Below are 144179 nucleotides of genomic sequence, written 5' to 3' on the forward strand. Positions count from 1 at the left end.
AGGGAGTATGAGATCCAGATGGTGAACGTTGTGGAATACTGACGTAAGATGTAATATAAGTGTAAATCTAATTCTTACCATAACATTTGCAATATGAACAAAATAATTTTTGTTGTTGTTGTTGTTGAAGCCTGGTACCAGTAAACTAATCAAAACAGTACCAAGAATGTGTACAGTTATTTTGCAGGATGAATAATTTGTGTATTTTTTGTTCTTAGATGAAATGTCGCAGTTCTAAAGTGATATTTAGCAGGATGAATAATCGGTAAAGTGAATGCGGAGGTAAGCCGATGGAGAGAGGTGCCGGAGTGGAAGGACGAATACAGAGACTGGAAAGCTATCTCCGAAACAGCTTCATGTGTTATGTGGTTGAGTATAAGGGAGCAAAGGTATGGTATGTTGTCATGAGTGTGGTGGTGTTATGAATATAAAGGGAGCAAAGGTATGGTCTGTTGTCGTGAGTGTGGTGGTGTTAAGGTTAGCTAACTTCTAGACCTATTCTGTTGGTGCATTAATGGATTGAATGAGAAGGAAAATGTGATGTCTGGTGAGTGAGAGTCGTAGAGTAGTGTGATCAATGCACACAGTCCTGTAAAGGGGATGCTACCGATCCATAACTAAAACATTATTGTGCTTTATTGTTTGATTTGGATGAACCTCGATGGCAGGTCAGGACCTGACATCATGTGGATGGTACATACATGCCCTAGCAATGTTGTTATATATAATAAAATGTAAAATATATAAAGAGATACTAATTTCAGTCTGTCACAAGCACAAAGGTGCATTGTATGTTGTAGATTTAGAGTCATCAGTTTCTAAAATGTTTATTGTGTTAGGATGTCAAAGTGGTCTACTATTTGATATTGTAATTGTGAGCTGTATAGATTGTTTCTTATTCCTTTTTTGTTTTTTTGAACACTTTCATGTTTTGTATGAGGGATGACACATACAATCAATAGCACAAGTGTGGGCTGTATATAGAAAAGGGATTAATGTTGATGTTGTATGTGTAGAAAACTAGGGTGTATGATTTTATGTTTTTTAGAACAAAGATTCTTTTATTACCAATGTATCTAATAGATCATACATGTAATCAATGAGTATTTAAATACTGTAAGAATATCCTTTTGTCTATAATGTTGCGAGATGCACGGAAGGGTCTGACTGACTGGGTGTTGTAGCACTGAGGTGCTACGCGGAACGCGCCCTACCGCATAAAAATGAAGGAGGCCAAGCTGACTGAGCCATGGGAGAGGCGACAGAGCCGCGGCGCTCCCCACTCCACTGTCGGTCGGGGGTACACTCCACGTGCCCGCTACAGCAGGTCAACGGCCTGGGGCGACATGCACATACCACTGGCCATTCATAAGTTCTGCCAACCCTTACGACTGGAGACAGTATCCCGTGGAGGCAACAGCGGGTGGTTTCTTCTGCTGAATGGCTCGCGTGGCGGCAGAATGAACGACACGCAGCAGAGTTCGGCAGGCATTTTTTACCAGCAACTATTAACTAGTACTGGACTGTGGAGCCGTGAAACAAGATGACAGCTCGTTATGTCTCCGTAAGGTGGAAAGTGAAGGACTGGTGTTTCCACATTGTGAGTGGTGGAAAAGATTTTGTCCTTAGCAGACAGGACGATTGTTTTGTTTTGTCTTGACCATTGAACTGTGGGATCCATAAACTTTTGGCAGTGACTTGTTAAGTGTGCTTTGTGAATTGCATGGGGGACGCTTGGTATACTTAAAGAGGACAGTTGACATTTGGTGACTAATTATTGTATGAACACAAGAAACTAAAGTGGGACATTGACATTTGCATTTGTAGTAGGAGACATTTCTTTAATTGGTGTGGGAATAAGTGCTGTTTGTTGGAACTTACGACTTTTAATTACACCATGAACTGAAAGGATAGAACTGTGGGTAATAGTAGTTGTAGGGCCATTTCTGGACGACCAGATTCGTGTGGATGGTACTCTGAGAGTGACTATGACATTTGTGTTCAATGTGTTCAAAATGCCGAGTTGAGTGACTTAAGGACTTTCGTCCGGGTAACCATGGGAGAGCTTTGACACTGAGACAGTGTTTCTAGGGGACCTGTCAGCAACTTTTTTGACCCCAAGAAAATCACAGAATGAAATGATTCCATGTGACTCGCAAGATAGGGAATAATGTATTTGTACTTGTAATTCTGTAAATTTTTTTATATGTTTCATTCCTGAAGGGACAGCAAGTGTAATTATATTTCATTAACATTTGTGTTTAGAATAGTTAGTGTTTTTTTTTGTTTGTTCTGGGTTATCAAGTTCACGTAGCATGTTTATTAGAATATTTGGTACAAGGAGGCTTTAATTATTAGCCAGTGTCATAATACTAACGTAGCGGCTCTTGTTGCATTGGTTAGTAAGGTTGTCACAGGGGACAAGAGTTTGCATTGCACAACAAATATCGGAATTAACTGATGCATTTTGACGTCGTGGACAGTAATGATCTTGTTGGTGTGTTGACTGAAGCCACTTATTTGCATTATCACAGTGGTGATATTTCACAGTAAATTGTAACAAAGGCTGGTCGAAATGCAAGTTCTTGTCGTCTAAAATGTGTAACAAGAGAGAAATGAGCAGTAGTGTAAGATACGAGAGCTACTGGTGGATTCAAGCACTTATTGCTAACTATTTACCGTGTGTATTGATCAAAGCTGATGGACTGACTACTCAGCAGCAGGTATTTGTACTGGTGGACAAGGATAAGGTTAAACTCACACTCGAGTAGTGGTGGCAATTGCTTAAGTGATGATAGTTAATGAGGTATGACATGATGTCTTAGATGAACTATATTACGTAACCAGCATGTAACTTGTGGTATATTTCATGTTTTTCTTCTCAGTTTTATTTCTCTGTAGGTTTGATGTATATTTTAGAGTAATGGTATGGAGCCTGACATTCTACATGTAACTAGTGTACGCAATGTTTTATTTTGTTGATTTTGTTTTGTATTTAGGCTTTGCTGTGTAAAGGTTTTTACCCCGCAATTTATGAATGTCAGATTACTTGCTCTGTCTTTGGACGGTGAGCTATTTAAAATTTCATGAGTACAATTAGTATTTTTTTTATTTGTTATAGAATTAGTGAAGTTTGGATTACTCATAAAAATAACGAAGATCCCAGTAACTAATCAAATTTTTATCTCAACATTATTTTTTATTTGTATGAGGTAATGTCTTATTTGTCATGCGGATTGTTGTAAATTTGTATGTGTACGTTACTCCAGATTGTGGAGAGAACAATAATGCAACAGCTGAGTCAATAACTTGGTAAAGTAACAGCATTTGGTCGTCTATTTGAGGTCACCAGGGGCTAAGGTCTCCTCCTGGTTATTATGATGACTTGCTACGTTTGTTCTAATATAGCTTTCTTAAAAAAATGTTCGGAACTACCCTCGCATTACAAGGATAGTACTGTGCCATTTTTTTCTGCATGGGTAGCCGGTGGTGAAAGGGTGCAGTACCACCCAACATTGAAAATAGGTACAACATTCTTCGTTATTCTTGTCAGAACAACATATTTTTTCTAATAATAACTCTATTTCAATTAGTACAGCGAAGCCGGATACCAGTGTGGGAAATAATGACAATTTATTTATTTAATTGATCACATGTGCACTGCCACAAAATAAATCCCTACATCCAATTTGGTGAGATCTGTGAAATGAATGAATGTATGGTCGTCTGCTAACCGCAGACCTTTTTTTGAGACGGTACTTGGGTCACCTTTGGTGGGACCAAAGAGATGAAATTTACCTGAGCTTTGAGCGCCTGAAATGTGGCTGACCAATACGGTAGCAAGGTGCTCCCCCACTTCGGCAGAGGTGCGAGAGGACCTGAAGAACGACCATGTTTCAGCACTCTGCCGCTGGATCTAGTGTTGGTAAGACCTGTCTTACGCGTGCTTCGTAAGGACAAAAGAGTGGAGACATGGTATGCATGTGAAATACATAAGAGTAGTTTAGAATAATAATTTCTCTATTCCAGGAACTCTTGTGGGGAGAATTAAATGTCAGGCAGGTAATATTAAGGGGATCGTAGTAATTTTTGGAAGTGACCAACGGTCACAATGAAACCACGTGTAGGAATATGTTGAAATACTTACGAGTGCTTAAGTTAAGCTGAATTACTAGCGTGTGTACTATAAGTTGGAAATATTTAAGAAATGGCGTGTGCAGGACTTGAAATTAGAGACGAGTACTTCCGTGTGGTGAGTACTGTGTGAGTCTCGATCAGTGTATGAGACAAAGGATAAAGAGAAGTACTCGTCCATGGTATCAGTTGGGGACGCGCGTGTGTGATGAATATGTTCTTGATATTACTTTGCGTGTTATGTTTCCGTGTGACGCTTGATTCAAACTATAATCCTCTGAGAGAGAAACAAGGTGAGTCAGCTGTCTATCCAGCAACGCCACTTGGCTTGCATTGCACAGGAAGACGTGCATATAACGTCCAGAGTTCGTAGTAGGAAAGAAAAGTTACGAAGTGGGGCAGTGTCGTGTGGAACTGGGATGAATACTAATTGAAGTGGGAAAGCTGAAAGTGGTGTGATTATAATGTTGTGACTATTCCTTATGTTGTATTCCATGTTGCAGTGTGGTGTATGTCGTGTACTTTAAGTATGTGTGGTTTGCATGGGAAAGTAGCAAGGTAGTTTCAGAGGTAGTGGGTTATGCATGTTCCTTTTGTACCGCTCGGTCTGGAGGAAAGTTTCTTGATGATGGTTGTGAGAGTCGAAGTGTGAGATATAGCTAAAGATCCACCATCCCATCCAGAAAGTGCACTGTAGTGTTAAAGAATTACGAGACCATAAGATAGAGAATCACCAATGTAAAGCCATGCCATCTGGGCGGAATTTCTCATGGGTTATTGTAGTAGGTTATAGAATTTGTGTGTTTAGGTTATAGAATTTATCGGAATAAATAAGACAGTGAAAGGAAAAAGATTGGTGGCCTTTTCCTTCGAATTGTATGTTGCCATGATATCCAGAATTTATAATGTGTGCGCCATTCATATTCAGTGCGATGGCCACGTGTTGATCAAAGCCGTTAAATAAAATGTGGTATTGCCAGTGCGTAGTGAACAGACAGAGTAGTGTAAATTACTAATAGTCAGACATGCGTTTCCGTTGCGTAATATTCATACAGGAGGATAATTTGTAACTTAATTGTGAGTACTAGAGTTCATGTTACTCGACAAATAAGAATGAATCCACTCGCTTGGCTGACCACTCATCTTGCAGGCCTTACTGCTTGATGCCACAGTATGAGCAAGGCAAGTCAAATAGAGCTTGTGTGGCGTGTACAGGTACAGCTGCCCATGCAGCTTCAAAACGATACCACAGTGCTTCAAGAGTAATGACTGGTGTATTGTGACAAGCCAGTTGTTTGGCCACCATTGATCAGACGTTTTCAGTTGATGAGAGATGTGGAGATAGAGCTGGCCAGGGTAGCAGTCGATCATTCTCTGTATCCAGAAAGGCCCGTACAGGACCTGCATCATGCAGTTGTGTTTTATACTGCTGAAATGTAAGGTTTCGCAGGGATCGAATCAAGGTTAGAGCCACGGGTCGTAACACATCTGAAATGTAACGTCCACTGTTCAAAGTGCCGTCAATGTGAACAAGAGGTGACCGAGACGTGTAACCAATGGCACCCTACACCATTACGCCTGGTGATACGCCAGTATGGCGATAACAAATACACGCTTGCAGTGTGCGTTCACCGCGATGTCGCCAAACACGAATGCGACCATCACGATGCTGTAAACAGAACCTGGATTCATCCGAAAAAATGACTTTTTGCCATTCGTGCACCCAGGTTCGTCGTTGAGCACACCATCGCAGGCGCTCCTGTCTGTCATGCAGCGTCAAGGGTAGCCGCAAGCCATGGTCTCCGAGCTAATAGACATGGTGCTGCAAACGTCGTCGAACTGTTCGTGCAGATGGTTGTTGTCTTGCAAACGTCCCTATCTCTCGATCCCTGAGACGTGGCTGCACGATCCATTACAGCCATGCGGATAAGATGTCTGTCATCTCGACTGCTAGTGATACGAGGCCGTTGGGATCCAGCACGGCGTTCCGTATTACTCTCCTGAACCCACCGATTCCATATTCTGCTAACAGTCATTGGATCCCGACCAATGCGAGCAGCAATGTCGCGATACGATAAACCACAATCGCGATAGGCTACAATCCGACCTTTATCAAAGTCGGAAACGTGATGGTACGCATTTCTCCTCCTCAGACGAGGCATCACAACGTTTCACCAGGCAACGCCGGTCAACTGCTGTTTGTGTATGAGAAATCGGTTGGCAACTTTTCTCATGTCAGCACGTTGTAGGTGTCACCACCGGCGTCAACCTTGTGTGAATGCTCTGTAAAGCTAATCATTTGCATATCACAGCATCTTCTTCCTGTCGGTTAAATTTCGAATCTGTAGCACATCATCTTCGTGGTGTAGCAATTTTAATGGCCAGTAGTGTACAACAGGATGAACTGTAGCAAAACCTGGAGCGCGAAAATCAGACAACAAATTAGGTACACTGGCCATCGTCCCTGTTTGGTCAGCACTCCTCAGCAATAGCAAGACTTCACTGACACCCCTCCGGATGTCAAAGTCCTACGACCAGTCTTTGAAAAGACATTTCGCTTAGACCGACCTTAGTGCAGCTGACGCACGCCGACGACAACGCCAGATCCCGCTCATTGCCCTGTTCTACATAAGCCGAGGTGACCCACAAACGCAGTCGTTTGGGGAAGTTCAGCGACTAGAACCAGGTCTTATATGCTGGCTCAGCAGAGTACGTCACGATAGGAGCGGCAGGACTACCGAAGCACCCCTGGAATCTCTGATTTCCTATTTTATTTTATTTTAGCGACCAGTTTTATCTTTTCACTGTTCCACCATCAGGTTTGCTGACCGACGAATAGGAAGAATCCAAACTTATGCACAATCGAACTATGGTCGCTGGTATCCATAGACTTCTCTTTTTTATACAACCTGGGCTGTTCGTGCATCAAGTGCAATATTAAAAACAAACTGGTCAAAGATAAAAAAGTGCACTTTTTATCTTTGACGATCTTGGTCTGAAGATTTGTTTAGCAGTGTACAGTGAAGGGTATATGGGTACCAGTGACTGTATTCAGGCCCCTAGTGAGATTCTACCTAAGTTTGGATTCTTCGTCGCTCAGAGGATCTGAAGATTGATGGCATAGTGAAACTGGTCGTAAAAATAAATTAAAATTACAAATATAGACAGCTGAAGGTGTTTTTGATTTGACATCTCTGGAGTCGTCTCGCTATGTGTGGCGCCGGCGGGCCTTCGCCGCCCGCATCTCGTGGTCGTGCGGTAGCGTTCTCGCTTTCCACGCCCGGGTTCCCGGGTTCGATTCCCGGCGGGGTCAGGGATTTTCTCTGCCTGGTGATGGCTGGGTGTTGTGTGCTGTCCCTAGGTTAGTTAGGTTTAAGTAGTTCTGAGTTCTAGGGGACTTATGACCACAGCAGTTGAGTCCCATAGTGCTCAGAGCCATTTGAACCATTTTTGGGCCTTCGCCAAACTGCCCAGCCCGTGCGGCCACCTCTGTGCCAGCCGCACGCCACTACCCTCCAGCCGTCGGTCCAGATCTCCCCTTCGCCGTGCTTAATCTTACAGCGAAATACGACACGCCACTGCCTTTTTCAGCGACGCCGCCGTCAGCGCGCCGTGTGTGCATTCCTCTGTGTAGGAAGCTTGCGCCCGCGCGCCTCTGGCCGACCTACATTTATGAAGACGCAAACGCACTTGAATGGCCTTATGAGGCGGCTGGATTAATTAACCTCACAAGCTGCACATACACTCAGGATGTTTGCACCAAACAGGACCTGACGGGATAACAATTCGATAGTACACAGAGTACGCGAAAGAACTTGCCTCCCCCTCCCCCCCCCCCCCCTTCTAACAGCCGTGTACCGCAAGTCTCTAGAGGAACGGAAGGTTCCTAATGATTGGAAAATCATTTTAGGACATGTTTTTTGCTCGAGTATCATGTCGTTTCTGGAAACCCAGAATCTACTCTGTAGGAATCAATATGGATTCCGGAAACAGCGATCGTGTGAAACGCAACTCGCTTTGTTTGTTCATGAGACCCAGAAAATATTAGATACAGGTAGATGACATTTTCCTTGACTTCCGGAAGGCGTTCGATACAGTTCCGCACTGTCGCCTGATAAACAAAGTAAGAGCCTACGAATATCAGATCAGCTGTGTGGCTGAATTGAAGAGTTCTTAGCAAACAGAACACAGCATGTTGTTCTCAATGGAGAGACGTCTACAGACGTTAAAGTAACCTCTGGCGTGCCACAGGGGAGTGTTATGGGACCATTGCTTTTCACAATATATATAAATGACCTAGTAGATAGTGTCGGAAGTTCCATGCGGCTTTTCGCGGATGATGCTGTAGTATACAGATAAGAAGTTGCAGCATTAGAAAATTGCAGCGGAATGCAGGAAGATCTGCAGCGGATAGGCACTTGGTGCAGGGAGTGGCAACTGACCTTTAACGCAGACAAATGTAATATATTGCGAATACATAGAAAGAAGGATCCTTTATTGTATGACTATATGATAGCGGAACAAACACTGGTAGCAGTTACTTCTGTAAAATATCTGGGAGTATGCGTGCGGAACGATTTGAAGTCGAATGAGCGTATAAAATTAATTGTTGGTGAAGCGGGTACCAGGTTGAGATTCATTGGGATATTCGTTAGAAAATGTAGTCCATCAACAAAGGAGGTGGCTTACAAAACACACGTTCGACCTATACTTGAGTATTGCTCATCAGTGTGGGTTCCGTACCAGATCGGGTTGACGGAGGAGATAGAGAAGATCCAAAAAAGAGCGGTGCGTTTTGTCACAGGGTTATTTGGTAAGCGTGATAGTGTTACGGACATATTTAGCAAACTCAAGTGGCAGACTCTGCAAGAGAGGCGCACTGCATCACGGTGTAGCTTGCTGTCCAGGTTTCGAGAGGGTGCGTTTTTGGATGAGGTATCGAATATATTGCTTCCCCCTACTTATACCTCCAGAGGAGATCACGAATGTAAAATTAGAGAGATTCGAGCGCCCACGGAGGCTTTCCGGCAGTCGTTCTTCCCACGAACCATACGCGACTGGAACAGGAAAGGGAGATAATGACAGTGGCACGTAAAGTGCCCTCCGCCACACACCGTTGGGTGGCTTGCGGAGTATAAATGTAGATGTAGATGTAGATCCAGTTTCTTTTTTTTTATATACAGTAGATATACTTTTACACATTGGTGTACTGAAACCATAAAACGAGTTATAACGTGGATGCATTAATGTACTAATAATTTAAACAGCATAATAGAATAGTACAGTGATATAATAATGTAATATTAAAACGATATGTGTGCCGATTTTAGTACCCAATGTTTAACATTTACTAACAGTGTTTATGTGTGTGTGTAAGATGCTTCTTGCACGTGAATTTAGTACACTTAGAACATTTTACTGAACTTAACGTTTTCTTCCACAAAGATGACATCTGCCTCTCTTAATACGCCTAGGATCGTTTTCTTCCGTTGAGGAGGGTGCATATTCAGAAGATCTTGTTCAGTCACAGCTTCTCTTGCAGCATTTCCATTCGGAATGTGTCCTCATCTCTGCATTTCTCCTTCATTTAGCTGATCACCAACAATTTCTAGGAACAGTCTTCTTTTCTGTAGGGTATTTGTATCCACCATAGGTAAGTTGCAATTACAGTATATAACAGTTACGTGTACATACGTCGAGTTAGGTTGAACTATATTAAACACTGCATACCATCCTAGTTGAGGTAGGGGTTCTGTCTTCCATTCACTTTATTTAGTTTTTGAAATCAGAGTTTAACTGCTTACCTGCTGTTCTGTTGGATCTGTCTCTTCTAGTGAGGATAAAGAGCTTCATTCCAAAAATGATCCTTATTCTGCAAAACTACAACATTGTCAGATATATTCAAGCAGCGTGTCTGCTGTTTCATCGTTTTATAGAGAGACCATTACCTCGGAGTATAAAGGTAGAAAATAAGTAATCTGAGCAGAAGTGAATCACTATACAAATGGATTTGCTTATAGCACGAAACAATGACTTTCCACAGGAAGAGACATTCGTGTGTTCAAAACAAAAATGACTCCGCTTGTATCCGCCTTAATACAAACATACACTTTCCATTGTTGACATGTTGAATATTGTCCAATATAGCTACAATAATAAGGGTTAAAAGATGCAGATTCGAAAAAAGGGCCGAACAGCTTGAAAAGTACTATTCCTGCGAATGCCTAACTATAGCTCCAAAATAATTATTTTGTCGTCAGAATATACTGCCATAAGGAAGAAATAAAGTCAATGATGGGGATTTATTAAAACCAAATATTTTCGTATCGTAAGATTATAAAGCGTACATATGGGTGAAAGTAAACCAGAACGCCTTACGAATGTTAACGACTTGCTTTCATTCTCAAGGCTGCCCACAGGTACTTATGACCAGTTACGTGGTGGAATAGAAGCTGTATAAATTATTAAAGTAGAAACAAAGAGGATATTGTATCCACAGCATGAGCTTCTGCAACTATCGCGCACGTCCACCCCATTTCGGCAGAGGACCACCACGCTCACACCGAGGTAAACAATTGTCCCTGTAACACATCTGTGAGTTCCATTGACTTACTAGACTTTTATATCCTCAGTCTCTTGCAAGAATTGGCAAAATAATACCACTGGGATTTTAGAGATATCATTTTGAGATTGCCTTATTTCCCGAATGGCCCTTTCTTACCTATTCTCAAATAAGTAGTCCCTTACCTCAAGAGAAACATTCTCGTCGCAATGATCGTAGGCTCCTCGTCGAATCACACATGTTTCTGCTGCAATTTGCTGTATGAATTATGTCATAAGTGGGACAGTTAAAGAAAAGAAACAATTTGAATGATGTTCAAAGTAATTCAAATCAAATGGCTCTGAGCACTATGGGACTTAACAGCTGAGGTCATCAGTCCCCTAGAACTTAGAACTAGTTAAACCTAACTAACCTAAAGACATCACAGACATCCATGCCCGTAGCGGTCACGCGGTTCCAGACTGAAGCGCTTAGAACCGCTCGGTCCCTTCAGCCGCCTTAAAGTACTTACAATACTTCTTCAAACACAAATAAAATTTGAGGAGATCTTTTCATTGTGGCAGCCACTAATGCAAAGTGCTGCACTGTTAGTGGAAATAGAGCTGTTATACATGGAAAAATATTATAAAATAAAAAAAGGTATTGAAAACATAGAGAAGTCCGCTTACATGAGCCAGTATTATCTTCAAATGGAACGACACGACGGAACTAGGCAATATAACTACTATGCTTGCGTAAAAAACAAAGAAAATGATTCTAATTTGAAATACTTTCAAGGGAAAATTACACGGAGTGAGAGCGCGGATTGTCAGCTAGTCATGAGAGTTCTAGAGTTTCCTTTCAAAGGACGGCATACACTGTAGCACTGAACAACTTGGCGACAGCACGTAATGGCCTCCAACGTTTGAAGTCCACCATGAATGTACCTGGTATCAAATCTTGTGCCTGCTAATTCCGTATTCTCCTGACTGAAATGGGCTGGTAGCATGGTTCAACTAATCGAGCCTGACTACAAGGTTAACATCCCCAAGTTCTCGTTGAAATGTTACAGCATAACTGGACTCTCTATATGACATGCCGTCATCTAAAAAACGTATTTCTGTTTTTTTCGACGATTAAATGTCACAAAGACACGTCAGTTATACTGCAACATTTCAACGGCCACTTGAGAATGGCTATAAACTTGAAATCATAAGTGTGTGAAATAAATGAACAGTAATTTACAGTCAAATGGCGGAAACTTCTTCCAAAAATGACTCCCAAATAACGGAGTCAAGGAATGCTGTTATTTAGCACGGTTCCTTACTACTGCGCCAATGTTCACGTTAACAAATAACGAATGAGCGACAGCAAACGAGTGCCTAATGAATGAGACACGATCAAGCTACGAATGAGGCAGAACATGCCATTTGCTTGGGTAGCGTCCTTCCGCAGGTAAAAGCATACAGGTAGTGCACATTGCCAACTGTGCTGAATTACCTCTTTTACGCCTGTAAGGTGGGGGGGGGGGGGAGGATTTTTCGACCATTAGGTGGTCCCTCCCCATATGTTGCCAGTGCGGGGCCATACAGATACACGCCTTCCATAGTGACTGCGTCGGCCGTGAACAAAACCTGAATGAAAACAGCTTTCCTTAACCCTCATCACCGTGATTGAATTTAAATAAAAATACCATTACAATAGCTACACCAAGAAGAAATGCAGATGATAAATGGGTATTCATTGGAAAAATATATTATACTGAACTGATATATGATAACATTTTAACGCAATTTGGGTGCGTAGATCCTGAGATATCAGTACCCAGAACTACCACCTCTGGCCGTAATAACGGCCTTGATACGCCTGGGCATTGAGTTAAACAGAGCTTGGATGGCGTGCACAGGTACAGCTGCCCATGCAGCTTCAACACGATACCACAGTTCATCAAGAGTAGTGACTGGCGTATTGTGACGAGCCAGTTTCTCGGCCACCATTGACCAGACGTTTTCAATTGGTGAGAGATCTGGAGAATGTGCTGGCCAGGGCAGCAGTCGAACATTTTCTGTATCCAGAAAGGCCCGTGCAGGACCTGCAACATGTGGTCGTGCATTATCCCGCTCAAGTGTAAGGTTTCGCAGGGATCGAATGAAGATTAGAGCCACGGGTCGTAACACATCTGAAATGTAACGTCCACTGTTCAAAGTGCCGTCGATGCGAACAAGAGATGACCGAGACGTGTAACCAATAGCACCCCATATCATCACATCACGCCGGGTGATACGCCAGTATGGCGATGACGAATACACGCTTCCAATGTGCGTTCACCGCGATGTCGCCAAACACGGATGCGACCATCATGATGCTGTAAACAGAACCTGGATTCATCCGAAAAAAATGTCGTTTTGCCATTCGTGCACCCAGGTTCGTCGTTGAGTACACCATCGCAGGCGATCCTGTCTGTGATGCAGCGTTAAGGGTAACTGCAGCCATGGTCTCCGAGCTGATAGTCCATGCTTCTGCAAACGTCGTCGAACTGTTCGTGCAGATCGTGGTTGTCCTGCAAACGTCCCCATCTGTTGAATCAGGGATCGAGACGTGTCTGCACGATCCGTTACAGCCATGCGGAGAAGATGCCTGCCATCTCGACTGTTAGTGACACGAGTCCTTTGGGATACAGCACGCCAGCCTGTGTGACCGAGCGGTTCTAGGCGTTTCAGTCTGGAACAGCGCGACCGCTACGGTCGCAAGTTCGAATCCTGCCTTGGGCATGGATGTGTGTGATGTCCTTAGGTTAGTTAGATTTAAGTAGTTCTAAGTTCTAGGGGACTGATGACCACAGATGTTAAGTCCCATAGTGCTCAGAGCCATTTGAACCATTTGATACAGCACGGCGTTCCGTATTACTCTCCTAAACCCACCGATTCCGTATTCTGCTAACAGTCATTGGATCTAGACCAACGCGAACAGCAATGTCGCGATACGATAAACCGCAATAGTGATAGGCTAGAATCCGTTCTTTATCAAAGTCGGTAACGTGATGGTACGCATTTCTCTTCCTTACACGAGGCATCACAACAACGTTTCACCAGGCAACGCCGGTCAACTTCTGCTTGTGTATGAGAAATCGGCTGGAAACTTTCCTCATGTCAGCACGTTGTAGGTGTCGCCACCGGCGCCAACCTTGTGTGAATGCTCTGAATAGCTAACAATTTGTATAACACAGCATCTTCTTCCTCTCGGTTAAATTTCGCGTCTGTAACAACACGTCATCTTCGTGGTGTAGCAATTTTAATGGCCAGTAGTGTACATAAATATTCTGAGATGAATGTATCATAGTGCTATTCTTCAACAAAACATCGGTGGTTTCAAAAGGTCATGCGTACGTAACGTCCTGGGAAAAACTGTGTATTAACTTCATTCACTTATTCAGTACGCACGTAACTGACCCAAGGTTGCTTTCTTTCAGGTCATAATTTCATCGGCTAATAGAATCTGAGGTCTAAATTTACGATAACTGATTAATAGTATGTTATTTCTTTGTATGTTTTGGATGTAACAGTCGAGTTGGCCTAACGAACATGAATGTGAATCGCTCTGGGACAGGCAATGATCTACAGACTCCAGTAGATTGTGACGAAGCATGAATGCGCATACGCACCTCAAGGACACTTATTAATCACTGATGAAGTGTGGAAAGCCCCCTTGACAACATGAGTTCACAAACAGGCAGCAGTAATGTGGGTCTTCGTGTTCCTTGTGGTGCATTCAATTTCTTGTCTTAGCATTTTTTTTCAGTTGTCCTAACCATACATCGCGCCACTATTCGCCGTGTTTTCCTCTGCATGTATCAAATATTTCAAACGTTTGAAGGTGTTTTCCATCTTCGTGCTAATATGTTACTACTCTGTCCAACAACCTCTGTACTGTACTTATAAGTTTAAGACTTTCTCTGCCCCTATCATTTTCCCTGCAGTGTTCCTTCCGATACCAACTTCAAGTATTCTTTGATGTCGTACCAGACGTTTCTCTAGTCCTGTAGCCTCTTTCCTATTGTGAGACCTCTCCTTCGGACTCAGTTTATGATCTGTTCTTTTCAGCACTTCTTCAATTCGTACATACATCTCTCCACTGAATCATTACCATTCTGCGATGCATCACATGTATGCTTCCACTTCCTGTATATTCGGATTTCCACTGATTCACGTGGCACTCCCATCCAGTGCTGTGCTCCAGGGGTACACTTGGAAGAGCTGCTCCCTCAGTTCCATACCAATATTTGTTACCAGTGGAGCACTTACAACGAAGAGAGTTTTTCTTATATGCGTCAGACTACTTCTGATTTCCTCACTTCTTAGACTATCCTGCTAATGTTTTCTCCTAGAGAGGAGAATTCCTTTATTTCGTTCCGTATTGTGCCTGTAAGCGGTCCGCGACATCTATAATGCAGTTATAACGAGTAAGATTATTAATCACACCCTCCACTGCACAGAATTATTCACAATAGCAAGATTCTCGCAAAAACTGATTTCTTCCTCCAGTCGCCTGCACTTTTCATGTGCTAATATTGTATTCACGCTAGTATCTCTCTTACAGCCAGATCTAACAAATCTAGCTCATATATCCGGTCATGTACCGTGCCGGACCTTATCATATTACCGGCTTAACAGATCCTTCATCACCACAGTTATGTCCAAACTCTACAACTGATTTTGTGTGTCAAGCCCTTCAATGCGTGTACAAACCACAAAATCCTTTATACAGGCTAACTACAGACTGCGACATACGACTGTAATAAGATTACATGTCGTTCTCTATTTCGGTTGCGAATCAAGTTTCTTTACTCATTTCTACCGACTTTAACCGTCATCATTTTAGTTTTGTTTATGCTAAAACCATAATCTCTGCTAGCTATATTGTCAGTTCTTCATTACCAGGGCTGCTTTGTCGTCTGCTTACCATAACGTTGGTGTTGGTTTCTCTTGTCCTTTTATTTTCAGATTTTATTCCACCCGCCTCAATGTACAAGTTGATAAACAAAGGTGATAATATGCAACCCTGCTGTGGATCCTTCTAGACTTGAGATTATTGACCTTGACATTTATTTTTATTTGGTTTTTGCAAGTCGTACATTTTATACTTTTGACTGAGGCTTTTTAACTGTATATCCGAATCTTTCACTGTTCTGTACGTTTGATCTTACCACGTAGAAAATAAATTATAGAAGGCTGTCTTGTTTCTAGCAAGCCAATTCGTACGCCGGTAAGTGCTTTGAAGGATGCTACATATCATCACCGAACTTATATGTGAATAACTTCGAGATCATTTCAGTACTTGCTATTCTGCTTCCCTGCAAAGGAACTCACTCCGTACAAAATAGCCACGATTCTTAAAAACAACTCAGAACCCGAGAAAAATGCCAGACCATTTACCTGGGAGTGAATATCGACCGTTGGAGAGGAAATGTGGGGGCTGGACCCGCTTTTACAGAATCTGTGTTGGAGTGTTTACATGACCAACCAGATTCACTGTTGGGGAAACTGATTTACGAAAGCTAGATTTGGGAGCCTCTTGCAAACCTAACGTTTGGGATAAACAGGCGCTTCCTGTGGAGAATTGGGGAGGGAGGAGGGGGGAGAGTTAACTCTGGGAGGGACGCACTTCAGCATTAGAGCTTTTTTTTGGTTCCAGCAGTACGTACTTTACTGTAGAACGGTCACGGGCGACAACTATCACTCATCCATCGTCACGAAACGTTCGTCCTATTTCTAAGGAATAATGTACAGAGGAACGGAGAAGAAATTAATGACCTTATTACACGATGATTAGTTTCACTTTAGGACAGGTAAAGGCACTAGAGATGCGTTATGCGTTTCAGAGAGGGTGCTTGACAATAGAAGCAAAAGAAGAATTATTAGGATCTATCGACATAAAATATGGATACAGCAATGGAAAATGGTGCAATGAGATCGAAATTCTGAAAAATATTCGGTGCAGGCGTACATATCATATATACGAGATCCAAGAGGTGCCATTAATAATGGACTGCGGAGAACGAAGTGCTCGGATTAAGAAGTGTGTGAGAAAGGGATTCCGTGTTTCTTCCCCACTGCTCAATCTATACATTTAAAAGCAATGGCAGAAATGAAAGGAAGGTACAGAAGTAGGATTAAAACTCTAAGTGAAAGTGTATCAGTGAGGAAATTCGACAATGACTTTGATTTCCTTACTGAAATCGAGGAAAAACTGTGAGATGCCTGTTGAACGAAATGAACAGTTTAATGAGCACATAAAATGTATCGAGAGTAAACTGAGGAAAGGCGAATGTAGTTAGGAGTAAAAGAAACGAAATTAGCAATAAGTTTAACATCAAAACTGAGCGTCAAGAAGTTGACAAAATGAATGATAAAGTGGGACTGACACTGGCAGAGAGAGGCGTTTCTAGCCAAAATAAATCCTAGTGTCAAGTACCGGCCTCAGATCCAGGCAAATTGTTTCAGAATGTATGTTTGAAGCACATCATTGTATGCATGCGAACCACGGGCTGTAGCAAACACGGAAAACCAGAATCTAAAATTACGAGATAAGGTGCTACATAATGATTTCCAGAATGATGTGGACTGATAAAAATGATGAGGTTATCAGCAAAATCGGTGAAAAACATGTGGAATACACTGGAAAAAGCAAAGGGATGAGTGGACATTTGTTAGGACGTCGGGGTATTAGAGGATCCTATAGTTGCTAAAAACTGTGCGGGGAGAAAGAGAGAGATTGGAATATACAATACACAGACCAAGTAATTGAGGACACTGGGTGCAAGCGCTACTCCGATATGAAGGAGGGAGGCAGCTCGTGGCGTGCCGTATCAAACGGATGATATACACTGACGAGATAAAAACCGTAACACCAAGAAGGAGTTGTAGATCATAAACGTGTTTCTACGTTTAAAAGATGATGTCTATTCAAATTTTGATCCAGTCGCATAGCAGTTGTGCTAGTACCGCCACTTCGAGGACGCACATCAGGTTTGCTTTAAATACACTCTGTAACGGTCGTGAGCGTTACTTACCATGAGATTGTACATGGTGAGTAACGTTGGTCAAGAATGGCTTTGAGGCGACAACGACTCCATTATCAACACCTAACTGAATTTGAACGAGTTCCTATAATAGGGATACGAGAAGCTTGATATCCCATGTGCGACAATGCAGAAATATTTGAAAGGAATGTAGCAACTGTACATGATTGCTGGCAGCGGTGGTGACGATAATGTTCGATCGCAGGGAGATCAGGCTCCAGACTGCCACGTGGCCCTACCGAGAGGGAAGACCATCCGTTCGGCGTATGGCTCTGGCCACGTTACTGTATCTGCATCAGCAGTCTGACCAGCAGTTGGCACCACAGTGAAACAACGAATTTTTATAAAGCAGTTCGAGGAAACGTTTGAGCCTGTAGCGTGCGTTCCACTGACTGCTAACGACATTTGGCGCTCCAGTGGTGTCAAGCAAGAGCTCCATGGACGACGGGGAAAAGGTATGGTGTTTTGTCCGAAGAGACTGTCTCGGTGCCAGTGGTAGTCTTGTGTTCGTTAGGAGGAGGGCATTCGAGGGCCTGCAACCAACCTGTACGCATGTTAGACATACTGGACCTCCACCTGAAGTTATGGCCTTAGTTCCGATTTCGTACAACAGCAGGAGCACTTCGGTGGTTATCCCATGCACACTAACTAAAAATATGTACCTCAGTCTGCTTATTCGACCTCTTGTGCTGCCATTTATGAACAGCATTCAGATAACGCTAGCCCACAAATCGCCGTTGTAGCCCGCCATGCCCTAGGGAGTGTCTGCCTGTCGTGGCCTGCTCGATCACCAGATCTGTCTCCAATTGAGCACATATCGGACGACAACTCCAGCTTCAACCACAAGCAGCATTAACCGTCTCTGTACTGACCGACCAAGTGCAGCGACAGACATGGAGCTCCATCCCAGAAAGTGACATCCGGTACCTGTATGATACAGTGCTTGCACGTTTGCGTGCTTTCATCAACGTTCTGGCGGTTACACTATTATTAACGTACCAGCATTTCACATTCCCAATAGCTTATATCGAGCTTACACTAACGTGTGATCTTTCAACGTTAATCATTTAAATATTTGCATAGACAATTCTATTCGCGAAGTTTCATTACATTAATATATTGCTGTTGCGATTTTCTTCCCCTCAGTGTATAGTCTATTGATAGTGACCGGGCCAAATATCTCACGAAATAAGCATAAAACGAAAAAACTACAAATAACGAAACTTGTCTAACTTGAAGGGGGAAACCAGATGGCGCTATGGTTGGCCCGCTAGATGGCGGTGCCATAGGTCAGTTTAAATAGGAACCCCCATTTTTTATTACATATTCGTGTAGTAAAAATATATGAATATTTTAGTTGGGTCATTTTTTTCGCTTTGTGATAGATAGCGCTGTAATAGTCACAAACCTATTAGTACGTGGTATCATGTAACATTCCGCCAGTGCGGACGGTATTTGCTTCGTGATACATTACCAGTGATAAAATGGACCGTTTACCAACTGCGGAAATGGTCGATATTTTGTCGATTTATAGCTACTGTGATGGAAATGCCCAACGGGTGTGTGCTATGTTTGCTGGTCGGTATCCTGGACGACATCATCCAAGTGTCCTGACCGTCCGCCGTATACTTACGTTATTTAAGGAAACAGGAAGTGCTCAGATACATGTGAAACGTCAACCACGACCTGCAACAAATGATGATGCCCAAGTGGGTGTTTTAGCTGATGTCGCGGCTAATCCGCACATCAGTAGCAGACAAATTGCGCGAGAATCGGGAATCCCAAAAACGTCGGTGTTGAGAATGCTACATCAACATCGATTGCACCCGTACCATATTTCTATTCACCAGGAATTGCATGGCGACAACTTTGAACGTCGTGTACCGTTCTGCCACAGGACACAAGAGAAATTTCGGGACGATGACAGATTTTTTACACATGTTCTATTTAGCGACGAAGCGTCATTCACCAACCGCGCTAACGTAACCCTCCATAATATGCACTATTGGGCAATGGAAAATCCACGATGGCTTTGACAATTGGAACATCAGCGACCTTGGCGGGTTAATGTACGGTGCGGCATTATGGGAGGATAATTGACCCCCATTTTATCAATGGCAATCTAAATGGTGGAATGTATGCTGATTTCCTACGTAATGTTCTACCGATGTTACTACGTTTCACTGCATGACAGAACGGCGATGTACTTCCAACATGATGGATATGTGGCACGTAGCTCACGTGCGGATGAAGCGGTATTGAATAGCAAATTTCATGACAGGTGGATTGGTCGTCTAAGCACCATACCATGGCCCGCACGTTCACCGGATCTGACGCCCCGGATTTCTTTCTGTGGGGAAAGTTGAAGGATATTTGCTATCGTGATCCCCCGACAACGCCTGACAACATGCGTCAGCGCATTGTCAGTGCATGTGCGAACATTACGGAAGGTGAACTACTTGCTATTGAGAGGAATGTCGTTACATGTATTGCCAAAAGCATTGAGGTTGACGGACATCATTTTGAGAATTTATTGCATTAATGTGGTGTTTACAGGTAATCACGTTGCAACAGCATGCGTTCTCAGAAATGATAGTTCACAGATGTACATGTATCACATTGGAACAACCGAAATAAAATGTTCAAACGTATGTACGTCCTGCATTTTAATTTAAATGACCCACCTGTTACTAACTGTTCGTCTAAAATTGTGAGCCATCTACCACAAAACGAAAAAAGTGGTCCCACTAAAATGTTCATATTTCTTTACGTGCTATACGAATATGAAATAAAAGTGGGGGTTCCTATTTCAAAAGCGCAGTTGATATTCGTTTGACCTTTGTCAGCGCCATCTAGTGGGCCAACCATAGCGCCATCTGAGTCCCCCCTTCAAGCTAGATAAATTTCGTTCTTTGTAGGTTTCCGTTTGACGCTCATTTCGTGAGATATTAGGCGCGGTCACGATCAATGGACCACCCTGTATGTAAAGAAAGTAGTTACTTCGGACTACCACTCCTATGTCAGATGACGTGTAACAGGGCACTGCATTTACCAGATGCAGTGTCGGAAGTTTAGGTTGCAGTGGGTTAGTATTGCAGATGGCGCTGCCGCAGTCGGTGAGCGAAGCGTCACCAGGGATCAGGGGCTGCACTGTATTTGCGCGCGGATTGCAGCTGGTGTCCGCAGACGCGGGCAGAGAATGCAGTGGAATCCCGCAGAGGCCCGTGTGCTCTGCTGCGCATCCTGCTGGCGGCGCACGGGCTGCCAGACAGACAGACAGACGGAGAGACAGATGGATGCCGCGGCGGCGCGGGTAATGAGCAGCACCCGGATACACCGCAGCTCCGAGCCGCACAAGGTCTCTGGGGGAGCGGCCCGTACGTTTTTCTGCTGCACTGCGCTCGAGGGCCAGCGGCGGTATCTTGTTTAATTATTTCAAATGCGCTACAGCAGAAGCCTCTTCATACAAATTACTCTGCTAGAGTATGTAATGAAAAGCGGAAAGTGTTGCGGACAGATCTGACCAGTGAGACATATGCGAGGGTATCCCGGTGTAGTTAATCTGGAACTGCAGGCAGAGGACAGCAGTGAGAGGAAACTGTAACACATTCTACATGAACCAATAAAATTTAACTAATTTCGCTTTAGGCAAACTTCTAATCATTAATGAAGATGGTATCTGTTATTTCGGACATGTCCGAAAGAACAGATACCATTGGCGATCTTGCAGTTTTCGAATAATAAAATTACAATTAACTGTTTATCAACAATAAATATTTATCAACGTATGAAAGCAGCTATTGGTCTGGATTCCATTTTAATTCTAATCATTATGTTTGCTAGAGTACTGATAGCACAAATGGTCTTTAAGATCCAAGTTTAGCTCTACCTTTGTGTAAATAATTCATGTCTTCATTTTTGATCTTTATAGTATACGCTTGTAAGAGGTACGCGCGGTATGCGCTGCCTGCAATAGGCAAGGCATAGGAGAGTCTCTGACCAGAGAGCAGTATGTAGTTAGGTGTTGCTTGTCGCTAGTCGGCAGTAGTGTGCAGTTGTCGACGCGTGTCGGCAGTCTGCTCTGGTCGGGACTCTGGAGGATGAGTATTATTGTAGAAGGTAAAGAAGCAGCCTGGCGCATATCTAATAACGTATGTTAACTGTCATTTAATTTCTTTCAAAGAAAATGCCCCAATAATAATTTTTATAATATAAAGTAATTTTTTTAAAAAAGCATTCATTTCAATTTAAAGATTTTATCCAATGAATAATTAATTCCTTTCACGAGTCATAAAGCATAGGCCAGCATTGCACGGAGCTGTGCCGAAATTTTTTTAGGTAAGAGCAGATATATTCGCAGTTTTTTTTATTGAGGTAAGAATTTCTGCTTTTTTTTAAAATCAGAATACAGGGCCTGAGGCGCAGCGCTGCTGTCGTCATAAAATTTACCAGGTTATTTATTTTTTTATTATTTTCGGTGTTTATGAATTTTTCTGTTTCGAACTTAACATTAAATGAGAAAAGAATTTTGTGGGTACATTAAATGTGAATGCATTTCTGCACAGAGATTATAAATGGGAGCCAATTTTGTTCAGAGGTTACAATATATAATAATTCATTTAATTTAATTATTATTTTTGTGTGGGGAGGTTACACTTGGTTCATTTTTATTTTTTATTATTTCTGTGGGGAGCGGCGACATCCGGCCAGGATCGTATTTCTTTGTGAATCTTCTGATAAGTAGTCATATATCTGCTCTTATTTACTTAAACGTAGTTTGCATCTGGCGCAACGCATTTACTAATTTTTTCACTCTTTCTTTCGCAGATCATCAGCAATTTGTTGCTCTTTGTTGTAATTGTGTTTGTTGCATTTTGCATTGTCCTTGTTTCATTTGTGCTTAATTCTGATTTGTGAAAAATGCCGCGAAAAACTGTTAATAGTACATCGCGATGTGCAATGAGTGAAATAGCCGACTCGAATAATTTGTCCGATAGTAATTGTGACACTCAGTGTCTTAATGATAATCCTCTATTTACTGACAATCAGTGCGTACTGATCACTAGTAATGATTTTAATGCTAATAATGAGCAAACAAATTCAATTGTGTCCTCTGTTAATTTAACGACAATTGAAGACGCAGGACGTTCTGTTACAATGAACGGTGCCCAGTTTAACACACCCGATTTGCAAAATTTGAATTGTGAACGGTTAAATTTTTCTAACGAAAATGAACAGTGTACTCAAAATACGACAGATTTATTTGATTCCGAGGTAGTGACTAACAGTGCACATCCGATTGGAAAACCTTTTCGAGAATCACAGAATATCCAAATGGTTACACAAAACGTGACAATTGCAGATACACCATCACACAGTACAGAGAATAGAGCCGGTAATATTGGCTTGGATCAAATTATGGCAGTATTGCTACAACGGAATGAAATGCTAGATAACTATCACAAACAACTTAGTGAACGTCTCAAACAGCTTAATGAAAATTTCGACAACCATTTCAAACAACTTAATGAACTAATTAATGAAAGTTTCGGACAGTGGAATGAAAAATTAAATAACAATTTCAAACAGTTGAATGAAAGTTTCAAACAGTCGAATGAAAAACACGACAACTTTAACGAACAGAACAAACAACTTAATGAACAGATTACAGCCGATACCGTGCAACGCCATGATACTAAAGAACAATTACGTGACGAAATTGAGGCTTGTGCTAGGAACAGTAGTGAAGAAATTAGATCTGTTGGACAAGAATTAAGTAATACAGATGCGACGACAACAGAATCACTTAGAGATGAAATTAATGCAGTCACTGAACAATGTTCAGAAAACGCAACACAGATACGCGACGAGTTTAATTTAAAGTCACCAGAACTTTCACGCACTCTGGATACGGAAGTCGATAAGAAATTTGAACAAGAGATCAGCCAAATTGACGAACGTATTAAAGTGACAGAAATGAAAAATGTTTCAGTCACTAACACATCACAGCATACGCCAGGTTCCGAACATTTGACACACTCACACAGCCAGTGTAACTTAGGTAATTTACAGAGACCACGCAACTTAGAATACGAAGTGACACAGACAAACAGATTCTCATTCAATGCTGAACCTGTTCAGACATGCAGAGACGATAACGTTGATTATAAGCAATTTTTATCCGTAACAAAATCTAAGGCATTTAAAAATGACAGAGCACAGGTACACGCTTTGAACTGTATACGACAATTTATTTTTGTACTTTCACCGCCATTGCCTGTAATGCAGAAACTAGAATTGGTATGGATACCGCAATTTGCTTTTGAATTTTCACCGGCATTGCCTGTAACGCAGAAGCTAAGATTTATTTGTAGCGCGTAATTAACCTCAGGGGATTCATTACGCTTCGATGAATATGTGCCGTAGCGTGCACAGGGCCCCGAGCCGTAGTAGTGCTATTTCATCTTTAGTTTTCTGCACTGCTGCCTTCTCTTCTACTATCCTTTATATCTATTAAAACAGCTCTTCAACTATCGATCTACACTCCTGGAAATTGAAATAAGAACACCGTGAATTCATTGTCCCAGGAAGGGGAAACTTTATTGACACATTCCTGGGGTCAGATACATCACATGATCACACTGACAGAACCACAGGCACATAGACACAGGCAACAGAGCATGCACAATGTCGGCACTAGTAAGGTGTATATCCACCTTTCGCAGTAATGCAGGCTGCTATTCTCCCATGGAGACGATCGTAGAGATGCTGGATGTAGTCCTGTGGAACGGCTTGCCATGCCATTTCCACCTGGCGCCTCAGTTGGACCAGCGTTCGTGCTGCACGTGCAGACCGCGTGAGACGACGCTTCATCCAGTCCCAAACATGCTCAATGGGGGACAGATCCGGAGATCTTGCTGGCCAGGGTAGTTGACTTACACCTTCTAGAGCACGTTGGGTGGCACGGGATACATGCGGACGTGCATTGTCCTGTTGGAACAGCAAGTTCCCTTGCCAGTCTAGGAATGGTAGAACGATGGGTTCAATGACGGTTTGGATGTACCGTGCACTATTCAGTGTCCCCTCGACGATCACCAGTGGTGTACGGCCAGTGTAAGAGATCGCTCCCCACACCATGATGCCGGGTGTTGGCCCTGTGTGCCTCGGTCGTATGCAGTCCTGATTGTGGCGCTCACCTGCACGGCGCCAAACACGCATACGACCATCATTGGCACCAAGGCAGAAGCGACTCTCATCGCTGAAGACGACAGGTCTCCATTCGTCCCTCCATTCACGCCTGTCGCGACACCACTGGAGGCGGGCTGCACGATGTTGGGGCGTGAGCGGAAGACGGCCTAACGGTGTGCGGGACCGTAGCCCAGCTTCATGGAGACGGTTGCGAATGGTCCTCGCCGATACCCCAGGAGCAACAGCGTCCCTAATTTGCTGGGAAGTGGCGGTGCGGTCCCCTACGGCACTGCGTAGGATTCTACGGTCTTGGCGTGCATCCGTGCGTCGCTGCGGTCCGGTCCCAGGTCGACGGGCACGTGCACCTTCCGCCGACCACTGGTGACAACATCGATGTACTGTGGAGACCTCACGCCCCACGTGTTGAGCAATTCGGCGGTACGTCCACCCGGCCTCCCGCATGCCCACTATACGCCCTCGCTCAAAGTCGGTCAACTGCACATACAGTTCACGTCCACGCTGTCGCGGCATGCTACCAGTGTTAAAGACTGCGATGGAGCTCCGTATGCCACGGCAAACTGGCTGACACTGACGGCGGCGGTGCACAAATGCTGCGCAGCTAGCGCCATTCGACGGCCAACACCGCGGTTCCTGGTGTGTCCGCTGTGCCGTGCGTGTGATCATTGCTTGTACAGCCCTCTCGCAGTGTCCGGAGCAAGTATGGTGGGTCTGACACACCGGTGTCAATGTGTTCTTTTTTCCATTTCCAGGAGTGTATCTAGGATTAAGAATGAGTAAAGAAAACACGATAAGAGAAGTTTTACCGAAAGTGACATTTATCATTAGACGCTCCAGAATTGACAACCACCAGAACTGTAATACCTGACATAAATTTAATCGTCAGTGTCGTCAAAATTATCAGCAACAGGAACCACATTTTGGTAACAATAGAGGTTTTTCTCCGCAACAGCAACAAAACCAGCCGGTTAGTATACCTAATCAACAATGTAGTCTGCAAGGTCAACCAAGCTTTAATGTTTCACCGCCTACACGTATAGCATCAGCTCCCACACATAGTAACGCACAGCAACAAGGAAATAACTACGTACAGAAAACACACCATTTCAATTCCTGTCGCAATGCACCGTATAGAAATGACTATCATGACAGACGTCAAAGTAGTGAGCACAATTTTCAGCGTACATTTAATAACAGTCGGTCTTATCAGCAGCAGAATCATCCACAACAACAGATTATCATGAATGAACCAGACAGTAGATATTGTCCCGAACGTAATACGTCAGGAAGAAATAACAGAACAGTACAAATAGTTGAAATGCCACAGCATCCTCCCGCAAATAATAGCACGTCAGATAGAATTTGACTAGATACAGTACAGGTTGCATCTTCCAGTAACGTAAGCAATACTTCAGATACACAGAATCTTGTTCACGAAAATGTTACTTGAAACATGCCTTGTTGAATGCACCTCTTTTATCATACGCAGATGTTACTAGAAATTTTTCCATTGCCACCGACAGTTCTAACACCGCTTTAGGCGTACACATTTTTCAGGAAATTGAAGAAGATGGCACTACAGTAATTAAAAACATAGCCTTTGCGAGTCGCATTCTGTCACCTGCTGAACGCAATTATTGTGTTACAGAACTTGAAACATTATGTGTTGTAGGGGCATTTACGAGATTTCGGCATTTTCTTTATGGAAGACATACGACCGTTTACACAGATCATAGAGCTATCCAATTTTTACTCTCCGCTAAATTTACACACGACAGATTAAGCAGATGAAAACTTTATTTGCAGAAATTTAATTTTACAATTGTTCACATTCCCGGTACACAAAATATTGTAGCAGACGCACTATCCAGTTCTCTCAGCAACAATCAGCAAGACATCGCAGCCAACTTCTGCAAAGCAAATTTCAGTGTCATGTGCATTCAACAAGTTGCATTTGAAAATTTCATTTCGTCGTCATTACAAGACAAAGCACAAGAGCAGAGTAAAGACAACGTATGGAAAGAAATTAAACACCTTAGGCAAGATAGGAATAATGTTACCATTAGAAACCAGTACACTGTACGCAATAACATTCTGTTTCGCCGCTCTCACCCTGACAGCAACAATTGGTTATTATGCATTCCTGACGAACTTGTTAACAAATTAATCTGGTATACTCATTTAAGTTACGCACATTACGGAGCCAGAAAATGTTTTCTTATACTGAGACAGAACTGTTATTTTACCAACATGGAGAAACGTATTCGACGAGTTTTAGCGTCATGTAAAATCTGCCAGAAAGCTAAGTCAGATACGACTTCACATATTCCTCCATTACATCCCATTGTACCTATTAAATTGAGACACATGGCCGCTGTAGACATTTTTGGGCCGATTCTCAGAACTAATAGAGGTTTTTGCTACATCTTTGTTGCTGTAGAACTCACTTCAAAATTTGTTACCTTCACTCTGTTACGCAAAGGTACTGCTAAAACTGTTTCGAAAGCATTTGTAAAACATTTTTTATTTCATGTAGGGCATGTATTGGAAGTAATTTCCGACAATGGATCACAGTTTCGATCTGCTGTATGGACACGTATGTTACGAGCTAGAAACATTTCTCCGATCTATATATCCAGGTTCCATGCTTCTTCGAACCCTTGTGAACGATTAATGAAAGAAATTGGTAAACTGTGTAGAATATACTGCCATAAAAACATATTGATTGGGACACACACATACTCTCATTCCAGGATATAATTAATTCCATACCAAATGAATCGACTATGCTGTCTCCGTCTGTTATACTGAAAAATGTTGAACCACATAACAAAATCAAGGAATGAGTAACCTTTCCTACATCTCGTCGACTACGACACCACGAAATAATTGACATTGCGCTGAACAACATCAAAAATGCCGCAGAGCGCCGGAGAAGACAGCAAAAACAGGTTTGTACACGCCGTGACTTTCACATTGGACAGAAGATATTAATACGCACACATTATTTATCTAATAGAGGAAAAAGTAGATGTAGTAAATTTGAGCTTCTATATGCAGGTCCATATCAAATTCGCAGCATTCCTCACCCGTCGAAACTCTGAGAACCAGAAAAACCAAAGGGAATCACCATATCTCCAACATCAAACCTTTTATTGAATGAACATACTTTATGATTTATCACACTGTTATGCCATTTCCTGATTTTTTTAATGACCACTTACGCAATTATATTCACATGAGCACTTACTGATGATTATCGTATTTTTTCTTGGCAAGTGCCCGGCAAGGTAAGGTTAGCAGGTCGCTTTTCTTGTCGTTACATATCAGACTGTGCACATTTTCCATTTTTTGTGTATGTATGATTGTTTTCCTGTTTTGTTTGTATGCACTATGAAATATTTAAGATATAACAAACACCAATTGACTTTGACATTTTGCCTTATGATATCTCAACATCGTGACTATTTTTACATTTCTTTTCTTTTTTTTTTTTTTTTTTTTTTGCTGCTACATTGTGATACTCTGTGTACATTTTTGCATCTGAGCACTATGTTTTTTTGACATATTACGTTTTCTGTCATGCTATGCTGTATGCTCAATTATATCACTAGAAACCAGCTTTTATTTAATGAGTTTATGATTTAAATGCAAGACATTCATCATTGTTCATCATTTTCAGAAAGAAATAACGTGTAAAAGAAATAAATTAAACAAACCACAGTGGATTACTATGAAATGGGAATTTCGCCTTCGGAATGAACGAAAGAAGATGCAATACCTCGTCACGAAGAGTAAATGGATCAGAATTAACAAGCATTAACAAGAATTTACTATGCACATCGTACGATAGCAGTCTTCACTAATTTTTTCTTCCAGAATACGAGGCGATTGATGCAGGCTGTCAGACAGAACTACACATCTTAGTTTTAGTGATGAAATATGCTACAAATAAGGAACTCTATACTATGAATAGTTGTATAATGAATAATGAAGTTACTTTTTTTGCAGATGATAATGAATGATGATGAATAATGATGAAGAATATGCTAATATGGAAGTTTTTCTTTACAGGTGATGATAATAATGGAGTTATGATGATATGGATAATGAAGTTTTTCTTTGCAGATGAGGATAATGTTGAAGTTTATGTATTTATGGTACGTAGTTATTTAGGTATTTGTTGCAGTTCGTTTTGACAGTATGTCTTATGTCGCATTGTATGATGAGTGAAGGTTTAGGAAAGGACAGCTAGAGAACATATATATTTAATACACATTTCATTACCTGTTAATTCGAAGTTCACTACTTTTCAGCATAATACGTGTTTCTTCTTTCTGCTTAATAATCCATTTTGTATTTTTTGCAGGAGAAATTATTCACGAAATTAATATGCTATAAGCAGTTGGTCATTAAACCTGTGTCATTCATGAATGTGATCACATATACTCTATTTGTTTCATAACCTTGCTGCAGCTGACTCATGATGAATGACGTTACACATCTTCATTTGCAGCAATGAGTCAAATGCAAATATTATTGTGCCCCCAGCAATTAATTATCGATCCCAACGCAATGCATTGCTAGCACAAACAAAAAAAATGTATTACCAGTCTCAAATAATAATACCAATTTAAGAGAGTTATGAGTAATACTTAATGATGTTTTCTAATCACAGACTTTGAGTAATAGCTACGGTATGCTACATTTTTAAATATGTCATATGTCACTTGAATGATGAGTTCTGAGTAATAGTGAATGATGTTTTGTAATAATGCATGCATGCTCTACACTCATTGGCTCCTGTTTTGACTCATGATTTCTGATGATTTGTAACTGGCCAATGAGTGCCAATAATTATTTTTAATTTTTTTTGTATGTCACTTGAATGATGAAAAATGTTTTGTAATATCCAATACTTGCTGGCTAATGACTGCCGCTGTTTCTTATTTTAAATTTGTATTATGTCACTTTCATGCTCTATATATGAATACCAGTAGCTTGATGCTACACTCTTTAACTCCTGTTTTGAATGATGAGTTCTGATGATTTGTAACTGGTCAATGAGTGTCAATAATTATTTTTAAATATGTCATATGTCACTTGAATGATGAAAAATGTTTTGTAATATTCAATACTTGCTGGCCAACGAATGCCACTGTTTCTTATATTTTAAATTTGTATTATGTCACTTTTTTGCTATATATATGAATACTAGTAGCTTGATGCTACACTCATTAGCTCCTGTTTTGATTGATGACTTCTGATGGTTTGTAACTGGTCAATGAGTGCCAATGTTCTCTGTAAACAGATAACTTATGAACATTATTCTGTAATACTTCATACATGGTACAGAAATGTTCAGTAACTGGGCGATGAGTGCCACTAATTAATCAAATCAGTTGTTAGACTAGTGTAATTCTCAATGATGACTGGCATAAGACTTAATGTCCTTCACCTTCGGACCTAATTACCAGAAATTACTGCAATACCCGTTTGTCCTGTCTATCCTCATGATCATGGAGCACTATATTTGGTTTTTGCACTAATTCTACGTTGGTGTACCTTACAAGAACGTGGTGTTGACACGACATGCTGTCCACCACCTTGAGCGATGGAGATGTTATTATGGTCCCACTGTTTGGTGTACCTAATGTACTACCAAAATGATAACATGGAATATTACTGCGACATTTCAGTGTCTTGGCTACACTGATTAATACTTCAGGGAAAGGAACTTCAGATTGTCTCACTTGGTGTTGTGCTTCTATAGAAAGATATGTATGGACTTTCAGTGCAGCTGCGTGCAACCTAATGTGCTACAACCATGATGCAATCCTTCCCTTTCCTATCCTAGTTCTTATAAAATAGTAAAAAATACTACAGTGCGTGTGCACTTTATGTCATTTGTTAATATGATTTGTACTCATTGCGTATACATTTTGTGATTTCCTGATATGTTCTCTACTATAGTGCGTGTGCACTTTTGTCACTTGCTAATATGATTTGTACTCATTGCCTATACATTTTGTGATTTCCTGATATGTTCTGTACTACAGTGCGTGTGCACTTTTGTCATTTGTTAATATGTTTTGTACTCATTGCGTATACATTTTGTCATTGCTTGATATGTTCTGTACTCAGTGCATGTGCACTATATTTTATTTCATGTTCTGCACTTATATATATGTATATATTCTGTGATTGTAAACTTAGTTAATTAAGAAAAATTTGTTGCTCATGGCAGGTCCAATTGACTTACCATCGCTGCCAAATTTTTGCCCCCCCAGTGGAGGGTTATGTAAGAGGTACGCGCGGTATGCGCTGCCTGCAATGGGCAAGGCATAGGAGAGTCTCTGACCAGAGAGCAGTATGTAGTTAGTTGATGCTTGTCGTAGTCGGCAGTAGTGTGCAGAGTTCGGCGCCTGTCGGCAGTCTGTTCTGGTCGGGACTCTGGAGGATGAGTATTATTGTAGAAGGTAAAGAAGCAGCCTTGCGCATATCTAATAATGTATGTTAACTGTCACTTAATTTCTTTCAAAAAAATGCCCCAATAATAATTTTTATAATATAAAGTAATTTTTTTAAAAAAACCATTCATTTCAATTTAAAGATTTTATCCAATGAATAATTAATTCTTTTCACGAGTCATAAAGCATAGGCCAGCATTGCACGGAGCTGTGCCGAAAATTTTTTAGGTAAGAGCAGATATATTCGCAGTTTTTTTTATTGAGGTAAGAATTTCTGCTTTTTTTAAAAATCAGAATACAGGGCCTGAGGCGCAGCGCTGCTGTCGTCATAAAATTTACCAGGTTATTGAATTTTTTTTATTATTTTTGGTGTTTAGGAATTTTTATGTTTCTAACTTAACATTAAATGAGAAAAGAATTTTGTGGGTACATTAGATGTGAATGCATTTCTGCACAGAGATTATAAATGGGAGCCAATTTTGTTCAGAGGTTGCAATATGTATAAATTCATTTAATTTAATTATTATTTTTGTGTGGGGAGATTACACTTGGTTCATTTTTATTTTTTATTATTTCTGTGGGGAGCTTTCACGCTTATATTTAAATTATTATCATTTCCTCGGTGATCCATCAGTGGAAAACGAGGATTTCTGTTTAATGTCCCGTCGACAACGAGGTCATTAGAGTAAGAACACAAGGTTCGATTAGGGACGGACATTGACCGTGCCATTTCAAAGGAAGAAGGCATTTTGTTTGAGCTAATTGGATAAAAACTGGAAAACTACCTTTGGATGGACGGAGGGGAATTGAAAAGTCGTTCTCTGGAATGCGACTGCAGCGTGACAACTATTACAAACCTGGCGCTGTGCGGTCAGTGGTGGCTTAATCACTCGTCTGCCTTTGGCTGTAGAGTGGTGCGGTAGTTCCAGGCCGCTCCGTATCGCGTTTCCGGGTGTGTTGTTGTTTAGCGCGCCACCGCGCGAGTGCTGAGTGTTATAGCTACGTTCCTGAAATGCAAAGAAAAAAAAAAAAGTTTCAAATGGCTCTGAGCACTATGGCAGTTAACTTCTAAGGTCATCAGTCCCCTAAAACTTAGGTTAAAGTAGTTCCAACTAACCTAAGGACATCACACACATCCATGCCCGAAGCAGGATTCGAACCTGCGACCGTAACGGTCGCGCGGTTCCAGACTATAGCGCCCAGAACCGCTCGGTCACCCCGGCGGCCCTGACATGCAATGGCTGAGCCGCTCGGGGTAGCCGAGCGGTCTGTGGTGCCTTGTCACTGTCCGCATGACTGCCCCCAAGGTTCGAGTCCTCCCACGGGCTATGGTGTGTGTTCCCCCTAGCGTAAGTTAATTTCGGTTGGATTAAGTAGCGTGTAAGCTTAGGGACCGACGATATCAACAGTTTGGGCCCATAAAAGCTTACCTCAAATTTCCAATTTTCCAATGGCGCTTTCGTATTGGAAAGCCACGATCAAGCTGCAGTTTGACACTACGTACTCGTGACCCAAAGCTTACGAAGTAGAGACATTTTTACACTACGTGATAAATGTTCACCAGAAAGAGCTGCTAGGCTATGAGGCCTCTGACAAATTTGGAAATTTGTGGGAAGGTCTTATGGGACCAAACTACTGAGGTCATTAGTCCCTAAGTTTCCACACTATTTAGTCTCACTTAAACTAACTTACGCTAAGGACGACACACACACCAATGCCCAAGGGAGAACTCGAACTTCCGACGGGGTGCCGTGTGGACGGTGACAAGGCGTCTGAGACCTCGCATCTACCTCGAGGGTCTCCAACAAACTTCTCAGACGCTTGACGGAGGGTTATAAGTTCTGCCACTCTGATGGAAACGTGGGTGTGGAGACGCTCGAACGTGCTGGACTGGGAATACAAAATATGCATGTGTCTGAGCTACCCATTTGAAGTTCCAACGGATTTGGTCACCCTTGCTCTTCGACGCTGTGCCACAGTCCTCGGCCATACGGCCGAAAAATGGAAGACATTCCAAACTTAGCCTGTCATTAACGGGGTGCGGCAGGTCCGTACTCAATTGCACCGCCATATACCTTCGTATCTCAAGATCGCTGATTGCCGGACGATAATTATTTACGACGGTCAGCCGAGGATAGGCTCCGGATGTGGACAGGTAGGATATGTGCGTACTGAATGCCTGCAACGCCGTCGCGTGCAGACACGTTCAGCCAGTCAGATTCGACAGTCGATAGCGACCTCCGTACCGATTACGTATGTTGCGGCGGCGAGACGGGAGGCGCCAACTGTTTGTGACGACGCTTCTATATTGGGCCAAGCCTTAGAGGCCCCTGCAACAATATCTGAGCAGCCCATGCGTCTTCCAGCGCCGTGCCTCAGTTGCCATCTCCTCAAGCCCAGGCGCGTCGCTCCAATGACAAGCCGGTGGTGCGGTGGAAGTTGAAGAACAGGATGGCGCGTCCCCTACCTGACTGCGCCAGACACAGAGGCGAGACAGCGTAAACAGAAATCGCCGAAGATCCATAAGAAACGGCGTATAACGACCGACGCACTAGAACGGCCCGAGTAAGCAACGATGGATGACGAGGTGCGTCAGCCGATAAACCGATCCCACACGGCCGATGCTAACGTATCACATCGTTCGATGTCTTCTACTGCTACCTGTGGGTCTGCGCACTGTGGAGATGCGGGATATCACCAAAGTCTCCCCCTCGCGGATGCACCCACGACTACGTCTGCCTTTCGAGATCCAGTGGTATCGACCTCCCTGGGAGACTGGGCGCAGCACATGGAGATGCAGGATGCATTTCAGGACCCTGACCATACACCGATGACGTTGGCAACGGCTACGTTGTCGGCGACAGACGTCTAGGCCGGCATGACCCACAATCGTCACTTCCTATCTCTACTCCCTGAAGATGCTCCACACCGCGACTACTGCCCACCGTTAATACCAATACCAAGGACAGCCATCACGACGTGATGGAACAGGCATACCATCTCGCCACTATCAATATAACGGCGTTACTTCTGCTATCAAAACCCATATGTTGCAAGATACGTTACGAACTGCGGATCTGGATGTTGGTTTCCTTCAAGAAGTCCGATAAGGACTCTGTATCGATACCTACGGATATGACGCCTACACTAAGCCTTCAGATGTGGGCGGAAGAGGTACGGCTATTCTGCTGAAGGGAGGGAAATGATGTATCCCGTTTACCGTCGGCCCGGGGGTCGCACTCACGGTAGGTACAATTCGTCTGGTGAACCTGCATGTTCCTTCCGGCACCGAGGGAAGGAGAGAACGTCGCACCTTTTTTGCCGAAGACATAGCACTGCCTCTCGGTAGTAGGCAGAGATTTCAGTTGTGTGCTCAGACTATCCGACCAGATGCCGCACTATACCATCTGCCCTGCACTTCAGGGGCTTGTAAAGGACCTGGCTTTGTCAGAAACATGGGTCATACAACAAGGCGACCGAAAGGCATACGCCTACTTTACTAATCATTCCGCGAGCGGCTTGGATCGAGTTTACGTCACACGCGGCCTGCGATCGGCAGTTGCTGACGCTGAGATGTGGCCGGCAGCGTTCACGGACCACGCGTATGTGTGTACCTTCACTCTCCCCCACCAACGCATCCGCCGAAGTAGAGGTTCGTGGCGTCTCAATGTGGCCCTTCTTGAAGAGGTAAACTGCAGACGTGAAGTTGAGTCCACATGGAGCAGCTGCAACCGGCGATTACCCGCCTACTGTTCCATACTTCAATGGTGGTTACGGTGTCTCAAGCCCGCCTGGAGCCAAACACTAGCCAGCTATGGACGAGATAGAGCGGGCTGGTGTGGCGAGACCATTGCTTTCTACTACACTGCGCTCCGCGAAGTGGCTATGCAACTGCCGTCGCCGGAACGACAACCGGCAGAACACCATGTAAGGGCCCAATTGCTATGTATCTCCACCATTCGTCTCGAGAGTGTGTGGCTGCGGGCGATGACAACTGATGATGTTGGAGTAGAACGATCTTCCCTCCACCATATCATTCAAGATAGGAGAAAACGCAAGAAGCACCTTATTACGGACGCCGAGACGGAGGATGAACAACGATCTGAAACCCAAATGAACTTCATCCGAGCGCCACAGAGTCATATACACTTCATCTATCTACATCTACATTGATACTCCGCAAGCCACCCAATGGTGTGTGGCGGAGGGCACTTTACGTGCCACTGTCATTACCTCCCTTTCCTGTTCCAGTCGTGTATCGTTCGCGGGAAGAACGACTGTCTGAAAGCCTCCGTGCGCGCTCGAATCTCTCTAATTTTACATTCGTGATCTCCTCGGGAGGTATAAGCAGGGGGAAGCAATATATTCGATACCTCATCCAGAAACGCACCTTCTCGAAACCTGGCGAGCAAGCTACACCGCGATGCAGAGCGCCTCTCTTGCAGAGTCTGCCACTTGAGTTTGTTAAACATCTCCGTAACGCTATCACGGTTACCAAATAACCCTGTGACGAAACGCGCCGCTCTTCTTTGGATCTTCTCTATCACCTCCGTCAGACCGATCTGGTACGGATCCCACACTGATGAGCAATACTCAAGTATAGGTAGAACGAGTGTTTTGTAAGCCACCTCCTTTGATGATGGACTACATTTTCTAAGCACTCTCCCAATGAATCTCAACCTGGTACCCGCCTTACCAACAATTAATTTTATATGATCATTCTACTTCAAATCGTTCCGCACGCATACTCCCAGATATTTTACAGAAGTAACTGCTACCAGTGTTTGTTCCGCTATCATATAATCATACAATAAAGAATCCTTCTTTCTATGTATTCGCAATATATTACATTTGTCTATGTTAAGGGTCAGTTGCCACTCCCTGCACCAAGTGCCTATCCGCTGCAGATCTTCCTGCATTTCGCTACAATTTTCTAATGCTGCAACTTCTCTGTATACTACAGCATCGTCCGCGAAAAGCCGCATGGAACTTCCGACACTATCTACTAAGTCATTTATATATATTGTGAAAAGCAATGGTCCCATAACACTCCCCTGTGGCACGCCAGAGGTCACTTTAACGTCTGTAGACGTCTCTCCATTGATAACAACATGCTGTGTTCTGTTTGCTAAAAACTCTTCAATCCAGCCACACAGCTGGTCTGATATTCCGTAGGCTCTTACTTTGTTTATCAGGCGACAGTGCGGAACTGTATCGAACGCCTTCCGGAAGTCAAGAAAAATAGCATCTACCTGGGAGCCTGTATCTAATATTTTCTGGGTCTCATGAACAAATAAGGCGAGTTGGGTCTCACACGATCGCTGCTTCCGGAATCCATGGGTTTCCAGAAATGACATGATACGCGAGCAAAAAGACTGAGACTATCTGTGCTCTTTTCCAATCATTTGGAACCCTCCGTTCCTCTAGAGACTTGCGGGAGTACAACACGGCTGTGGGAGTCATGGAAGTTCTATCCGACCTACCCGTCTCTCGGAACCCACAAGATGATGTTACGCTCTAGTCAGAGGTGACTTTGGAAGAACTTTTTTTTTGGTCATCAGTCAACTGACTTGTTTGATGCGGCGCGCCACGAATTCCTTTCCTGTGCTAACCTCTTCACCTCAGAGTAGCACTTGCAACCTACGTCCTAAATTATTTGCTTAACGTATTCCAATCTCTGTCTTCCTCTACAGTTTTTGCCCTCTACAGATCCCTCTAGTACCATGGAAGTCATTCCCTCATGTCTTAGCAGATGTCCTATCATCCTGCCCCTTCTCCTTATCAGTGTTTTCCACATATTCCTTTCCTCTCCGATTCTGCGTAGAATCTCCTCATTCCTATCAGTCCACCTAATTTTCAACATTCGTCTATAGCACCACATCTCAAATGCTTCGATTCTCTTCTGTTCCGGTTTTCCCACAGTCCATGTTTCACTACCATACAATGCTGTACTCCTGACGTACATACTCAGAAATTTCTTCCTCAAATTAAGGCCGGTATTTGATATTAGTAGACTTCTCTTGGCCAGAAATGCCTTTTTTGCCATAGCGAGTCTGCTTTTGATGTCCTCCTTGCTCCGTCCGTCATTGGTTATTTTACTGCCTAGGTAGCAGAATTCCTTAGCTTCATTGACTTCATGACCATCAATCCTGATGTTAAGTTTCTCGCTGTTCTCATTTCTACTACTTCTCATTACCTTCGTCTTTCTCCGATTTACTCTCAAACCATACTGTGTACTCATTAGACTGTTCATTCCGTTCAGCAGATCATGTAATTCTTCTTCACTTTCACTCACGATAGCAATGTCATCAAGCGAATCGTATTATTGATATCCTTTCACCTCGTATTTTAATTCCACTCCTGAACCTTTCTTTTATTTCCATCATTGCTTCCTCGATGTACAGATTGAAGAGTAGGGGCGAAAGGCTACAGCCTTGTCTTACACCCTTCTTAATACGAGCACTTCGTTCATGATCGTCCACTCTTATTATTCTCTCTTGGTTGCTGTACATATTGTATATGACCCGTCTCTCCCTACAGCTTACCCTGCTTTTTTCAGAATCTCGAACAGCTTTCACCATTTTATATTGTCGAACGCTTTTTCCAGGTCGACAAACCCTATGAAAGTGTCTTGATTTTTCTTTAGCCTGCTTCCATTATTAGTCGTAACGTCAGAATTGCCTCTCTCGTCCCTTTACTTTACCTAAAGCCAAACTGATCGTCACCTAGCGCATTCTAAATTTTCTTTTCCATTCTTCTGTATATTATTCTTGTAAGCAGCTTCGATGCATGAGCTGTTAAGCTGATTGTGCGATAATTCCCGCACTTGTCAGCTCTTGCCGTCTTCGGAATTGTGTGGATGATGCTTTTCCGAAAGTCAGATGGTATATCGCCAGACTCATATATTCTACACACCAACGTGAATAGTCGTTTTGTTGCCACTTCCCCCAATGATTTGAGAAATTCTGATGGAATGTTATCTATCCCTTCTGCCTTATTTGACCGTAAGTCGTCCAAAGCTCTTTTAAATTCCGATTCTAATACTGGATCCCCTATCTCTTCTAAATCGACTCCTGTTTCTTCTTCTATCACATCAGACAAATCTTCACCCTCATAGAGGCTTTCAATGTATTCTTTCCACCTATCTGCTCTCTCCTCTGCATTTAACAGTGGAATTCCCGTTGCACTCTTAATGTTACCACTGTTGCTTTTAATGTCACCAAAGGTTGTTTTGACTTTCCTGTACGCTGAGTCAGTCCTTCCGACAATCATATCTTTTTCGATGTCTTCACACTTTTCCTGCAGCCATTTCGTCTTAGCTTCCCTGCACTTCCTATTTATTTCATCCCTCAGCGACTTGTATTTCAGTATTCCTGATTTTCCCGGAACATGTTTGTACTTCCTCCTTTCATCAATCAACTGAAGTATTTCTTCTGTTTCCCATGGTTTCTTCGCAGCTACCATCTTTCTACCTATGTTTTCCTTCCCAACTTCTGTGATGGCCCTTTTTATTGATGTCCATTCCTCTTCAAATGTACTGCCTACTGCGCTATTACTTATTGCTGTATCTATAGCGTTAGAGAACTTCAAACGTATCTCGTCATTCCTTAGTACTTCCGTATCCCACTTCTTTGCGTACTGATTCTTCCTGTCTAATGTCTTGAACTTCGGCCTACTCTTCATCACTACTATATTGTGATCTGAGTCTATATCTGCTCCTGGGTACGCCTTACAATCCAGTATCTGATTTCAGAATCTCTGTCTGACCATGATGTAATCTAATTGAAATCTTCCCGTATCTCCCGGCCTTTTCCACGTATACCTCCTCCTCTTGTGATTCTTGAACAGGGTATTCGCCATTACTAGCTGAAACTTGTTACACAACTCAATTAGTCTTTCTCCTCTTTCATTCCTTGACCCAAGCCCATATTCTCCTGTAACCTCTTCTTCTACTCCTTCCCCTACAACTGCATTCCAGTCGCCCATGACTATTACATTTTCGTCCCCCTTTACATACTGCATTACCCTTTCAATATCCTCATACACTTTCTCTATCTGTTCATCTTCAGCTTGCGACGTCGGCATGTATACCTGAACTATTGTTGTCGGTGTTGGTCTGCTGTCGATTCTGATTAGAACAACCTGGTCACAGAACTGTTCACAGTAACACACCCTCTGCCCTACCTTCCTATTCATAACGAATCCTACACCTGTTATACCATTTTCTGCTGCTGTTGATGTTACCCGATACTCATCTGACCAGAAATCCTTGTCTTCCTTCCACTTCACTTCACTGACCCCCACTATATCTAGATTGAGCCTTTGCATTTCCCTTTTCAGAAATTCTAGTTTCCCTACCACGTTCAAGCTTCTGATATTCCACGCCCCGACTCGTAGAACGTTATCCTTTCCTTGATTATTCAATCTTTTTCTCATGGCAACCTCCCCCTTGGCAGTCCCCTCCCGGAGATCCGAAGGGGGGACTATTCCGGAATCTTTTGCCAATGGAGATATCATCATGACACTTCTTCAATTACAGGCCACATGTCCTGTGGATACACGTTACGTGTCTTTAATGCAGTGGTTTCCATTGCCTTCTGCATCCTCATGTCGTTGATCATTGCTGATTCTTCCGCCTTTAGGGGCAATTTCCCACTCCTAGGACAAGAGAGTGCCCTGAACCTCTATCCGCTCCTCCGCCCTCTTTGACAAGGCCGTTGGCTGAGTGAGGCTGACTTCTTATGCCGGAAGTCTTCACCCGCCAATACTGATTATTTATCAAAATTAAGGCACTGGCGGGGATCGAACCCGGGACCGACGACGTTTTTGATTATGAATCAAAGACGCTACTCCTAGACCACGGGACGCACGTTGGAATAACTACGAGATGCTATACTGTGCGGTGCTCCCAACAAAACGCCAGGCCCTAATGGACTCCCTCTTGAATTTTACGAAAGGTTTCTTGATCTTATGGGTCAAATGTGGGTCAGTATGTACAGAGAACTCCTGATCCCCGATTTTCAAGTACCATCTGAATTCATTGAGGGCCTCTTGATTTTTGTGCCCAAACCCGGTGGAGGCTGTCGCCCACTTGATTTTCGACCATTGACAATGGTAAACACCGCTTACAAAATGCTGGCACGCATCCTCTGCGAGTGGTTCAGATATACGGTAATAGCAGCCATTCACACTGATCAAACCTGCCTCGGAGGCAACATTAACGTGTTTACGACTTTGAGCACTTATAGAGATGTGGTTGGGCTGACGCAAACATGCCGCCTCCACGGCGCTCTTGTTGCGCTGTATTTTGACCACACTTTCGATAGCTTCGAAAATGGTTTTCTGTATGCAGTTATGAAACACACCGGTAACCCACGCATGACGACCTCTGTTGTGCTTCGTTTGATCCATGGGGCGGTCACGAGAATTAAGGTAAACGGCTATTTGTCCGCCCCAGTCAGTATCAACAGGTCCCTCAGTCAGGGTTGTCCTCTTTCTGCCATGTTATTCGCCATTGCCGTCGAACCATCGGAGACTGTTGGTACGTCTTAGCGTCCGCTCTGTGACCTTTCGATGTGGCGCATATGCCAATGATGTGATGTTCTGAGCACGGATTGGTGACGAAATACGAAAGGGGCTTTCCTGGCTCCAACAGTATAGGGCTGTGGCAGACGTTGTGATCAGCCTCCGGAAATCACGCTACATGGAGGTGGGACGAGGTATTAATACAGAACTGGATGTACCCCTGACAAAAGTGTCAATGCTCAAATGTTTAGGGATATAGCTCCATCGACAAATACAACGAACGGCGGCCTTTAATTATTGTAAGGTCTTACGACGACTCTTCGTAGTGGCTCGCCTAAACAGATTTAGCTCGTTGGACGTTTTGCAACGCGCTCAGTACGTCAGTGTGTATACAGGTTCTCAATTTAACCATTACGCCCACGTATTACCGATGACAGACACGATGGATTCTAGGATACAGGCAGTGTTCGGCCATGTGGTGAACGCTAGTGCAGTTTTTAAGATCCGTAGTGTTACTCTTACTTTACGCTTCCACAAAGGAGGTGTTGGACGGACTCACGTCAAGCACAGAGAGTTGGCGCTGTCGCTCAACGTGGAGACTCTGGCCGTCACCAACAGACAATCTTCCTGGCACTTTGATAGCAGAGGTGGCCCTACACATGCTGTGCCCATCGCTATCACATATTAGGACGGTTTTCGTGGAGCACAGCTGTATGTTGGGGGTTATACCGGAGACGCGGAATCCGACAGCAAAGATTTATTATAGTGTTCTCCAACGCTGGAATGCGGCTAACGACTTTGCACGCCCCCCCCCCCCCCCCCATCCACGGTCGACTGGACGCGGGTTCGGTAGCCATTCACGCGGCGTTCCTGTCCACTTTAGTGCGGTCGACGTAGTATGTGGTCACTAACGAGAAATTTCCGACCCGGCGAAGGCTACATGCCATTCACCTAACTGACGACCCCATGTGTCCCCGTTGCGCGACAGTAGATACGAACGAACACAGACTGAACTGTGGCCCCGTTCGCGAGTGCCGGAAACTGATACGCCAAGAGGCACCTCCAGGTGAAAACCACGATCGGCATTCGCTGGACCGCTCACTCTGGCTGATTTTGCTGCATGTGGGATGTGAGAGCAACAGAACAGAAAACGAGTCAGGGTAGTGTCTAGTTGGTTGGTATGACAAAAACAGTAATCGTTTTGTTGAACTTTTTTAAATTACATTCTGTATGGTTAGTTCTTCAGTAAGATACTTTTTTGTGGAGGTGTTTTCAATGACTTTAAAATCTTACCTGCGTCTATTTTACATGTGGTGAACACGTTTCGTACACAGCGTGGAAATGGTAGCTGTTTACAATGTGCAACTTGGTATAGGGGACATCGAGACGAAGTTTGTCACAATACACTTGTGCACTATCAGCCCGGGAAACGACCTCAAGATGGCCTACAAGAGCCTTGTAAGCAAGAATGCTGCGGGAGGTTTCCAACACCCTCGCGCCCTCTTGCGCTACCAGTAAAAGTTAATTTTTGAATTTTTTACTTCGTTAACATTAATAATTTGAACTTTCGCAGGAAGGTAAGGAAGGAAAAAAAAGAATTTCGTTAATGTTACGCAAAAACGAATTATGTTTAGAATTTGATCTAAGCTTAAGTCTGGCTTGCATGGTATTTATTTATTTACGTAGTTATTTGATCTGATCAGATTAGAGCCTTCAGGCCCTCTCTTATATCGGGCCAAGGTTTCACATACAGCAGTATTTGCTTACATCATTATTAGCTAAGGAATAAAAAAATAGTGTGGTGAACAGTAATAAAACAGCATTAATAGAATTGAGAACGGTTTGAATGCGTGTAAAGATAACGAGATTAAACAGTCCAGGCTCAGAAATAATAAAAGTTATTACTGTAGTGCCTCTGCTACTACTTCTACATCTACATCTACATCTACATTGATACTCCGCAAGCCACCCAACGGTGTGTGGCGGAGGGCACTTTACGTGCCACTGTCATTACCTCCCTTTCCTGTTCCAGTCGCGTATGGTTCGCGGGAAGAACGACTGTCTGAAAGCCTCCGTGCGCGCTCTAATCTCTCTAATTTTACATTCGTGATCTCCTCGGGAAGTATAAGTAGGGGGAAGCAATATATTCGATACCTCATCCAGAAACGCACCCTCTCGAAACCTGGCGAGCAAGCTACACCGCGATGCAGAGCGCCTCTCTTGCAGAGTCTGCCACTTGAGTTTATTAAACATCTCCGTAACGCTATCACGGTTACCAAATAACCCAGTGAGGAAACGCGCCGCTCTTCTTTGGATCTTCTCTATCTCCTCCGTCAACCCGACCTGGTACGGATCCCACACTGATGAGCAATACTCAAGTATAGGTCGAACGAGTGTTTTGTAAGCCACCTCCTTTGTTGATGGACTACATTTTCTAAGCACTCTCCCAATGAATCTCAACCTGGTACCCGCCTTACCAACAATTAGTTTTATATGATCATTCCACTTGAAATCGTTCCGTACGCATACTCCCAGATATTTTACAGAAGTAACTGCTACCAGTGTTTGTTCCGCTATCATATAATCATACAATAAAGGATCCTTCTTTCTATGTATTCGCAATACATTACATTTGTCTATGTTAAGGGTCAGTTGCCACTCCCAGCACCAAGTGCCTATCCGCTGCAGATCTTCCTGTATTTCGCTACAATTTTCTAATGCAGCAACTTCTCTGTATACTACAGCATCATCCGCGAAAAGCCGCATGGAACTTCCGACACTATCTACTAGGTCATTTATATATATTGTGAAAAGCAATGGTCCCATAACACTCCTCTGTGGCACGCCAGAGGTTACTTTAACGTCTGTAGACGTCTCTCCATTGATAACAACATGCTGTGTTCTGTTTGCTAAAAACTCTTCAATCCAGCCACACAGCTGGTCTGATATTCCGTAGGCTCTTACTTTGTTTATCAGGCGACAGTGCGGAACTGTATCGAACGCCTTCCGGAAGTCAAGAAAAATAGCATCTACCTGGGAGCCTGTATCTAATATTTTCTGGGTCTCATGAACAAATAAGGCGAGTTGGGTCTCACACGAACGCTGTTTCCGGAATCCATGTTGATTCCTACATAGTAGATTCTGGGTTTCCAGAAATGACATGATACGCGAGCAAAAAACATGTTCTAAAATTCTACATGAGATCGACGTAAGAGATATAGGTCTATAGTTTTGCGCATCTGCTCGACGACCCTTCTTGAAGACTGGGACTATCTGTGCTCTTTTCCAATCATTTGGAACCCTCCGTTCCTCTAGAGACTTGCGGTACACGGCTGTTAGAAGGGGGGCAAGTTCTTTCGCGTACTCTGTGTAGAATCGAATTGGTATCCCGTCAGGTCCAGTGGACTTTCCTCTATTGAGTGATTCCAGTTGCTTTTCTATTCCTTGGACACTTATTTCGATGTCAGCCATTTTTTCGTTTGTGCGAGGATTTAGAGAAGGAACTGCAGTGCGGTCTTCCTCTGTGAAACAGCTTTGGAAAAAGGTGTTTAGTATTTCAGCTTTACGCGTGTCATCCTCTGTTTCAATGCCATCATCATCCCGTAGTATCTGGATATGCTGTTTCGAGCCACTTACTGATTTAACGTAAGACCAGAACTTCCTAGGATTTTCTGTCAAGTCGGTACATAGAATTTTACTTTCGAATTCAATGAACGCTTCACGCATAGCCCTCCTTACGCTAACTTTGACATCGTTTAGCTTCTGTTTGTCTGAGAGGTTTTGGCTGCGTTTAAACTTGGAGTGGAGCTCCCTTTGCTTTCGCAGTCACTAATAGTAAACAATTTCATGTTGTTAAAATCCACAAAGTTTTGATGTAAGATTTGTGTAAACGTCGATTTTACCACTTTTAGTTGTAGAAGAACGGTATAATATTCAGCGACGATTATAGAGAGAAAAAGAAATGAGCTACAGACAGTAAAGAGCGACTTAAGGCAGTGGCGTTACAGTGCGAGAGGTTATCTTCTTCAATATTTTGAAGGAACTGCACGTGTGTATGCCGTATTGTCTAACCAAACTTGTTCTCTGAAAGGAAACTCAAGTAATATTACAATGGCTGCGTGTTAATATTTTTTAGCTTCTCAATAAATTTGAATTGTACTGACATATTAAGAAATAGGATAACAGTACCTTCGTTTCACATTCATCCCGCAGTCTTACTGTTTCAAACAATTTACAAAAATATCTGATGTCTCTGTTTATTTAGTCAAAACTAAGCAACAATACAGTGTCGGCCTAACTAGGACATTTATGACACACATTTAACTAGTGTCGGTCTAACTGGGACATTTATGACACACATTTAACTTGAATATAGGTAACAGACGAAATTAATATGCATAACTGACTCATGTACAAAAAGCGTTCAGCAAAAAGAACGACGAGAGAGAATATCTGACATTATTAAATTTACATTTCATGAAGGGAAAAGATGTATTCTAAAAATTATTCACATTTGTAGCCTTCACTGGCTCGTGTCTGATACATATGTAAATTATGCAGAATTTTTTGACTATTTAAATAATTTCATTTCTCTAGCTCATACCTCGCTAACATTTTGCCCTCTGTTGGACAGTAATGGTAGCCATTCCTCTCAATCGTCACACAGACCTTCTTTTGCTGCCGACAATGCCGCCAATATTCTAGCTCCAAGGAAGGCCTCTAACTCTGAATTCACTCGGCCAGACACAGGTTATGTAGCCTTCCTGGAAGTAAGTTGTGAACATACGGGAGTGTAATCTTACCACGTCCATTACACATGAAAAAAGTGGAGAAAGCGTAAATTTATAACAAAAGTATTCTATCATATGCTATTCTATAGGGTCTATAGTACAGACACATCTTCCGGAACACCCAGGACACAACATGATCTCTCATGAAGCCAAGTTATAACATACTAGGTGTAGTAAAGACGACAATTAATTCTCTAATGTTACATACAATGTAGGTGTTCCAACAGATCCTTATGTTATATACATGTTGCCGGGGATCCTCGGCTCTTGTCGCACCAGCGTCTCAGCCTCCATAATAACGTACTTCCTGTGCCTTCAAAGATTAAATTTCTATTTGTCATGCTCCTTTCTATCCCATGAATCCATTTAAGTCGCGCCCTTCGTCTGAATCTTGTGTTTGTCGATCTATATTCAAATATATTGTCGGGTACTCTTCCTTGTCCTGTTCTCATTAAGTATCCAAACGTGGAAAGATGTCTGAATTCTTTTCCATCCATTATGGTGTACTCATACTTCTTACGTAATATATCCCACTCATACTCAGTCTTTTTATGTTCAGAACGGGAGATCCTTGATGCTCATCTTACAAAATCCATTTCTACAACTTCGATATCTTCTCCGCAACCGTCCAATACTCTTAACCATAGATGGTAATTGGGTCAGTAATGGCTTTATATACAGGGTGAGTCACTAACTATTGCCGCGTAGAATAACTCAGAAAGTACAGTAGAAGCTGAAAGGTTTGTGGGACAAAAGTTGCATGGGACAACGGGGGCCATAATATGACGGTTTTTTGTTGCTAGGTGGGGTCGTGCTTTAGAATATGAAGATCAACTTTGTTTTTTTTTAAATGGGATGTTGTAGTTTGATACTTATTTTCTGATAGTGGGAATCGAGACGAATTAATGATGTGTAACAGTAAGGTCTTTGAAGGTTAACGAAGGTCACAAAGGTGGCATGAACGTCCATTTACAGAAGGTGTTCGAAGTAATGACCCTTGGCATTAATGCAGTGCTGCAATCTTCTTATCATGGATTGAGTGGTATTCCTTACCACATCAGCACTTACCGAAGCACATGATCTGGCAATTCTCTATCACATATCTTCAGGTGTTGTTTGAACGTCTTTATAAGCAATGTCTTTTAGAAATTCCCACAGGAAAAAAATCCAGAGACGTCAAGTCTGGTGAAAGAGCCGGCCACACACATCTCCTCCGCGTCCAGTCCAACGATTTGGGAACTGTCTCTGCAACTCATTTCTAGTCATCAAAGAAAAATGTGCCGGACACCCATCGTGTTTATACCACATTCTGTTCCTTGTTCGTAAAGGTATTTCTTCCAATAACAGACCTAATGTTTCTTGCAGGAATGTGGTGTACTTCCTACCATTAGGATTTCCTTCGATGAAATAGGGGCCTATAATTCTGTCCCCCTGAATCCCACACCATACACTCACCGACTACGGTTTTTGGTGTGCAACTTGCTGCAGCCAACATGGATGAGTTGCCCAATAATGCATGTTATGCAAATTAACATTTCCATGGTTCGTGAATGTAGCCTCGTCAATAAATAAAATAAAATAAATAAATGTATCATCCCTCTGAATCTGAAGCTGAGCCCATCGGCAGAAGTCAGTGCGAGTTAATTCTTGGTGTAGAGTGATATGGTAAGGATGATGTTTACGGCGATGCACAACACGACCGACACTAGTCTGGCTCATGCCACATTCCCTTGCGACTTGGCGCAAACTAACACAAGATTCTCAAACCACAGTGTCAACAGTACCAGTTTCCTTTCCTCGTTAGTAACTTTCCTTTGTCGGATATGTTTCCGATGGGTTAAGGATCCAGTTGTTCTCAATTTATCATATACATATTTAAATGTACGACGTGTAGGGTGAATACGTTGAGGATATCTTTCAGCGTATAAGTCTCTTGCTCTCACTTAATTTCGTTAGCATTTTCCGTAAATGAGAAGCTTATTGACTTGTTCTTCAAAAAAATCGTTCAAATGGCTCCGAGCACTATGGGACTCACCGTAGCGGTCGCGCGGTTCCAGACTGTAGAGCCTAGAACCGCTCGGCCACACAGGCCGGCACTTGTTCTTCGAAGGAATACATCATTCACATTCGCTTCATTCAACGATACTAGTCTTACCGTTCCTATTAGTGTTGTATTGCGAAACCGTATGATGGTCGTTTACCTGTCAATGGCACGTTATATGGATACACCGTATTCGGCGAATATGTACTATTTGCACGATATACAATAGAGAATTGTCAGGGTATGTGCTTCGATAAGTGCCGAAATGATGAGGAATACCACTAAATCCATGATAAGAAGATTGCAGTAATGCTTTGATATCATTGGTCATCACTTCGAACACCTGTAAATCGACGTTCATGCGACATTTTCGACCTTCGTTGACCTTCAGAGAACTTACTGTTACACATCATAGGATTCGTCTCGATAGCCGGTATCAGAAACTACAGCATCCCATTTAAAAAAAACGAAGTTGAACTTCACAGCCGACCGGAGTCGCCGAGCCGTTCTAGGCGCTAAAGTCCGGAACCGCGCAACCGCTGCGGTCGCAGGTTCGAATCCTGCCTCGGGCATGGATGTGTGTGATGTCCTTAGATTAGTTAGGTTTACGTAGTTCTAAGTTCTAGGGGACTGATGACCTCAACAGTTAAGTCCCATAGTGCTCAGAGCCAATTTTTTTTTTTTTTTTTTTTTAACTTCACATCTCTGAAGCGACCCCACCTAGCAACAAAAAACCAACGTCATATTATGGCCCCCGTTGTCCCATGCAACATTTGCCGCACAAACTTTTCAGCTACTGTCATACTTTCGGAGTTATTCTAGGCGGCAATAGTTAGTGACTCACCCTGTATATTACGTTTCGTTTTCAATCAGATTTTTGTGGATCACAGAAGGGAGTAAAATTTTGATAAATCTCTCCTTCTTGAGTCCAATCCGTTTCTCTTCATCAACACATGTTCTATCTTTATTAATTACACTCCCTAGGTATTTCACAAATATTGATGGTCACATTGTCTGACATTTTAAGATCAATCGAATGCATTGCCTTGCTTAAGTATCATGTCTTCTTGATGTTCAGCTTCAGTCCCTATTTTCTATCTTCTTCTGTCCGTTTGTTCGCAGGGAAGGAAATACCTATTTTGTCAGCTGTAGCCCCCAACTGAGCCAACTGCAAATAAAAGGATATACACTGTTGGCCTTCTCTCTGAATTCCATTTCTAGTGTCTTTATTTTTCGAGTTCTGAAAGGCAACTTGCAGATATATTTTGAATAGTATTGGAGATAAACAGCGCCCTTTTTTCAATCGTTCATTTATTTTAAATGATTTGAAGATGACAAATTCCGTTATATTTTTATGTCTTTGCATTTAAAAGAAGTTGATGGATACTCGAACAAAGACTTGAAACGTGAGAGACTAGTGGTAAGAGGTCGACCGAGGTGGCAAAGTGGAAAATACAGCACCCGCGTTCGGGAGAACGCCGGTTAAGATTCCGGGTCGGCCATCCAGTTTCCTCCTTAATTTCACTCGATCGCTTAAGAGAAATCCTGGAATGATTCTTTTGAAAAGTGAACTATCAATTTTCTAGCCATCATCTCCCGTAGCGAGCTTATGCTACGAGGGTTGCCCAGGAAGTAATGCACCAATTTTTTTCCCAGCAGAAAACAAAGCTTCGAATTCGAAACGGTAAGTGTGTATTATTTGAAGTCTCCTGAGCGAACGCGCCAAGTTTCCGTCACTTCCGACAGATAGTGTAGCTGCAGGACAGTTTCAAAATGGCGTCTATAGGTGATGTACGCTACAAGCAACGTGCCGTCATTGAATTTCTCACTGCAGAGAAAGAAACTGTGGGGAATATTCACAAACGCTTGTGCAAAGTCTATGGAGCATCTGCTGTCGACAGAAGCACAGTTAGTCTCTGGGTTCGAACGGTGAGGTCATCAGAAGGCGGTTCGGCGGAGCTCCAGATTTGCAGTGGTCGGAGAGACTGTCTATGGCTGTCACACCTCACATGTTGTATCGAGCTGATGTTGTTATTCGTGAGGACAGATGCATTACGACTAGAGAAGTCATTTCGAGGACGATGAGGAGGTGATTCACGAAGCATTAGCTCCGCCACTAGGACAAGGATTGGTACCGACAGGGAATACATGCCCTTTCTTCATGCTGGAGGAAAGCCATAGAACTGGAATGAGATTGTATGGAAAAACTGGGTGTGTACATAAAACACCATTCTTTCGTGTGTGTAATTCTCATTATGTTCAATAAAGAACTGTTGAAGAAAAAAGGTGGTGCATTACTTTCTGGGCAACCCTCGTACATCTCTAAGGGTCTCTTTGTCGTCGGGACGTTAGATCCTTGGCTTTCTTTATTGGTAGTTACTGGTGACCTGTTCATGCCTGTACAGTCTGCATAACAGTGGGTAATGGAAGATCTGCCTTTGTATTTAGATGTCACTATCAGGTAAAAACTTTACTACATTCTTCACGTGCTTCTGTATTTAAGTAGAATGTGAAAGTAGCCGAACGTTGTGAATTACGTGCCACGGAAATGTGGAGTGGAATGATGCCGGCAGCACTGCCATGCGCATCACCTCCTTTGTAAGCACGTTTTTCTTTTGTGGTGTTGATATTTCGTTTGATGCATCGTGTTTAAGTATGAGTGGCGAGTCTTGAAATAAGTAAAATTGTGCATGAAAATGAGGTATTTTTTTAAAGAAACAATTCCGTTTTTTTAAACAAGCTTACACAGATGATTCTCTGAGTGGTACGCAATCTTACAAATAGTCTTCACGATTTAAGAGCGGTCGTTAATCAGTGATTATGATCTTCGACACGGAAGGCTTTCCACTGGCACTGATGACTTACACTTTCAGAAAATCAACGACCTGGGGCGTGAAACTCGCCGACTCAGTCAGAGAAATTTTTAAGAGGTTAGCATCTCAACTGGGTCGTGCCATGAAATTTCGAGGGAAAAATTGAACACGCTTCAATCTGCACCGAAAGCTTTTCGTTGTATGACAAACAACAGAAAGAAAATCGAGTGGACGTTTGTCGAAAACTTCAACAAGCCAATGGCGATGAAAAATTTGTGCCAAGGATCACAACGGGACACAGTTGGGTTTATGGCTACAGCAGTCAGACAAAAATTCAGTCAAAACAATGGATTGGAAAAGGATCCCCACACCCCAAGGAAGCATGTCAGTCTCAATCGAAAGTGATGTTCACTACTGTTTTTTTTTTTTTCCTTTAATCAAACCGTGCCTTTTGATTTATTGTTCAAGGTGAGAAGATGAACCTTGTGTACTGCCAAGGCATTACGATATGGTTACGTGATAAAATCCGCAAAAAGAGACTAGAGTAGTGACGAGACAACTCATGGTTCCTGCGCCACGGCAATGAACACGCACACTCAGCTTTGTCAAAAATCAAATGACCGTTCTCAAACGAGCTCCTTACCTGGCAAGGGATATCAAAGCAAGTTCACCACAAACCTTGAAAGCCATCTTACGTGAAGCTATCCGGGACTGCGTCGCGAAATGGAAACATCGCTTGGAGAAGTGTGTGAATAGGGGACTGAAATACTTTGAAGGGGACAAGGAACAATAATCTGTAAAATTAAGAATGAAGTTAAAAAAGTGAAGTTGGGCTACTATCTTGTCTAGACTAATCTTTCTGTGTGGTATGCTATACAGCCACAATAGTGAACGGAATGCGATGTAATCTCTTTGCATTCCGAGCACAACAAGAATGACTTTTAGATCACTGGGAATCTACGACTTAAAATACTCTGCGTAACGTGAAAAAAAAACAATACGTATTGATCAATGAAAATAAATGTGTACACAATATTTGAATTTACGAGTGTGTTTCGCCCTTTGAATGAAAAAAAAAATGGATAGGAAACTATACTGTTTTTCTTAATAGCGGATACTTCTTAATCAAGAACAAGGGTTTTTCATCTAGGATTTTCGATAATGGGGAAGTTTCACTTTAATGAAAAAAAATGCGTATTGTACAAGACAGCGTAATCTATTGGAACTGGCGGCCGAAGTGGCCGTGCGGTTAAAGGCGCTGCAGTCTGGAACCGCAAGACCGCTACGGTCGCAGGTTCGAATCCTGCCTCGGGCATGGATGTTTGTGATGTCCTTAGGTTAGTTAGGTTTAACTAGTTCTAAGTTCTAGGGGACTAATGACCTCAGCAGTTGAGTCCCATAGTGCTCAGAGCCATTTGAACCATTTTTTTTCTGTTGGAACTACATGCAACTACCTTCCGCAATTACTGATTGCACAGTGCTTGTTTGCAGCGTATTTTCAGTCGGTATATGCAGCAACATCTTGAATAAGGGTAAACTACGGAGAGCAACAGGACCATGAGCGAGTTCCTGGGTGCATACACCGGAATGTTTGCCATAAGTGGGAGGAGGGAGACTATTACTGGTAGGCCGAAATGAATACATGTGATGAACTAGTTATGTTAACCTCAGACAATACAATGAAAACTAAAGCTACTCCGATATTTTCATGGCCGTTTTCGTGATCGCAGTGGTGTATTTATTAGGAGCAGTTAGCTTTGTTAAAGGGGTATTTTCATTGTTGGCTCATGTTATTAATTGTTTCTGGTATGTAAAGAGACGAAAAGTTACTTTCAACTATATGTGCGTCCCAACCACAGAACGGTCTGTGGCGGAGGGTATACACATTACACCCTTCCGATTTCTGTGGGAAAGTGGTGAACATACCTAGCCAAGTGATTCTCCCCCGAACTGACCTCTAAATGCCCAACTGTACCGACTGACCGCCGTGTAATCCTCATCCGACAGGCTGGATGCGGATATGGAGAGCCATGTTGTTAGTACAGCGCTCTCCTGGCCGTTGACAGCTTTCGTGACCGCATCCGCTATTTCTCAGCCAAGTCGCTCCTCAATTGACCTCTCAAGGGCTGAGTGCACCTAACTTGATAATAGTGCTTGGCAGACACGGATGGTCACCCATCCAAATTCTAGCCAAGCTTGACAGCACTTAATTTCGATTAGGTGACGGGACCGGTGTTAGCATTTTGGCAAGGTCATTGGCTGATCATGTGAGATAAACGCTAAGTTCTGAGTACCTATCGGAACTCAGTCTTTTGAATCTGGTTTCATGTTCCTGACCCCTTGGTTCCCTAGCTGCTGACTAATTAGCAGTTCCTATCTGTGTATACGTAAGTTCTGCTTGTGCTTCAGCGACCACAGCTTATCGTCATTATGAAACGTTGTGTGTCGTGGAGAGATTGATCTAACTATCCGGGTCCGCAGCTCGTGGTCGTGCGGTAGCGTTCTCGCTTCCCGAATCCGGGTTCCCGGGTTCGATTCCCGGCGGGGTCAGGGATTTTCTCTGCCTCGTGATGGCTGGGTGTTGTGTGATGTCCTTAGGTTAGTCAGGTTTAAGTAGTTCTAGGGGATTGATGACCATAGATGTTAAGTCCCATAGTGCTCAGAGCCATTTGAACCATTTAACTACCCGGATCCCGAGAAGGGTACAATCAACTTCAAAAATTTTTTCATGCGCCGATGACAGTACTACTTGTAACAAGGCGCCACGCAAAATTAAGTCTGTTTAAAATAAGGTTGTTGGTGAAATAGATGGATGCTAGTTGGTTGGACAGAATCCATCAGGTCGGTCAACAGAACATCTGTTATAAATTTGAGGAACTGCTTACACTTAAAAAATAATAGGAGAATGAGGCCATGTGAATCAGTTTTCGTGGTGCTTTCTGAATAGCATTGTAATATGTATTACTTGTTCTTTGTGAAAGTATTTAAAAGTATGTAATTTCTTACAGACAATAATCATTCAGTCTCCATAACAAAGTTTGTTTTTGGTAAAAATTTCGACTTCGCCTGGAGACGTAGAGCCAATGTAGGAAATACTGAGAAGGGATTTCAGTGCACCGTAATTTTCCCCTTCATTCCTAAGGAAATACGAATGGCACGAATTTCCTCCTTCGTCCTGTTTCTATAATGACGAGTCTCGCTCTGTTACCACAGAATCAGAAGTAAACCCAGTCCCTGCAACTCGTTCTAATTCACCAAAAAATTTGGAAAGTCACAACTCATTATCAACTTTATCATCACCACCACCACCATCATTTTCTTAAGGTTTTACCAACACCAACGATTGCCACCGGTATCGTACATGCGAAGCGAGAGAAAAATTCAGCTTGAAATCTGACATCACCAGTTCCTCTCAGTCTTACAAGAAGGAAGAGAAAATTGCATTTGAAAACTGTCACAGAGAGTAGGTCAAGAGTTTCAGAAATTCTCTGGGTGTTCTAGACAAACCTAAGAAGGAGATTCATCTTCAGCATCATCTGCAGCTGGGTCGGAGGCGTAAAACATACTTTGTGGCGTCTGCAACATCAATTCTGCGACCCTAGATCTGTGACAGAGGTGTGATAACTGCAAGGTGCCGTTTCATAAAATTTGTGCGGAGTCGCTGGTCGTAACCAATTTCGAAGTGGGAAATGCTTGTAAAAACCAATGTAACAGTTAAAAAAGGGAACTTTCGTGATGTGTACAATTGTATGGTAGTTTACTGTGATTCACGATGAAAGTAGTCCCACAAATCTCTAATTTTTACGTTGTTCCGACATTTAAAGTTTTGTTACTTACAATGATACAGAATAAATTTAGATACAGTGTGCCTTTATCATACCAAACTTATAACTATCATCAGCTCACCACTAAAATTTAATATGCGTAATAAGAAATGTACTACCGTTTTGTTGCCCAAAAATGTGAAAAGATTCATTTATTCCCAGTTTCCTCTATAGCGGTACTCTATTGTAATGTAGCTTTACCGTATCCCTAAGTGTAGTAGCTCACATCTAAATCCTAGGATGGCTTTTACGTGCCAGGAATGAGATCTAGTGGTGAGATAACCCGCGGGAAATGCCTGATAGCTTCTCGTCCTGAAAGAAACAATTGCACAGCGCTCGGTTTCAGCCGGCCACTTTGAGGAAACAAGAAAACTGATGAAACAGCAGGAAGACTAAACCATAAAGTAACATCCTACGTTATGTGATGGCTATGATGCATGTGTATAAGTTTGCTTGACTCTTAATTTCTAATTTAGAATTTCAGATCCGTAGAACGAAAAAGGGATGAGTAAAACCTCCCCTGGTAAATTGTTAAATAGTTTCAGAGCGCACGTGGAGGAACTGAATGAAACAGTTGCCATACGAGGCACACTTTAAACCAAGTGAAGACCTTCGCACAAGTGATTTATCCTACACGAATCGATGTCATCTGTGGGGTCAGAAAAAAAGAGAGGTCATCGTGGCGAGTAATTTGCCACTCCACTCCCATTCGTCAACAGGCGTTAAATCAGATGCTCTACGGGTTTGCATTGCATATAACGTTACAATAAGGAATCATTTGTTATCTACGAAGCTGTTGTTAATCTCTCCCCAAGAGTGTTTCCTCACTCCACTGTATGAGGGAGGAAATTTTAATGCAACGAGTATGGTGCATGTTCCTTGGCACATAGTTGGAGAAAAGCTGTTGTTAATGGGAAAGTGGTGTCTTCATCGCATCATTCACTGGCGTAGAACTCACATTCTGTTCTTGAATGTGCTTCTCAATGGGAAGTGCACAACGATTTTCGCTCAGTTACTCACTAGATCATCTGCATATACTCGTACATTCATGTCCCTAAAGAAAGTTCTCCACGACGGATGCTACGGAGAGAAAATTTGAAGCTGTGCAGCCATGTGGTTTTTTCTCAATAATGAAGTACTGCCCAGGACTTGTTCGTTCACATTTCGGAGGTACTCCACCAATTCCTAATGCATCAATTTGGGATCCCTTACACCTGCTTTGGAGACACCGTTTCCCATGAAAGAGAGGCATCGCTCAGCAATTAGATTCAGACAGGCAGCTTCACAACGGTTGAAATTTCAACCTGCTGCACACACCTTTCCAAGGCCAAAAGCACCAATAACAATGAAAAAACAGGAAAACAAAATGACAGTTGTTTCTGGATTCGATAAATAGTTCCAATGTACCGCAGTATGGGAAGACATGATGACGATTTCTAGCGAAAGTGTCAGAGTGTATGCAGTGATTTCTGGAAACAGTTATTCATTACAATCCTAATATTCCATATCCACAGTGGATAAAAATTTTAAAGACGGATTATGTTAAGGAACCTTGAACAGAATGAGAAATAAATATTTCTTGATGTTTCAGTTATAATCGGGCTGACAGGAGACTTTGTCGACTAGTTGGACGAAAGGAGTTTCGATTTGTCTTCCGTAGTTATCAAGACCACATAAAACATGTTCGTTCCATTGCAATAATGTTTTTGTGAGACCTCATCTAAACTACTGAGGGCCAGTCTATATTATGACAGGTTGGTCCTCGCAAGCTAGGTATGAATGACTCAACACACAGTCAACTGACGTCTGGGCTGCGTCCTAAGACCAGAGGATGATTGCTTCAGGTGTCAGTTTAAGAGGCAACTTTAAAAACTCGACCACGCCATCATGAAGCAATCAGTAGAATCTTTCCTATGGGGCCAACAACTTACAGTTACGTTATTCGCTTTAAAGATGGGGCCAAATGCACTGTGTACTGAACATATTATTAAATCTCTACCATATGTTATCAAGACCACATAAAACATGTTTGTTCCATTGCAATAATGTTTTTGTGAGACCTCATCTAAACTACTGAGGGCCAGTCTATGGCGCAGTAAAGGTGCCGTGTCTGACAACCATTGACTCGCCTCACAATGAGAGTACTTGCTTCACAACAAGAGACATTTGAGAGAAAGCAGATTTCCAGCTGCCGAGCTACCATCTGGCGGCAAATCTTCGTGATGAATGATATATGCGGCATTCTGTCAGTCCAAGAGACATCGAATCGACAAGCATTCATGCTTGTATTTCATTTCATTCTATTGCTGTAGGATAGGACATGCAAAATTTGAGACATTACAGGACCATTTCTTTTCAGCCAGAAACGACTGGAGGAGGCCTTAATTATGAACGTTTCCTAGAGGTTTACCACTTCTGCGATATGCCTTACAACCAAGAAAAAACCCCTCGAAAATTTGACGGAAGTCTGGGAATGGGGCTACTTTGTTTTTGGAACAAGATGTCCCAGACAAATATATGGGCACCCACGAATATAAATCAAATAGAAACGTACACAGAACGAGTGGATAGGCAGTATAATATTCACGCTAAGCAGAACCTAGTAACACCTGCTGCAGAGCACATTACCATTAGTGATCAATGTTGAGGCCGTTTTGCGTTGTGGCTTATGAGTAAGATTCAATTTTAGATTCATCGGAATGTTCACAGAATTGAACCCCAGACAGTATTCTTAAATCCTTGCTTTACTGAGTTTCATCAGAGCGCTTTAACCACACCGCATATTACTGAGAAGCACTTAAATAGCTAACAAGATGATGGAATACTTCGCTTACCGTACGGTGCACGCATGAAGCTAAAACGACTCATGTAGTTCATGGCCCAACAATTGACAGTGTATTTAGTACTCATGAAAGCCTTGATGTTAGAACATTTCTATTGTTTATTGTTTTCATACCGACAAAACAGCTACCGGTTTTCTAAGACCCGCATGACATGCGTCGTCCACTTCCGCGTCCAGGGTGTCCATAATAAAGAGAATTTAAATTCGAAAATATTAAACAACCTTCTGCACTCACATAAAAGATTCAGTGCGGTATTTTTTTCACCACATGTCACTGCAAGTCGCAAACAAAAACAAATGAGTGTTCCGATTTTTCTTATTTTCATAAACTATATTTTGCCTTACTTGGTACTTCAAGAGAAACATTTTTGTTGCACAAGAGCATGCAGTAGGAAACATATGCAGTGGGCATGCTGCATCATCTTGTAGGTCACAATTTCGATATTCTCTCATGAATTTTGTTATAAATATTCCATTGCAATTCAAAAGGAATTGCATTACTGCACTACTGGCCATTAAAATTGCTACACCACGAAGATGACGGGCTACAGACGCGAAATTTAACCGACAGGGAGAAGATGCTGTGATACGCAAATGATTAGCTATTCAGAGCATTTACAAGAGCTTCGCGCCGGGGTAGCGACACCTACAACGTGCTGACATGAGGAAAGTTTCTAACCGATTTCTCATACACAAACAGCAGTTGACCGGCGTTTCCTGGTGAAACGTTGTTGTAATGCCTCTTGTAAGGAGGAGAAATGCGTACCATCACGTTTCCGACTTTGATAAAGGTCGGATTGCAGCCTATAGCGATTGCAGGTTATCGTATCGCGACATTGCTGCTCGCGTTGGTCTAGATCCAATGACTGTTAGCAAAATATGGAATCGGTGGGTTCAGGAGGGTAATACGGAACGCCGTGCTGGATCCCAACGGCCTCATATCACTAGCAGTCGAGATGACAGGCATCTTATCCGCATGGCTGCAACGGATCGTGTAGCCACGTCTCGATCCCTGAGTCAACAGATGGGGACGTTTGCAAGAAAACAAGCATCTGAACGAACAGTTCGACGACGTTTGCAGCAGCATGGACTATCAGCTCGGAGATCATGGCTGCGGTTACCCTTGACGCTGCATTACAGAGAGGAGCGCCTGCAATGGTGTACTCAACGACGAACCTGGGTGTACGAATGGCAAAACGACATATTTCGGATGAATCCAGGTTCTGTTTATATCATCATGATGCTCGCATCCGTGTTTCGCGACATCGCGGTGAAAGCACATTGGAAGCGTGTATTCGTCATCGCCATACTGGCGTATCACTAGGCGTGATGGTATGGGGTGCCATTGGTTACACGTCTCGGTCACCTCTTGTTGACACTGACGGCCCTTTGAACAGTGGACGTTACCTTTCAGATGTGTTACGACCTGTGGCTCTAACCTTCATTCGATCCCTACGAAACCTTACAGTTGAGCGGGATAATGCACGACCGCATGTTGCAGGTCCTGTACGGGCCTTTCTGGATACAGAAAATGTTCGACTGCTGCCCTGGCCAGCACATTCTCCACATCTCTCACCAATTGAAAACGTCTGGTCAATGGTGGCCGAGCAACTGGCTCGTCACAATACGCCAGTCACTAGTCTTGATGAACTGTGGTGTCGTGTTGAAGCTGCGTGGGCAGCAGTACCTGTACATTCCATCCAAGCTCTGCTTGACTCAATGCCCAGGCGTATCAAGGCCGTTATTACTGCCAGAGTTGGTTGTTCTGCGTACTGATTTCTCAGGATCTATGCACCCAAATTGTGTGAAAATGTAACCACATGTCAGTTCTGGTATAATATATTTGTAGAATGAATACCCGTTTATCGTCTTCATTTCTTCTTGGTGTAGCAATTTTAATGGCCAATAGTGTAGGACAGATAGTCTTTATTTATTAAATCGTTCATCGTGTACCTACAGTCCCATCAAGAAGTGGAACGTTTAGGGATGTGGAACATCAGCTAAGGTGAAGTGTACCGCAGAAAGTCCTAGAAACTGTATGAATTATAAACAGATACTGCACTTGTTAATACCTTTTTAGTAATTTAGAACAAATTTAATTACAGGAAAAATGCTTCTTCCGCGGTTGTACTAAATGGCTGCTGTTTCTCGTACATTTGCATCTTAACAGTGCAGCCAGCTGTTCCGTACGGAGTGTGACGTAGCGACAAATGTCGTTGGCCACCGTCAAGGTTATGACAGACAACCCTCTTCTACACCTTGAATGGATGACGTGTCTTAGATGCATGACGGGTCTTTGCTATGTGGAAGAATGTGATTTTCTTTAAGACATAGGAAGAACATCTAAGCCGTCTGACAATAATGTTGCAATGTGTCCGATTGCATGCCCCCACGCGAATCAGAAAAAGTGCGTCTTTCCTGACCAAGAAAATAAATCATTAGGGCTCCTAGTTAATAGCAATGTAATAAACTATGTATTACCCATTCGAAAGTGTATTAGTTAACCATAAGGCAGCTTCTATTCGCTCGTATGTTGCTACACTGCAGATGGAAACTTGACAACCTGATAACACAGTCGCATGTAATCCAATAAATATTGTCACGTCTTCTCCAAAATCAAGGCCAAACGCCAAATCTGGAAGTAGCCTGTTTGTATGTTGTCTGCGCTATAGACTATAATAATATCGCTGACAGTGCTCTGCACCCTCGGCAAGAGATTCTGTAGTTGGACGGACTAGCAGTTAGCGAAGCGATAGGGAAGTGTATGGACATGATATTCTTAGTGGAGACTCAGCGATGGTAGGACATGCCCTGTAAAGTGAGATGAAATAATGTGTTTATAAGAAAATACACAAGGAAATGTATGATGATCTATGTTTGGTTGACAATGTTTGGGCACTGCAATTATTGACAACTATATAAATTTTGGAACTGAATGTCACATGTATAAGGTAAAATTTTCTAAGTACATTGTTTGCTCTTCATCAAAATCTTTCTTCCGTTAACCACATGCCTCCCAGTAGTTAGAGTCTATAGTAGTTACAATACTTTTATTTAGCTGGCTGTAGCTGCTACTTGCTGTAATTGCTATAGTTCGTGTTATGAAGATTTTCTGTGAGGTAATTGACTTATGAAAAAGTATGTTCTTCCCACTGTTGGGATTCGTGACTTAAATGAGTTTATGCAATTAACAAGAGCTGAAGGTAGTTTCAGATTTCTTTAATTTCATATTTTTTTGATTTGTATTATTGTTAGAATTTCTTGCAGTTCAGGTCCATTCTTTTGTGTTAATTATTGGAAGTCATGTTGTCAATGCATAGCAGCCAGATTGCGTTGGGCTTTATAGTGTCAGTAACAAATGAATAGGTTAAGTTTGAGTTGTCATCGTCAGGGAAAATTCTGTAGGTCAGTGTTTAATGGAAATAATTAAAGGAGAGCTTCAAATCAGTGTTGCCAGTGACGTACAAAACTTAGCAATTGTAAAAATTGTAGTATGATGTTTGAGGTGATAGAAACGGAGAGTCGGTGGTGTATGCGATGTTCGTATCAATTTAGCCTGCAAGTGGTGAAAATTTTCGCTAATGTCAAACCAGCACTTATCTGTTAGTATCACCTAAAAGAAAAAGGAACAGTCATATAAGCTATACCGTGACACCTGATATGCGTGGGTTCTGTAAGTCATATATGTATATTTATCCACCACCAAACACACCTACTTATGAGGATATGAAATGATTTGCAAAAAATGTCGTAAAAAGACTCACTCTTCAGTATCAGTACAATTGGGAATTACATGTCAATTACTTTCGCAGTTGTATACAGTCAAGCCACGATCGAATGTTTTACCCTTTCCTGCTTACGTCAAGTTCTGATATTTAAATCAAAGTTTTTGGGTATGAGTACTCGCCAGCACCATTTATTCCGTAATTTAAACAATTGTTGCGCCTTAGAGTGCGCTGTAGGTTTTAAATATACAGAAATTTGAGGAGTCCGCGTAATGATTGATCAAACGGTGGTCAGCGATCATCCTTTCCACCTCCGCAGTAGCTGTGCTAAATTACTGGAAAATCTAAAATAAGTGGCAAATGGAGGTTAATGTCTAATAAATGAATGCACGTTTGCTTAGTTTTGCCTTACAGTGTACTGAGAAATATGACCATGATACATTTACTGCAATATCGCCCTTTAAGTCCACGTAAGAACAGTCGCTCTTACAAAAAATGCAACAAAAGTAGCTCAGTACTCCAAACGAGTAACAAGATCAAAACCAAACGAGCAATATAGATCAATAGATAGAGATTATAATTGTGAGTTGCTGTTTATACACTAATTACAATGGTAGCGATTTTTATATATTTGCTTGGATCTGGTGCTCTTTGATTGTCTTTCATGTAATTAGTCCCTAGATCACAGTTTGTTCATTTTTATACTTTTAAAAATATTGTTTGTCAATTTTTAATTCACTTTTTCTATACGTTATGTACGATTTATTGAATTCATTATCCAAGGGACGCATCAGCACTTGTATTAAGAACATGAAAGTAGACTCAGAATTCAACTGAACTCCTAGAAAGACAATGCAGCTATTCATACAGACAACGAATATTAAGAAAACCACAAACATTATAAGCATTGCAAAACTTTTCAATAATGGTAGGTTCTCGTGTTTTAAATGCCGACCAGCAACACTAAACACTATGCCACACTGCCTGCTGCATAGCTAGTACCATTGCTCCCTCTTGTGGAGAAACGGTGACCCTCGGTTCAGACGTTCTCATTGTAGATGACTACAGCACAGAAATCGAGGTCTTGTTGTCTTCCTTTGTGTGGCTGTTCTCGCGCAACCTCGAATTCTATCTGTGTTGTCATACTTTCTTAACTATGGCAATCATCGAAGGTAGTCTCTTCCATGAAAGCTTCTCCTCGTCGAGCGAGTCTTCAGTTTCCTTCAACGAAAAGCCCTTATCGTCGATCAGTGCTTCAGGACTTCATGGACAACAATTTATACGTTACGGAAAATCTACGAATTCGGCCGAAGCGGGAAGTGGCAAGTGAAGTCTGGAATTGGCCGTTGTCGCTGTAAATTGAACAACCAGTGACCGATCTCCTCTTGATTTCGGAATTTGCCCGACCGATTCTCGAAATCGCGTGTACTCATCGGCCAAAGTCAGATAACAAATCCTAATATGATTTGAGGACTCTGTTTAACTTCAGGCATTATAGAAGCTATTATTTTATGCACGCCACTTATTAAAGATGTCATCACTTAAACTAAAGTATGAACTTTCATAATATCTGGAATTGCACAACAGTTTATTATTGATATATTTGTAGCGTTTGTTACACATATAATATTGCAGTTGCATCGAATACGCCCTTGGCTGCCGGTCAGTGTTTGTGAAGAAGAGGTGGTTCATAAGGATCGTTTTTTCTGTAACCACGGTACTAGCAAAAGCAGCTTCTTTGTAATGGAAAACTCACTTCCGTAATACAGTTGCTATAGAATACCAGTCTGTGCTTATATCTTGTAAGGAGCTCCATCGACGCTCATGGTAACTGCAAGAACATAGGCTATCTAGAATCACCACAACCTTTGTCAAGATCTGGTATACCGACGCGATCAATGTCTCCAACATTTACTGGCGGGAATTTTGCATCTGAGTTTTTAAGATTTTTGCACCTTGTGTTTACAAACTGACATGAGCTTCTGACCTCTTTTTCCTGGTTTCTTGTCTATTTTCACATAGCCTGAAAGAAAATTTCTCTCCGTGCCATTCGTCCGCTTAATTACTTATTCCACAAATTTCATGGACGTATTTGTCGCGGGATAAACAATAATTGGCTGCACTACACTCACTCTTACATGCCACTAACAAGATTTTCGCACTGCTATTGCCAGACAACTGGTCTGTAGTTTCCGATCGTTCCGTCGATACACTGGCAGCTTCATCACCGCGGAGAATACCTGTATCCTCCAATTCTTCAACGTTCTCAAAGTTTTCAACTGTCACTAAGTTATCCATAATCTTTTTGACAGATGCGAGGTACTCAAACACATTTCTGCTTTGCACACGGATTCATGTGGCGACTGCTGAATGACTTGACTAAAGGAACAGTTCTTCATGGATTGAGTAGATCGGAGATTCCCAGCCCAATGTGTTGGTTCCTTCGTCTGCATCCATGTCGTTATCATATTTCCGAACATATTGGTCGGTGAGTTCGATGGGACCTCGGCTTTGGTTATGCCTATGGGATTCAAGCTCGGGATCTCCTGCTTAGTAGGCCGTTTCGTCAAACACTGCACCATGCGGACGATGTTCATCTCCAACGCATGGAGTATGTCGGCAGACTCCCCCGCCGAACGTTCCCACCTAGCGCTACTTATCCGTGGTCCCCGTCCGAGTTCGCTAATTTTAGATTCTCGCTGGAAGCCGAACGAAATGTGCGTCCACACTGAAGACTGTAGATTTATTGCCCATCGAGACGAATCAGTTATACGAAGGTGTGGTGTCCGTCCTTTCGAGCGTGTACCGTCGACTTCAATAACCTTATACTTTCTTAGCCTACGGTAACCAACACTCTCTGTTTTCTGCTTTGCTTTGGCTTTTGTAACATGCAAAGAGAGCATTATGAATTTCTGGTGAGCATTCCACTGTAATTTGCTTTTCCTGACAGCAGAGTATTCAAAGTGTCCGGAAACCTGTTCTTCATATCAAATGTCGATTCCGCACCTGCATGTATATCAACTTTACCCTGCTGATTACTCCCGTATGAAGGAGCCACGGGATAGCCTATGGAAAAACAATACCGATAATTGGAATGGACGTACTGTTACGTGAGGTAAGCCTACATGTCAAATAATTATGTTCTGTTGCTGATTTACCACGTTTAAAGGAAGACGTCAGGAAGGACATAAATATCACAAATAAAGACAAGAGTCCTGGTCATCCGACTTTCGCTAATCCGATCTCCCATTTAATCAAAACCGTTCAGCACGAAAGATGGAAACTGTAAAGAGTTGTAAAGATAATGTTATTTTGCAAAATTAAACGTCGTATTTGTAACTTTCTGCGTCACCAGACCTTGCTCCCCATCCTACCAGAACACGGCCAGTTCAGATCAGATAAACGAGGCTCTACTGTACTGTATAGTATACTATAATATGACATAAATACTCTACTGTACTGTATAGTATACTATAATATGACATAAATACCAGGAATCACCATAGTATTCAATAAGAAATCGATTTGTCGAAAGAAGAACAAATCAAAGAGGAAGCACAAATACTAGGAATTAGTATAGTACTCACGATGGTGTCAATTTGTCAGAAAATTTCCGAGAAGCAGCCTACTACATGGGCGGCGCACTTAGCACTGAAAGCGAAGGAGGTGCTACTTACCGCACATCGCTGCATCATTACATGGAGCTTTTCAATATTTCCAGCCAATGCACGAAATAGCTGGCCGTAGCAGCACATACACCGATACCTTTAAGTAATCGTACCTTGGCCTCACCTCTTAGCCTACGTGCGAAATGGCCAGCAAATTCGGGAACAGGCCTCAGTTTGGGCTTTGACCATAAAGTACCGGTTCTCTTTCAACCGAACATCAGAAAAACCGAAGAAATAAGACAGTGGCCTCGCCTGTGGATTCTGGACGTCCAGGAGAAAGCACCGGCCATTGAGGTACAGCTCTGGTGACTTGGTGTGAGTTTTAGCGTCTGTATGGAAAGTGGAACTACCGGGAAAGTTATTAAACCGCTGTTTTGGGCCGTATCCTACCTTTCGTGCCTTGTCGGACGTCACGTGCGAATTCGAGGATTATGCTCCAATATCAAGGAGAAATAAGTTCAGCGGTGTCGTCCATTTCCTCCACATGAAGAATTTCTACTGTCTTGCTGTGGAGATCGACGATGAGGGCTGTTCAACTAAACTGAAGACGTCGACTTCCGCGAAACGTCGGTGAGAGGCGTAGTGGTTAACACGATCGGAACGCGAAGCTCCGCCAGCGCCGCCATACAGAGGAGCACTAACATTCTCTAGAACCTGTGTGCTGCTGTCGTCTCCAATGACAAATTCTAAAACAAAAGGTCACTGTTTCTTTAGGAGAGGGGGAATAGTCGTGAGCTGTGTTGCACGCGCAGAGGCGTACAGCTGTCGTCGCTCAGTCGCGACCTGCAGGTCGTCAGTTCAAACCCAACCACCAGCTATTTCTTGTCCTTCAGTATTTCTGTGCTCTGGAAGGTTCTCGAAATTTCTTATGTTTATAATGTTTGTATATTTTGGACTATTTGATGTCTGTACAAATAGCTTCACTCGTTCCAGGAATTGGTTTCTGTTCTGGGTCTACGCTGGTGTTCGTAAGTGCTAAGTGCTATACATTAATGACAACCCTTCTTCCCGTTTTGAACTTGAGTCTGATTACGATGTGTCAATGTTTATTTGACTGTACAAGACTACACTGTGTTCTCAAGTTGTCAAGTTGCCGGCTGTGGAATAGCTTCACCCAGTAATGTATAGATACACCCTTATGTTTAACCGATACACACGACGATATGTAATACATTGATTCTTACATTATTATCTTTTATGATTTGAAATATACTGCAGCACCTAGTGGAAAACCATTACTCAAGATGCTTGGACATAAAAATAATAATACAAGGGAGTAGATGGTTTTTATTCTCTGTAACAAGAAAGCTAAGGCACAATGGCAAGAGCAACGAGGAGGGATAGCGAAAGCAATTCACCAGATTACCGTGTGCAAAAGGAGTTGATGACCGTAAGCAAGATTCTATGTCGAAGGAGAATCAAACCAGTAAACAAATGAAATGAAAGCATTCCTGGCAACTTATCGTCCTTTAAGAAGAGTCCCGGCCCGGCATCACGATGAAACAATCGATGTGTAGTGGTTCCAACGAGAAGGAACGTTGCCATATTGCATTCATCATTGTCATACGGGTCCATCACCACTTGTCAAGGTTTGTGGTGCTACTTGGTAAAGAACACGAACACCTCTAGTATGTTTAGACAGTAATTTTGAGAGCAGTCGTTACATTTCTGATATTTTGTGGAGTATGACTCGGTCCTATCTTCGTGATTTTATCATACAACACGAAAATGTAAGACCACGTATTCCCATGCTGTCCTGCACTATCTCCATGCAAAAGGATAGGGCTTCTGACCTGGTCAGGACTGAAAACCCCTGATCATGAGTTGCTGAGAGACTACCATGTTACGACTCGCTAACCACTACGTTTGATAATCTACGGCACTGAACTGAATCAACATGGAATGTGTGTCGGTCCGGTTATGTCGATTGTCAGTCAATACAGTTGACCCCTAGGGATGGTAGTAGCAACGACTCATTTCCTCTAAGCGTCGGGGTGTGTTACAGTCCACTTCTATCGCCCGTCTAAAATTATTTAACCGAGAGGTCGAACGGATTACGCACGTCAGATAGGGAAATTACATAGACAGATGAGAGGGGGAGTAGCAGCAGGCCTCTCACAGCTTTGCGAAAATAAGGCTGCCGCTGAAGAACCCGCCTGGTTCACCAATTAGGGCCGGGGACTGGGTGTGGCGTTGTCCTTATCTTCGTATAGTTAGAAATGATATTCCACCGTTGAGAGGTCTGCGTGGGGGAGTCTCAGAAGCCAGTATAAAAAATATTGAAAAGGAAGTTCTATTATGTTCATTTCTGTATGTGGTAATGATTTGTACTGCGCCAACCATGATGTATTGTGATTTTTAAACATAATGTTTGATTGTAAAGGTTACTTAGCTGTAAGTATAATGGAAAACTACAGTGGGCTGAAATTTAATGTCTGCTAGAAGTGATTTTTGTATCTTTGCTCTGGAAGCCTTACTACGCTGAACGATAGTGTTAATATACGACTGATTTGGACGGCTGGGCTGATTAGAGATGGTTGCAAATAGAGAATTAATGGTATATTTTTGCAAATTACAATTTATATGTCCTGTACAAGTGAGTTCCTCTAAGTAGTTGTGATTTGATCCAAGATTCAGAACGTTCAATTTATTCCTCGCAAATTTCTAATTAGTCATACAAATTATTAATTCTGGACTGTACTCGTATCGTGAGATAACTGTACTCGTATCGTGAGATAGTAGAATGTGTAATTATACTGTTACCTTATTCGTGTAGTGTCCTCTTGACCGATAACTCGCGCTCCGAATGCTGTGGTTCCAGCTGGTCAACTGGTTGACAGAACATGTTACCCTGAGCGTAGTAACTGTCATTAGAATGCAAGAGAACCACCACAAGCGTAGTACTCCTGTCGTTCGAGTTCAGTTGTACTCAGGTTAGGCCACTGTTGCTACGTGAAGAGCCACCTCTATGTAATAAATTTATCATACTACAGAGCCCCAAATCAGTTAAAACTTAGTTATATATTCCTCCTCCTATGATGTACACAAACAGCAAGTAAAATTTCTTCAGTTGCTATCGTTCCCGAAGCTACCATTTAATGGCCAGCAGTGTTTATGCATATAATCGCTCAAAAAACCACAAATATCAAGAAACATCACAAGATGACTAGTCACTGATTGAAATCGATTGTTTTGACAAGGAAATATGCAGTGGGGCTGCAGTTACAGTGTTGTAAAAACAATCGACGTCGGAATATCAGGACGGACAGACAAGTCTCGTTGTAAAGTCTTTGGTTGTTGTGTATATTCCGACGTGTGCGCTGCTCCTGTGCCAGCTGCTTCGCAGTGGAACTTGTTTAACAGACCGTGTCAGTGGCGAACGCGTTAAATAATATTTGCTTGTAGACAAACAGCGGGGCTCGCATCCCGCGAAGCTTTTGGGAGCTCAGAAAACCGCTCTCACGGAGCCGTAGCCGTGTTTGTTTCCTCGCGGTTTTAAAAGCTCGCTGTCAGCCGACCTGCGCTCTGCACTTCCACTGGGGAGACTCCGCTTTTCTTTACTTCACGCTTTAAAACTAGTTGAGGTGGCGTTCACGAGGTACGTTTTCCACGGTGAAGGGACATAAACTCTTCTACAGAGAGCAATTGTAGCAGTCAGAGGCACCCCGCTCTGCTACAACACTGCACTGTAGTCACACACACACAAACACAAAATTTTTCTATAAATCGGCACCGTATGTTATTGCAGCATTCTGAGCCACGTATTACGGCTGTCTAGGTAAATTTACTAAACAGTAAAAAGCTTCCGCGGCCGTTGTCACAGTCAGTAAAATTCTTCTGGGTTCAACTATAAAATACACCCTGAGAAAGGCGCCTTGCAACAGTCGTCGAAACGTCGGAATTTTACAGTTAACAGTGCGGCCTCAAACCCAGAAGAATTTTATTGACTGCAACATACACTCTGTAGTGGTATCGTCTTTTTTTATTTTACTTTTTTGCCAGGTCTAGGTCCCTTTCTTCAACATTCTCAAATGAGGTGTTTTAGAGGGATTCACTCGACTGTTTGACATTACGCATATGACGACGTTTTCTGTTTACAAAAGTATCATACGAATGCATTTGGTTTCTATAGGTGTTGATACGAAATTTTCTGAGGCCTAACAACAAGAGAGATTGATTGCAATTTTCCGTCACGAAACTAAATAATTTTAAAGTTCATTTTTGAAATTTAAAATTTGTGGTGAGTTCCTATGGGACCAAACTGCTGAGGTCATCGGTCCCTAGGCTTACGCACTACTTAATCTAACTTAAACTAACTTACGCTAAGGGGAACACACACACCCATGCTCGAGGGAGCCGCGCGTGAACCGTTTCAAGGCGCCACAGACCGCAAGGCAGTTCATTTTTACTATCACTATGTCGTAAGACTATATTAATGATTACGTAAGTTTCCAATAATAACTTCATTTTTTAAAAATAATACTATTCATGTGTGACACATTAGGCTGGACGTTACAGCTTACAAAACGAATATATCGACAATGTGTTCCTAACATAGTCCACCCACTACACACATACTTCCTACTTTGTACCAAACATCTATAACAGTAAAATTGAGATATGTGCGTAAATACACTTAAATTCTCAAAAAATTCCCTCATCGCTTTTTAAGTACTTCCCGCAATAGACGCTGAATTGTTCCTTATTCACTTCACAACAGTTGAACGAACTAATTGACAGCAGAACACAGCGCTAACTAAGGAATGGCTACTGCACTATCTTTGCGCCTACAACGTGTTATTATTACAATTATTTGTTTTTATTATTACTAGTAGTACTAATAGTAGTAGTAATAGTACTAATGAACGTACAGTCTATGGCCTTGCCTCAGTGGTAACACCGTTTCCTCCGAGTTAAGCGATCTCGGGCTTTGCTAACACTTGGATGGGTGACCGTCCGGGGTTGCCAAGCGTTGTTGGCAAGTGGGGTGAATTCAGGTTTTCTGAGGTCAATTGAGTGGCTACTTGACTGGCAAGTAGCGGCTCCGCTCACGAAAACTTACATCGACCGGAAGAGCGGTCTGGCGGTACTATTGGGCCCTCCGAGGCCAGTTCGCCTGTTTAGTTTTAGTTTAGGAGTGGTGGCAGTTGGCAGAAACAAATCATTGGCAGAATGAAGCGTCTTTCTGTCAGTTCACAAGTAAGGAGTCCAGTAATCAAATCATGTACTAAAAGTACGTGCAGAGGACACGAATTAATTTGCTTCCTTTTAAGTAGGAGTGCAAGTTTTGGGTGAAGCATGTGCCGCTAGAGAGAGTAGTAGTGCAGAGGATGAAATCTTTTGTAGTACTTGTTAATTCTGAATGTGGATAGTTAGCTTCCTTGTCTGAGATTGAGTTATAGGCAACATTGGCGAACCACCCAAAATTGCTTCATTATTCTGTAACAGAATGTTCTTAGAACTGAATAACACCTGTTGTTTCATTGATTCATTAGATCGTTGTTAAATAAAAAACCTACTGAATCAATCCCTTATCTCTCGTATGTTAAAGAAAATTCTTTTTCCTTCTAATGTTTAGTAAGACACTAAAGTAGATAATTTGGAAGAGAGGGGAGGGGGACTAGGTGATGTATCACACTGTATCTAAGTACACTTAGTGGTAAGGCCGTCGGTACTCGGTCTGTGCTGTCAAAAGTCAACGTTGAGCGTGCCGAGTTCAACGAACTGCTGAACATTTAGAAACGATGCGACTTCAGCATATGGTACGTGTTCTCAACGTGGTATACACGAGGGATGCGCGGCGCAGCGGCAGTTGTCGGCAGAACCTGGATCTCTCATCACACTGTTTCTGAAATGAACGTGCGTAAAACTCCTATGTTAGCTCTATTAAAAATCACACTTGCTTCCCTGTCCATAAGCCAGTCATGTTGTTGTATCTGTAGTATAACTAAATAAAAGCTTCAATATCCATGGACATGTCTTCAGGAAAAAAGGAAAGGACCATAGTGAGTCAGTAAGGACAAAAAAATGGTTCAAATGGCTCTGAGCACTATGGGACTTAACATCTATGGTCATCAGTCCCCTAGAACTTAGAACTACTTAAACCTAACTAACCTAAGGACATCACACAACACCCAGCCATCACGAGGCAGAGAAAATCCCTGACCCCGCCGGGAATCGAACCCGGGAACCCGGGCGTGGGAAGCGAGAACGCTACCGCACGCCCACGAGATGCGGGCCAGTAAGGACATCGGATTATGAAAGTTCGAGTACAAAGAGTGTGGGAATCGAACCCGGGAACCCGGGCGTGGGAAGCGAGAACGCTACCGCACGCCCACGAGATGCGGGCCAGTAAGGACATCGGATTATGAAAGTTCGAGTACAAAGAGTGTGATAGAAGTTTACAATAGTTCTCACACTAAATAGAAATTATTTCATCACTGTCACCTTTTAGAAAATACCTAAGGCCTTTTTTACTTGATCAATGCTTCTTTTCAGCAGCAAAATCTTTCAGCATCTAAAACACAAAACTTAAAACAAAAAATCGCAAAATATCTTGCTGCAAGTAGTGAAAACCATCTTGTATATTAAGACCATCGAACAAAGTCACTCCTCAGAAAGAAAATGTTTATATAACATCGAATATTATAGAATATATTTTTATCAAACTAATAAGGAAGTATCAGGAACTATTAGAAATCACAAAGACTAATAAAATACTTAGTGATTGAGAGAGACGCGAACCAAAACCAACCTTCTTCCAATACTGCGACTCTACTCACTCAGTGTTGTACGACCATATTTTGCTTATTACCGTCTCCTGAAAGCTTTAGTCATGGGTACAAGTTACAACAATTCCTTAACCACTAGTACGACGTTTCCCGTAGTGTTATGATGGCAAACCATACAGTTAACGACAGGTTTTCGAGTGATACTCAATTTTCTGATTCTTAGAAACGGAATATATACATATGGTCTTCAAATGAATATGGAATCTATTGATTCCGTACTGAAGACAGATGGCGTGCATTTGACGTAGGTGGCGTTCTTCCGTCTCATTGATCAACATTCAAACGCACGTTCGGAATATCTGTCGCGCTAGATATTGCTCTGAACGACCGGAAAGATTTCCCAACGTGTTTTTTTTTCCACAGTATGACGTCAGAAATGCTCACGCTCAACGTTCGAATGCACGGTCCGTTTAACGATGGCTCAACGCTCTAAGAAATGTTGAGAACACCTGTTCTGTACGCGTTCACATATAACTTTTGGATTATCTATCCTTGACAGTTAAATGTAGGGTCACAGGTTTATTTATCTATCAGAGATGTCCCGAGTATTAAGTTTCGGACGCACGAAAAACACTCAGACGATAGTCAGGATCTATCTATACAGCATTCACTGCAGTTTATCCGTGGTATAGCGATTTACCCAAAAGCTGTTGGACATGGACACCAATGATGAAATGCCAGAAACGCAATCTCTACGAAAAATGACATGGTACAATTGTAGATGAATTGCACCTGGTGAAGTGGAGGACGCACAAAGCCCTTAGTCGCTATTTCGATCTCACGTTCGCCTCATAAAGCATGAGCGAACGAGCAAGCTGGCTAGCTGCACCATGGAAGCCTGCACACAACTCAGAACTTACCACTGAAGCCAAAGTAAACTTCCAGTTCGATGCGCAAGTTAAAATTATCGCAAAGTTTCTACCTTCATTCTCGTAGAAGCTTTGTGAAATCAACTGAATCTCTTCTAATTAGCCCGTATATTACTGGTTTGGATAAGTGGGTAGGAACTTATTAATTAAATGAAACTCTCATTTTGGTATTCATTATCATAAGAATCGGATGACGGCAAAAAAGTATCGTAGTTCAAAATTTTTCCGCACAAATATTACAAAAGTGAAAGAAACAATGTCTGTTACGTTTTCATGACTAGAGCTACTTGACTGGTTTTGGTGAAATTTGTTATGGAGATACCTTGAACTCTGAGGAAGAACCAAGGCTGCTTTAGAAATTGTGTAGTACAAAATACTTATTTATTTTAAAAATATTACGCTAATTATAGAAAAAAAATTACTCTTTAAAAAAGCTGTTTACTCTCTGACTTTTGAACTTTATCGTATTTGTGAAAATACTTTTAATGGTTGAGATACGCAGCGTGATACGATTCAAAGTAATAAATACAATGCTTATGCAATCTTCAGTGTTTTTAATCCGTACTTCTCCACTATTTGTTACAATATGTACATGTTTTATAATGTATAACTACTTCAGTAGCATAGTGCATAGATGCGCACTCCTGGCCATACCCCTCGGTATGCAATACTCGGCGGAGACGGTGTGCATGGCACTGCATCGTGCGTTGTGACAGCCTGGGAGGTGGGAGGGCAGGGCGCACATCATGAGCTATGCTTACGCGAACAGGCAGGCACATGAGAGCACGCTGAAGCTACTGCGTGTACAATGACTTGCTTACCGTCACTCGTCGCAACGAAACTACAGATACGCAAGTGTAGCAGTAGGGAACGTTTAGTAAAAAATATGATTTCAGAGTTCTATTACTGATTGCCAAAACATTTACACACTAATAAATAGATTACAATTTTAAATAGTGTGATTTGCAGAACGCGGTATTTGCACTTAGGCAACTGATTGAAAGGAACAGAGAAGTACAAGCCGAACTGCATACAGCCTTTATCGATCTTGAGAAGCCATATGACAGTGCCAAGGCCAGAGATATGAAGATGTCTGAAAAGTAAATGCTCGCCAGAAAAATATATCAGGTTGGTAGAAGACCTTTATGAAGTACAATCACACAAGTCAGGAGCAGTGCAGGTGCAACAAACGCATTTCCAGTGAGAGTTGGACTACTTCAGGGCTCTACTCTCAGCACGTATCTCTTTGACCACGTCATTGATGTACTAGTCAGTGAAGAAGGAGGCACCTTGGAGCATGATGTTTCCCGATGATGTTGTAATCTGTGAGCGCACCCAGGAGGCACTTCAAGACAAGCTTTAACAGTGGAAAAAAGCTGTAGAGGAAAGGGGAATGAGAATTAGCAGGGTGAAAGCAGAGTATATGTGTACACAGGGTGCCAGAGATCTATATGTTAACCTGCAAGGAGAGCAACTGACGCTAGTCAAGAAATTTAAATATTTAGGCTCTTACATTCAAAGTGATGGAGGACTGGAGGCCGATATACAGCACAGGATAAATAGTGGATGGATGAACTGGAGAAAACTGAGCGGAGTACTACGTGATAAGAAGATTAGCTGCATCTTTGCAAGTCTGTTGTTAGGCGTGCGATGCTGTGAAGCGCAGACACTTGTCGAATTACAAAAGCCCAAGAGAAAAGATGGAAGTGGTAGAAATGAGAATGTTAAGGTGGATGAGTGGGGTAACACGAAAAGATAGACTAAGGAATAAGTACATCAGAGGAACAGTGAAAGTGGGGCCCATAGGGAAGAGGATCCAAGAAAGTAGGCTAAGATGATATGGGCATGTGCAGAGAAGAGGGGAGTACTACGTGGAGAGACCTAGAAATCGAAGGACCAAGGAGAAGGGGAAGACCGAAACTGAGATGGAAAGACAAGTAGCAGGGACCTACGGGAGAAAGGGTAGCCCAGAGAAGAAGCACTGGATACATGTTTATGGAAGAGAAGGATCGAACAAAGCAACGCTGACGTGAAATAGGCTGAGATGATGATGATTTGCCGACTGCCAGTAATTCGGTGAAACGTCACTCTTTGCGATCATATCAATGATCTGGCATTGAAAGAACAACACAATAACTATAACATTCAAAAATGAAAACATCTTTTATTCTAAAATTTGAAAACAGTGGAAATAAATTTTAGTGTGTTTTTGTCACTTCCCTAACGTGTGCAGAGGTTGTGTCTGGCATTAATATTATCCTATGGTACATATTCAGCAGGTAAACAATATTTTAAAATTGTTATATTAATTAATGTAGTATTATATAAAATTATGCTTTGTATGTAACTGCCTTAGGCAATAGTTTGACGCTCAGTCACATCAGCAATTGTGCAGCCATTATGATATACAATGTTATCAGTTTGATGCTGGTATGAGAATCATCTCATATGAAATATGACGTAGCTATCTGATAAGGTTGTCGTTGAAAAAGTTTACTATCGCCCCATGAAAAAGGTATGCATCTACAGTGAGGTGATAAACAAAGGTCATTGGACCGCGAGACACACGATTATAGATGGCGGTAGTATCACGTACACAAGGTATGAAAAAGTAGTGCATTGGCGGAACTTTCATTTGTACTCAGGTGATTCATGTGAAAAGGTTTCCGACATGATTCCGACTGCAACACGGAAATTGACAGATTATAACGCGGAATGATAGTTGGAGCTAGATACATAGGATATTCGATTTCAGAAATCGTTTTTCAGCAGTTACGCGTTACCACGCACAGAACAGTGGCAGATAGCCTTCAATTAACGACTGAGAGCAGCTCATTCGCAATCTCAGCGGCGCGGGGTTCCCCGACGGGCTGGTGCGTCTCATACACTCATACCTCACAGACAGGAGTTTCAACACTGACGTGCAGGGAAAACAATCAACACGACGCGGTATACACGCGGGTGTACGCCAGGGAAGCATCCTAGGGCCCCTACTGTTTAACCTCTACATAAACGATCTCCCAACCGCACACAACACAACGATGGCAATCTACGCGGATGACACAGCCATCCTCGCGTGCCATATGCTGAAGTCGCATCGTTTCTAAATGTTCAGCAGTTCGTTGAACTCGGCACGCTCAACGTTGACTTTTGACAGCACAGACCGAGTACCGACGGCCTTACCACTAAGTGTACTTAGATACAGAGTGATACATCACCTAGTCCGTTAAATATTACGTCACGATTACAGACCGCACTCAGAGTGGCTGAGCCCTGGTTAGAGAAATGGTGTGTTAGAGTAAACGTCGACAAGTGCGAAGCCTTAATGTTCACTAGAAGACTGAAGCAATTGCGCAAACACCGATACTGCAGACTAATAACCCTACATGCACGCCCAATACGTTTCCGCGAGAAAGTCAGATACCTTGGTGTCTGGCTGGACCGGAAATTACTCTGGTGGGGACCACCTGCAACACATGACCAACAAAGCAAGCGCAAGGCTGAAACAGCTCTACCCTATGCTCAACAGGCGTAGCACACTGAACAGACGAGTGTCGAGGTCAATGTACATGACACTTATTCGACCCCTGATGACGTACGCAGCCCCTGTCTGGAGATACGCTGCGCCCACACGCCTGCGTCGTCTGCAGATCACACAAAACTAAGTAATCAAAATCATAAGCAGTGCTCCACGATACACACGCATCGCGGATCTTCACCGGTAATACCGACTTGAGTCTCTCACGCGGGTAATTCACAAAATTCACAAACTCACCACAAGACTATACAGAAACTCCAGACACTCGCAGAACCCGTTCATTCTGAATCTGGGGAACTACGACCACAACCATAGATGGAAACATAGCAGACCAAAGGACATACTTGCAAGGACCTAACATCTATGGCCGAGTATACGCAAACACAACGGTACAGGTGGGCCCCTGTTAATCAGCCACCATTACTGTATACCCAGTTGGAACACACTTGCCAAATAACTGGCACCACGCAGGGAAGCCGTACCGTACACTACACGCAGATAATCTATACACCCCCCCCCCCACCCACACAGCGAGACGATCTACCGCCGATCTCCCACTAATATGTGATGATCCTCATTGTTCCAGGGATGCAGCGGCTGCAGCAAACCGGGATACATCGCCGTCGCCTGCCACGGTAATGATGCATGATACCCACACTACCAAACCCAACCTTGCTCGACCTATGGCAGCTAGTAAGCTACTTCGGCTCTTACTACCCATCCCACTGTCGCAGAAGTTTTTTTTTTCCTCGGCACGAGCCTTGGAAATTTTTTCCCTCTGCACTTCCAATTGCTACCCTCATTCGCGTTTCGTCCACTATCTATCACCTGATGGACCGTGTCAATGAGTAGTCATACCCAGACACACGGATAACATCACAGTTCAGCATCCTGTGATCCACCTATTAGATAACTAACTTGTTGACGGAAGTGACAGTAGAACTTTTGGTTTGGTCACGACGTTGGTGCGGGCTTGGAGGGGCCCCATCTCTATAGCGAGGTTCGCTTATAGTGCTCAGTGTTAATAGAAAAGCGTGAAATAATAGCAGAAATCAATGTTGGACGTACGACTAACGTATCCGTTAAGACAGCGCGGCGAAATTTGGCGTTAATGAGCTGTGGCAGTAGACAACCGGCGCGAGTGCCTTTGCTAACAGAACGATATCGCTTGCAGCGCCTCTTCAGGACACATGGCCGTATTGGTTGGTCCCCACACGACTGGAATACCGTGCCCTGGTGAGATGTGCCCCGATTTCAGTTGATAATAGGTGACAGTAGCGTTCCAGTGAGGCGCAGACGTCACGAAGCCATAGACCCAACAAGGCACTGTACAAGTTGGTAGTGGCTCCAGATCGGTGTGAGCTGTGTTTACATGGAATGGACTGTATCCTCTGGTCCGATTGAACCGATCATTGACTGGAAATGGTTATGTTCGGCTACTTGGAGACCATTTGGAGCCATTCATGGAATTCACTTTTAAGAATGTCAACGCGCCACGTCACTCGGCCACAACGTTTCCTAGTTGCTTTGAAGAGCATCCAACACAGTTCAAGCGAATCCCATCGAACACTTATGGGACATAACCGAGAGGTCACTTCGTACACAAAATCCTGCACCAGCATTACTTCCGCAATTATGGACGTCTGTGGAGACAGCATGGCTCAATACTCCTTCTACGGACTTCTAACGACCGTTCAGTCCATACCACGCCGAAATCCTGCAGTACGCCAGGGAGAGGAGATCGGACACGATATTAGGAAGTATGCCATTACTTTTGTTACCTCAGTATGTGCCAACATTCGTTTCTATCATTTGGCGTCTACACTGAACGGGGAACTGGAAGTGTGTATCGGATTCACACAGATAAATCAATGTTATTTGAATTTAATGAATTTAATTTTAATGAATTAAAAATTGCTCGCAAAATTATCACGTTCTGGGTGCTATATGTTTTGCTCAGTTGAAGTTGAACTGAGAAACTAAGAAAACTTAAGTCTACAGCCAAATACTGTATATTAGAGAGTAAAGATGAATATATACTGTAGTTACTTTGTAGGCTGGTTTTGCATTAAAATGTTTTTAAGTGTATAGAGACGCACAATGTGTACTAAATGCTCGTACATTCATTGAATGAACATGGAGCACATGGAGGATGGTTCCTGGGAAAGGAAATAGACATGTTTCCGCGCAATTTCATACGACTTTAAGAAGACTCTGATGTTAAATGAAATTAGCAATTTGGTAGCGTTTATCAGGTTCGTAGCTGTATAAAAGTATGCTCAAATACTGAGTACCGGAAACTGTTTAGAATGAAAAGCAGTTTACCTCTGTACCTCAAAAAGACCACGTTAATAAATTTATTAAAAAAGTAAAAAAGTAGTTACTTCAGTTTGGGAAATTAAAAAAGTCTGCAGTATTACTAGTGAACTTAATTAAGTTGCCTTATTTTCCAGTATCCAGCGCTTGCTGAGTAAGCTGTAAGGTAATTGAGTGGTGCCTCCGTTCGCCGCTAGTGGCATTGATCCAGCTTGGGGAGACCATTACTTCAGTCCACGTTTACTGTCGGTAAAGCGTTAGCGTCAGAAGCAGCTTATCTTTGGCTTGGGTCCTCGAGATGGTCGAGCGTTAATTTATTCCGAAATTTGCCGTTTGAAGAGTCTCTAGAGCCGCGGCGCTCGGCGGATTGCAACGAGAGACTCGTTTGCGTGGCAGGTTGCCAGCTTGGCAACTCACGGCGCTTCGCTCTCACTTACACACGATTTCGGTCCTCCCAGTTAATATTGATATCTATGTATGTATACCAGGGTAGGAAAACTTTCCAATGGGAGAGAATTCCTATGAATTTCAGCTGACTTGGATGTCTCGTGGTTAGCGATTTTCTTCAGCGAAGAAAAAAATTCAGATGGGGATATTACACTCCTGGAAATGGAAAAAAGAACGCATTGACACCGGTGTGTCAGACCCACCATACTTGCTCCGGACACTGCGAGAGGGCTGTACAAGCAATGATCACACGCACGGCACAGCGGACACACCAGGAACCGCGGTATTGGCCGTCGAATGGCGCTAGCTGCGCAGCATTTGTGCACCGCCGCCATCAGTGTCAACCAGTTTGCCGTGGCATACGGAGCTCCATCGCAGTCTTTAACACTGGTAGCATGCCACGACAGCGTGGACGTGAACCGTATGTGCAGTTGACGGACTTTGAGCGAGGGCGTATAGTGGGCATGCGGGAGGCCGGGTGGACGTACCGCCGAATTGCTCAACACGTGGGGCGTGAGGTCTCCACAGTACATCGATGTTGTCGCCAGTGGTCGGCGGAAGGTGCACGTGCCCGTCGACCTGGGACCGGACCGCAGCGACGCACGGATGCACGCCAAGACCGTAGGATCCTACGCAGTGCCGTAGGGGACCGCACCGCCACTTCCCAGCAAATTAGGGACACTGTTGCTCCTGGGGTATCGGCGAGGACCAGTCGCAACCGTCTCCATGAAGCTGGGCTACGGTCCCGCACACCGTTAGGCCGTCTTCCGCTCACGCCCCAACATCGTGCAGCCCGCCTCCAGTGATGTCGCGACAGGCGTGAATGGAGGGACGAATGGAGACGTGTCGTCTTCAACGATGAGAGTCGCTTCTGCCTTGGTGCCAATGATGGTCGTATGCGTGTTTGGCGCCGTGCAGGTGAGCGCCACAATCAGGACTGCATACGACCGAGGCACACAGGGCCAACACCCGGCATCATGGTGTGGGGAGCGATCTCCTACACTGGCCGTACACCACTGGTGATCGTCGAGGGGACACTGAATAGTGCACGGTACATCCAAACCGTCATCGAACCCATCGTTCTACCATTCCTAGACCGGCAAGGGAACTTGCTGTTCCAACAGGACAATGCACGTCCGCATGTATCCCGTGCCACCCAACGTGCTCTAGAAGGTGTAAGTCAACTACCCTGGCCAGCAAGATCTCCGGATCTGTCCGCCATTGAGCATGTTTGGGAGTGGATGATGCGTCGTCTCACGCGGTCTGCACGTCCAGCACGAACGCTGGTCCAACTGAGGCGCCAGGTGGAAATGGCATGGCAAGCCATTCCACAGGACTACATCCAGCTTCTCTACGATCGTCTCCATGGGAGAATAGCAGCCTGCATTGCTGCGAAAGGTGGATATACACTGTACTAGTGCCGACATTGTGCATGCTCTGTTGCCTGTGTCTATGTGCCTGTGGTTCTGTCAGTGTGATCATGTGATGTATCTGACCCCAGGAATGTGTCAATAAAGTTTCCCCTTCCTGGGACAATGAATTCACGGTGTTCTTATTTCAATTTCCAGGAGTGTATAAGCAAGTTAGTGTAACTATGTAGAGCTTCACAGCTTTAGCCATGTACATCAGAACATCTTGGCGTATAACATTGCATCATCTTCAACTATTCTTCACAAAAGTCTCTATGCTTTTTCTATCCCTATAATATTCTTCCTCCATGTCTCATAAATTTTCACATTATGGTGAAATCTATGTTATCGCTGAAAGACAAAAGCGACACCTACACATTCTGATTGTCATAGTTTCAGTAGCACACTCGGTCATTAGTTTTATACTCTCTCTTCCTGCCCACCGGATGTTATTGGAGAATTTCATGATGGCATATGCGGCCTGTATCTGTCATGAGCAAGAGTATTTAGCGCACGAAAGACAAAGTTTAGGAGTTGGGTTGGTTTGTTTGGGGGAAGAGACCAAACAGAGAGGTCATCAGTCTCATCGGATTAGGAAAGGACAGCGAAGGAAGTCGGCCGTGCACTTTCAAAGGAACCATCCCGGCATTTGCCTGGAGCGATTTAGGGAAATCACGGAAAACCTAAATCAGGATGGTCGGACGCGGCATTGAACCGTCGTCCTCCCGAATGCGAGTCCAGTGTGCTAACCACTGCGCCACCTCGCTCGGTAATGTTTAGGAATTCAACTTCCACACAGGGTGGCAATTTCCACTTCTTGTGAATATCAGTATTTATATTTGTGAGGGACGTTCAATAAGTAATGTAACACATTTTTTGTCGGCATGTTTCCGTTGAAAAAATGCTAATATCGTTTTGGCACATCCCGTTTCGATCCATAAGGATTCCGATAATTGGCGTCGCCATACGTAGCCTTGAAAAATTGCGTTTGGGATGTAAGTGCGTTCCTAGCAGAGAGTTGTCACTGAGTTTCTTTTGGCGAAAAACAAGAGCATCGCAGATATTCATAGCCGTTTACAGAATGTCTTTGGAGAGCTATCAGTAAACAAATAAGGGTGAGTCGTTAGGTGAGGCGTCTGCCATCATCGGAACAAGATCGTTCGAATCTAGTCGATCTCCGGTGCGCCGACCGACCGCACACAGCTGTTGCCCCTGCAGTGCTGGAACATGTGACAGGCGGATCGCTGCAATGAAACACCTGGACGCCACTGAAGGCACTGCTGACACGCAGGTCCACCATTTGGGCTACTCAAAGGTGTATGCCCGCTCGGTTCTTCGCTGCCTAAAAGAAGACAATAAAGAGCAACAACGGACCATCTGTGCGGAAATACTTACGCGATACGAGAAAGGCTATTGATGCAGCGAGATGTTTGCTCCGTCGTCGACTAGTGGAGGATATTACGCGGTCATACATTCCCTCTTAGTAAGGTGGTCTAAGGCCGTCTCATTGAACGAACATTGCGTTTAAAATAGGGTTTTGTTGAAAGAAGAGTGAGGAATAAGATGGTGCATTGGAATCACTAATGAAACCAACCTTCTTCAGAAAAAAAGTGTTGCATTAGTTATTGAGCGCTTCACGTACCTCAATATTCCCACGCCAATTGGAATATGTAATGAGCCGGATGGACAACGAGGAAACATAGCAGGAACTCTAATATGATTAACGGTATAGAGACGACGAAATTCCTGAGACGCTAACTGGTGTTGTTAGTATATTTATTTATTATCGTGCCAGAAGTAGAAAATATATAACAAACAAAAGGAAATCGATCGTTGACAACGGTTTATACTTAGGTTGACCAGAAATTTGCCAGTACTTCCGGCGTCACCCTCACCGGTCTTTCATGGTGCGTGTGGCTGGAGATGAATAATCCTGCAGCTGGTGGTAACAGTGAGCACGTACCACAGTTGCAAAAAAACTAACTCCACCGGAAGCCCGTAATTCTGCACGTTGGTTTTGCATCTCGTGGTTAAAGAGCGTAGCCTGTTGAGAGCTTTCCACATTGTCTATTTCTGTGAATGACCATGACGAATCTCTTCCTTCGGAACCAACCATTTCTCTAAATGACGAAATTTCCTCCTACAATCTGCGCTCCTTGTTTGCTGTGCTGTTCCGGTAAGGGCTTCAGTAGTGGTCTTACTATTAAACCGATAACTTCCGAAAATGTGACTGTCGTTCAACAGGCCTGCGAAGTCACAGACATTTACTTTCAGTCTGTGGGATGAACTAAAGGCTATGGCTCTGAGCACTATGGGACTCAACTGCTGAGGTCATAAGTCCCCTAGAACTCAGAACTACTTAAACCTAACTAACCTAAGGACAACACACACATCCATGCCCGAGGCAGGATTCGAACCTGCGACCGTAGCGGTCGCGCGGTTCCAGACTGTAGCGCCAGAACCGCTCGGCCACCAGCGGCCGGCATGAACTAAAGGTATGACGCCGTCGTATACACAGTTGGAATAGTCAGTCTAGGAGATGCATACTAAATACCGCGTATTTTCCTTGTAACTCATATACGACAATGTGGAGAGGCTGTCAGATTTAGTTGTCATTCGGAACTGCGAAATCTAGCTACAGTATCAAGCTCTAAAAGTGTATTACAATCCACTGAAAACCCGAGGTGGGACAGTATAATGAATATCCAAATATTTGAAATTATACGATTATCATTGCAAAATAAAAGAATAGGTAAGGGAATCTCCATTCTGTGGGACATGGGCACGAAGGCTTGATATGCGGAGAAAATGACGACCTATTGGTGCCCTAAGCCAGTGTTTCTGGCCGTGTGAACTTTTGTCTGTTTACTAACCTCCGATTTCAAGAAATGGACAAGAAATTGGCCAAGGAGCAATGAACAAACTGTGCCGTTACAGACTGTGGTTCGGTAATTAGCAACTACCCCAGTTCGAAAATGTCAGACGAGGGTAACTGATAACTAGCCTGATACGAGTGTTTCACCACGGTTCAACATCTTCCCATAGACAGTGGACTCCGGGAGGCATCAAGCGTAGCTCTATATGCGTTTCTTAGAAAAAAGAAGAAGGAAATATAAACCACTTGTTATTTCCTGCAGTGCCTTTCATGCACAGTGAAAAAGTACTTAACATTGTATAAATGGAGATGGCCCATCCAACAAGCAGTCCAGTTTTGTTGTGTCGTCAGAATGCTGGGATATACAAAGCCCTTTTCAATTAGGTATGAGATAGTAACGTATGTTTATAAAATTTGTTGTACTATCGATTGATTCATAACACTGTGGTGTCCGGAATCTCTGATTTGTAATTTATTATATTGTATTTTATCTACAACAGGTTTAGCCTCAATATTCTTGGGACTACGAGGATACTTTGAAATCATCTTAAATTCCGGTTCCAAACCTGTATACTGAGGTTTCTCGGTATACGTTGTTTTATGTTACTAAGAAACTGTTGGCAGTTATGTTCGAAAACACAAAAATTATAAGGTCCCGCAGTGTGGGACGAAAATTTTATTCTCAAGTAGAAACGCTGACATTGCCAAAGACATAAGAGAGTGAGCACAAGCGTATCAGGAATAATGTGTAATACATCGTACAAGACAGACGTACCAGCAAGAATCACTTGTGAGCAATTCATATCCTTGTATTCTCCGTAGGACAGTGTGCTTTGAAGTATCAACAACTAAATTCAAAGTTTCTCTCCAGATCAATGTAGCAGTTTGAACGTTTCGTTAAGTCAGTTCAGTCAACCGCATGTATCGAAGGAAAGAAAAAGCACTCTGGCTTCCTCACTTGCTCTGTATATATTTTTTTATAAACCTTCCTTATCTGGTGGTTTTCTGACGTAAATCGTCCGATTTGTCATTAACACCCCGCCCCCTTTCTCTCTGTCTTTCTCTCTCTCCCTCACACACACCCACACACAAACACACACGCTTCATTTCCTACGAGTTGCAGTATTTTGACTGCACTTTCTATGGCAGAGAAGGAGAATGGGGAGCAGCCGAACACTACCCTAGGCGACCATGGAAAACCGCCTGAGATTTAAAGGTAGGTTGTCCGCTGAACCGGACCAACAGTCGTTATCCAGCCATAACGATTCGATGCCGGTCCATCTCAACTCGCTGTTTCGAAAACCAACTAGCTACTGACTGTTGTTGTGCCTACACATCATTTGTCGTTTAGCATCCAGTGTGTATGTGTAGTCATAGGAAAGAGTCCACGCATGTGAACGTGTTTTGATAAAACAGCTAGGTTCACTGTTAACTGGAGGACGACATAACCACATCTCCCTCATACTCGTGTTAGGCAGTCCCTTTAAAAAATTGATAACCACACAGTTTAAATGAGACAGTTAGGTTTATACTGTCGAATTTTCTATATCGTATTTACTCACTCGCTATGTTACCGACCAAAACAGCAAACAACCGCACGGCAAGTCCAGTTGCAACAATCGATTTCTAATCAGGAAACTTACTGTTGCATTGTAAGTTACGTAAAGAACCGCCAGACAGGCAGCAACTGTACTAGGTCAAAGCAAGTGGGTGCCTGGAAAGAGAGAGATGTATTTTGTAACTGTGAGAAGCCGTCATGTCCAGATCCTCATTGTTCCGAGATTTTTTTTCTTTGTTTGTTCTTACTTAGAGGCGAAGCGTAAACACTACTGTGAACAGCTGGTTTCCCACTTTACATTTGAATGGAGTGCTGATTGTAACGTGTTACCCTACTGCCCTCACTGGCAGGTCAACTCATGTGATTCAATGTAAATTGCACTGTTAGGCAATTTGTCTCCATATTGCTTGTAAATTTGTCTCCATATTGCTTTTAAACTCCCCCCCCCCCCCCCCCCAATGAACCATGGACCTTGCCGTTGATAGGGAGGCTTGCGTGCCTCAGCGATACAGATAGCCGTACCGTAGGTGCAACCACAACGGAGGGGTATCTGTTGAGAGGCCAGACAAACGTGTGGTTCCTGGAAGAGGGGCAGCAGCCTTTTCAGTAATTGCAGGGGCAACAGTCTGGATGATTGACTGATCTGGCCTTGTAACACTAACCAAAACAGCCTTGCTGTGCTGGTACTGCGAACGGTTGAAAGCAAGGGGAAACTACAGCCGTAATTTTTCCCGAGGGCATGCAGCTTTGCTGTATAGTTAATGATAATGGCGTCCTCTTGGGTAAAATATTCCGGAGGTAAAATAGTCCCCCATTCGGATCTCCGGGCGGGGACTACTCAAGAGGACGTCGTTATCAGGAGAAAGAAAACTGGCATTCTATGGATCGGAGCGTGGAATGTTAGATCCCTTAATCGGGCAGGTAGGTTAGAAAATTTAAAAAGAGAAATGGATAGGTTAAAGTTACATATAGTGGGAATTAGTGAAGTTCGGTGGCAGGAGGAACAAGACTTTTGGTCAGGCGAATACAGGGTTATAAATACAAAGTCAAATAGGGGTAGGTTTAATAAGGAATAAAAAAAATAGGAATGCGGGTAAGCTACTACAAACAGCAAAGTGAACGCTTTATTGTGGCCAAGATAGACAAGAAGGCCATGCCTACTACAGTAGTACAAGTTTATATGCCAACTAGCTCTGCAGATGACGAAGAAATTGAAGAAATGTATGACGAAATAAAATACATTATTCTGATAGTGACTGGAATTCGGTAGTAGGAAAAAGGAGAGAAGGAAACGTAGTAGGTGAGTATGGATTGTTGGTAAGAAATGAAAGAGGAAGCCGCCTGGTAGAATTTTGCACAGAGCACAACTTAATCATAGCTAACACTTGGTTCAAGAGTCATAAAAGAAGGTTGCATACATGGAAGAAGCCTGGAGATACTGACAGATTTCAGACAGATTATATAATGGTAGGACAGAAATTTAGGAACCAGGTTTTAAATTGTAAGACATTTCCAGGGGCAGTTGTGGACTCGGACCACAATCTATTGGTTATGAACTGTAGATTAAAACTGAAGAAACTGCAAAAAGGTGGGAATTTAAGGAGATGGGATGTGGATAAACTGACTAAGCCAGAGGTTGTACAGAGTTTCAGGGAGAGCGTAAGGGAACAAATGGTAGGAGTGGGGGAAAGAAATACAGAAGAAGAAGAATGGGTAACTTTGAGAGATGAAGTAGTGAAGGCAGCAGAGGATCAAGTAGGTAAAAAGACGAGGGTTAGTAGAAATCCTTGGGTAACAGAAGATATATTGAATTTAACTGATGAAAGGAGAAAATATAAAAATGCAGTAAAAGAAGCAGGCAAAAAGGAATATAAACGTCTCAAAAATGAGATCGACGGGAAGTGCTAAATGGCTAAGCAGGGATGGCTAGAGGACAAATGTAAGGATGTAGAGGCTTATCTCACTAGGGGTAAGATAGATACTGCCTACAGGAAAATTAAAGAGACCTTTGGAGAGAACCACTTGTATGAATATCAAGAGCTGAGATGGAAACCTAGTTCTAAGCAAAGAAGGGAAATCAGAAGGGTGGAAGGAGTATATAGAGGGTCTATACAAGGGCAATGTACTTGAGGACAATATTATGGAAATGGAAGAGGATGTAGATGAAGATGAAATGGGAGTTATGATACTGCTTGAAGAGTTTGACAGAGCACTGAAAGACCTGAGTCGAAACAAGGCCCCGGGAGTAGACAACATTCCATTAGAACTACTGACGGCCTTGTGAGAGCCAGTCCTGACAAAACTCTACTATCTGGTGAGCAAGATGTATGAGACAGGCGAAATACCCTCAGACTTCAAAAATAATATAATAATTCCAATCCCAAAGACAGCAGGTGTTGACAGATGTGAAAATTACCGGACTATCAGTTTAATAAGTCATGGCTGCAAAATACTAACGCGAATTCTTTACAGACGAATGGAAAAACTAGTAGAAGTTGACCTCGGGGAAGATTCCGTACAAATATTGGAACACGTAAGGCAATACTGACTCTACGACTTATCTTAGAAGCTAGATTAAGGAAAGGCAAATCTACGTTTCTAGCATTTGTAGACTTAGAGAAAGCTTTTGACAATGTTGACTGGAACACTCCCTTTCAAATTCTGAAGGTGGCTGGGGTAAAATATAGGGAGCGAAAGGCTATTTACAATTTGTATAGAAACCAAATGGCAGTTATAAGAGTTGAGGGGCATGAAAGGGAAGCAGTGGTTGGGAAGGGAGTGAGACAGGGTTGTAGCCTCTCCCCGGTGTTATTTAATCTGTATATTGAGCAAGCAGTGAAGGAAACAAAAGAAAAATTCGGAGTAGGTGTTAAAATCCATGGAGAAGAAATAAAAACTTTGAGGTTCGCCGATGACATTGTAATTCAGTCAGAGACAGGAAAGGACTTGGAAGAGCAGTTGAATGGAATGGATAGTGTCTTGAAAGGAGGATATAAGATGAACATCAACAAAAGCAAAACCAATTTAATGGAATGTAGTCGAATTAAGTCGGGTGATGCTGAGGGTATTAGATTAGGATATGAGACACTTAAAGTAGCAAAGGAGTTTTGCTATTTGGGGAGCAAAATAACTGATGACGGTCGAAGTAGAGAGGATATAACATGTAGACTGACAATGGGAAGGAAAGCGTTTCTGAAGAATTGAAAGTTGTTAACATCGAGTATAGATTTAAGTGTCAGGAAGTCGTTTCTGAAAGAATTTGTATGGAGTGGTTCAAATGGTTTAAATGGCTCTGAGCACTATGGGACTCAACTGCTGAGGTCATTAGTCCCCTAGAACTTAGAACTAGTTAAACCTAACTAACCTAAGGACATCACACACATCCATGCCCGAGGCACGATTCGAACCTGCGACCGTAGCGGACTTGCGGTTCCAGACTGCAGCGCCTTTAACCGCACGGCCACTTCGGCCGGCTGTATGGAGTGTAGTCATGTATGGACGATAAATAGTTTAGACAATAAGAGAATAGAAGCTTTCGAAACGTGGTGCTACAGAAGAATGCTGAAGATTAGACGGGTAGATCACATAACTAATGAGGAAGTATTGAATAGGATTGGGGAGAAGAGAAGTTTGTGGCACAACTTGACTAGAAGAAGGGATCGGTTGGTAGGACATGTTCTGAGGCATCGAGGGATCACCAATTTAGTATTGGAGGGGAGCGTGGAGGGTAAAAATCGTAGAGGGAGACCAAGAGATGAATACCCCAAGCAGATTCAGAAGGACGTAGGTTGCAGTAGGTACTGGGAGATGAAGAATCTTGCACAGAATAGAGTAGTATGGAGAGCTACATCAAACCAGTCTCAGGACTGAAGACCACAACAACAACAACAACAACAACATTGCTTTTAACTGAGCATTGTCCGCCTTCGTGAATGGGTAATAATAAATTCGATAGATTGTGAAATACGATCAGTGGGTATGTTTGTGAACGCAAGAGGATACGATGCTTCCGAAATAAATCCTTTAATAATGTGAATAATTATAGAGGAAAAAATCCGATAGGGCTCTGAATTCAGGGAAAGGAAGCAAAGAAAGGAAGAATAGAATTTAAAGTACCATCGACGACGAATTAACAAGGGAAAGAGTACAAGATCGTGTTAACAGAATCTTCCGTCGGTTCTTAGCAGAACAACATTATAATAAATAATTTCGTTTAATAGTACCAGATCGGGTTATCGAAGGACGGGGAAGGAATTGTGTTCTTTTATGTGAGACCGGCAAAATGTTTTTAAAACATTTATAAAGGTGACAGGATGCACAACCTTTTCCTCGTTATTGTATGTCTGAAACTGTCTATGCTTTATCAACGATTCCTCAAGTTGCTAATACGCCTGAATCCGCGGCACCAACGATGCCCGTAAAAGTCGGTGGAGTCTGTCTTGGCCAACCCTCGCAGCCAAATTTCTCGTCACGATCTGTGATTGGGAGGGTCGATTTCTAACGCTCGTTAATGTGTTGGTCCAAGTTTTGTGTGAGGTTGTCAATCGTCTTGCTGGTAACCTGCACTTGACCTTCGAGCACAGCATGGGCAGACGGGCGGGTCGATTTGTAACCGGCCCGCCGCCTCAGAGACAGGCTTGTGAATGTGTCGGTCCAAGTTCAGTGTGAGGTCATCAGCCATCCGACTGATAATCTTTAGTTCACCTTCCAGCACAGCATGGGCTTTATCTGGCTTATTTGTTCTTTCATCAAATGCACTGATTTTTTCCAGAACATCCTTGTTGTGTTCTACACGTTCAGAAACTTGTTGTTTTATCACATTAATTTCTTGAGATAGATGTGAGATGGTAGCCTTATCTCGTTCTTCTAAGAGGCTGTTGAATTTCTGAACCATAAGGTCATCACGCTCTTTCTCTCTTTTCTCCCTAGCCAGGGCTCCAGCCTTCTCTCTTCCTTCAAGAGCTTTGTCTTGTACCCTTTCCCTTTCCTCATGTTCGTTACGTTCTGTTTTTAACACGTCTCTTACTTGACGTAAAAGTGCCTGTTCGTGCTGTCTCCCGGATATCAAATTGTGCTAACAACATTGCAAGAAAATCAGGACTGGGATCTGCTGCTACTGATGCACCGTCAACTGATGCTGTGCCATCAGTCTTCGTTTCTGGCCAAATTAATGAACATGTCTGCTCACTTGAGCTTGTTCAGTACTTTCAGTAAAATCGTTAGATGTTGGTCCCTGTTCTGGGTCCTTTTGAGGAATTTGCGAACGGGTATTCTCCGGTGGATCAGTTATCTGAAGCACGTGGACATTATCGTCCACCTCCGTATCAGACAGAGCCTCACTCTTGGTACGTTTCTCTCAACGCTGACTACCCATGGATATGACAATATACACAAGACACACACAAAAACGTAAGAAATTTAACACGCACCTTAAGTGACATTGTCTCATAATACACTACAAACACACAAAAATTAGAAGTTTTTATTTACATTCGCTTTCTTTTAGTTAGGCAAGACTATCGTAAAGTAAAATTCTTTCAAATTGACTCAAAACTTCACCCTGTATATGAATTGAGTTGGTATACCTATACAGAACTTTCTGGAGCTGCAGTGAAAGTTTTACCTATAGTGAATTGTTAATTATCAAAATGACTGCCAAATTATCTTGTGATCTATGCTCTGAAGTTATCTTTGTATACACTTTACTTTAAATTACTGTACACTGAATCTGGCAAGAAAATTCGTATGAAATATGCACTGCACTAAACTATCTATGTCAGACACTCAAATTGAACACTATCACTCACTGTTTCTAGTAAATGAACGGTTTTGACTTCACTGCAAAAATTAGCAAATGTAAATTAATTAAAATAAGTGGATAATTTGAAATTTTTCACTGTGCAGAGTGCCTGGCTCCCTGTCCATTTATGTCTTGTTGTCCACCAGCCAACAGCATCTGTATGTGCAGTCTTATCTTTTGTTGTTTTTCGTTATAAATTATGTACCACCTGGAATTTCTGCATACACAAAATATACGTTTACAGTTAAATTTTTGTTTGAGATTCTGAGTTTAACCAAAAACTAAATACAGATATATATATATCAGTTTGTACATCTATTTGGATATACTGTAATTATTAAGTGGTTCGAGCTGCACATTTTGGCTCCAGTTGCAGTAGTGCTTTGTCTACCTCCACAACTGGTTTACCTATATAAATCGGTGGTTCGTGCTCCTCGTTTTGGGGGCCATTGTGGTGGTTCTTTTATGTACTGGTATTTATATAGTATGAAAAAAGGGAGTTAGAGTTATTCTGGCTGCTTCACAAGTGAAAAATTATTTACGTCAGTGACTCAGTTGTAGTACTTCTCGCTGTTAGTTTTCCCGACACGATGTTTATAGCAAAAGACACCAACAACTCACTAAATATTAGGTATATGGTAATATATTTTTAATACTTGTATGAAAACGAAGTGCTTAGAACATTCTCGCAATTTCGTTAAGTGGGGGTCAAAAAATTTACTGACCTATACACGAATATGATGCATACTGGATGTGCTAATCACTTTCACTGTTTCAAAAGAAGAACCGCTTATCAAGAGAAATCTGCTACACTTATATTTATTTTTATTTGTCAAAATTAGAAAATATGAAGATATTTATTACGACTCTGGGCCACTATCATTTAGAGCAATGGTGCTGACCTCTGCCCCAATGTTCCTGCATAAAAGTTGCATAAAGACATTAATTGCTGCTTTATAAATATAAGAATTAGTACATATAAAATTTAACAACACCTTTAAGTAATACTTGATTATATGTTGGCTAAATATAACATGAAACTTACACGTTTCTTGCCTCGTCACAAAATGGCTTCTTACAATGCGAAGAAACGAAAGGGAAGAGAGCACGATCCTTTTGCAAAAGAAACAGAGAGTGCAATTACATTCGCAGACCATATTAACTGATTACAGTCTTTGTTACTTTTCTGCGATAATATTTCTTTCGTTACGACGTCAGTTTTGTTATAGTTGCGAAGTTATTCAATATCATTTTTCTCGCTTTATGTGGCGTACCGCCACATGGGCACCGTAGTGAGGGTATACCCAAATATTTACAATGTTGTGTCTCGCTCTCTACCAGACGCGATCACTCCACATGATTTTTAAAGGCTTCAGTCACGCTTTTCACTGCGCTTTAAGTTACACCTACAGTGTTTGTTTACAATGTGTTTTCAGCTTTACAGTTATGTTGTCAGGGCTTGTGTTTAACTTACTCCTTACCCTGCATCTGCAAACGAAGGCGAACAGTTCGTAATTACCTGTACCCCGATAACAAAAGAATTATACTCCCTCATTCTGGTTATGGGCGTATGGGAAAAAATCGGGTCGAAAATAACCCCGCAAGGGCTCTTCGAACTGTTTACTTTCCTGTGATATTCAACGATTTTTTCGAGTGATCGACATTTAATCATATACATGTACAACATTAATGATAAAACAGATTATTTGCGTTTAACCAAAAACTAAATACTGCTATATATCTGTTTGCACATCTGTTTGGATATATTTATGTAAGTGGATCGAGCTGCACACTTTGGGCTCCAGTTGTGGTGGTCCTTTTTGTACCTACACAACTGGTATATTTATATAAATCGGTGGTTCGTGCCACACGTCTTGGCGCATGTGGCCGCGTCTTTTGCAGTGGAATCTGAGTTTACAGAAGGCTACTCAAATGTTCACATTGAGCAGAAAAACGGCTGGGCTAGTAGTTATGCTGGTACGCTCGCAGGAAAAAATTATCACTTTACGCTAAAAAATCTTAATCCTTAATTTTCGGGTCTTCCTAGGAAACAGCTGTTAGAAATTGCGAAAAACAATCTATTCCATCGAAAACTGTGTTGAATACTGGCCGAAAATTCTTAGAGATGCAAACAAAGATCACACGACGCCTTAACGATCTGCTTTTCACGAGGGGACTTATTTTCGTCCCTTAAACTAAATACTGAAGAAACGTGAAATACGTAAGTCAGTGCGGTGACGAAATAGCAATCTCAGTTTCTGCTTATTTATTTTGCTAGTAGTGTAGATTACGCATATGATTTTGAGCTTTATCCTTTCAACACAGTTATCCAACACTGTAATTCCATTTGCGAGTCTCGAAAACATGATGTTTATGTCTACGTTATAACTAATTCTGTGGTAACCTAACTGTACTTTACCAACCTTTACCAACGATTTTGAGCACAAACAGCACTGTGCTCCATTTCACTCTCTTCTTGGGTGATATTATCTTCCACATATCTCTCCTCCTCCTCTTCTACTAGTCTTAAAGGACTCTTTGCTCCATCGCACATACACACTCGGATGTTTTACTCTGTTCTTCATTAAACACCCCTGCAACTGATTAACGAGTAATCAGTTTATAGCGGACACTGACACAAGGACGAGTGAGTCATAAATGTACGCTGGTCAGTTACTGTGATTTTTATTCGAAATCTTACGTTTGATAGTTCACACCATTCCTCGTAAGAACTTGAATGAATTAAACATTGCAAATGGGGGCAATGCCTACTAGTAAATGTAGGGCGTTAGTAGCTTCAGATTTCTATTTAAGAAAACTCTGTAACATTCCCTAGGCCGATGTACCACTTTGCAACATCCTCTCTGCGGAATGAGGAACCCTAACATACTGGACCCCTTGGACTATCTGGTACGGCGTGGAAAATTTACAGGGGTGCGTGGCAGGTCCTCTTTATGACTTACCAGTGCGGTGGCAGCGTAGTCAGACTCTGTACTTTCCCGACTTGTAATCTTACCTGCCTCTACCTGCGGTTCAGTCGCTCGTACGTTATTCAGCACTCTGTGGATTCTAATTTAGCAAATAGGTAGAACTAAGGTTTTTGAGAGGTGTTTCGGTGCTACTAAATGAGGCACTCAGCTGCAACATGGGTCTTTTAAGGCACGAGGCCAGGATCTTGTATTATCGGATGCCACGGAACTGTCTTTAATTGCACTTGATACCCACATGAAAATAAACGTGATAATAACAAAACTGGTCATAATGATCATTGGCAGAAAACCCAAAACAGAACTGTCACAGCAGTAGCGAGCACAGGCGCTGACTTACCGTGTTCAATGACTGTTGTGTTATTGCATGCAATACGCTTTGTTCAATTGACTAATGGCGTCTATGCCTCAATAATTGTCACATAATAAGATAAACACCCATTCACAGTCAAAATAACTTCACCCACTTTGTCACGGTCTTAGTCAGTTGTAACCAATAAGCAAAGGTTAGTTTGTAATGTTGCAGGAGCGCAAATGCTGGCCATCCGTACTGCTCTCCGGTGGAACAGCTTGTCATCAACAATGGTGTGCTGCGCGCCCTTCTCCCCCACTAAACCGCTTGTGACGTCAGCGTCCATCTTTTCCCTTAAAACAGGCATATTTTACGTTATACTTTCCCTGTAGCTTTCTGTGCATACCCACTTTTGATTTACATTCTTCTGCAAATTCTACTCTAGCCTTCTACTCTAATTTAATTTTTTTCAAGCAAACTATTTTTTTTTACCATTCGGCAGCCTGTGGTCGGACCAGTCCACCTTCTCCATCCCCAAGGGGTGTCCGCCTGTGGAAACTGCGTATTTCCAAGCCACCCCTGGCTTTTCTGTATCCTTCCGCCTTCACGTTCTTACGTGTCACCGTGCTGGCCTAGCGCACCCGACTCGGCTCTTAACCGTAACCCTTTGTCACGCTAAATCCTGCTGCATTCTAATCGGCATTCGCTTAATTATAAAGGCTGTACCTTTGTTTCATTGCCCGTACTATAACAGGGTTTCTTTCTGGAGGAACCTCATATTCTTAGCTATCGAATGAAGTTCTTAAACCTATTGCTTATCTGAAGTGTGGTCATTCATGCACAGCACACTGCCATGTTTCAACTCCTCAGTAGTCAACGACTGAAACATCCAAGAATGCGACAGTATACTTGGGAACTGTGTGATGTGTTAACCTATATATAAATGAAGCAACATATTTCAGCCTATAGAACGAATTTTCGATGTGTACAATTATTAATTATGTAGCCAATATACTTTAAAAGCTATTATGTTTTTCTCTTGTACTGAACTTTCCCTGCCCACGAGAAAAAATAACAGTATGTGACGATCCTGATACCACATGTTGTAGACATATATACGAGGGCGGTTCAGAAAGTAACCTCCAATTGGTCACAGTGCGAGTTGTGGGGGGGAGTAGCGACGCCATCTGCGCGTTCTCGCACTCAACAGGTCAGTCGGCATCAAGCCGTGGTCGAGTGAACGTCGTACCTGCGCTAGTTTAGTTTTTTTGGCAGTTTGAAATGTGTGCTGCAACAGAAAACCCCGCCAAATGTGAAGTGCGTGCTGTCATAAGGTTTTTTACAGCCAAAGGATATTCTGCAGCAGCTATTCATCGTGAGCTTTGTGCCGTGTACGGACCAAGAGTTATGAGTGAAGGAGTTGTCCGTGAATGGGTACGTTTATTTAAAAGTGGACGAGAAAACGTTCATGATGAAGAGAGGAGTGGTAGACCATCATTGGTGACTGACGAACTCGTTCAGACAGTTGATGCAAAAGTTCGTGAAAATCGACGTTTCTCACTGTCGGAGTTGTCTACTGGTTTTCCACAGATTTCTAAGACTCTCTTGTACGAGATAGTGACAGCAAGATTGGGTTACCGTAAGTTCTGTGCATGATGGGTGCCCAAAATTCTTACCGACCACCACAAAACTCAAAGAATGGCCTCTGCATTAGACTTTCTGTCACGTTATGAGGACGAAGGAGAATCATTGTTAAACAGAATCGTGACCGGTGACGAAACCTGGATTAAGTACGTGAACCCTGAGACAAAAGAACAATCAAAGATGTGGGCACATTCAAATTCGCCTACCAAACCAAGAAAAGCCTCGCAAGATTTTTCTGCCAGAAAACTGATGGCAACGGTGTTTTGGGATGCCAAAGGGGTGTTGTTGGTTGAATTCATGGAACGTGGTACGACCATTAATCAAGACGTGTACTGTGAAACAATAAAAAAGTTACGACGGGCTATACAGAACAAACGCCGTGGTATGCTGACTTCCGGTATCGTTTTTTTGCACGATAACGCCCGTCCTCACTCTGCTCGCAGAACAACGGCCCTTCTTGAGTCCTTCAAGTAGGACGTTATCAACCATCCACCTTACAGCCCAGACCTGGCGCCAAGTGATTACCACCTCTTCATGCATTTGAAGAAATGGCTCGGGTCACAGTGGTTTGATGACGACGAAGAGCTCAAAGATGTGGTCACAGGCTGGCTCCAGGCACAAGCGGGTGATATTTATGCAGAAGGAATTTCAAAGCTTGTGAAGAGATACGATAAGTGCCTCAATCGCTATGGAGACTATGTAGAAAAATAGTGCAAAGATGTAGTTGTAAGATGTATATATTAAAATATTTTTCTTTAACTTGGTGTATTTTTTTAAATCAACCGGAGGTTACTTTCTGAACGGCCCTCATATTATTTTTTTACAGTTTCTTATTTTCCACGGCTTCATCTATTGTTCTGTGTGAACAGTTATAAAACAATCCAGTGTAGAAAATAACCGTTGCCTACGGAGAATATTTCGAGTTTTATTGCTTTCTTTCGAACTGTGTGGCCATGGAACAAGATCTGATTAAGTTGCACTTTGTAGCTATGGTTGGATGATAACACAGAAGAGGTGTGGGCGCATCGATAGGTCCATCATATATGTCACATACTCATTTATCATCATCATTTCAGACATTTATCTTAGGATTTTCGACTGAAATGAAAATTCAGTATGAAGGAATTTTCCGCAAGCCGTGGGATGCAGTCATTTGTCAGGACATGGATTTTTCTATTATTGACGTTCATATAACATACCAGACAATAACATAAAGTTTGTTACTCGTAATTCATAATTCTAATTTATGCTCTTCATTGTCAGGACCATGGCATAAACCTGACTGATTTTTTTTCGGACAAATTGAAAGTAATACAAGGGTCCACAGCAAAATAGGGACCTAATGACCCATAGTCTGGGAGAGGATAAAGCTGGGCAAGAGCAGAAGAAGAGTATTAACTGTCGTGTGGTGACTGTTGTCTCTTTAGATCCCAAGGTTCGTTTAACTATAAAGAAATTGTTTTAATGTGGAGGTAGACTTCTCATCCACCAGCTGTGTTTTTGTGGACTTTTCATTATAACTTATTAACATATTTAGGGTTATATCATAGTACAATGCCAACGGCTTTGGCACAATGGTAACAACGGTTCCCATCAGGTCACCGAAGGTAAGCCCTTTGAGGAGTGGCTAGCATTTTGATAGATCACCGTCTGAGTCTGCTGAGTGCTGTTGGCAAGCGGAGTGCACTTAGCACTTGTGAGGCCAATTGAGGAACTACTTGATTGAGAAGCAGCTTCACCAGTCACAAAAATTACAATGGTCAGGAGAGCAGTGTACTGACCACATGACCCCTCCAAATCCGCACCCCATGACACCTACGTGCTGAGAATGACATGGCGGCTAGTTGGTGCCATGGGGCCTTAAAGGCCTGTTCGGACGGTATTCGTGTTTATCATAGTGCAATAATTTGAAATTTTTGCAATGGTGTCAGAAAATACCCAGGTATACAGTAGGATTAGTCTGGGATGGATGGACTACCCTTAAAGACGGATCAGGCGAATGTTTGGGTGGTCTGCTGTGGCAGCGATGCAGTCAGTGTACGTAGCTTTTCCTCTTAGGGCTTTATTTTCCATGTAAGTGAAATGACACTTACAAAAAATATTTTAAATATGAAGGTGTATCCCGGTAAGTAGGTTTCTTATTTTATTTAATTTTATTTTATTTCTTTTTTTTGTGACAGAAAATTGCATACTTTATATAAAAGAAAAGGGATGTCTGGAAGAGGAGAATAGTCTGAAGACTGTCTGAAAAATGCAGTCAAAGCTGATGAAAATTAAGAATTGGAAGTTAATGCTGTAGCAAAACCGTTTGGCATACCGAAAAGCAATTGAAAAAGGCAGCTTTAGTCACAGAGTTTTAACAGAGATTGCATGGGAAGGAACACTGTGCTAAAAATTGAAAAAGAAAAAAAACCAGTGAAAGGTGGCTACACTGAATCACAGCGCCAGAGATTGCGCCAAAGAGTATTATTCAGCCGCCTCCACTGGCAGTGCTTGTTGAGATGTGGTAGTGGAGAGTGCTTGTTCAGAAGTGGTGGTGGTTAGTGCTTTGCTGAGAGGATGTTGATAGTTGTATTATTTGAAGCCATGTCGTGTGCATTTGTTTTGATGGGCTAGACACCAGATGTTGTTGGATTGGGGATGTTGTAATGATCAGAGTGTACTTTTCGTCAATATATATGAAGGTAAAGGAAATCTTTAATTTTTTTATTTCATATGTGCTAAATAACAATGCCTCTTGGTCACAGGTTCAGTCAACAAAGCATCTGGCTTGTGTTCATGTATTAGACTGTAATTCGGGTTTCTATGTGCAATTGTAGTATTTCAGTTTTATTTAATTAATTCAGTGTAAATGGTATTTAAAATACCTTGTCTTATTGAGGAAGAACCGTGCCAGATGTGTACGTTGAATCACACTTCCACACACAGAACAGTTATATTGGTGTTTTGTTGTTTCGTAGTTGTTACAGTAGTATTGTTGTAGTAATTTGTAGTTTAGTAATTGTAGTCTATATTGCATGTGTAGATTTGGTAACTGAACATTTGTAGTTGTCTTGTCATTCTTTTAATGGTATTTTGGCAGAATTTAATTTTTGATGTCTTGTATACAGGTCTGACAATTTTGTGCAATTGTGAGGGTTTTAATTGTTCGTTGGACGTGTTTGTTGGGAAACATGTCGCGTGAATGGTATTGTTGGAGATGAAGTGTCATTGTGTGTAATTTTCGTATAGTGACGAGTTTTGTATGTTTTGTAAACGATTACGCGATCAATGAAAAAGGCAAAAATGATGGATAGTGAGAATGACGAAATTGTTAACATGACGAACTCGCCAACACATGAGAATAGTATGATGAATATTGAAGTAGAAAACAATTTAATAAGTCGGGAAAATAGTCCGTAACCAGTTCAAAATTTGTCACAATCAAAAAATTTTCAGAATTCGGCATTAACGACAGAAGATTCTGGAATAGTATCGAACACAGATAGCTTTACGGCTATGTCGAAGGAAGTTAGTTTTATGGGAAATGTTAGGGGCGAATAGAATTTCGAACCAGTTAATATGGAGCAGTTAATGAGTGCAATATTAAATTTGGGATCACAAATAGGAACAATTAAAACTGATATGGGAACAACGGAAACACGGTTAGACTCACGGGGATCACAGTTAGGATCTGAATTAAAAACAGAGAAGGGAACTTTGGCAACACGGTTAGACTCACAAATAGGAACAATTAAAAAGGAGATGGAAACAATGGAAACACGGTTAATCTCACGAATAGGGACATGTTTTAAAAACATGAAAGATGAATTAAAGAAAGAAATTAGAGAAGAAGTACAACCGATTTTGAATGCTCACAATAATAGATTAATTTCAATAGAAATCAGACAAAAGGAACATGATAGAGAACAGGAAGAAAGAGATCGCGTGATAGCACAAAAATTTTCAGAGTTAAATTTACGACGTTCACACGATAAGGAAGAAATATTTGAAAGAATCGAGGAATCCGTGCCAAATGACAGAATAAGTAACCTAACACAACAGTATGAACAGTTAACTACTAAATGTGTCAATACTGAAACCCGATTCGCGACACTTACGGAAGACGTAAATAAACAGAAAGAACAAATAGGTGACTTATCGGAAAGAGTTGAGGAGATTGCAGATAAATTGACAAGTCTTGGTTTAAATGGGGACAGAGATTCAGATGATACAGCTCCATTGGCATTTGCAGAAACAGAAGAGTACCAGAACATAAATAAGCATGTTGAAAATCAGGGAAAAATTAATGAACGCGTTAAAAGGGAATTTGAGGCATTACGAAAGCAAGTCAAACAAATTGAAGGCAAAATCGTAGGAAAAGACAGCAGAAGAAATTTAGAATTACAGATAGCAGAGGGGTTTGAAAAAAGTTAATTTATTTCATTTACGAGAAGCAACAAGAGAGCGCCAGCCGCGCGAACTCGTCAATAATCGACATTGGGACTGGGACAGACGTGGTAGGTCTTTGTCGCCACGAGGCGAAAATTTTGACTATAAACACTTTTTAACTGTTCGGAAATTTAAGATCTTTCGCAATTCTAAGAATGACATACATCCATGTTCATGGTTAGATCAATTTATGTACGCATTTCCACCAAATTGGCCACTAAGTCACAAATTGGAATTTATGTGTGGATATTTAGAAAACGAACTGGCGACGCGCATGCGTGCACTTATTAGAGATTGTAATAATCCAAATGATTTTTATCATGCTTTTCTATCGGCATATTGGCCCGAAAACACGCATGACAGAGTCAAATATAGTCTTATTATGCAGCGTAATTTTAAACAGTCTGAGTTCCGCACGCCATCAGGATACTTTGAAAACATGATTCCTGTCCAACCCTTATAGCCCGACTGAATTAATTCGCATTTGTTTAACTAAGCTGCCACAATCCATAAGACAAATTGCTTTAGCCGGAAGATGTAAAGACGATATTGAGACTTTTAAGACGTTGCTACAAGAACTTGAGTATGGCAACGACGACGGGACTTCTTGTAATTTTTTTAGTAACAGTAATTACAATAGATTTTCAGAGAAAAGGGATAATGATCGGAACGGACGTTATGTGGGTAATTTTGAGAATGACAGACGAAACAGACAGGACAATAGATACCAGCCTTATGACAATAACAGACGGTCTAACAGAAATTACGCAGACAATTATAATAACGGAAATTCCTACCGGAATGATCAATCATACGGAAACAGTAGTCGGTATCATCAAGACAGAAATTATTCATACAACAATAGGAATTCTTACTGCAGAAATAACCAGGGTAGTAGATATAACAATAATTTCAGAAGTGACAGTCGAAATTACACAAGAAGTAGTCACGCAGATAGCCAGGAAAATAGAAATTTTAATAACAGGCGCAACCAAAAATTTACATGTAACAGACAGGAGGGACCTAATTGGCATCCTTCGCGTGACAGAAATTCACAGAGACAGGTGCAAATAGTAGAAATTGATCCGCGAAATGACGCGAATAATCAAAGACGTGACGCAAACAGTCGACAATGACTTGTAGCTTCGGCTTCTGGCAGCAATATAGACGGTTCAGAAAGTGATGACACTACGACTTTACACTACGTACGCCTGGAAGACATGAGAGACATTTTGCTAGACGAAAAGGAAGTATGTGTGGGTAAGAATAAGTTCACTGCAGTTTTAGATTCTGGGAGCCCATTGAATGTCATTAGTGAATCAATTTTTCGTATAAGTGTAAGAACTATTGCTTGTCCTGTGTTACCTGTTTCTAAAACTACAATTCGAGGCGCTATTTCTGGAAAAATTGTGGAAGTCAAACAATAGACCAACTTAAAATTTATTTGTCAAGGATACGAATTTTCTGCTAATTTTATTATTGTTTCATTACTCAGTACACAAATTATATTAGGTATGGAGTTTCTTAACGCACATAAGGCAATTTTAAACCTTAAAGACGGAAGTGTGAATTTGACTGTTGCCGGAATGCCGAAAAGTTTGAAATTTTTCGAGTGTTTAACAAAATCTGAATCAGACACAAAATGTTTAAGGTTTCTTACTTCTGATGTTTTCGCTGAGCATTATGACGACAATGTGTTCATTCATGACAATGACAATAGATACAGAGACGCGATGTATGATATAATTAAGAGGGAAGAATTGATTAATGAAAAGGTTAAGAAAGCTGAAGTGCCAGATGACGTTGCGAGAGAAGAACTGCACCAAATTTTGACTTCACGTGCTACAGTATTTAGTCATCACACAGATACTATACAAGGCTTACAATATTTATTTAAAGTAAAAGAACACACACCATTTCGGGGGAAAACGTACGCTATTTCTTTGGCTTACAGAGACAAGGTAAAGAGTGAACTTCAATACATGTTAGATCAAGGCATTATTGAGCCAGCAGTCAGTACTTATACCAGCCCATTACACGTCGTTCTTAAATAGGATGGGTCAATTCGTTTGGTTCTGGATTCCACACAGATAAATAATATCATCCTTCCTGAAACTGACCGTCCACAAAATTTAGATGAACTTCTTCAACATTTCCATGGAATTAAAGTTTTATCCACGATTGATATGCGCGCAAGTTTTTGGCAAATAGAACTCCACCCTGATTGTAGAAAATACACTGCCTTTTTAGACTTTGGTAACTGTTATCAGTTTAGGAAAATACCGTTTGGACTTACTGTGTCTTCAGCCGCATTCATTCGTAGTTTAAACGAAATTTTACCTGTTCATCTTCGTGACAATATTACTTCATATGTTGACGATATTCTTATTGCTAAACGTTCTTGGAGTGAGCATAACCAAATTTAGGATTCATTATTACGTATTTTTGCAAGAGTTGGCATTACAGTGAACTTGGAAAAATCTGAATTTGGTTGTTCTCAGGTGAAATTTCTTGGTCATATTATTTCTACAGAAGGTATTCTTCCTGATCCAGAGAAACTAGACACTATTCGTAATTATGCTGTTCCTACCACAAAACGTGATGTTCGTAGTTTCCTTGGTGTCTGTAATTTTCTTAGACGCTTTGTTAGATTGGACGATTTGGCCACGCCTCGTTTATGTGAACTATCTGGAAAGAAATCTAATTGGTGTTGGGATGAGGAAGCTCAATCAGAATTTGAACAACATCGTGATGCTTTAGTTGCTGCTCCACTTCTTTCACATCCGGATTTATCTAAAGATTTTTGTTTGGCGACGGACTCATCATACAAAGGTCTAGGTTCACACTTATGTCAAGAGATAGAAGAAGACGGCGTTGTAGTACAGAAAACTATTGCATTTGGAAGTCGTGTTCTCTCTAAATCAGAAAAGAATTATTCGATTACGGAACTTGAAGCTTTGGCTGTTGTATGGGCTTTCACAAAATTTCGCATATTTTTGTATGGCAGACATACTAAGGTTTATCACCGAGCTCTGGAATTTCTTATGACAACAAAATTAACACATGGAAGATTGTCACGATGGGCGCTGTATCTACAGGAATTTGACTTTAGTATTGTTTACATACAGGGATCTTCAAATATTATTGCTTATGCTTTATCACATGCACCTATGGGTTTGAAACAAAGTGCTGAAGAGGACTGCAAAGAAAACAATTATTGTTTGATGTATATTCAAGGTGTTGCGTTTGAGAATTTTATTTTGTCTTCGCTCCTGGACATCGCTAAGGAGCAAAACAAGGATCCAATCTGGAAGGACATTAAGGAGAAGTGGAGGAGAAAGGAAAGCGTAGCGATTAGACAGTATTATTTATTTCGCAATGATATTCTTTTTAAACGAAAATCGGTCGACAACTCTGTTTGGTTAGTTTGTATTCCTGATGAGTGGGTTAAAAAATTGATTTGGTATACACATTTCAGTTATGCACACTTTGGTCCCAGAAAATGCTTTCATAAATTACGAGAAAATTGCTACTTCAGTAATATGGAAAAACGTATTCGATCCGTTCTTGCCAAATGCAAATTATGTCAAAAGGCTAAGCCGCCAACTATTTCTCACAGAGCACCATTGTTTTCTATCATTCCAGCGAGATTAAAGGAGATGGCTGCAGTCGATTTGTTCGGTCCAGTGGTTCGTTCTACTAATTGTTTTGCGTACATTTTGGTAGCAGTGGAATTGACATCAAAATATGTGTGTTTTACACCCTTACGCAAAGCAACAGCTCGGTCAGTATCTAATGCCTTCATCAAGCATTTTTTAAAGAAGTGGGTCATGTTGATAAGGTTATATCAGATAATGGATCACAGTTTCGCCCTAAAATTTGGCTTCGTACTCTATGGCGTCGTAAGATTAAACCAATTTTCATTTCACTTTTTCACCCTCAATCTAATGCTTCAGAGAGATGGATGAAGGAAAGCAATAAACTGTGTCGACTTTATTGTCATCAGAATCACAGAACGTGGGATCAGTATCTTCATACTTTTCAAAACATTCTGAATGAACTCCCTAATGATTCAACTTCTTTACCACCTATATTGATATTACAAAATAAAGTACCGACAAATCGCATTTCTGAAATCGTTCCTTTTCCGCCTACACGGAAACTGCGCATTCTGAAGTTGTCAATCTGGCTCTACAAAATATTGCATCTGCGGCTGCTAGAAGAGAGAAATCAGCTAAACGTCCTGGTCGTTTAAAAACCTTGTCAGTTGGTCAAAAGGTGTTAATTAAGTCTCACCGTTTGTCTCACAAAGGAAAAGGCTTGTGTCGCAAATTTTTTCTGCTGTATAACGGTCCATATGGAGTTCGCAAAATTATTCATGATAACACTGTCGAAATAGAAACTCTTAAATCTCGGTGCTCTAAGGGAATACATCATATATCGAACGTTAAAATTTTTGTGGAATGACATACATGACATACTTTTGAGAAACCAACAGTTATACGTAAACATGCAGAGAATACAAGGATACCGTGCCGTGTTCCGGCGGCGGCACATACTCAAAGCAACAGTCAAGTCTGCGCGGCGCACAAGGCAGTCGTTGACCGCAAACAATTACTTCCTACGTCAAGCGTACCTACAGCTGATCGAGCGCTCAGTGCGAATGCACTGACAGCCGTAAATAAATACACAGTCTAATTTCTCTGATTAAATTCGGTATAAAGCTATAGTAACTATATAAATTATGTTATTAACGTTCAGTATTTTTCAGGATACGGTTGTATAAAATATTTAAGAACTTCAGGTAAATTCTGTGTGTGTCCGACGTTAAGAGGACTTGCTAGCGAGAAATTTTCAGGAAGAATGTAATTTCGAAGAAGAAACTAATAATCTAAAAAGGTAACTATTAATTGAGTTTATTTTTCAGGAAACATATTTCCACTTAGGTACGTACTTTAGACGTAATTTGCTGCTCGCGATTTCGTAATTCATACTTCGTGTTAACTGATATTGACAATGATTGATTAATGAACAGGGTTGTTAATTATGTAAATTATGCATCGCTTGGCTGCACTGCTTTTTCACTGATGTCACATTTTTTAATTATGTGTCTGCTGTGCTTATTTATTTAAATTATAATTGTCACCTGATTAGTTGTGCTGATATGGTTATGTATGTAAGTTATACTTTGTGATTTATCTGTTTGCGCCTTCATGTTTACTTATTAAGATTACATATGAACATTTATTTGCTTATGCTGATATGATGCTAATGACCTGTTTATTATGTAAGATATATATTTGCTGCTTTGCGTATGGATTGCACATTTATACATTTCTGTTTTGTTGTCATAACTACTCTTTAATTTGGTATATAGAAATGCTGATATAGGGTGTACGAACATGGAGTTTAGGTCACACTATGGTATTAATTATAGATTGTTCGCTTGGCAGAGCCTCGTTGTAGGGATTGTGCTGCATCCACTTGTTGACATTCTGTTCTCTACTGGTATATTTACTCGCTGTTGCATGTTTTGCTTACGCTCAGTGCCTTATATTTTAAGATAAGGAAATGACCTGCTATAATTCTACGAACGACATTGGTTCAAGAAACTTCATTGAAGTCACATGAGCTGGAGGTTTTATGGAAGCTGTATAAATTTGTGCTAATAGAAAGGAAGCTAATGACTTGACATACCAACACTAGGTTTAGACCATTGAAAGTTATTACACTCCATTCTTCGTGAGCAATTTAAATAGCAAGTGACACTTGACACAAGAAATACTCCACATGTTTGCTTCTGTTTTGCCATGATTCTTGAAGTGGTGTACACACTGTGAAATATTACGATCATTAACACTCCGTACTCGTACTTACTTACTGAAAGTTATTCAAACTAAAGGCTGTTAGAGGTCATGTATGCATTTATTTTATTTAATGATGGACAAGGTAACCAAAATGTATTTTATAATTCATAATGAGTAGAAGATTTGGCTCAGGTGGACTACACAGAGGTAGTGTGTGGGCATTGTGTCTTCGGATTGCATGGGATGATAAATTGAAGTTTGCCCTAGGATTTTGTCTGTACTTGTTCGAGGAGACTGACTAGAGGAAAGAGTTGTTATGGAAGTGAAATTATATTGGTGATAAGGTTTATATGTATCGACGTATTGAAGAGGTATTATTAAGGTAGAGAGATGGTGTGAAGTTGATGATTATTGGAGTTTTGGTGGACAAGAGGTAAGGTAAATGATATTGATGATAAGGTTTATATGTATCGACGTAAGAGGTATTATTAAAGTATTAAGATTATGTGATGATGATGATTATTGGAGTTTTGGTGGAAAAGAGGTGAAGTAAGTGAGGAGGATTTTTTTTTTTGTCTATATGGAACAAGGAGGATGAAAATGGCAGACTAGAACACTCAAGTGGTAAGAAGATTGTCTACACACACTTTGTTAAATCAATAAGCAGTATATACTTTTTTTGGAGAGAGGAAGTATTTGCATATCTTGGCACGCTGACAGTTGTTCAGCAACCGTACATTTTGATCTGGCTTGGCAAACATTGGTCTTGACATGATGACTATGACGTTGCCTAACTATTATTGACTGTTATACACTGCTGCCATTACTACTTGATACGCGTGTTGAACATTAAATTTTGACAGAATTGCATTTACACAGTTAACACTATTCAATTACACAGTAGTATTTAATGTGGATGAAAGATGAGTGAGTGTGTTTTGTGTGTTTTCCTTTCCTAATCCCAAATAATTGGTACCGACCTATCTCCTAAATATTATTTTACTTGTTGTTGTGGCTTGCACTGACACCCATAAATATTATAGGTTTACTGATATTTGTGTATTTGTAATAGTTAGTATGACAATTATCTGATATCATTTGTGTGTTTATTATAATTTGTATGTTTAGTGTAAGAGCATTGATAATAATTTTGTAAAAGCAATTGTGTGTGCCTTCAAACTGTTGTTCGTGCTTGCACCTATTCAACAATGCTGGGTGCTACTGATGGAACTGCTTCTACTGACATAATGTCACTTGTTGGTGTCTGCACCTGCTCAACATTGCTGGGTGCCACTGATGGAACTGCTTCTACTGACATAATGCCACTTGTTGGTGTCTGCACCTGTTCAACATTGCTGGGTGCCATTAATGAAACTGCTCCTACTGAAATGATGTCACTTGTTGCTGTCTGCACCTGCTCAACATTGCTGGGTGTCACTGATGGAACTGCTTCTACTGAAATAATGCCACTTGTTGGTGTCTGCACCTGCTCAACATTGCTAGGTGCCACTAATGGAACTGCTTCTACTGACATAATGTCACTTGAGGCTGTCTGCAACCTGTTCAACATTGCTGGGTGCCACTGATGGAACTGCTTCTACTGAAATGATGTCACTTGTTGCTGTCTGCACTTGCTCAACATTGCTGGGTGCCACTGATGGAGCTGCTTCTACTGAAATGATGTCACTTGTTTCTGTCTGCACCTGTTAACTTTACTGGGAGCCACTGATGGAACTGCTACTACTGATGATGTCACTTGTTGGTGTCAGCACCTGTCAACATTACTGGGTGCCACTGATGGAACTGCTTCTATTGAAATGATGTCGCTTGTTGGTGTCTGCACCTGTTTAACATTACTGGGTGCCACTGATGGAACTGCTTCTACTGAAATAATGTCACTTGTTGGTGTCTGCACCTGCTCAACATTGCTGGGTGCCACTGGTGGAACTGTTTCTACTGAAATGATGTCACTTGTTGGTGTCTGCACCTGTTCAACATTACTGGGTGCCACTGATGGACTGCTTCTACTGAGATAATGTCACTCGTTGGTGTCTGCACCTGTTCAACATTGCTGGGTGCCACTGATGGAACTGATTATACTGAAATGATGTCACTTGTTGGTGTCTGCACCTGCTCAACATTGCTGGGTGCCACTGATGGAACTGCTTCTACTGAGATGATGTCACTTGTTAGTGTCTGCGCCTGCTCGCTATTTCTGGGTGCCACTGTTGGAGCTGTTTAATTATTGCTGATGAAATGTTATGAGACTGCTATTTGCACCTGTTGATCATTGCTGGGTGCTACTGTTGGAACTGTCAACTACTCTGAGGAGTTCTACTTGTTTATTGAACTATTGAAAGAATTTTATGTGAATATTTGTATAAATTGATTTTTTGTGTGTTTACTGTTTATGTGATGTTACGAGACTCTTACCTGCACCTATTCGTCATTGCTGACGCTATTGATTGAATTGTTTAACCACATGATACTTGTGTAAACTATTATGTAAATTCATATGTATGCAATCATTTGTAATCCTTACTGTATTTTATATATTAGGTTATTGAGGGGTCAGTGCAAAGCCAAAATTTATTTAGTTATGTGATATTTCCTTATTAACATTACTTTTTAATTTTTGTCTGTATTCTTTGGACGAATTTGGTGGTATTTTCACCACCAATGCTGGCAAAAATACCATCAAATTCTAGCCCATGGAGGAGGGGCATATGAAAGGTGGCTACACTGAGTCACAGCGCCAGAGATTGCGCCAAAGAGTATTATTCAGCCGCCTCCACTGGCAGTGCTTGTTGAGATGTGGTAGTGGAGAGTGCTTGTTCAAAAGTGGTGGTGGTTAGTGCTTTGCTGAGAGGATGTTGATAGCTGTATTATTTGAAGCCATGTCGTGTGCATTTGTTTTGATGGGCTAGACACCAGATGTTGTTGGATTGGGGATGTTGTAATGATCAGAGTGTACTTTTCGTCAATATATATGAAGGTAAAGAAAATCTTTCATTTTTTTATTTCAAATGTGCTAAATAACAATGCCTCTTGGTCACAGGTTCAGTCAACAAAGCATCTGGCTTGTGTTCATGTATTAGACTGTAATTCGGGTTTCTATGTGCAATTGTAGTATTTCAGTTTTATTTAATTAATTCAGTGTAAATGGTATTTAAAATACCTTGTCTTATTGAGGAAGAACCGTGCCAGATGTGTACGTTGAATCACACTACCACACACAGAAAAGTTACATTTGTGTTTTGTTGTTTCGTAGGTTTTATAGTTGCTGGGGACTTAATTAATTAATTGTGTTAACGGAAGTTTTCTTTCATTCTTTGTTGTTATTCTATGCAGTCAGATTGCGGAGTAATACTAGTCAGGGCCAACCGGTTACGAGACTTCGTAATCGGACAGTCAGCTACTAAAAATTGAAATTATTTGTATCGTAATTAATTAAGCCCCCATGCAACAGTGGAAGTATTAAAAATTACAATTAAGCGAGGTTTACTGCAACTGGAGATTCAGTACGTTCCATGGCTTATTACTTAGCAGAAAGCTTGCAATTAAAACATAATTTTAATCTTGATACGAACAAGCAAGCTACAACTGAATTTCTTCTTTTCTTGAACTTTCCATTCGGTAGTGTGAAAGGCAGTCTACTTCGAAATGGCAGGGTCTGTATAAAATGTTTTGAAGGACAGTTGTTCTATAGATAAACCTGGAAACATTTTCAGCATGGATGAAACAGGTTTACAACTGCACAACAAACTTGTAAGAGAAGTTCCCTTAAAAAGTTCTAGTAATGTGACTTCGGTTATTTTGGGAGAAAAGGATGAAACTGTCTCAGTATTGACATGTGTGAATAGAGAGGGTACGTTCTTCCCAGCTTTTTGCATAATGAAAGGGAAGAATCTAAAGCAGGAGTTTAGCGACGGTTTACCACCTGGCGCTGAAGTAAAATTGCCTCAAACGTCTGGCTATGTAAATACTGACATATATGTTGATCCGATGAAAACCCATTTTACTCGAAGAAAACCAGCAATAAAGGTATTCCTCCTTTTGGAATTGCTGTAGTTCACAGGAACTATATAAATAATTTTGACGAGCATTCCTGCTCACACCAGGCATTGGCTTCAGCTCTCTTTAAGTTTTTAAAAATGAACTACCATCTACGTGCTACAATTACATGACCAATAGTCTGTCAAGGAAGATTACCCGGCTGCAGTTTGGTATGATTCTTAGCTAAGGTTGGGGGAAGACAGCTATGTAGATAACGGAAGAAGTGGTTTTAGAACCCGATGCAATACTAAAATTTGCTTTTCTGTCAGAATCCACAGCCTCCAGGACTCGAGACCCATCTCTCGCTTCCTGAAATTATATGAACGGTGTCACTGTAGTTGATTCTAGCAGTTCAAGAAATGATGTTACTGTTACTGTTCCTAATAGTTCAAGAAATGATGTCCCTGTCGCTGGTCTTAGTAGCTCAAGAATCGACAGATGTGCTGGTACTTCAGAAGCTATGAAGATCTTCCAAGGTGTTCCTTTGCTTGGGTCATCTCAACAATACGAGAATATACCAAAGAATATAATACTCTTCAAGTTATTGGAGAAAATACATCCACTGCTTGTGTCAATGAAGCTCGGACTCTGAAAAGAAAGTTTCAAATTATATCAACAGTTGTAAGCTCTTCAGAAAACACAACTGCCCTGAAAAAGAAGCAATAAGATTAAGATAAAAGAAGAAAAGTGGGAAGAAATGGAAGAAAAGAAGAACGACAGGGAGGTAAAGAAGAAAGACGTTGAGGAAAATAAAAAAAATGGAGGCAGAAAAAGAAATTAGATGGAGAAAGTGAGAATAAGGGGCAAACAAAGATTAACAAAAGGAAGAGAACGTAAAAGAAGAAAGAACCTACGTCATCCTCAGAAACTGGAGGTATTCATATCAATACAATTTATAACGATAATATGTATAAAATGATTAGGATGAAAATTACTATGTATGGTGCAAAGAGAACTACGCTAAAACAATACGAGATGACAATTCGATTAAGTGCATGTCATCCACTCGCTGGACACATGAAGGCTGCATAAGATTCGAAAATAAATACGATTACTGTGGGAAGCGAGATTCACGAAAGAAGATGACTGCAGAATGATAAAATGTTCTGTACTACATAAAATATATTGGACTACATATTTTCTAAGGGTATTTACTGTCAAATTTGCTTATCTCTTATCAAATAGTCTATAGCTCAATACTTATCACTGTTCAAGCAGTTTACAGAATTATAATTGAAAATAAAGAAAGCTGACACCTTTGGGATCTTGTATTTCTTCTGTTACATACAGATTTGGTAACTATAGCAGAGGTCCATCAACTCCTAGGAGGTGGTCCATCTAACCCGAGTAACCCCAGGTTAGATAGACTGAGAAAAAAAAAACAAAAATAATAACTTCAGGAGTGATCAGTGTAAGAGCTGAAAATTTGCATAAAATCGTTCAGGATTATAGAGATATATACCAAATCCTATACACCTCAAACTCTTGGAACAATGACTTTCAAAAATATGGTCTAGCTGTCCCAGACTTACCCTGTGTGATTTTCGATGTTATATTTCAAATTTATTACGAAAATAAAACTTGGCAACCACCTTGTAAACACATATTCATAAGTTGATTGTTGTAAACAACTCGTAGGAAATACACAAATGTGAATTGTTATGAGACTTCCACTCTTATGAATTGTTTCTTGTTGAATTATGGACGCGCTGTTACATTTTATTCGTCATTGATGATGATTTATGTTTTGAAAGGGACTACAGTGTCGATCAGGCTTTAGCACATTTACAGAAGAGGGATGGTGATTATGAATCAATTTTTGGAAATGACAATGAGAGTGGTGCTAATGTAGATACGATAGAGGACGATATACAGGTCGGAGATGATTGGGATGTAAATGAATGTAAAGAAAAATTTTATGGTATTTAGGAAAATAGTGCGCCTAGTCTTGTGTCTAGAAGTGGACAGATAACGTATGACATAGTACCACCTTATGTGCACAAGCAAGTTTCAAGGAATGTAATATATGAAACTGCACATAAACCACTTTCAACATCCATTGTGACTTGGATGCGACGCTACTCTGTGTGTTTTCGGACTATTTGTTGTTGTTGTTGCACATACACTGTCCATTTCGGGACAGATGTTCATAGAACCTGTTTTCCTCCATTTCCTGTCGAGACTCCCTCGCTGCAGTTTGTCATGTTTTATTAATGCGCGTCTCGCGTGTTTTCATATTTCACACATAGCTAGTAATGACGTCCCATGGCCCAGATTAGGCAAACTATAAATTCTTAACTATTTTTCCACGATTCTGAGCGATTTTATTTACCATATGTAAAAGAAACTGTACTGGAAGTCAAGGAATAATGCGATTATAAACAAAAACTATTATCTGCAATATAAGTATTGTTGTTATCTTCCTTCTTTTTGGTATCGGCGTGGAATAAAGCGCTCCAGACTCTATCTCGCTTGGTCTTGTTCGGATAGGACGCCATTGTGCGCAATCAACATAATAAGGCGTGTAACATGTTTTATTATTTGAGCAGTGAGCTCCAATATATGACTAAAGTATGGGTGTTGTTAATTTTAACTGTAACCTGCATCACATATCCCGTTTGCTTGTCCCATCATTTTAAGAGAATAGTAGACGTCACGCCGGCAGCAAGCTGAATATCGCTGGACAGCGACAATCGGCCACCATTAAGCGGCAACTTCAGTTTATCGTACTTATTATCCCGTTCTTTTTATAGACGACGCTGGAGATCAGCGATATTATTTCTTTCATTCATGATCTATAGGAAACCGACATTTTCATTGTACTTAAGGTATATTCAGACGATTTATGTTACGTTCAAAAGGACAGAGATTTGGCCTGCACTAAGACACTTAGGTCCTTACGTATTGTAAGTGGCGAAATAGTTTTAAGTGTGTGTATATAGCCTATAACGATTAACTGTTCTTGAGCATGGATTCGTCTAAGTAATGTCAATAGTTATACGGGATCCCACGCTACATTTTTGTATCAGTAATATCTAAGAACGATCTGGGCCTTCTCATATATTTGCAGTGGAACCAAAATCAAATTAAAAATAAAAATTAAATATAAATAAAACGCAGTACAGAATTGCAGCTTATACATAACTTAATTATAGAAAATAACTATGGAGTAGTAATTTCAACATTGTCTCTGAATAATTAATTCTTATTTATGTTGCAATATTTTACATTTTATCTCTATAAAGTTGCTATAACCACTTTGGGGTCAAAAAGAATCTCAGACATACAATATATTTTCCTAGAGCTGATACCAAGTAAGGGTTAATGTGAGATTACCACCTGGGTGCGAATTTGACAAGTGTGTATATGATTTGCCGAGAAAGGTCACTTATAACTAAAGTAATATAAATTCCGTAATTCAGTGCAAACGTAGAACATAATAAAAGGTTTTAATGTGCAATAACTATGTGTTAAATATTGCAGCAGTGTTGCATGACTTGACGTAAAAGAAAGGGAACCGAGCTAAATTTTTTAGAAGACCTACGTGTGTTTATAGGCTACAACAAAGTTGTACCATGAGTGTATTTTGAAAAGATTTCTCTTTACAATACCAAAATCACTCGTGTTCATTAGCTCTTTCACACATGCCCCACGGGAGAAGTAAAGAAAGTAAATTACGTTCCGTATAGTACTTCCGACCTTAACTATAGACACGAATCAAGTGTTCGAAATTTGACCCTTAAATGAATGGAAAAAAATTGACAAGACACTCCGGAAATGGTTTCATCCCTACCATTGCCCATTACTTTAAGAACGCGCCCCTTACTTCATCCGCAAACTTCCTAATTTTTATGAAGGTTTATTGCCGTAGTTAAATCTCCATCGCTGTTACAGAATTCTGGTTGAAAAACTCATTTCAGTGGCACAACGCTGACAGTTTAAGATGAAATAATTCATAATCAGCATGTCTCTCGAGTGATACTCAAATTGTTTCACAAATAAGAACTCTCGTCCTTGACGGGGTGCGACCACAGTTCGCTACCTCCGACAGATAATAACGCAGGAGTTTTATAACATGTATAAGCTGCAACGTAATTAATTATGTGGAACAATGTTCTTATTTCAAACTATGCGACAAACGGTTATTAGAGTTCAGTAGTCTACCCAAAAATTTAAGAGCGTTGCTAAATCTTAATGGGGCATTAGGATACGTAAATTAATTTCAGAGATATGAAAGTCGCAGATCTCGATATGCACATTAGTTACATCGAAATGCAAATGACCATCTGTGATTTACAAATTAATTAACTTCATATGCATGATTAACCGCTATGCAAATTAGTTAAGGTAAAATGGAATTTCAGATATGAGGAAAATTAGCAAATTCGGAAGATACTGGTCATTAATTAATATACATTTGATACTCTTTACTAACGACTGAGCGATAATTTCAATTTTCTCTTATCGTCATTTAGTTTAATGTAGACCTGTTTTACGTACATTAGGAGTGAACACACTGAAAATAATGAAGCTCGTTCCCTGACAATACGAGGCGCGTTTTAGTGGTGAATGCCCACTTTGCCTGTGCTAGTCAGCTTCTTATACTATCCAAACTGCGGCAGTCGTAAGTATTTCTACTTCTAAGGGAGCTAAATTCCTTCTCCTATGAAGTGGTTCGCAATTCTGATGTTAGGTTTGCCGATAAACCCGTATCTGCTGCTATTCATGACTTTCGTCTTTCTTTTGTTTACCCTCAATTTATATTCTGTTCTCATCAGGATGTGTATTCCACTGAACAGTTTATTTAATTATTCCTCACTGAGGACAGGAAATTCATCAGCGAATTTTGCCATTGATCTGTTTTCATCTCGAATTTTGTCCTACTCGTGAAACTTTATTTTGTTTCCATGATAGACTCTTTGTGTACAGATCTGATTGTCGGAGAAAAAAAAAATGTACTTTTGCCTTACATCTTTTTTAATCCGATCGTTTCACTAAAGAACATTTATTTCTATTTTTCACTATCCGTTCTTTTACATGTTGTGTTATATCTGTTTTTCTGACAGTTTCGAACATTTTACACATTTCTACATTGTCGAACGCTGTTTTCTCCGTCGATAAATAATGGGAGTGTGTCTTGATTTACCTTATGTCTTGCTTTCATTACGAGGTGCTAACTCAGAATTGCTTCTTTCCTGAAGCCAAACTAATCATCACGTGAATAAACATTTTTAACATTTTTCTTTTTCATTTTTCAGTATATTATACTTTTCAGGTATCTGGATGCATTTCATCTTAGGCTGAATGTGCGATAGTGCGATGGTATGTCTCCAACCTCACAGAGTCAACACACTAAATCGAATACTTGTTTGTTTACCTCTGTCCCCAATAACTGAGATTCTGATGCAATGTCGTCAGTGCCTTCTACCTTGTTTGATCGCAAGTTCTCAAATGAAAAGTTTAATGTTACAGCGTCACCTACCTTCTTAGCGGTCTCCGAATGACTCGGCATTCAGTATATAGTGACGAAAGCCTGATACTTTCACCAGTCACGTCGTGCTGCCTCCTTATGTATTCAAGTTGTGTTTTCTTATAGTACTCACACAGTGACTTTCAGTCGATTGAATGAGATTAATTTATAATAATACATATTTCCTGAAGTATGGTAGCAGTCTAGTTACTGTAACACATCGCGATATGATCCCGTGTTACTTCTCGTCGTGTATGGATACCTGTGCGAAATCGGAACAAGATAACTGCCGCAGCAGCAATATCTAAGGAATGTTTAAGAACTGATTCATAATCCTTCATGTTAGACATGGAGTTTTCAGATTCTAACGCTGTAATAGGTGCAGTTGTGTTCTTAGGATTAAATGGTGGAATCTGTTGTTCGAGTTTGCATTACTACTACGATATTTGTATATTTATTGATAACATGACCAAACAGCATTATAGAGACACATATTTGGCTTGATCAGACCAACAGACTACAACAACCGGTTTCACAAACAGAATGTTTCCAACGGCAAAAAATTAATACTGGAAAAAATTATTAAAAATGTCGCAGATCAAATAAAATATAAATGAATTTACGTCATGACTGAAACAAAAACAGCATCAGGAAACGAGTCATTGCAAGGCAACCTCTGAATTTATTGAGTATAAAAGAGCGAATGTTTACCATAAATACTATAACTGTCTCTTTCGAACGACTTTAGATGTTTTCCGTTTTAAATCTGCCGTAAACATGCACCTTGGTACACGAATCTCAGTCCACCTCCGGACGTACAAGGTACAAGAAAACACCATAGAAGCTCACCTTGTACGATTCAGTATTAGAAACAGAAAGATAACGTGACTTATTCCATCAATAACATACGCTACTCGTGGAGCACACGACGAGTATGACAGTATCGTTAACCATAAAAACATCTAGCAAACTAGTCGTCCGATTTATAACATACAGTAGGTAAAAAATTTGCATCCTTTACATCAGACATAATACACTGCGGGCAACCGCCTCATCATCAGTCTTTAACGTGGTGGGCAGCCAACTCACACCATCAGTCTTTAATGTGGTGGGCAACCCCTCACATCATAAGTCTTCAACAAACCTAGTGATACACCGTCTGTGGCTGGTTGCTAGTCAATGCTGGTCTTGGCAAACACTAGATTACGGTACCTGTAATGTACGTAATGAATCCTGACACAGCTAGCTATACGCACATCATGGACATAGTGTAACTGCTGTGTCTGACATACAAGGTATGCCAACGAACTGCAACCAATATCCATAGCACATAGATTCCAGAGCGTGAAGCCTGCTAAGCTCAACAGGCCCACAATAATTTCCGTGCGAGTGTGTGACCTCAGACAAACACACATACTCTCAGCTTGCAGCCAGACTTCTGCCGACGGCCGATCAGTAGCGTTAACGCTCGCAGTTGTCTTTCTCAGCCCACCGAGCTCGCAGATATATACCTCCTCCGCTAGAGTCACGCCAAAACAGTCAGCGCCAAACAACAAGACGTAGTGCAAATCTAGGAAACCTGTGCGATATAGTGGCCTACGGGGCACAGCTGCTTGCTGCAGTTGTATTTCATCAACGCGGTGGAAGTCAGAATCGCCGACGGCTCACACTGCAACCACTGAGTAACATAAAACTACAAAATTACAACCGGTTAAGTAATCTTTGTAAGTGAATTATACGTCTATGATTTTTCAACAGTTTTTTCTCCGCTCGCTGCAGTCTTTGTTCCGTACTCTCAGCACTCTATTCCGGTGCCCTCCTAATGACAGGTTTTTTTTTCTCTTTGATGAATTGTCATTCTTCTCCTGGCCAGGATATCTTTGTGCATACAGCTATTGTCTTAGCTCTTCGTCCGTATTCTCTGTCCAGAAAGAGAATACCTAGTTTCTCTAAGTTTGCGAAAGACGTATATTTTTCAAATTAACCTGCACTCGACACAGACAGAAAATAAGTTAAACTGCGTTTACGGTCCGTTTGTAGAGGCATCGCGTCGGAGCAAAGCAGTGCTCCTCTTTATCCGAAGTGGCGTGTTTATTAGTGTACGATATCACAAACTTCTGCATAAGACGGCAATCGGTTTCATGTTGACAACAGATAAATGCGAAGTTGTAAACATTGTCAGTTTTCCGAAACAACAAATTTCAAGAGTGAAAAGCCGTTGAATTCTTCTGTTTTAGAGCTACGATACGACTACCAGAAATTACATTTGAAGAAATGAGTGCATACGGAAATCTCTGTAACTAATTTCGTTATAAAAACAGACTCGACGTTCAAAATGTTCAAATGTGTGTGAAATATTATGGGACTTAACTGCTAAAGTCATCAGTCCCTAAGCTTACACACTACTTAACCCAAATTAGACTAAGGACAAACACACACACCCATGCCCGAGCGAGGACTCGAACCTCCGCCGGGACCAGAGACTCTACGTCATTAGCTGTGGGCTCTCTCACAATGCTATAAGAATTACGATAACAAAAGCCGTTTAGGAAATAACCTAAGGTGAACACGGCACCTGTGTCACCCTGCGTGATCAGAAAAGTCTGTTGCGTTAACAGTATTTAAAGTGCTATGTGGATACAGCATTCAATGATTCCTAACTCGCTTCAGTGACATAGAAAGCCATTTTCTTTTTGTTGTTGATAATGAGCACAGACGGCCGTTTACAGACAAAAGGAAAGTGACAAACAGGTTATGTTTCGTCCCGCAATTCTGACGAAAAAATTACCTCATAGACACCAGTAATGAATATAAAAAACATAATTTAGTAACATTAAAGGATACTTACCAACGAAGCAGAACGAAAGAAATGTTGCTTGCTGCTAGTGATTGCACGTATCTGCAGTATGCTTACGTCTGTACACTATTTCACTTTGCACAAAGATGTCAGATACATTGTCAGTGCGCTTACAGACTGAGGTAATTACGAACTTCGTCTTTATTACAGAATGTGAAAACTTCTGGGACACTTAAAACCGATGACTACGGTACATTCTCTTTTTGCCTATCTTCCCAGAACATTGTCATGCATTGTCTAACGGTCTGCTTCTTTTCATTTGATATTACACTCGCGGTTTCTGTTATTACATAGGAAATTTTTCAGTGTTGAACAAAAGCCTGAAAATTTTCCTGTCTTATATAGTATCATCTGTCATGTTAAGTATTCTTAAATCCCTCATCGCTCGGAGTTTCTTAATTTCGAAATGGAACAAAATTTTGTTGGCTTAATTACTATCATTCATTCTGTGAATGTGATCATCAAATTTTTATCGTCTCTTCCTTACTGTATCAGTGATTTCCTGTTACCCCGACAAATATTCATTTCCCCTCTTCAGCCAGATTTTATCTATCTTCTTTGGTGATCATAAAAATTTTCTGAGTATTTTCCTTTTTTTTCAGATCTTCACTTTCACCTCTTTTATTCAGTGTAACACATTCGGAACTGTATATGTGTTCCGGTTTGATTACTGTCGAGTAGCATCTAATTTTTGCCTGTAATAATACTGATCTTGTTGTGGGAGAGTTTGGAGTGTAATTTAATCGCTTTGATGGTTTCCATTCTCCCAGGTAGTTAAAGTTATCAGCTCTTTTTATATTTCCATGTTGTGTTTGTACGTAATTTTCTCTGTTGTGCTTATGCTAAATGGATCCCACCTTCCCATTAGATACTTGTAATCCAGTTTTAGCTCGAACTTGGTGTAGTGTGTCTGTCATTTCCGTATCTGTTTTCTCATCAGAAATTATTACATTATCGACAGAAACAGCGAACCATATCCCCTCTGATCGCCTCTGATTTTTCTTTCACTTGCTTCACATCAATTCCTTTTTTCTCTGGTTGTTCTTTATCCCACTCTTTCAAGATTTTGTCTAACACAAAACTGAAGAGAATGGGAAGGAGCCCGCTGCCTTACGGAACACCTGCATTAATTCTTCTAGATTCAGAAACGCCTTTAAGGAATTTACATTTGGAACTTGTGTCTGCGACTGCGTATCTGACTAACTGTCTGATGGTTCTGTAGATACCTGCTTCTTCTAGTGTTAGACATACTGTCAATCAGTCTATGGAATCATAAGCTTTCTTGATATCAATGAAAGTAACGGCTGTGTAAAAGTTGCGTATTCTTCTGAGTGTCACGCGGCAACTGGTAATGGTTTATAAACATACACTAGGAAATAGGCAATAAGGATACAGTCAATGACCAAGCACTACGATCAGCGATCAACACGTCTCGTAACATTCCCATAAAACTTAAAGAATTTAGCTTTGCCAGTCGTAACCCTGTGACAGAATAATCTCTCGTCTCTCTTCAGCGATATGCATTAACTTTACTTAGCAACAAGCTAATGGGATAACACATTCTGCCAGAATACACGTTCAGAATTCCACGGTTCTTTATGCTAGGATTGCTGTTATGTATTCCAGAATAAACTACCTGTCTTACTGTGGACAGTAAAACTAAGTAAAACTAGGAGAACCGTCTCTCAGATTTCTTGCCCTCGCCTTGAACGCTGTATGAACACAATACAGTAATTCCTTATTTGTAAGCAGAACTAAATACCTTTTTGTCTTTTCCTTTTCTTAATTTATATCCACTTTCTTTTCCTTTCTTGTTAAGTTTTAGTGGAAAACTATTTGGAACTGAAGAGCTCTGATTTTTTACCCATATCTTGAATTTATTCCGATGTGTGATTGTCTTTAATTTCTAAATATTTGGTACGTGTAATTAAGGCTTATAGCTGAAAGCAAGCTAAATCTTCAATACTAAAATATTCGGTAATACATATTCACTTTCTTTTCATTTATTTTTAATTTTCCACCGCCGCTTTGAGCCTCTTCTGTTGTTGGCGTCTACTCTTCATCATTATTTCGTTGATATTGACATTAGCCGCATGCATTCTGTAAGTGGGTTGTTACAGTAATCGCGTCTACCTATACCTGAAATAGGGTATATACTGGTCCTTATAGAAGGGCACTAATGTTTTTAATCTTACTATTCAGAATGAGATTTTCACTCTGCAGCGGAGTGTGCGCTGATATGAAACTTCCTGCCAGATTGTTTGCCCGACCGAGACTCGAACTCGGAACCTCTGCCTTTCGCGGGCAAGTGCTCTACCATCTGAGCTACCGAAGCACGACTCACGCCCGGTACTCACAGCTTTACTTCTGCCAGTATCTCGTCTCCTACCTTCCAAACTTTACAGAAGCTCTCCTGCGAACCTTACAGAACTAGCACTCCTGAAAGAAAGGATACTGCGGAGACATGGCTTAGCCACAGCCTGGGGGAGGTTTCCAGAATGAATCTTAGTATTGTTTGCTTGTAACTCTTTGTAGTGGTTAAAGGCCGTTTTCTTATAATATAATTGTGACAAAATAACTTCAACGTACAGTAACTATTTTGTTCTCTTATCTGTAGTAACATATCGCTCTATGTGATGGTACCTTGACTACTGGTGAGCGAAAGATTGTAAGCCAATATTGACGTATCTTTATAATGTTACTTAAAATCCGTCTTGATTTCAAATTTTTTATTCATATGACCGGTTTCGGTTCATTCAGAACCATCTTCAGATCTGATATTTCAGTACAGGAGTAACCCGTCCAAATCCAGCGTCTTTCACATGCTGCGTCACATAAAATTGGTTGGCCAACCAATTTTATGTGGCGCACCATGTGAAAGTTGCTGGATTTGGACGGGTTACTCCTGTCTCAGTAGTGCTTTTAATACAATTTTTCATGTGACTGGAAGTAAAGATATGCCTCCGCAACTATTCGTGTCTGTTCTGTCTCCATTCTGTCGTAGTGGATGATTATGGCTTATTCCCAGTTGTCCGGCAAAATATTGTGTCATCCTCGGTGCTGTGTTGTTTTCCAGCCAATAAATTGTTCACCTTGATGCAGTGACGGTGGCTTTGAAGATGAGTTTTCCTTTTGGGATTGTATGAAAATTAGTCGTTGTGTTGGTTACTCGCAATGTGGAAGAGTTTTAAAATATTTTGCTAGTAGCACACTGTTGTCTTTGATCTTGGTAGTCCGTTTGATTGTTGAACCTTTGAAAATGATGTTCATCGGCTTGTATCCTGTTATTCTTTGAAAACTTTGTAGAAGTCCGTTGTATTGTTGTCTCTGAGCATCTGTTTCCTCTAAACCTTTTGTATTATACTGTCGTTTACGTATTCTAATAATTTTTATGTCCGATTTTTGATCTCGGTGAATGCGTTGCGATCTCTTTCCTTTTCGCGGGAGTTCAATTTTTTGTTCTTCAGGGAATTAGATTACACTCTTTCGCTTCGTCAGATACCTTTTCCCTCCATTTGTTTCCTTCTTACTGATGGTTGTTCTAGGTGTCTCGCCAATTCTACCAGCGCTTCTCTGATCTCATCCAATTACGCGTCTTCTTTGTGTCAAGATTTTTAGGGAATTCGTTTCTTTTTCGTGACTAAAATTCTGCTCTAATTCTTTCGATTCCTTTAATTTTGGGCTTTGGTTATTCATTTTGATATATGGCTTTCTTTTCTGTTCGAGTCTATGCCTACTCCCCTCTGATACGTATGTTGATGATTTCTTTTCGAATTTGTTGATTTGCCCATGATCCAACTGATACGACCCTAAATGTGTATTAGGTGAAGAACAGGTCTTCTTTCTCCTTGGTAATTTCTGAAAAAGTAGACGTTAGTTTGAAGTACAATTGTCTGCAAAAGTCGATAAGACCGTCTTCGTTCTTCTTAGTTTGTTTTAGTCCCGGAAAGTTTTCTGCTGTTTCCTGGTATTTCTCTTCTGTGCCGATCTGTGTTGTGACGTCTCCTACGGGCAGTTTCAAGCGGTGGTTCGGTATTTTTGCTGTGTCATTTTCTACTGTTTGTTCGACTACTTCTGGATTTTTTCTAATGTTATTGTTGGCAGGTGCTTGTTTATTTACGACGATACAGCCGTTCTATGGCTACCTAGACGAGAGAAGTGACACGCGCAAATTTTATGTAATGAACATATACACGTGGCTGATACAGATTATCGATGTCGATTGATTGATTTACTGCACTTAACAATTTCATTACTTATACACTCAGTATATTTTTTCAGGGTTAAGGAAAATTCGCAGTCTCGGAATTCGCGGCACGATTCCTTGTTTACTAGCAATAAAAAGTATTTTCACTGATGCAAGTACAGCAGCGCAGGTCTGACATTTGTTGTGGGATAGACGTAGTTGAACGTATCTGATTTTTCTAGAACTTTCAGTACTTCACGAGTAGTTGGCCAAGGCCTAATATATTGCTTTTAGGTAGCAATGATTCAGCACTGCTGCGATCAGTGTGCAGTGAAGGAAGGTAGAACCTCGTGTGAGTAGCTAAATGTCGAAACAGGAAGCGACACAGAAAATACGCGCCTGACACATTTTAAGTAACTTGCTGAATTGTGTCTAAGAGAAAAAAGAAACGTCGCAAATAAAGTAGAAGTAGGCGGCATGATTACAGAAGTATCAGCAAATCATTGAAGATCGTGTTTTTTATGCAGCCATTATTTTGTGGAGTTAAATTACCAAGACAAAATGATTACGACGATTTAATGTTAGTACTGCATCGCCCTCGAAGGATGATAGGAAGTACCAGTTATATGAGAGATCTAGTTTGTTAACTCATATTTTTCATGTATCCCACGGCGTAAATATCGATTCTGAGTTGCATCACGCCTCAGTGATGCTTGGCGATCCGTTCTCTACATAACGACCGAAGCCGATATCAAGATGTGACCGACCATACCTGTCTATTACTTTTCCATGTTACATCATGAGCAATGAAAATGTATGGCGAGTTCTTATAAACATCACTATTCGAAGTCATCGTTATTACAGCTGCCAAAGAACTATCTTTTCAATTCAGTTGTAATTTGCCGAGGATTTATCGGCATTCAGGGGGTATAAAAATGGAGTATGACTGAAATATGATAACAGTCTGCAGGGAAACTACATTTAAATTCAATAATTTTGTAACAAGTGAAGATCATAATTGGGTAGAGCTCCCATGTCAGCTTGTATCTGCACTTGATATTAATGTTTTATCAATGCACTGTAGGCAGTTCAACGAAAGTCACTCGTATCCCAATAGATGGTTGCCTACAGAGATCTAGTTGTTTGATCCGCTTTAAGGGTGGCGAAAGTTTTAGCAGAATCGTACTCAGGGAAATTTCACGCAGTTTCGTAGAAATTAATGAGGATCGTCCATCTACTACCTTCTAAACCAGTTTAGAGGGTATACAGACTGTAATCTTTAAGATAATGTATTTTCTTTATAGCAAGAGTAAACGTTTCCCACCCGGAAAGCAGTGGGTGTTAAAGGGCCATTTCCTGAACGGGGTTCTCTGCCGGCCCCAGGTGCAATTCGCCCGGCGGATTAATGACGACGGTCGGCCAGCCTGGATGTGGTTTTTAGGTGGTTTCCCACATCACAAGAGCCGTTTAAGTCCCACCTCAGTTACACCATTCGCGAACATTTACAAAACTCTTGGTTCACCTTGGCTTGAATAACAGTAGAACGGGCTTTTAGGGTACACACTGTCTGCCCCAGCGGTAGGGGAGAGTGACGGGTTGTAGCGGTGTGGCAACAGGATGGGTGTCCGACCACACCTTACATTAACCTTGCCAGCTTGGTTAATAGTCACGCCGACTCTGCGCAGATGCTGGACAATAGCACCAGGAAACGAAGAAGATATCAGGAGTAAATGCTTTCACACGATGCACAGCAATAGAGTAGTAGAGTGGAAATTAAACGTTACATATAGATAACAATTACTGTATGGTACATTTATCGCAGAGACCAAGATGTGACGGATAGTCCAAATTAACAAAAAAGTTTGTGCAATTTTGTAGGACGTGAAACATTCAATAATAATATGGCAACAGACTTGCTAACATGCAAGGAGCATTGAGCAACTGTTGCAAGACAAATTTTTTCCTAGGCCAATTTTGGTTGAAAAACTGCAGAATTCGTTGTGGGACATTGGAAATATTCGCCCTTCAGCCCCTGTAGTTTCAAGTTTCGATAGGTGGCGGCGCTAGCGTAGCCTTAAAAATGGCTTCTGTAAAGGAGTTGCGTTCCAAGCGGAAAGATTCGTTTTGCCGGAAAACCCAAAACATCGCAAATTTTCAGAGACGTTTCCAGTTTGTCGATGGGGATCTGGCGACGTACAGAAGGACGGTGAGTGGGTGGGCGAGGCATCTGCTCTCATCGCAACAACATCGTGCAAACCTGTTCGATCTCCCGTGTGCCGGTCGACCGCACATGTCTGTGACTCCTGCAGTGTTGGAAGGTGCGGATATTGAAGAAACGACCTAATCGTGTTCCTTACCATAAAAATGCAAACGGAGTTATTCCACACGATAACAAGTCTGAGCACCAGAGAGGAGATCACGAAACTTCTTCCTCATCCACCCTGCAGACCACATCTCGCACCTTCCGCGTGAAGCGGTACGGCAACAAGGTGCTGGTTCCGACGTGGGCCAGTCGAGTGGTACCACGCAGGCATATAGGCCCTCCCTGTAAGGTGGCGTAAGACCGTCGCATGAACAGAGATTATAGAGTTTCGTAGCCAGAAGGGTGGGGAACAATGTAGTGTATTATAATGCTGAATAAAACCAACTTACTGAATGCCCCTCGTTGCCAGGCTGCTTACGATGCAGCAGTAATGAACTTTGGGGTTAAATTAGAGTGCTGCAGAACTACAGTGGCAAATTCTCACTCATTGATCACATTTAATAATAAAATTAATTTTTTTGGCTGCAAATATTGAATTAATTTGCAAGTTGCGTGGATTTGCTGTGACACGCGATTTTATGGCGAACGACGATGGTGTACCTTTCGGCATGCTGATCAAACAAACACTGGTTCTAGTATCGGTATTCACAGATATTACACATTTGTCACAAACACTGCATGTTTTGATTCCAGTCATTTGGTTTAATTTTTCTTGTTTCCATTTCTTCTGCTTCAGTTTCAGGCAAAATTTAATTTTCGTGCTGAGACTCTCGACTCCTAAGAATGACGTATTTTCAGTTTTCTTTACGATAAGCACTGAATTTTTCAACTGTTTTCATAAACGATATTTCCTTCTCTATTAATTAATGTCAGAAAGAAAGAAATGTTTCTTTGAAGCGGAGTCGAAGAGCGCTTGCTGCGATAGAAGGAAGACGTCCCTTTTCGTATAGCGCCTATTTGAGACAAGGAAATTAAATCTGGACGTGTTCTATCTCGAAAATAAAAAGAAAGAAAATAAAAAGGGAAAGGAAAAAGCGAGACGCGCCTTTGATGTATTAAGCTAATACTGTTGAGGGAATGCTCCTCCATCTGCGGCAGCGCAGACGTCGGAACCGAGGGAGACGGCGTGGCAGTGCACGGCAAGGGTGACTAATATTACGGGGGAGTTCCCCCAGTCTGCCAGGGCGGAGGCGGATATAAATCTTCGATATTGGTGTGTGCAGCCGACGAAGTGGGGCAAAGTTTCCGCACCGCCTGGAAACACACACCGCTGGCTTATATTTCCGGGTCATTTCGTTTCAGTTTTGTCTAATGTCCAAGACTTGCACACAAGTATTGCTACCAGCATATTACAGGAAAGGTGATCGGTGGCAGTTACAGTGAAGTTCTTTTGGATTCACGTAACTGCAGGAATCTCAGAACAAAATATAGTATGTGAGGTTAGGCTTCGTGTAGTATTTCTCCCAAAAGATATGAAGACGCAGCAGGCGGTGGCCTAAAAGATCAAGATAAGATGAAAAAGAAGGCTTTCTGGCTACGAGAACGTTTCCAAAACAGGTCTGTATCCAAAATACCCAACGTTTCAACTGTTTAAAGGTTTTCGGAACAACATACGTCGTAACCAAAGATACTACGTTCAAAATTATCATCCGATTTTCGAAAGAGAGACTGGCTACTGGTTGCCACAACGGGTGTGATGACGACACTGACTGCGCAGCATAGGAAAAACACAAATCTCTAAGATTAACGGGCAATAAAATATGTCACCATTGACATACGCCCATAATAAGAATATACTCTTTAATTCAAGTGAAGAGCATTTATTTAAAATCGGACATAAGCCACTAGCAGCTAGAGTTGTAAAATTACTGCAAGCTACCTTAGACTATCATCAATAAGCGCTGACTACGCCAGTTTTGCTAGTAGCTTTAGTCATTTATTGCCGTACCCGCGTTACCTGTAATGTTAGGTGTGCTGCATATCTGTCGGGTGCTACTTCAAACAAACACCTGATCTACGAACGCCATCAGTATGTTGCTAGGCTTCCCTAGCAATTAGACGCGGCAAACTGTCTTGAAACTGAGCCAGGATATATAAATGGCCCCGTAATCTACGGAGCATTTTGTTCCACATTGTTATCCTCCGTTTGTTTATTAAAAATAAACAGTACTTACCGCAAAATTGAAATTTTTACCGTGTTTAATTCAGTTTTTATTCAAAAATTGTTGACTTGTGATGTCAAACACAGAGCTGTTATAATAAAAACAAAGAAAACAATACATATTTTACATACAGCGCAAAAAACCCATTTTCCTAAAAAAAGTAAAATGAAGAAACAAAAACAGAAATATCACTTCAACGTTTCTTCGAACTTACATAAAACATGTTTCTGCTACTCATAAGTAATAACAACAGGGAAACATTGCCTTTCATCATAATGAAGAACATTCTGTTGAATACGAAATAACAATATATATACAGGGTGGTCCACTGATCGTGACCGGGCCAAACATCTCACGAAATAAGCGTCAAACGAAAAAACTACAAAGAACGAAACTTGTCTAACTTGAAGGGGGAAACCAGATGGCACGGCGCTATGGTTGGCCCGCCAGATGGCGCTGCCATAGGTCAAACGGACATCAACTGCGTTTTTTTTACATAGGAACCCCCATTTTTTATTACATATTCGTGTAGTACGTAAAGAAATACGAATGTTTTAGTTGGACCACTTTTTTCGCTTTTTGATACATGGCGCTGTAATAGTCACAAACATATGGCTCACAATTTTAGACGAACAGTTGGTAACACGCAGGTTTTTAAAATTAAAATACAGAACGTAGGTACGTTTGAACATTTTATTTCGGTTGTTCCAATGTGATACATGTACCTTTGTGAACTTATCATTTGTGAGAACGCATGCTGTTACAGCGCCTGTAAATACCACATTAATGCAATAAATGCTCAAAATGAAGTCCTTCAACCTCAATGCATTTGGAAATACGGGTAACGACATTCCTCTCAACAGCGAGTAGTTGGCCTTCCATAATGTTCGTACATGCATTGACCATGCGCTGACGCATGTTGTCCGGCGTTGTCGGTGGATCACGATAGCAAATATCCTTCAACTTCTCCCACAGAAAGAAATCCGGGGACGTCAGATCCGGTGAACGTGCGGGCCATTGTATGGTGCTTCGACAACCAATCCACCTGTCATGAAATATGCTATTCAATACCGCTTCAACCACACGCGAGCTATGTGCCGGACATCCATCGTGTTGGAAGTACATCGCCATATTGTCATGCAGTGAAACATCTTGTAGTAACTTGGGTAGAACATTACGTAGGAAATCAGCATACATTGTACCATTTAGATTGCCACTGATAAAAAGGGATCCAATTGTCCTTACTCCCATAATGGAGCACCATACATTAACCCGCCAAGGTCGCTGATGATCCACTTGTCGCAGCCATCGTGGATTTTCCGTTGCCCAATAGTGCATATTATGCCGGTTTACGTTACCGCTGTTGGTGAATGACGCTTCGTCGCTAAATAGAACGCGTGCAAAAAATCTGTCATCGTCCCGTAATTTCTCTTGTGCCCAGTGGCAGAACTGTACACAGCGTTCAGAGTCGTCGCCATGCAATTCCTGGTGCATAGCAATATGGTACGGGGGCAATCGATGTTGATGTAGCATTCTCAACACCGACGTTTTTGAGATTACCGATTCTCGCGCAATTTGTCTGCTACTGATGTGCGAATTTGCCGCGACAGCAGCTAGAACACCTACTGGGGCATCATCATTTGTTGCAGGTCGTGGTCGACGTTTCACTTGTGGCTGAACACTTCCTGTTTCCGTAAATAACGTAACTATCCGGCGAACGGTCCGGACACTTGGATGATGTCGTCCAGGATACCGAGCAGCATACATAGCACACGGCCGTTGGGCATTTTGATCACAATAGCCATACACAACACGATATGGACTTTTTACGCAATTGGTAAACGGTGCATTTCAACACAGGTAATGTAACAGAAACCAAATACCGTCGGCACTGGCGTAATGTTACGTGATACCACTTACTTATATGTTTGTGACTATTACAGCGCCATCTATCACAAAGCGAAAAAAGTGGTCCAACTAAAACATTCATATTCCTTTACGTACTACACGCATATGTAATAAGAAATGCGGGTTCCTACTTAAAGAAAAAACGCAGTTGATATCCGTTTGACCTATGGCAGCGCCATTTAGCACGCCAACCATAGCGCCATCTGGTTTCCCTCTTCAAGCTCAAGCTGGACGAGTTTCGTTCTTTGTAGTTTTTTCGTTTGATGCTTATTCCGTGAGACATTTGGCCCAGTCACTATCGTATATACAGGGTGAGTCACCTAACATTACCGCTGGATATATTTCGTAAACCACATCAAATACTGACGAATCGATTCCACAGACTGAACGCGAGAAGAGGGGCTAGTGTAATTGGTTAATACAAACCATAAAAAAAATGCACAAACCTACGTTTTTTTTTAAATGGAACCCCGTTATTTTTGTTAGCACATCTGAACATATAATTAAATACATAATCAGCGGCGTTTGTTGTATTGTAAAATGTTAATTACATCCGGAGATATTGTAACCTAAAGTTGACGCTTGAGTACCACTCCTCCGCTGTTCGATCGTGTGTATCGGAGAGCACCGAATTACGTAGGGGTCCAAAGGGAACGGTGATGGACCTTAGGTACAGAAGAGACTGGAACAGCACATTACGTCCACAAGCTAACACCTTTTTATTGGTCTTTTCCACTGACGAACATGTACATTACCATGAGGGGTGAGGTACACGTACACACGTGGTTTCCGTTTTCAATTACGGAGTGGAATAGAGTGTGTCCCGACATGTCAGGCTAATAGCTGTTCAATGTGGTGGCCATCATTTGCTGCACACAATTGCAATCTTTGGCGTAATGAATGTCGTACACGCCGCAGTACATCTGGTGTAATGTCGCCGCAGGCTGCCACAATACGTTGTTTCATATCCTCTGGGGTTGTAGGCACAACACGGTACACATTGTCCTTTAACGTACCCCACAGAAAGAAGTCCAGAGGTGTAAGACGAGGAGAACGGGCTGGCCAATTTATGCGTCCTCCACGTCCTATGAAACGCCCGTCGAGCATCCTGTCAAGGGTCAGCCTAGTGGTAATTGCGGAATGTGCAGGTGCACCATCATGCTGATACCACATACGTCGACGCGTTTCCAATGGGACATTTTCGAGCAACGTTGGCAGATCATTCTGTAGTAACGCGATGCATATTGCAGCTGTTTGGGCCCCTGCACTGAAGTGAGGACCAATGAGGTGGTTGCCAATGATTCCGCGCCATAGATTTCCAGTCCACGCCACGGTCGCTGTCGCTCTACCTATCTGAGCCAGCGAGGATTGTCCACGGACCAGTAATGCATGTTTCGTAGATTCACTGCCCCGTGGTTTGTGAAACCCGCTTCATCGGTAAACAGGTAGAACCGCAACGCATTCTCTGTTAATGCCCATTGATAGAATTGCACTAGATGATTAAAGTCATCTCCATGCAATTGCTGATGTAGCGACACATGAAACGGGTGAAAGCGATGACGATACAGTATGCGCATGACACTACTTTGACTCAGTCCACCGGCTCTCGCAATGTCCCGTGTACTCTTGTGTGGGTTCATGACAACAGCAGCTAACGCACCAACTGCACCCGCTTCTCCTGTGACGGGCCTGTTACGGACCCGTTTGCGTGCTACGACCATACCTGTTGCATATAGTTGGCGGTAGATGTTTTGCAATGTGCGGCACGTTGGATACTCTCTGTCCGGGTACCGTTCCGCATACACCCTGCAGGCTTCAGCTGCATTTCGTCAACACTCGCCATAGATGAGTATCATCTCCGTCTTTTCAGAGTTCGAATACACCATGGTCACAGAGTTGGTTTGCGTGCGGAGACGAATGCAGAATAACAATAGCAGCAAGCGCTCCATGCGGGCACTGCGACAGCTAGACCAAACCACAACAGTGCACTACAGCCACACGCGTAAACACGGTCGTCATCGTAAACATGTCCCTGCAGCTGTTGCTCGCCGACCGTGGCCCGTGTTTGTTACAACACGCAACTGAACGTCGGAGGTTTCAAGCGTCAACTTTACGTTACAACATCTCCGGATGTAATTAACATTTTACAATGCAACAAACGGCACTGATTACGTATTTGATTATATGTTCAGATGTGCTAACAAAACTAACGTGGTTCCATTTTAAAAAAACGTAGGTTTGTGTTAAAAAACATACTTCCGTGCATTTTTGTATGGTCTGTATTAACCAATTACACTAGCCCCTCTCCTCACGTTCGGTCTGTGGAATCGGTTCGTCAGCATTTGATGTGGTTTACGAGATATATCCAGCAGTAACGTTAGGTGACTCACCCTGTATATAAATTGAGTTTGTGCATGTAAACTGTAGGTATCTGAAATGCAATTTCTTTGTTACATAAAAGCGCAGAAGCTACGCTTTCAGCTAACTTTTATTACTTGAAAAAGTTTCGTAGAGCGCAACTCTACTAGCGATTAGTACGCAAAACAGTGCTCAATAGTCAGTCCGGAACCGCGCTGCTGTTACGGTTGCAGGTTCGAATCCTGCTTCGGGCATGGATTTTTGTGCTGTCCTTAGATTAATTAGGTTTAAGTAGTTCTAAGTCTAGGTGACTGATGGCTTCACATGTTAAGTCCCGTAGTGCTCAGAGCCATTTGAGCCATTTAGTTCTCAATACTGTCAATAGAAATATTATGCTTCATACCTCGCAGTGTCGTCAGATTGTTACATATCTTTGCCATCAACCTAGGAAGACGCACCTCTGGCAGAGTCAACGACATCTAGCTGCTCTATCTATGCCACGTGACCGCCAGTCACGCAGGTCGGTGTAGAACTATGACGTTGGCAATACAACCAGCCGCCGAGTAGACGCAGGTCAGTGGATCCACCCCTAACCGACCATTGCGGATGCTACTAGCGCTGTCGAGGACACTCTATGATCGGCCGCCGGTCAGCAGCCTTCGGGTTCTTGTCCATCGGAAACCATAGCCCATCGCCCACTACGTCGACTGAGGGTGTGAAAGAGGCGGAATAGAACTACGATCGGATTGTGGGTTTGGATATGATACAGCAAGCAGTCATGGATAATTACTTGGATCCCGCCCAGCGGGGGTATGCTTCCATACTGACCCGCATCAGTCAAGCCAACCCCACTCAAACCAGCAATGCTACTGCAGCGGATGCATCTTCGTGCCAATGAGTGGCTTCCCCAACGCTACTGGCAATGTGGAGCAGTCAGACACCCACCGATGCGCAACGCTCTCATAAAGTCAAAAATGTGTGAAATCTTATCATGTGTCAAATCTTATAATCAGTCCCTAAGCTTACAAACTACTTAACCTAAATTATCCTAAGGACAAACACAAACACCCATGCCCGAGGGAGGACTCGAACCTCCACCGGGACCAGCCGCACAGTTCATGACTGCAGCGCCTGAGACCGCTCGGCTAATCCCGCGCGGCAGGTGTAAGATACCAGGTGGATGTGCTGTCTTTGGAATCCATGACAATTGTGTTTGATTTCGCCACCAATGGTTCCGAAACAGCCAGTCGATATTTGCACTCCTGACATGAGCTGGGATGTTTATCGTGCTCGACTGGAAGCCACACTTCAACAGACGCCTAATCTTGAGATGCAGAGCATTTATGCGGCGGTGCATAGTGTTTAGGTTTGGTATCGTCCAAGTAATCATCGATTCGACATCTGTTGGGTACGGTGAGCAGCCACAGGATACTTCGCGGCCGCTGCCACAACATCTTCTACAAGTCAGCAATCACAAAAATCGCCTCTGACAGTGCACGCGGGACCATAAGACGAATGCCATACTCAGCCACCTCCGGCAGCCGTGGAGCACCACTGAAATCAATAATTGACTGACTCGGTTGTCGAATGTCACGTGGAGGATGCAACAGCATGGAAAGAGATACAGCACTTTCTCTGCACAAGCCATCGTATACTGCCACTGACGTCATCATCAGTGAAACTGAAGCCAAGGCCAATGCTCCGGCTGATTTTGTCGTCATCTATTTCAGTCAAGCAGAGCATCCAGTTGACCCCTTTCACATCACTCTCGTTAACGAGGTAATTACCACCGATCGCTTGCTATAGGATTATTGTTGCCTTCCGTGCAGTCCTATGGACGCGCGTGGAACCCTATGGTGATCGTGGATGTTCCTAAGACAAGACAAGATTCATCATCCTCCACCAGTCATCGAACAATTTCTGTTCCACCGCTCTGTAAAACATTTGAATGATATTACTTGAAGAGACTGTGACGCTACACTCGAAAAGTAAGGCTCCTCCACGGTGGCTTATTGGAATCTATTATAGACAGTCGACCACCTGACAAACTGATGCAACTGACGGAAATATCTATGAAAATATTTCGGGGCAGTCGACGTTTCTATGCTTTTGATTGAGTGTGATACGACGTTCCCCTCTTCAAACAGCCAGTGCTTTGAAGCCCTTTCACGTTTCAGACTGCTTGATTTCTGCCTACATGATCGGACGTCCAGTGTCTGTCACAGATCAAAAGATCCATCCTGGGGCCCATTTTCTGCGGCCTCTTTACAGTTTACATACCCAGGACTAGTAACACCGCGTTGACGTAATATGCATGAATAGGGGCCAACGTAAGCTACAGCATAAACTCCAGTGCCTACTCAATGAGTTCAGCACCAGGGCCACCAGAAATCGCCTCGAATACAAACTTCAGAAGACTCAAGCTTCCATGCTCGCTTGCCGACCCGTCCCAGACGCCATCCTTACTGTCCTCATGGACGAGTTATAGAACTAATGGGGCTCCTCCATACTGAAGCTGTACTCTGACACCCAAAATTATTTATTCATTTGACTCCGGCCTTGAGTCTACGAACTTACATTTAATCATCGATTGTTCGAAAAATCTTACGCAGCAATGTGGATGAACATCACATAGGATGACTTCAGCGTATTCAGAAACGGCTTTAAAGTCTGCTCTCTGTCTTCCTCAAGATTACCTGTACACCAGACAGCGTGTGCTTCGTATTTTGAGTAGAGCTTCCAGGAAATGGTCCGCACCTTCTTCGCAGAGGTGGAAAATTCGCTGTGTCACAAAGAACAGCTTGGCCTGACTTGCTACGCACCAAACGTGGTAGCAAGTAACTACTGTTCACTCACAGTGAACGAAAGACAAATGAAATAGCTTTAAGAAGTTATCCCAAGGAACCAACCTGATTAGACTCCTCTGCACTCTGGGGAAATGAATTCTGTCACTATTTCTCTGCAGCAGTAGCGTAAGTCAGTTTTTTTCTTTGGCCAGTCACTTCAAGTAACTTATTGCCATGAACACTTATGTCCGATATCTTCAGATGGACACGGTTGACATCACTTCGGTCCCCTTCACTATTCCAAATTTATCTCTTGATGCTGCACTGTTCGACTACTGGTGATAGACTCTGAAGCATTTTCTCAGGATTACTATGAAATCATACTCAGCCTGCCGGCCGGAGTGGCCGTGCGGTTCTAGGCGCTACAGTCTGGAACCGAGCGACCGCTACGGTCGCAGGTTCGAATTCTGCCTCGGGCATGGGTGTGTGTGATGTCCTTAGGTTCGTTAGGTTTAATTAGTTTTAAGTTCTAGGCGACTGATGACCTCAGAAGTTAAGTCGCATAGTGCTCAGAGCCATTTGAACTATACTCAGCCCTTTTGAGGCAAACTGAGGAGCTATTTGATTGCGGCTCCGGCCTCGTAAACTGACACACGGATGGGTGAGCGGCGTGCTAACAACAAGCCTCTCCATGTCCTCATCCAGTGACGCCTGTGGGCTGAAGATGATGCGGTGGCCGGTTTGCATATTTGGGCCTTCGTGGTCAGTTCGGGCGAATTATAGTTTTAGCTATGCTATCCTGATATCATGATGTTAATGACCCACAACGTGTATCCACTACTCTCAGCCACACATTAGAAAAGAAAGCGAGTTAATATTTGATTGTCATCCGGTTCTGGGTTAAGTTCAATGTTTCAAGTCTTTAGCTTATAGGGAACTTAGTTTAATATCAATGGCAAAATTAATGCCGAAAAAAAAGGCCAGACGAGAAACCGACCTGATAAAAACGTGTTAAAATATGATAAGTCATTTATACATACCAAATCTATAGTGCAGCACTAGACACTGAACTTTTAAAATAAATAAAAAGATTGAAATCATATGCCACACGCAGGAAAATTCATATTTCAATAAGTAATTCCACACATTTCGTTTGTACTTTATTTTCAGAAATATACTTTTCATTTACATCTCCTTGAAATGAGATACTTTATTTATCCATGAAAAGTTTTCAAGCCTACTCATGGTTCATGTATAACCAAAAAGTCTCAAAAAAGATGTAAGTAAAATCACTCAGACACGGTGAGTAAGCGGAAATATTCGTATAAAGGCCGCAGCCGACGGAGACTCTTTCAGTCCCACACCGAGTAAAACCACGCAAACAGGGTGTGTGAGTGAAGACATTGATATAAGTGACAACGCCGCAGAAACTAGTTACATTCCGTTCTTTCATTCGATTGAACAAATCGACTGCACTAAAAGAAACAGTCAACTGGCCAATCGATTGTTGAAAACAGACGATTGTCCCATCACGCCTCCCCCCTCCCCCCCACCCCTTGCTCACTCCGCTACGTTGTCACGCGACATAGCCCCGGAAGAAGACAGTGCAGAGATTTGTGGGTGAACAAACTGGTGACGTTCAAAGAAAGAGGTTCCAAGACAAATCTGGTATCTCGAGACTAAATCAGTGCCGGACGCAGCGACGAATGAGCGACACGCACTCACCAGTTCCATACGCGACGGCTGCAGCGTGCTTAATCTACATCAGAGTGGAGCGCTGCTCAGCTGACTCTGAAATAATCGCAGGAGACGACAGCATTGTCTTACTACAGTTGAAACAAAGTCTTTAATTATTTTTATCATTGAAACACTGACCTACAGAATTTTTTCTGACAAGGACAACTCAAGCTTAACCTATTAATTTGTTACCCACAGTATACAAGCCTAATGCAGTCTGACTGCTATACAGTGACAACATGAAATCCAATAATTAACACAAAAGAATGGCCTTGAATTGCAAGAAATCCTAACAATAATAAAAGCCCAAAAATATGAAATTAAAGAAATATTAAATTACCTCCACCTCTACTAACTGCCTAAACTCATTTCGGTGACGAACCCTATTTTCTTTTATAAGTCACGTTCCTCACAGAAAATCTTCATAACACGAACTGCAGCAGTTATAGCAAGCAGCAAGTTTCTTTCTTTCTTTCTTTCTTTCACTGACGCCATAGTCCCGCAGCGATCACAGGGTCGGCGTGGTTACAGTGGATTTGGCAATGTTAGTTTTAGGGATGGCGGGATGCCCTTCGTGCTGCCACCCCGTACCCCCCCAGGACGGAATCAGTGTACCCCAACTGTCTGCATCTTGTGTAAAGAGTGAAATAGTGCGGATGTGTGTCAAATGTCTGCGACGCATGTAACTGAGGCGGAACGTGGGGACCAGCCCGGTATTCACCTAGCGGGATGTGGAAAACCGCCTAAAAACCACATCCAGGCTGGCTGGCATACCGACCCTCATCGTTAATCCGCCGGGCGGATTCGAAACAGGGCCAGCGCGCCTACCCGAGTCCTGGAAGTAGCGAGTTAGCGCTCTCGGCTAGCCTGGCGGGTTACAGCAAGCAGCAACTAGAGACAGCTACATAATGATATACTAACTCCAAATACTAGGAGGCATATGGTTAGCGAAAGGAAGATTTTATTGAAGGGCAAACAATGTACTCGTATTTAGAAAGTTTTACCTTATTCATGTGACATAGTTTTAAAATTATATAGTTGTCAATAATTCCACTTCCCAAATACTATCAACAACCTCCATCATCTTACATTTCCTTGCGTCTCACTTTTGCTGAGCGCTATCGCCGATATTAACACAGTCTATAACAAAGCCAACATACAAATAAGCTACTTACATACCCCCCGCTCCCCTCAAAAAATCTTACAGTTTTGGGCAGTGGCCATCACTAAGTTGTTATATTTTATTATATTAACAATATCAAATAGATCAGATGCACACAAGGGTTGAGTACTATGCTGTTGGTCAATAAAGTAAAAATTCTCCTCACAGTCAAAACAGACAGTCCTAATAATTAATCACAAGAGACGTCTACGCCAGTTTTACGCACAAAGGCTGAGCAGTATATGAAAATGCACAAGTAAGTAGGGGACAATCATGCAGTCTTGAAGAAGTAGTGTTGTTATGCCCATGGAAACACAGCACTGACTCTTCACAAGAAGATTTCAGTTGGTATTTTAAGATTGGTAGTGGGCCACAACAGAGCGGACCCACAGAAGTATCAGTCGAAGTCTTGAAGAATATTGGTAGAATTGGGGGGTCACCACAGAGCAGACCCACTTTAATCCTTGTAGAGATTATGATAGTAGTTGGCCACCAAGGGTGCAGACCCACTGTAGTCTGTGTAGAGATTATGATAGTAGTGGGTCATCAAAATTGCAGACCCACTGTAGTCCATGTAGGGATTATGATAGTAGTGGGCCACCAAATGTGCAAACCCACTGTAGTCCTCGGAGAGATGGCCAGCAGCCAACTGTTGCGACTGTGCAGGTGAAAATTCACAATTGAAGATTCTTGAGGATAAGTCCATGGGCCACCACTGTGCAATCAGTATTGATGCATATTACAAGTCCCTGAGCCACAACTTGTGCACTCACAATTTTTTTTGCAGTGTCCTTATAATCAGCAATGCTTTCAACCAGTCCCAGAATTATCAACAAAAATACAGGCACTAACACAGTCATATAATCTCTGACATTTGAAACGTATAGTATGACCAACAGACAAATGTGTGCAGTAAAAAGAATCCTTACTATTTACCTAACTTGAAGCTCTGGTGTCTATACAATTACAATTTTACAGCATAAGAATACAATTGCAAATGTAAAGAAACCATCACCATACTAAAGAACATGATAATACAAATAACCTTTCTAGTAATACAGGCTTTACAAAAAGGACAGAAATAAGCATATACGAGATGTAACAATAAAGTAATGAGACTGATGTGAAAAAAAGTGCTTATCGTTTAAGTCAAGTTTAGTGTTGTCTGCTTCAAAGTAGTTCCCTTCTGATTGCACACACTTTTTCCAGCGCTTCTGCCATTGATGGTAACATTTCTGGAACTCATCTTCTGTAATATCCTCCAAGACCCTCGTTACAGCTTTTTGTACATCTTGTGTTGTTTGAAAATGGCGTCCCTTGACCGCTGTTTTGACTCTTGGAAATAGAAAAAAGTCGCAAGGAGCGATATCTGGTGAATAAGGTGGCTGTGGTAATACTGAAATTTGTTTTGAGGTTGAAAGTTGCTGTACTGACAGAGCAGTATGGGATGGCGTATTGTCGTGATGCAGAATCCAATTATCAGCAATGTTGGCATGGACACAAAGAACTCTTTTACGAAGTCTTTCTAAAATTTCTTTGTAGTAATATTGGTTAACTGTTTATCCAGGAGGCACCTACTCTTTGCGAACAATTCCCTTGGAATCAAAGATGCACACAAGCATGCATTTCACTTCTGACTTGGACATGCGAGCTTTTTTTGGTCTGGTATATCCCTTAGAGCACCATTGCGAAGTTTGGCGTTTTGTCTCTGGATCGTACTGAAAAAACCAACTTTCATCACCAGTGATAACATGGCTCAACAATTCTGGATTGATTTCCGTTTGCTCTAACAGATCGGCTGTTACATTTTCCCGTGTTTCTCGCTGTTGTGGTGTGAGATTCTTGGGGGCCATTTTTGCACAAACCTTTCTCATACCAAGATCTTCAGTTATTATTAGGCGAACCGTTTCTCGATTGATGTTCAGTTCTTCTGAAATCATTTTCATGGATAATCTTCGATATGATTGTACGAGTTCACGCGTCCTGGCCAAGTTGACATCCGTCCATAAGGTTGATGGCCGTTCACTGCTGTCTTCATCTGCAACATTCGTTCTGCCTTCACTAAACATTTTATGCCAACGAAAAACTTGATCTCTTGACATAACCTCCTCTCCAAAAGCCTTCTGAAGCTTACTGCAAGTTGTCGTCGCGTTTTCACCCAATTTAAAGCAAAGAGAAATGGCATTGTGTTGCGCAATATTATGCGGTTCCATTTCCGTGACGAGTGACACAAACATGCGTTAACTTATTACAGCACAGCTCATGACTGAGCAGTTGCATCGATGTGCCACTTGGACTAGAAGCAGCTTATAGACCAAGGTCAAAGATATTGTGCCTACACAAGCCTGGAGGGTGGTCACATCCTGAAAAGAAAATCAGTCTCGTTACTGTGTTGTCGCAACTCGTACATGAGTATCACAGGAATGATGACGTAAGTAAATAAATGAAAAATGAGAATATCAGTAGAAGCATAACAGAATAAATAATGTCTGAATATCTTCCTAAAGTAAAGAACATGGTACAAAAACATTAGGTTTGAGGATAACAGTATCCCTCATCACAGTTTTTATGCCTGCTCTCTCACAGCATTTTACGCATTTTATATGTGAGAGCTTTGATGCTCATTACTTGTGTACTGTGCAGCTCTAACAGATCATGTTTGCTCTCTACTGGAGGATTCTAATTTTAATAGCGTTTTCCCAATTTGTATTACACTTAGTACATCTTTGTTAACTACAGGTTTCTCTACATAGTCCTTGCTTGGTCATTCCCTTTCATTCATGTTCCATAGAAACGAAGATACTTTTTGTATCTTCCACATAGTGCCGTTATGTATTTTGATAATAGTCCAGCCATTATTCTTCTTTCTATGACTCGTCTTTCGCGTCTTCGCTTTGTTTGTCCTTGCCCTCAGTCCGTGCAAAATCTATTGTCCATTCCTATCAATAGGTTTTCGTCAAATCCTGTCAAAGAGGCTATGTCGTCTTTGAATGTTCTCGGTATTGTCATTAGGTCCCCTTAAAGTCTTATCACTCTCCGCTCTTAGCTTCTTCATCTCTGATTTCATGCAAAAACAGAACAGTTTGCTGCGAAATTACCCCGGATGGCTTACTTGTGCGGTGTTGTGTCAATTCAAGTCAGTCTACGATCGTTTTTCGAGGTAGCAACACACCAACTAGCGTGTGAAGCGCGATTCCTCATAAAGACGGAATTAACTGTTAAAGTTCCCCCGGAAAATATATTGCTGCAATCTCAAATTGATTCGAAAACCACGTGTAACATTTTTGTGACTTTTTCGGTGCTCGGGAACTAATAATTAATGACCAGGAACGTTTTTATGAATATTAACGATGGATTGGCTTTCGAAAACTTTTTACTAATTTCGGGATTAATGAAACATTTTGGGGTTCTTATTATGTTTAGGACTGAGGGCTACCCACTTGTCATGTTACTACGTACTGTTCATGGCACCAACATTAGAGATCGCGACCGACGGAGAAGAAACTAAGCGGGACAAAAGCTACGGGATATACACTCCTGGAAATTGAAATAAGAACACCGTGAATTCATTGTCCCAGGAAGGGGAAACTTTATTGACACATTCCTGGGGTCAGATACATCACATGATCACACTGACAGAACCACAGGCACGTAGACACAGGCAACAGAGCATGCACAATGTCGGCACTAGTACAGTGTATATCCACCTTTTGCAGCAATGCAGGCTGCTATTCTCCCATGGAGACGATCGTAGAGATGCTGGATGTAGTCCTGTGGAACGGCTTGCCATGCCATTTCCACCTGGCGCCTCAGTTGGACCAGCGTTCGTGCTGGACGTGCAGACCGCGCGAGACGACGCTTCATCCAGTCCCAAACATGCTCAATGGGGGACAGATCCGGAGATCTTGCTGGCCAGGGTAGTTGACTTACACCTTCTAGAGCACGTTGGGTGGCACGGGATACATGCGGACGTGCATTGTCCTGTTGGAACAGCAAGTTCCCTTGCCGGTCTAGGAATGGTAAAACGATAGGTTCGATGACGGTTTGGATGTACCGTGCACTATTCAGTGTCCCCTCGACGATCACCAGTGGTGTACGGCCAGTGTAGGAGATCGCTCCCCACACCATGATGCCGGGTGTTGGCCCTGTGTGCCTCGGTCGTATGCGATCCTGATTGTGGCGCTCACCTGCACGGCGCCAAACACGCATACGACCATCATTGGCACCAAGGCAGAAGCGACTCTCATCGCTGAAGACGACACGTCTCCATTCGTCCCTCCATTCACGCCTGTCGCGGCACCACTGGAGGCGGGCTGCACGATGTTGGGGCGTGAGCGGAAGACGGCCTAACGGTGTGCGGGACCGTAGCCCAGCTTCATGGAGACTTGCGAATGGTCCTCGCCGATACCCCAGGAGCAACAGTGTCCCTAATTTGCTGGGAAGTGGCGGTGCGGTCCCCTACGGCACTGCGTAGGATCCTACGGTCTTGGCGTGCATCCGTGCGTCGCTGCGGTCCGGTCCCAGGTCGACGGGCACGTGCACCTTCCGCCGACCACTGGCGACAACATCGATGTACTGTGGAGACCTCACGCCCCACGTGTTGAGCAATTCGGCGGTACGTCCACCCGGCCTCCCGCATGCCCACTGTACGCCCTCGCTCAAAGTCCGTCAACTGCACATACGGTTCACGTCCACGCTGTCGCGGCATGCTACCAGTGTTAAAGACTGCGATGGAGCTCCGTATGCCACGGCAAACTGGCTGACACTGACGGCGGCGGTGCACAAATGCTGCGCAGCTAGCGCCATTCGACGGCCAACACCGCGGTTCCTGGTGTGTCCGCTGTGCCGTGCGTGTGATCATTGCTTGTACAGCCCTCTCGCAGTGTCCGGAGCAAGTATGGTGGGTCTGACACACCGGTGTCAATGTGTTCTTTTTTCCATTTCCAGGAGTGTATTTAGAAGACGTGAGGAAGTAGATTGCCTCCAGCTGTACTATGGAAAGTGATGGCAGACATTTATTGCCAAAATCTACCGTGTTTGTAAATCTTTAAGGCGGGAAATTTCATGTAGTGTAACCCACAGTGTAGCTTATTGATGTCAAACCCGCGTTTACTATGAGATTACATTTTACCACAGACCGCATTATTCTTACACATGATTCTCCCACACAATGATGTGCTCCTGACCTACATTTTCAGAAATTTCCTTGTCACATTTAAGACTGTATCTAACAGCAATAGGCTACACAGCTCCGTAGCTGAGATCAATAACGCACACCTATAGGATAGCGCCGAAGGTAAACCGGTTCGCCGGCCGGAGTGGCCGAGCGGTTAAAGGCGCTACAGTCTGGAACCGCACGACCGCTACGGTCGCAGGTTCGAATCCTGCCTCGGACATGGATGTGTGTGATGTCCTTAGGTTAGTTAGGTTTAAGTAGTTCTAAGTTCTAGGGGACTTATGACCACAGCAGTTGAGTCCCATAGTGCTCAGAGCCATTTGAACCATAAACCGGTTCGAATCCTGACGGTGGATGAAATTTTCACTACCAGTAATTAGCAGGTAGTGTCTCGTGAAGTGAGGTTCCGTGTGTGACGTTGTTGAAGGTGGGACGGTAATGCCAATGGCCCTAGCAGCGACGCGTTATCTAACCGTCATCATCAGCATAGAACATAGACGTAACACTTCACTGTACACACATAAATTACACTCACCTGCAGTCTACAGGTTACGCGTTTAACCAAAAGGATAGCGGCCGTTGGGCGCGGCGCAAGAGAAGCTTTTCCGACTAGGAGGCTGAACCCCAACCTTTACGTTTCCTAACCGTACGACTTTACTGATAGGCATAGCGAGGAATGCGTTCTTTGCCTGTGCTAGGCTGCCTCTTCTGCATCTTAAAAGTTAAAAAATCATGGTTCAGCGAGGCAATAAGCTCTGTAAATCGTAATTGATCGGTACGTCATGTTTTTTTTTCCCTTAAAATATGCGTAGAATATTCAAAAGCGTAACTAATTAGCACAAACTCTAATTTTTAGTTACCCTTTAGTAAAGCGGAACTACTTAGCGCAGAAATGGGTAGTGACACGTGTACATTACGTGAGGGCAACCTACGGGGTGCTAAATTGCTTGGGAGGCGGATGTGCGGATCGCGCATGGACCAAGGTGCGATCTATCTCGGCTTTGCTGCGTCATTCTCGAAAGTATCCGGCACAGTGTGACATTTTGTTTAGTACTGCGGTGTAGCATATTTCCGTTGACTATCTTCAATTAGGCAGGATCGGGGTATCAGCGCTGTTACCCTTCGCTATTTACTTGTGGTATGAGGGTCGTCCACAGGTCCAATGGCTGTTGCATAAAGAGAGCCAGTTTACCGACCTATAAAGACAATACTTCGAAACTGAAGGGGAATGACAGAAGAGAGGGGTGACAATTTTCAGTATCGACGGGTACTGCCAATTTGTTGCGAATTTAGAGATTTAGTTGACAATGGAAGAGCGAAAAATTACGATCGACAGACGCGATTCATTGTTCTGTCCGTCAAGAACCACACTGAACTAAATTTTCAGGCATTTGAAGAAATTGGTGGGACGTAAAGAATAGCCTATGAAGTCGCACGCATTGTTCCAGTGTGCAGCAGTTTTTGATGGAACTGAACAAAGAGTATGGAGATTGTATAATCCTGCAAAGTGCGTCGAGGGGCAACCTTGGAACGGCTTTTCGATTTGAAAACCGCTGAAGGAAAAAGGAGAGCAGGACTCCGGAATGGATTGCCGACATCGCATTATTAGTGGACTTAGCTGCAGACTGGCTAAAGTAAGACACTACAAGATGAGATACTACTTATTTCTCATTTGTTGGGAATGCTTTAAAAAGTTAATCACATTGTGGAAGGAAAAATCCCTACACATGCAGTACCGTTCCGTCAGCTCACTGGTGTTAAGGAAAATGCGAGTTTTGAAGAATTCATTGTGGTCTTAAAAGTATTACAAGTATAGTTTTCTGAAGGTTTTGAGGACACTGTCAGTCTTACATCTGTTTCAGAGCTGCTTTCGAGGCAGTTCGCCATTTTATTTGAAAGTTCCACAGTGCATGTACAGATATAACTAACTGATCTGCAATGTAACTGCCATTTTAAAGAGAAATCCTCTTGCTTTACAACTGCCCATGACATCTACATTGTTTACCTCGAATAGAGTTTCCGTGTCGCCATAACAAGAGTGGAAAAGCGCTGCAATATTTCCATCAACGTCTGTGTGTGAAAGACCTTTTATCGACTATGAAACTAAGTAAGTCACGTTTACGTGGCGACATGAGAGAGAAAATCTGTGAAACTGTCTGCGTCTGTCTGTATGCAGACAGCTACTGAAAATTTGTTTGTGATCTGCGTTGTTGAGTAGTAACCAGTGCGAATGTAATGCCATATAAATGTGGCGCGTTCGCAATCTCCTCACGCTCCGACAACGTACCGAGGTGGTGGTGGAAGTGTGTAGCCAGGCTGAGCGCTGTAGTATTCGTGATACTAGGGCACGGTTCGTGAGGCAGTCTTGACCGACCTGGTCTGCATGACAGTTCGGTAAATTCATGAGATGACAGAACAGTCCATCTTCAGTGGTGGCCGTTGTGGCACGTGACGACTTTGCACACCTACTGTCGCCCCCCCCCCCTCCCCCCCCAACCCCACACCCATACACACAGAGCTACTGGCGACGCAGCAACGCGGCCTCGTTTACTGCCTGGCGCTCTCTGCCACCGAGGTTTGTGCGTCTTCCCCGTGGGAGGGGAGCTAATGGACTTTTAACCACGATAGGTGCGGCAG

This window comes from Schistocerca piceifrons, chromosome 1 (assembly GCF_021461385.2).
Source record: "Schistocerca piceifrons isolate TAMUIC-IGC-003096 chromosome 1, iqSchPice1.1, whole genome shotgun sequence".
In the NCBI taxonomy this organism is placed as follows: Eukaryota; Metazoa; Arthropoda; class Insecta; order Orthoptera; family Acrididae; genus Schistocerca; species Schistocerca piceifrons.